At 41.3% G+C, this 124,572-nt stretch overlaps 2 protein-coding genes and 1 long non-coding RNA gene across 11 annotated transcripts in view; 1 reads left to right on the top strand and 2 right to left on the bottom strand.

Moving 5' to 3' along the window:
- Positions 1-18,090: 18,090 nt before the first annotated feature.
- On the bottom strand, positions 18,091-71,131 carry LPAR2 (lysophosphatidic acid receptor 2). Of its 4 annotated transcripts, none has more exons than XM_081957442.1 (4): positions 70,546-71,131; positions 38,943-39,021; positions 37,481-38,232; positions 18,091-20,081 (listed from the first exon to the last, which is right to left on the bottom strand). In XM_081957442.1, exons 3-4 carry the CDS (start codon positions 38,211-38,213, stop codon positions 19,780-19,782), a joined length of 1,035 nt encoding a protein of 344 aa, XP_081813568.1. In that variant the 5' UTR covers positions 38,214-38,232; positions 38,943-39,021; positions 70,546-71,131; the 3' UTR covers positions 18,091-19,779. The 4 variants fall into 4 exon arrangements, with proteins under 4 accessions (XP_081813568.1, XP_081813570.1, XP_081813571.1 ...); XM_081957444.1 differs by lacking the exon at positions 70,546-71,131 and adding an exon at positions 70,298-70,527; XM_081957445.1 differs by lacking the exon at positions 70,546-71,131 and adding an exon at positions 70,194-70,270.
- On the top strand, positions 70,658-108,170 carry LOC309394393. The gene is made up of 3 exons (XR_014175729.1): positions 70,658-70,796; positions 104,420-104,505; positions 106,368-108,170. It is a non-coding gene; the product is annotated as an uncharacterized lncRNA (long non-coding RNA).
- A 7,906-nt stretch (positions 108,171-116,076) lies between these two features.
- GMIP (GEM interacting protein) overlaps positions 116,077-124,572 on the bottom strand; it is a 67,650-nt gene continuing 59,154 nt past the window's right edge. For 4 of the 6 annotated variants that reach the window (XM_081943917.1, XM_081943919.1, XM_081943918.1 and 1 more), the window contains exons 19-21: positions 120,801-121,089; positions 118,591-118,699; positions 116,077-117,480 (exon numbers count right to left, since the gene is read on the bottom strand). In XM_081943917.1, the coding sequence (XP_081800043.1) occupies positions 117,065-117,480; positions 118,591-118,699; positions 120,801-121,089 (814 nt within the window). In that variant the 3' untranslated portion in view covers positions 116,077-117,064. The remainder of the gene's footprint in view (positions 117,481-118,590; positions 118,700-120,800; positions 121,090-124,572) is intronic. The other 2 variants (XM_081943921.1, XM_081943922.1) reach the window with 2 other exon arrangements.

Here is a 124,572-nt window from a genome sequence, read left to right as displayed (position 1 = left end):
TTGATATTTAGACACAAAATGAATGATTGCATCTTTGCAATGGACAGTGCAAAAGGTATACTGTAGCTAAACCACGTTCAAACACCCCTCACCAGTTAATGGAGGACAATCCATTATAAGCAGAAAAATAATATTGTTCAACTGCCCTTCCAGTTTATGTAAGATAGCTATTGAAACAAAAACAACTAATGTGAAAGTTTTGCTCATTTTTTCAGAAAAGTGGCAAATGGGAAGAAGGAATAGTTTTGGGTCAATCCATTTAGGCTGCATCTTAAAATAGAAATTATGTGTGGAAGGAATATTATGTAGAAATTATCATATTTCTGGTAAAGTAGTGAAATAAAGTGAGGGTAGAGTTACAGAGACCCTCAGAGTAAAATTATAGCTCAATTTATCAAGTCAGAGTACAGTTTATTAGAATTTACTTATTTTCAAACTCAAGTACAATTTACCACCAACGTTCAGGGAAAATATTGTCAGGTTTATAGTTTGAATTGTAGAGCTTCCCAATAGCTGATAAAACAACCCTAAACACAGGACAGCACAGGATACCATGGTCCCTTCCAAGCATTACCCACTTCCTCATCTGCTTGTCATCATTAGTCACTGTATATCAAAGTCATTTATCATATAGTATCTTTACTTTCTTCATAATGTTCTTTGCCATTGCTTTGCTTCCACAAAATTGTTTTTATGGAATGGTTCTGTTGAAGCAAATTATCCCCCAAATCCATGATAGAGAAACTTGTACTTATAATTAGATAGTCCTCTACTTGCAACCACAATTGAGCCGAGAATGTCTGTTGCTAAGCGGGGCAATTGTTAAGTGAGTCGTACCTCATTTTATGATTTTTTTTTGGCCATAGTTGTTCAGCAAATCACTGCAGTTATTAAATGAATCATGCAGTTGTTAAGCACACCTGCCTTCCCCCATTGGCTTCGCTTGTCAGAAGCTGGCTGGGAAGGTTACATATGGTGATCACAGAACAGTACAACTGTCATGAATACATGCCAGTTGCCAAGAGCCAAATTTTGATCATGTGGCCATAAGGATGCTGCAATGGTCATAAGTGTGAAAAATGGTCATAAGTCACTTTTTCTGTGCTGTTATACATTGAACAATCACCAAATGAATCATTGTAAGTCGTGGACTACCTTACTATATTATAGTAAGACATACATTTGTGTTTTTCAGAATTGGTTATTACAGTGAGTGGGGTTTTTTTTTTAACATGAAAGGCTTAAAGCAAGGAAAGATTATTGAGCAGTACTGCATTCTTTGTCCTAACAAATTACAGGAAATAAAAGGAGTATTTACTGAGAATCAGGTGGAAAGTTTAAATAGTTGTTCAAACCACTCAAATATGAAAAAATTGAAAGATTTCCCGTATCCGAGTTTTCCTTTTGGCACTACCATTATCCACCTGCCAATGGAGCAAGAAAAGATGATTATAGGAGAAAATCATCGAGAACAAATCCTAAACAATTGTTTCTAATCTATCTACCCTGAGAGAATAGAGGCAGCTGCCTCTGGTTTATAGTTCAACAGTACTTGACTATCTTATCTACCAACAGGGTATCATTACGTTCCCCATAAAGTATAGAAAGATAACAGCTGCCAAAAGTAATTGTTCCCCCAACTGATGTTATCGTAGCTGTTTACTATGCATGCTTAGATGCTTTTCTAGCATGGGGATGGCAAACTGGCTGCCTACAGATTAGATCCGGCCCAGGAAAAGCAACATTATCCACTATCCAGCCCCTCGTAGCTCTTCCTAATTTTAATCAAAGTAAAAAACTTGGATTCATTTCCAAAGATGCTAGCTAAAGATACTGCATTTTAAATTTGCACCTTTTGGATTTTGTATGTACTGTCCCAACTAAAACCGAGTTCATGTACTTTTAAGAACAATGGCACAATAAGGACCTTAGCACGAAAATTCAAGACTAGTGTTGCCAGATGATCATAACAGAATAACAAAGTTGGAAGTGACCTTGAAGGTCTTCTGGTTCAAGCAGGAAACCTACTGCACATACAGTACAGCGAATAGATCTAATTTGTTTAGATATGACCTCAGTTACAGAGTAAATACACTTTTTATCCAGTTAAACCTAATCTCCTCTGAGTGGGAACAATAACAAGAATGGAACATCTCTGAATATATATTGGTATTTTTAAAAAATCTCACTGGGAAATTTGAAAAAAAAAACCATTATTATTTATATGGAATTTACTTTAAACAGTAAATAGAGTTGGTGGGATGGTGATACTGACTCATTGTGAAGGTCTTATTCCACTCTTACAGCTAAGCAGTAGGAACTATATCTTTTGAGTGTTTGTGGCAACAGTATATAAAACTTTCTTGTTATCCTTGCAACAATAGAAGGCAGGTAAAATACAAGTAGTCCTCAACTTATAACAGTTCATTTAGTGACCAAAATTACAACGGGATTGAAAAAAGTGATTTATGGCTGTTTTTCACACTTTTGACCATTGCAGCATCAGGTGATCAAAATTCAGACGCTTGGGAACCGATTCATACTTATGATGCTCGCAGTGTCCTGGGATCACGCAACCACCTTCTGTGACCTTCTGACAAGCAAAAGCAACGAGGAAACCAGATTCACTTAACCATGTTCTTAACTTCACAACTTCAGTAATTCACTCAACAACTGTGGCAAAAAAAAAAAGGTGGTCAAATGGGCCAAAACTCACTTAACAAATTTTTCACTTAACAACAGAAATGTGGGACTCAGTTGTGGTTGTAAGTCAAGGATTACCTGTATAATCATGTTCAGGATGGACTCATGATGGAGAATTAGCATCTTGACTAATAAATTAATGACAAAAAAAAACAACAGTACAGCTATCAACACACTTACAGTACTCACACTTTTGCAACACACACAACTAATGCTATGAGCCAGATGCTTTAATGAAGACGAGAACAATTGCAGCTACCTAGCCTGGCACATACATGTTTAGTGTATTTGAGAAATAATAAACACAAAAAAATACAGGTAGTCCTCGACTAGGTAGTCGACAGGTAGTCACTACTGCTGGTTCGCTCGTGGGTGCTTCGCACGTGTTTCATGTGCAGTGTGCACACATGTGCAATACAGTGAAAATTGTTCTGGGCATGCGCAGAAGGAAAGAACCAGTTTGGGGGCGTGGCAGGCCTGGGTTGCTGCCAGTTCCAGCGACCTAGCCCACCAAACCACTACTGGTTCAGCTGAACCGGTAGGAACCCACCCCTGCTGCAACAGCTGTAAGTGTGAAATCGGTTATAAGTCATTTTTTTCAGCGCTATTGTAACTTCAAATGGTCACTGAACAAATGGTTGTAAGCCAAGGAATACTATAACAGGAGGCCATACAACAACTTTCTCCAATATAGATGTGTTAGGCTAGTTTGCCAAAGGTTTGGGGATTTACTCTTCCAACACACTGGGTGGCCCAAGAATAGGAAAACTGCAATATGTAATCAGGGAAAAAAATTGCCTGGGAAAGATTTTTGTTTGATGGAGCATTCCTTATACAGCCCTAGAGCTGAGTGTATCTATCCCTGTTTCCCATTCCTCAACTTCTATATTGTAAATTCTATACCCAATTTACTACAAAAAGTACCTCAATTCTCAGGCATTCTTTGCCTACAAGGATCATAAACCTGCCTCTGGAATTGTAGAAGTGAGAATATGAAGTAATTCAATACTCACTCATGGGAAGTTTTCTCTAATATATAACTGAAATCTTCTTTCCTGCATCTTCAATCGTAATGCCTCATATTTTGTACTAACCGACTGCTGGGAACAATTCTTTTCTCTTTATCTTACTCTTGGACCATCACAATGTTCTTTTGAATGTTCTTGATTCTCTGATAAAATACACAATTGCTTATATTTTTCCTAATGTGAAAAACCCTGTGTGTGCCCCCTAGAAATAGGGTGTCTAGGGAATAAAATTAATTGAACTAAATTAGGCATAGTTTAGAATAAACCTTGCTAGAATCAGGATTCATAAAATATATATAAACATGAAAACAATTTTAATCAGCTTTGCTGTTCTCCTCGGAATTGTTTCTCACTAATTTCCTTCCATTTCTTCTATGAAATCAGATGTAATACCATTTTCATCATCTGGAGAGTTTTAGGATGATGGTGCCAATCTTTGTCTATAATGACAATAGGATTTTATTATCACAAACCACCTCATGGCTCAGTTGCTTGCTAAAACACTTTTCTACAGTATTAAGAGCTGAAATGTATTTGCTATTTTAAAAAATGGATTAGTGGAGTCTTCAGGTCCAAAAAAGATGTCCTAACATTATGGCCTAATCCTTGTCAATGAAATTATTATGACTAATTCAGTAAACAGTGGTTAAAACAAGCCATGCTTTAGGACAATGCATTCTTCTCTTTCCCTTCTACATGAGTCTTCAAGGGCACTTGAATCAAAGGGTACATGAACTCAATCCCCGGTTCCCAACTTCAACTGCTAGCTGAAGAAAATCCATAACTGTTGATTCAATGCATGTGGCCCACATGTTGCTCATCCCAGCCATAAACAATGGATTCCAAACTAAAAAGGTTAGATTGACTCCATATCCTAAACCAAGCCAAATAAACTTCATTACAGCACGTGATGTACAGATCCAGGATATCAGTATGTGTGGCTTTTCTCTGCAAAGTTTCCCCAAATAAACATATAGAATATTTTAAACAGTAAGTACTCGGGGACCTTTGCCGAGGAACTGGCTATGAGAAATACAAGCTTTCAGACATACGTTCTCCAAGCCCAAATGTCCTATGCAAGGATACTGGGTCAACTGAAAAATGCATGCAGTGCTGTTTACTTATATCATTTTTTAAAGTACACAGCATATTTGGCTGCATTATCTGTTTACACATAATAAAACTATGAAGTCGGCCGTCTGGGAAAATGGGATGATGGCCATTAATTTTGTTGGTTTTAATTTATAAAATCTAAGGCGACCATAGACAGACAATTTGATATAGTGGTTAAGGCACCATGCTAGAGAGACTGGGAGACAATGAGTTATAGTCCCGCTTTAGGCAAAAAAGCCAGCTAAGTAACCTTGGACTATTAACTCTCTCTCAGTCCTAGGAAGTAAACAAAGGCAAACCACTTCCAAAATATTACCAGGAAAACTGCAGAAACATGTCCAGGTAGTCAGTCATAGGAGTCAAGACTGATTCAAAGGCATCACAAACACACATACATACACAGACACAGACACACATACACACAGCTATCTTTGTGTGCCTTTAGTGGCCTTTCTATAGAGCAGTGGTTCTCAACCTGTGGGTCGGGACCCCTTTGGAGGTTTCACAATGGTTGCCTAAGACCATCGGAAAACACATATTTTCGATAGGAACCGAGACACCAATTTTATGGTTGGGGGTCACCACAACATGAGGAACTGTATTAAAGGGTCGCGGCATTGGGAAGGTTGAGAACCACTGCTATAGAGGCTTCTGACTACCTAACATCAGAATCAAATAAAATTCAACTGGTTGTTGGTATGATCTAGCAGGGCTCTTCTTCCTATGAATGAATGTTAATATGTTCAATTCATAGGCCGCAATAATAAATTGTGCCTTCCAGAAATAGATGACATTAGATTCCAATGCATTTGATTTGGGTCTATGGTGCTTCTCGAACTAGTAAAGTGAAAAATAGTTTCAGTACATAGATGATTTCGGATGAATCATTCAAGGAAGTATAAGGAGTTGATAGAAACAGACTAGGTTGCACAACCTTCTTCTATTTGGTCATCTGAGGTATATAATAATTTTGTTAAAAAAATAATACACCAACAGTGGAACATTCATAAGAATCTTTCCATAGTAACCTAATCCGAGAAGAAAACATTTCATCTTCTGTTTCCTGTGCATAGATCTCATTATTATTCCATAAAAATAATATTATCAAAGATTCAAGTCCACACTGTACAGTAATCCTTGATTTACAACCCCAACTGGGACCAGAATTTTTGCTGCTAAGCAAGATGGTTGCTAAGTGAGTTGCACCCAATTTTATGACTTTTTTTGCCATGGATGTTAAGCAAATTACTGCAGTTGTTTAATGAATTACATAGTCTTTAAGCAGTGGTGGGTTTCAAAAATTTTTGGTACCTTTTCTGTAGGTGTGGCCTGCTTTGTGGGAGTGACTTGCCGCCCATGTGACCGGGTGGGAGTGGCTTGCCACCCATGTGACTGGGGTGGGAGTGGCTTGCCACCCATGTGACCAGGTGGGAGTGGCTTGCCACCCATGTGACTGGGTGGGAGTGGCTTGCAGCCCATGTGATTGGGTGGAATGGCAAAGACGATGTCTTTGAATGTGCAGGAATAAATAAATTGACAATTAAAATCAAGAAGGCTTTGAATACTTTTTCACGTGGGATTTGTTTTAGCAATTGCTAACAGAAACAGAAATTAGGAATCTAAAAGTATGAAAGAAAAAACCAATTATGTAAGGAAAGGTCACTAAAATGTATAAGGAAATATTATTAGTACTTGATCATTATTAATGTGTAGATAACTGCGGGACATTACACACCCACAAACTATGACAGTGCCAGGAAAAAACCAAAAAATAACAATTTCCCCCCAAAAGACTGCAGATGAAACCAGTTTTTTTCCCTAACCCTAATAACAGGAAAGACAAAGCCACTAGAATAAAAACCATCAAGACATTGTGGGAAATTATAAAGGACAGTGCCAGGAAGCTCACAGAACCAGCAACCACTCACAATTACCTAAACAGCCAGGAATCACACAGAAATACACAAAATCTGGCAAAGCTGCCTTGCACCAACCTGGACTGCCCATAGAAAAGCAGCCACTTTGAGACACATAAACCATGCACCAACCTGCACACTTAAAAGCATCATATTGCATCACAAATAAACCATTTGCAAAAAGGAATAACATTTCTTGTAAACGCATTCTATAAACAATAAATAAATAAAAATTCCCTAAAAATAATTTAACAAATATATTCTATAAATAATAAAAAGACCTTAAAAACCATTAAAATATTCTATAGACAATAAATTACAATAAAACCATTTTAAAATATTCTATCCACAATACTTTTAAATGTGTTGAGTATAGAATATTTTTAAATGGTTTATTTTAATTTATTGTTGATAGAATATTTTTTTAAAAATAGTATAACACAATTTAAAAAAATATTCCACACACAATAATTTAAAATGAAACCATTTCAAAGTATTCCACATACAATAACTTAAAATGAAGCCATTAAAAATATTCCATACACAACAAATTACAATAAAACCATTTAAAAATATTCTATACACAATACATTTAAAAGTATTGAGTATAGAATTTTTTAAAATGGTTGGTTTCAATTTATTTTTGACAAGTCTAAGACAATTTAAAAAAAGAATCTACACACAATAAATTGAAATAAACCATTTTAAAAAATTCTATACTCAATACTTTTAAATAAAACGATTTTTAAAAATTCTATACACAATAAAGTATTCTTGAAAAAAACATTAAAAGCATAAAAGAAAAAAAATGGGTCACTTACCAGCAGGCAGAATCAGCAGCTCTCCGATGCGATGGATGCAGCAGGGAGAAGGGCAGGCAGGCGACGAGGCAGCAGGTAAGCTGGACTGAAGAGACAAGGGACAACTGGGTCAGCTAGGCCCGCCGCCTTGCAGGCTTAGCTATCCAGGCGAGGCTGGAGACGGGGTGTGTGGGGGAGTAGCAAGAAACCCCTTTGGGTCCCGTGGCATATACCAGCTTGCGGCTTTCAAGAGGCAAGGCCTGAAGGCCTTCCCGCATAAAACCTGCGAGCTGGCATAAGTTAGCCTCCTGCCGCTGCCCACCTCCTTTCGGCCATGCGGCGTACGCCAGCTTGCGGCTTTTGCAAGGCAAAAAGGCCTTCCCTCACGAAAGCCGCGAGCTGGTGTAAGCTAGCCTGCCGCCACTGCTGCCGCTGCCATCCCCCCCGCTGCCGGTACCCCGCCACCGCATGCCAACTCGCCCCCCTGCTGCTGCCTCATGCCTGCTCACCCCCCCGCTGCCGCCTCCTTTTGCCCACGCGGCATATGCCAGCTTGTGGCTTTCATGAGGGAAGGCCTGAAGGCCTTACCTCATGAAAGCCACAAGCTGGCATAAGCTAGCCTGCCTCCGCCACCACCACCACCGGTGCATGCCAGCTCGGCTCTCCACCACCGCCAGCGCACACCAGCTCGCCCCCGTGAGCTGGCATAAGCTAGCCTGTCACTGCCACCAGTGCACGGCAGCTTGGCTCCCCACCGCCGCCAGCGCACACCAGCTCGCCCCCTGCTGCCGCCACCATCCTCCTTTCAGCCATGCGGCGTACTCCAGCTCATGGCTTTCACAAGGCAAGGCCTAAAGGCCTTCCCTTGCAAAAGCCGCAAGGTGATGTAAACTAGCCTGCCACCACTGCCACCCCCATCCCCCCTGCTGCCGCCGCCCCACGCCAGCTCAACCCACCTGCCGCCACCCACCTCTTCCCTTGCGAAAGCTGCTAGCTGGTGGCAGCTTGGCTCCCCACTGCCGCAGCCGCCACTGGCTTGCCCCGTCACCGCCGCTGCATGCCATCTTGCCCACCTGCTGCTGCCGCATGCCAGCTCACCCCATGCTGACGCTGCCAGCGCACACCAGCTTGCCCTCCACCTCCACCACCCACCTCCTTTCGGCCACATGGCCTACGCCAACTCGCAGCTAGCCTCCCGCCACCCCCGCCGCCTCTCCTCAGGCTTAGTTGCTTACCTGCTGGAAGGCAAAGCAAAACAAAACGAAATGAAGGGAGGACCCGCTGCACTTTTAAACGGGTGTTAGAGGCAGGTGGGTCGACTCCAGCCCGCTCACTGATTGGCTGGACTCCAGCCAATCAGTGAGCGGCGGGCTGGGCTAGTTTAGTGCGGATGGGCGGAGAAGCGAGCGAGGTGTGACGGAACAGGCAGGGCGAGCGAGCGACAGGCCCGGGGCAGGCATTCCGGAACTTACTTCCGGGTCCACCAGGGAAACCTCTCCTAACCGGTTCAGTAGATTTGACGAATTGGTTCTACCGAACCGGTTCGAAGTGGTAGGAACCCACCTCTGTCGTTAAGTGAATCTGGCTTCCCTATTGATTTTGCTGGGCAAAAAAGAACTGAGAATGTCACAAATATTGATCAATGACCCCAAGATTCTGCAACTGTTGGTTAATAAATACATGTCAGTTGCCAAGTGCTCAAAATTTGATCATGTGTCAGGGATGCTGCAATGGTCATGCATGTAGGACTGGTTGGAATTTTTTTTTCAGTGCTGTAATTTCAAATGGTCACTAAACAAATGTTTGTAAGTCAAGTACTATAAACTTTCATCAATTATAGTGGGTAACGGTCTAACAGCTTATTTCAGAGAATGTTTTAGGTGAGCTTCTTTTTTTCTTAATGCCAGGTTTGTGCTGCTGAAAACATTTGCTGTCATTCTAATCAAAAAGCTACAGGAACAAAGTTTATATAACCCAATTTAGCTTTATGCTGGGCAGTTCAGATTTTCTTTCAGCAGGTCAAAAGAAATACATGGATGGAAAGAGAAAAAATGACAGGGAAAAAAAATCCTTGTCATAATAACATGGAGCTGTATGCATCAACATCTTGGAAAAGAGCAGAACATAAGAAAATGTAGATATCAGTGGATTTTGAGAAAACATGTGATAAAGTGAATAGGCAGAGAGTAAAACCTAGATGTGTGATATCTCCTTGATTGGTTAGTATCTTTATGGATACTTACTCTCAAGACATACTGTATGTTCTGTCATGAATATGCATTTTTATATATGGATGATGAGAATCCTGCAGCAAGTATTATATAGGTTGTGTGCTGCAACAAGAGTCAGAAAATTAATGTATTAAAACCCACGCTTGTTGTGTTTGACAGATAGAAACAACTCAAGTAGCATTGTCTTTCAAAGGAATCAATCGAAAAAAGATAAGGAAAGCTTCCTATACTACGCTTTAATGACCTGATTTGTACCATGGACTGCCATGATTTAACCAGCTCATTGAATAAGTCCGAGTTAACTGCTTCAAACAACTAGATCACAAATCTTGGTTTATAACCCACAACAGTGACAGGATGGCCATGCTCTTCCTCCCAAAGCAATCTTGAAAAATGTACAAAAATGATAAACCCATTTTCCACAAAAATGAACACCCATAATGCAAAATATAAAACAATGAAAGAACATCAATTTAAAATAGCATTTAGTTAAAAGACAGCCTAAATGTCCATTCCAGGAGCAATTATAATACAATAGTACTGGGTGAATATTTCAACTGACATTTAAAACAAGACAGTTGGTATTCATCATATTTCTCCAGGCATGAAAGATCCCAATTAAGGTGTTACTGAGAAGGCCAATAACTGTAGCTACTCTCCTGCAAGCCAGAGCTATCATCAACACTACGGTGGGTCTTCCTGATTATTGACTTCCAGGTGGAAACATGGCAGATTAGCACACCTCTGTGAAACAGAGCAGATGATGCAGAGGCAACCTCCCTCCCTCCCTGCCGTGAATGAAGCCTCTCTGGACAAGGAGAAGCCATGAGATCACCTACATGTGATCCGGAAGGGGCAGCTCCTCTCAAGGAAGCCTGAAGTATCAGGTGGGACCCTGCAGGCAACTTGTGAGTAGAACACTGTACTGTCCTACACCAGACAGAGTCCTAGTGGATATATCAGCTGAAGTTGGGAGTTAGCAGCATATAGAGCAAAAAATCAATATTAGAAAAACAAGTCCTTGGGGGAGTGGAGAGTGTTAGCAAGATAGAAGCAAAGAAAGAATGTGTGGTAATTGAGGCAACCTTGAAGTGCTCAGTTCTCACTAGCTTGTATCAAACTTTCTGTGGCAATGTAACTGATACATTTCTTTTTGGTAAAACAATAATTCTTTCTTGAGGATAGTAACAGTAGAAAGGCAGGGAAGTAATTTGAAGTTTGCTAATCATGAATACAGTATCTATACTTATGTCATATATTACCTATGTATGTGTATGAGAGTATCATTTTCTCTCCCTTTCCTGAGTGCATCCTTTTCTCTGTAGGAATCCATCCCATTATTTTCTGGAGGAAATTCTTCCAGTGTGTACTGTTAAATAAATGATGACTGCAGTAAGCCTTGATTATTGGTTTTGAGTGTTACATTTGATTCCACACCAAGAAAACACATTATGGCCACTTCGGGATAATGTTCAACACTCAAGTTTTCTGCATGATTTGACAGATGTTACAAATGGATCTGCGGTAATACTGTTCATGACTTCAGGACTTAATTGAAGAAGTAAACAATTGTGTTCGTGGGGCTGAATTGTTTTCATACAACTATTTCATTGCCAGACTACGTAACATCATCAGTATATGGAAGAATAGGGTTTGCTGGCTGCTTATATATAGAAGCTTGTTGTGCTAATGTGCCGGTTTTGATGGCAGTGAAAAATTGGAGTTTTCTGTATTTCTTCGCTGCATATAATGGCCATCTGGATTTTTGTAGGCTATATCTAGTAGCCCTAATATATAAGACAAAGACAGCAATGGTTGAAAATGGAATTGATTTCTAAGACCATTTCTCAAAAGCAGAAACTTAATTATATTACAGCATCCTAACCTTTATTAGGATCCCAGTAAGTATTAATTATAGCAATAGCACTTAGACTTATAATATATACTGCTCCATAGTGCTTTACAGCACTCTTGAGTGCTGTAAAGTTAGTCAGGATCAAACTCCTGGCAGTGGGCAGAATGCAGTACTGCATTTTAATCACTGTGCGGCCAGAGCTCCCGATGATAATAAACTGAAAATTAGTCAGCAATCAATACTATTTAAAACAAGGCAGCCTTAACAGTGTTAATTCTAACTACTCATTTCAGATAAAGTATTAAAGGAAAATTTCTAATTCTGACATAAGTTTGCTCACTGAACAATATACTTTTAAAGCTCTGGGATTTCCTTTCATAGTGTTCAAGAACTGAATTTCGGATTCCAGGTGAAGCAATATTTGCAGCTCAGGAAATATTTCTAACTTCCACGAAATGCATCTATAGGTGTCAACTAGCAAAATGAACAGTATTTCCCTCTATCTTACCTTATTTTAATCATATCTCAAGTGCTGTAAAATGTAATTAATGGATACTTCTTATCCAGCTTCCATCCCTGATCTGTAGTCTTCCTATATGGATCAATGGATCTATATGGATGCATGTAGATGAATGTTACCTGAATGTATATCTTCTAGGTACAATAGATAATCCCATCCATCTGCAGATGGATAATGGTACCACTAATGAAGTTGCTCCCTTAAAGCAGCCTTGTCCAACCCAATGACCGCCAGATGAGTTGGCTGACAAATCTCTTCATTCCCCAGCAGCAGAATTGTCATTCAGGATGCCATAAAATGTATCAAGGCGCTCAAGATATTTTCATGTTCATCTAACAGAAGTCCTGACTTTAGAATGCCTATCTAGCACAGATAACGGCATTCTTTTAGGATTAGGAGGAAGGAAAAGAGGAAAGAGAAAATGAGAGAAAACTGTAATTGAAAAGGCAGAAATAATAACTTTTCATTATTCCACAGGTTTCTTTTCCAATATGTGCTAATGGTGCCCTGGACTACAGATCCTCCTCGTTTGCTTGACTTTTGATATTACACTGTATAGTGATAACATCTACGTTTCAAAGTGCCAGTGCTGTGATGGAATGATTTACACAGCTGAATTTTCTATATTTGCACAACACTGAATCAGTGTGTGCACAATACATGAGGCTATAATTATATATTATTGTATATAAGCCCACCCCTGAGTTCAACTGCCTGTTATTGTTACAGGAGTCCCCATCCCAAATAATAGCCATTTCTATTTTTGTTTTAATGTGTTTGTGTATACTGTTGCTGTTAACTATTTTTGCAGTTGCCCAGAATTGTGTACATGGCAACCACTGTAGAAATTTAAATAAAATGCAGTTAATGCAGAATGTATCATGTGAACACAGTCAATGACTCAACATATCTTGAAGTGCAATTTGAAGCATTAAAAATGGAGAAATGCTGGCAGAGAAATTAAAAAAAACACTAATTGCATATAGATAAATGTCCTCATTTCCCAGTATACTTCTGTATGCAAATGGTAAATTAAGATCTAGCGGTGGGTCTCTGGTGATTTGCAGTAGGTCCAGAAGGATTTAGGCTCTTAGTTATTTAATAACAAAAACAACAAAATATTTCCCTACCACTGCTTGAAACGATGCTGCTGAAACCTTAAAAATGGATATGTTTCTGAAACGATTGAGAACTCTGTTAGAATCAGAGTTTTAGAATTTTAGAATCCAAAACAATGTCTTGGGTTCAAAATTTCTTAAATTCCAGTATATGTAGCATCAGTTAAAATTGATTTCATGGGTTAAATCCCAAACAGTACAATAATTTCTTGGTTATATTAGTTTAGCTTGAATTATTATCCACCAAAGTGGAAAATTCTGAGCAGTGGATAGTTTGGGGTAATGCTTTGTATCCCAAACTTTACTTTTAAAAAATGAAGCACCAGAATATATAGATTTGTGGGGCGGGGGGAGAATAAAAAGGCAATAACTATAACAAATGAAAGTACCCAATATAATGTCAATTGCAGTTTTTCATACTTCATAAGTGGTCGACTGTATGAGTTCTGGATTCTAAAATAATTGCAAGAGCATTGATCCAGCTGAGGAAAATTACAAAATGTTAATGGATATACGCATTGTCAGAAAAATATCAGTCTGTAAGGTTTAATAAGGCTATCAATCTGGGATGCAAATATTTCTGGCAGCTGTGAAATAGAATACTTAGAGGGGGATTGTATTCCCTTTATCGCCATCTGGTGGGCACCTGAATTTTTGCAGCTCTGTGCTGCAATTACATCATAGAACTGCATTTACACCTGGGAGAAACTTGTGGCAAAAGGAATCAATTCTTCATGTGAGGATAATGTGTTTGTAAATATACAAGCAATGATGTAAGTATAGATGTGTGTGTGGAATGCACATTTATCAAAATGAAGTGAAACAGCTGCAGCCTGACACATTTATTCAGACATCAGAATATGAACCATCTTACTGGATCAGATCAATGTCTTATCCAGTTTAACATCTTATGTTCTGAAATAGCCAATCAGAAGCTCATCAACATTTCCAAAGGAACACATAAAAGAACTGCAGATCCTGCTTTCAGAGGTCCAGCCAGTGGACATCAGAGGAAATTTCTTTTGAGCCTGGAGCTGGTGTATGGCAATGAGGATTAGCACCTGACTAGCAATTAATTCTATATTCATTTAATTCCCTTAGATGTGGTTAGTCATATGCTAGCAGGTCTCCTGTCTAGGCAATCTAGATCACTTGGAAGAAATTCCCATTTTGGGGAACTGGGAACCTGCTGGGTTCCAAGTGCTGCTGGACTAATCTCCCTTCTATCTGCTTCTTCTCCCTTCTAAACTCCCTTCTATCTGCTCTGCATTTCCATAGCCCTTTTTATGTGGGAGGCAGAGCCCTTTTTATGTGGGAGGCAGAGCCCTTTTTATGTGGGAGGCAGATAGTGTACCTCACTGGCATAGCCTAATTCTTCCCTTTTTCATTGCGGTTGCTTAGATAGAAGAGTATTGATTTGTGGGAGATGGGTTGTAAATTTTCCGGGGTAGTGGTGGTGTCAATATTCCTACTGGGCTACAAAACTAAAGGCTCCATAGGACTCATGTGGCAATGCCCTTTTCCCATCATACCCAAGGTCTTGAGACATTTCTTGTCTTTTGGAGGTTGGAAATCTTGCATTATTTCTTTGGAAGCTGAAAGTTTTAAAAAGTTGAACCAATCTATGCCCTGAAACTATGCTGCATTAACAGCACACATAGGCAGCAACAGTAACTGGCTCCATTATTGAGGAGGTAGGCTGGGGGGCAATGTTTTTCATACTGACATACTTTCCTCCTACCTCAATTATGGGAAGAAAGCATATTACTGCAGTTATGAAGAAGACTCTTCCTCTCCACCTCCAGGGAGGCATAAAGATCCTCTAGTCTCCAATATCAACACCATTATAGTTGTGGCTGTATATGCACTTAGGTGTCTTCAGATCCCTTAGAACTATTTAATGTAATACGTTAGGCAACAATATATCTTGAGTGAACCAGTAATTGGCAACAGGGCCAAGGAGGTCAGCATCCTCTATGTGTGTGGAGGAGTTATATGGTGATGCTAAAACCTTAGCCCAAATCAATTCAGGGCAAGGTTAAGGTCTCTTCACTAAAAGTTATGGATCATAATTTACTGCACTAGTGCAACGTGGATTGGAAAGTACAGGAGACTTTTTTCAACTTTGCACTCTAGGGTGTGTATGTGTGGCTGGCCCAAAGAAATTAAGTTGACTTCAATGTCTAGGGCAGTGGTTCCCACCGTGGGGCCCATGTCCCACAGGGGGGGAAATTAATTTTTAATGGGGGAAATTTGAACCTTGTTTAAACCAAGTGAATGGCCTTTTGGGCTTCCTCTGAGTGAGTAGTGTTCATGTTTTTGAGTACAGTAAGAATTATATGTCACAGGGGGGGGGGATCAGATTTTACTGATGCTTAGGTGGGGCATGGCCAAAAAAACCACTGGTCTAAGGGAAGTTTACTGTAGAACCTGAGTCTGCCCTCTCCTGGTCCAGAATCTTAACCCCTACATTATAGTGTGTCTTTCTCCTAAATATAAGCTATTAAATGCAGAGGAAGATGTTGACACAGTTGTCAGCAAAGTACCTGAGACTATGCCTTTGTAATCCCTGGTAAAATGTATGAGAGCTTTTAGGTAAAGGAGTCCCTGCAGATTTTATTCTGCTAGTCATTGTAGATTATGGGGGCGGGGCAGTGCTCATCTCCACTTCAAGGCATTGGGCCAGCTCTGTTCAAAGACATTTATGTCGTCATATGGCCAGCATGATGTCATGGAATGTTGTTATCTTCCCACCGCAGTGGTACCTATTTATCTATTCACATTTGCATACTTTCAAACTGCTACGTTGACAGGAGCTGGGGCGAGGACGGAAGCTCACCCTGCTGCATGGCGCTCAGGTCTCAAACCTGAGCTGCCGGCTTTCCAGTCGACAAGCCCGGCGTCTTAACTGCTGAGCCACCCTGAGAGCTGTACCTATGTTCATATACAACTCCTGTTCATTTCTGTGGGACTGAAAGTTTACTGCATGGGGCACAATAATGCTTCAACCATCAAACTTGAAGCAGGACCATAACGCAACAGCAAATGACACGCAATGTAGCCAGAAGACTTTAAGTTCTCTCTCCAGCTTTTTCCATTAAAGGCAGGGCAATGCAAAAGATGTCTGCCTCTCCAAAACCCTATAGAATTAATCCTGAACTTTTTGGCAGCTTCCCAGATTAATACATAAAGTGAACCAGGGCAATGGTTTTGGAATCTGGCAGAGAGCCATCTCCCCAAGGACTATTTACAAGCAAATGGAGATTACTTGAAGGAAGCATGATTCATTTTTATGAAGAGCTAGTAAAATTGTTATTACACTAATAAAGTATTATAGAAGACTAAATATAAGAGTTTAAAAAAAAAGCTGCTTGGGGTGTAATGCAAATCTTTTGAGCCATGTCATAGAGTACATTAATGAGCACTTCTACCACAAGGCCAAAAGAGAGATCTCTCCTTATAGGTCACTAACTACCTCTTGCTCGCTGTCCCAACTTTATTCATTTCTAGATGCCTCCTGGAGTGGCTTTCATTGTACAAATACCTTACATCACTCACAGAATTGTTAAACAAGCTTTTCTTTGAGTATACCCCCTCCCCCTATATTTTCCCCATCATTTCCTAGGGGGGAAAGTTATTAAAATAGGAACAATGGCATGGATGTGCAATGCCTTTTGACTGCAAGTGCCAGAAAACTTACGGTATATTTGGGGATGCGATCTCACCTTTCCACTTCTATTTTATCTACAAATGCATTGGATTTTTTTTTTTTGTACTAAGCAGGGCTGAGAGGACAGACTGAGTCTTAGAGCTCAGATGCAGCATGTTAAAGCTTCCCAGCTGCCTTTTTCAAATGTGATATATTGTGTATTACTTCCTGTCTCCAAACAGTCCAACAACAAGGAACCTCATACTATGGGGAGATGCAAAAGATGTGAGAGAAGAGGCTACAGAGAAAAGAAAGGAGCAAGGCAGATGGCCATAACTGGTTATAGGGTAGCTTTCCTTAATGTGGTGTCATCCAAATGTGCAGAACGAATGTGATATGTTTCACTTCTCATCCAAGAAGCTTTTTCAGCTCTGACTTGATGGTTTGGTATGGAAGGAGTTATATTCCTTGCAGACAGCTGGTCATTTGCATTCCTTCCATTCCCCACCATCCAGTCAGAGCTGAAGAAGCTTCTTGGATGAAAAGCGAAATGTCTTCAAAGAAAAACCAGAAAGTCCAGTTGTCTCTTGAAAAAGCACCTTTGGGGCAACCACGACCTGGATCCCTGAGAATCTCCATAGTCACTTCTGCCTGCATTTAATAAGATACCACATTATGTACAAATATAGGCTAAATGACTATTGTCAAAGGAAGTATGAAATTCTTCGCGGTTGTTTTAAAAGTTTGAATAATTCTATGGACAAATAGGGGTGAGGGGAGATAGTTGGACTTTGAGTCAGACTATCACATTAAGCAATATAGAAAAAGATAAACAACAATGACTAAACAGCAAGATGCTGAAAGAGGAGTGAACTCCAACTTGCACCTAAAGGAAAGGGATGAATATGGAAGGTCAAGAAAACTAATTTAAAACTCTCCCACTGTTTCTATTAGAATTAGAAACACAGTTAAGTGAGTGTCATTGTTCACCCTATCCCAATGATGGAAATCTAGCGAACGACATCAGTAGCTGGGACTAAAGTCATGTTTGCCACTGTAAGAGCAGTCTTTTTCTAAGCCCAAACCATTTTTCCCCTCCCAAAACACAACTCATTAAGCCAGTCTTATTTCTAAAAACAAGGTTTAAGGCTGAAAGCCCAGTTAACTGTTTATTCATTAAACCATGGTCAAAGCATAACATAACATAGTCTAAAGTCAGCCACTGTATGGTGGCACTGGGTGCTTTTTGAGAGTCAGTACATTGTTATAAAAATACAGAGATGTTAATTTCTTGGTCACTAAGAGAAACAGATTACTTGTTTCAGATGGCTGGATCTTGTCAGAAACTCTGAGGTACTTTTTTCCAGGGATTTCAGTTTGGGAGATCTACCTCAAATAGCCAAGTTTAGATGGGAGAAATGTAGACCATCGCTAGATGGCAACAAAGTCATACAAAAAAGTCTTTGCTGTCATCTTAATGATTATCTGGATTTTTTAAGCCCAGGTTTGGGACCCCTAACCTTAAGCTCTAGACCTCATTCAATGCCTGAGAGAAGAAGCCCTCCATCCTGTGACCACAGAGGAATATCATATGGAACATCTGCCATGGAACATTTCAAGGCCCCAGAAGATGCTGTTTAACAATTTCCTAAACAGCACATGCTGCCACAGCTGATCTCTGTGAAATGACAACCCCGTGAGCAGATACAATCTGTATGGACACTGCACCCGAATATCAAGAATACAAACACAATTTTCTTCCACAGAGTAGGAAATGTGAACATAATCAACCATGGCTGTAACGTTACCTGAAATATTAAATTGTGCTTTAGTGGTTACCTAAACTGTATCACAACACCTTTGAGTATCACAGGGTATGTTAAAAAGTGGTCTTTATGCATTGAATTATTTCATGCATCTGCTGTGCTATCAGATCCAAGTTCGTATAATTCTTCTCACTGCCTAAAATTTACCTTGGAGTTAGGTAAAGCTGGTACTGTGTTCATCTTGATTTCAAATCTCCCTGAGTTATGCAGATTGGGGGGGGGGGGAGGAATAAACGTTTAGCAGAAAAGCTCATTCAGTTTGCAACAAATTCTTAAGGGTTCAGTACAGAAAACAGACTATAGGTTTTGCATCTCCAGAGAGAAGCCATGCTAACACAGCCATGGGAGTAGCAGCTGAAAAAGCCAGGAGAAAGATTCTTCATCCTTCACAGAAGCATTTCAGAGATGGGCTTTCATACGGCGGAAGATACAATCCCTCAACTAAATCAACACAGCGGTTAAAAAGAGCAGTTCACAAGAACGCATACACATGTACCTCCGTATTTTTGTTCCACCAGTTTGCAAAGTTTGTCCAAATATTTGTGTTTAAGAAGCAAATAAGCAAGTTTATCTTAAGGGGCCACCCATGGTTTGTTAGATAGAGATACAGCAAGCTTTGCTTGTTAGCCTGTGGAAGGAGAAAAAGAAAAGCCTTTAAGTAAGCTGTGGTGGAAACCAATTCTGAACTGGTTCTCAATGCAGCAGAGTGTTTAAAGTGTTTTTCAAGCCTGTAACAGGCCAAATGCACTAATTCCATAGCTCAGTTGACTGACAGTCACTGTATTCCAGACATGATTCAACAAGAGTTTCAGTACAACAGCTTCTGCTAGGTCACACACCCAGTTGCAGCAAGGAGCTATAGATCAAGATTGCAGCTCGCTATCCCCCCAAGCAGTCAACAGGTAATAAAACTGTCCAGGCCTTGTAGGCCTTGTTTACTAGCTTTGTACAAAAGAGCCACCTGCAGATCAAACCGAACTGCTTCAGACAATCAGCAGAGAGCAACCTGAAACTGCAAAGTTAAAGTGTTGAGTCCATCACTGGATGCCCATTCTGAGACAGGATCCGATGCTCTACGTTGCTAAATTTCATTGAGGCAGGGGAATACTTTGGCATCCTGCGGCAGGCAAAGCAAAGGATCTTCCGGAAGGTGCTTCGCATCTCATTGTCCCGGTAGGAGTAGATCATGGCATTGATGAGTGAGTTGATCTCTGCCAGCAATAGGAAGTATTTCTCCACTGCCAACACATTGCAGCTCTTGCAGCCGAGGCCGTCCAGCAGAAGAACCACTTGCCCTGGTGTCCAGCAAATCACAAAGGCACCTAAGACAGGAGAGAGGAATCTATGAAAAAAAGAGAAATCCACAGCAATTCACAAGGTTTTAAGCAGCTGCACATTCGCCAAGGAGAGAGATATGAAGTGGGAGATACTGCTGCCAACTTGTTCCGAATGCTGAAGGTGCATTGATAACTACAGTATATTACCTGATTCATGGCTTCCCCAGTTTAATCCCTTCAAATATATAGATATAGCTTCAATACTGGATGGGGATCCTGGAAACTCCAGTCATAGCATATCAGGAAAGATATGCTAGGTTAGACTTTTGCCAGAAAGGAGGTAGCTGGAGGCTAAGATTTAGACAGCATCACCACCAGATGGATTCGTAACTGGCTGACCAGCCGCACTCAACGTGTAGTCCTCAATGGAACTGCATCTACATGGAGGGAAGTTTGTAGTGGAGTACCCCAAGGCTCTGTTTTAGGCCCAGTACTCTTCAACATCTTCATCAATGATTTGGATGAGGGAATAAATGGGGAACTCATCAAATTTGCAGATGACACCAAGCTGGCAGGAATAGCCAACACTCCAGAAGATAGGCTTAAGATACAGAAGGATCTTGACAAACCTGAACATTGGTCACTATCTAATAAAATGAAATTCAATGGTGAAGAGAGTAAGGTTCTACATTTAGGCAACAAAAACGAAATGCACAGGTACAGTATAGGTGGTACCTTGCTCAATAGTAGTAACTCTGAGAGGGATCTTGGAGTTCTAGTGGACAACCATTTAAATATGAGCCAGCAGTGTGCAGCAGCTGCCAAAAAAGCCAACACAGTTCTAGGCTGCATAAACAGAGGGATAGAATCAAGATCACGTGAAGTGTTAATACCACTTTATAATGCCTTGGTAAGGCCACACTTGGAATACTGCATTCAGTTTTGGTCGCCACGATGTAGAAAAGATGTGGAGACTCTAGAAAGAGTGCAGAGAAGAGCAACAAAGATGATTAGGGGACTGGAGGCTAAAACATATGAAGAACGGTTGCAGGAACTGGGTATGTTTAGCTTAAGAGAAAGAAGGACTAGGGGAGACATGATAGCAGTGTTCCAATATCTCAGGGGTTGCCACAAAGAAGAGGGAGTCAAACTATTCTCCAAGGCACCTGAGGGTAGAATAAGAAGCAATGGGTGGAAACTAATCAAGGAAAGAAGCAACTTAGAACTGAGGAGAATTTTCCTGACAGAACAATCAGTGGAACAGCTTGCCTCCAGAAGTTGTGAATGCCCCAACACTGGAAGTCTTTAAGAAGATGTTGGATAGCCATTTGTCTGAAACGGTATAGGGTTTCCTGCCTAGGCAGGGAGTTGGACTAGAAGACCTCCAAGGTCCCTTCCAACTCTGCTATTGTATTGTATTTAGGACCCAAGGAGGCGGAGTCCCTCTTCAAAGAAAGGAAGAATGTATATTCTGGCATTTCCACCTATTATTTTTCCAAAACAGACAACCAAAATGATTTAAAAGACTGTCACATATGGACTTTTTAATCATTTCTGGATTTTTAAAAACTCCTGCATTTATTATTTGTATAAATAGCTCAAGACCACAAATATAGCTGATACTCACTCTTTCCCCCTCTTATTTTCCCCACAACAATAATCCTGTGAGGTGAGTTGGATTGAGAGTGACTGGCTCAAAGTCACCCAGCCAGCTTTCATGTCGAAGTGGGACTAGAATTCACAGTCTCCTGGTAAGGCACCTAGCCTGATGCCTTAACCACTAGAAAGAACTGCCTCTAATTTGATTTAGTTTAGATTAGAAAAGGAGGTGGAGGATGGAAGAAAGTGATACAACATGGTGGCTAGGGAAAAGATAGGCAAGAAACTTTATCTCTCATACTAGTGGAACGTGAAACCAGTTCTCTCTTCTTGAGAAAATTCAGAATCGATACAAAAAAGCTCTTTCTTCCCAACTTCTGATGAAACCATATAATCCAGTGTTATAACCATCAATTTTAGAAAGTTCTAAAGGGGGATTGCAGTGGCAATGAGTGCATCGGTGAAAGACCTGAAAAAACAGGTGAGGGATAGATCTTCATGGAGAAAGTCGTGTGATTGCTGAGTGTCACAAATGAATTGATGGCACACAATCGATGAATGAAATCAATCAAAACTTACGTTAGACCAACAAGAGCTAGTGGCTGTTACATACTATTTCCAGAATCAGTGCAGGACAGCCTTAAATATCTACTACTAGGGAGCAATAGCTAAAGTTGGTTATTACTTTTCCATAATGTATACAAAAGTCCAGGAGAGAATGCTGGGTAACATAGGCATATTGCATGATCCATCGGGGCACTTAGTATGTTCCCATAATGCAAATCAAAACTATGTTTATTAATCACACCTTCCGGTTGCCTGCTTATTTTGCTATAAGGAGAGAAACATTTTATTTTACTATTTTATTAAGGAAGCTTATATGGCCACCAAACCCACTCTCGGAGACTCCGGGTGGCATACAAGGACACACTTCATGGGTGTGTCAGGGTGCAGCCCTGATTCCTTTCCATGGTACACATTTTGTTTGATTCACGAATGCTAATAAAATATTTGAAGATATATATTTTAAAAGCAGAGTTATATCTAGAGGAACTGTTTAACACTTGGCAGCCCTCTAGATATGTCGAAAGCCAAATGGCTCTAGCTTTAAACATTCTTCTGAGACATGAGAGGACATGCAGAGGTTTATGGGCCAAATGTGACTGGCCTCCACAGCTTCTTCCTCCTTGACCTTGAATAGGATGAGCTGTAAGGATTTTGAGCAGCCAATTCAGAGCTCAGAAATAGCAATAGCCCTTAGACTTATATGCTGCTTCCCAGTGCTTCCCAGCCCTTTCTAAGAGGTTTACAGAGTCAGCATAATTGCCCCCAACAATCTGGGTCCCTCATTTAGACTGTACGATGCAGAATTTAGACACAGTAACTGATATGCAGCAAAAAAGGTTTTAGCAAAACTATTAAGCTTATATAAAATATTAGAAATTGCAGGTGCAAAATTTTTTATTGCTGGTATATTATTTCAGTTGCTAAAACGGACATTTTCTAAACAAAAAGGTTGCAAAATTGGGTCGGTCACATGGGCAGGCTCCATTACAGCTGTATGCCAAGGACTATCTGTAAGGGTTTTTTTAAATGAAGGAATTCAATTTTTCCATCTTTTATCTTCACATGCTCTTAACTCCTTTTTTAGAAAAGCATATTGAACCAAACACCGCATGGAATTGAATAACACATCCCTATACATCCCAGTTCATTCCTCTATTCCTACTGTTCCCATTGTGTTTAAGCTTCACATTCGTTATTCGATTGAACTCTATGTACCGTACCTAGAATGGCCTTCTCCCTAATGTTATAAGTTAATCACTCATTTTACAAAGCCACCCTGGCGGCTTCAATTTCATTTGCTTTCCAAAGGGAGCCCACCTAGGAGCTACCTTTCCAGAGCTATCAAGCGGTTTTAAAAAGCAATTGAGCATACCTATAAGACAGGGGTGTCCAAACTTGGGAACTTTAAGACTTGTGGACTTCAACTCCCAGAATTCCCCAGCCAGCATGGCTGGCTGGGGAATTCTGGGAGTTGAAGTCCACAAGTCTTAAAGTTCCCAAGTTTGGACACCCCTGCTATAAGACATAGTGATCCGGCCTTTGGCTTTTTGTGAAATGCTGGTTTTCCCAAAGCTGTTGTGAAAACATGTTCACCTTATTTATTAATTAAATGTATATCCTGCCCCAATCATAAGATATAAGACACCTTACAATCGTAAAACAAAATAATCCAGCAAAAATATCTTATAAATATTTTAAAACATCACAAAGGAGAACAAACATCACATATTTGCCGGGGAAAATATGACAAACTGAATGATACCTGCACACTAATCCACCTTCCCCCACTTCAGATAGGATTACAGCCTTCAGGGATTATATCCAATGAGTTTGTCTCAACTAGTCTTATTATGAACTATGTGGTTATTTCATTGTTCTTTATTCTTAAAAATACTGTATACTACCATATTTTTCAGAGTATAAGGCGCACCTTTTTCTCTCAAAAAAGAGGGTGAAAATCTGGGTGCGTCTTATACACTGAATACAGCATTTTTGGCTTACCAAAACCCCGCTCCCTTTGCAAAAATGGACGTGCAGAGGGTTTGGGAGGCTTGCAAAGTGCTCCTGAGGGCTGGGGAAGGCAGAAAAAGCAAAAAATTGGCCATTTTTGCCCCCCCCCCAGCGTCCATTAGCACTCTACAAACCTCCCAAAGCCTCTGCATGCCCACCCCTTTTTTTTTTGCAAAAAAATGAGGCGTGCAAAGGGCTCGGGAGGCTTGCAGAGTGCAAAAACTGTTTTTTTATTATTTACCTCTTCAAAATCATGGTGCATCTTATACTCTGAAAAATACGGTATTTTTTCCCAATGAAATTGCCCTTGTTACAGTAAGGTAGAGCTAAGTCCTTTTGGGAGGAGTTCACTTTTGAATATTTCCTATTATAAAGATTCTACATCCAAGAAGAAAGTGTCAGGAAGTTTGAATAGTTGCCCATCTCACATTGATTCTGCTGGTTGATATTGAAACACCCCTCCAGGTATAAAAAGTAGCTCTTATTGAAGACATAGAATATTGCACCTTTTAAAAACTGTGGTATCAGCATACAGCATATATACTTACACAAGAAATCCAAACATACCCAAAAATGACTGCTCTTGCTAACATCTTAGTAACCCATTTTTAGCTTTTCATTTGGGTTAACTTTTGTCTTCACTTCAAGGCACCCTCTATTTTGATGAAATGCTAAATGATATTTTAGTGTTCATGTTTTAGAAGAGTCCTCTAGTTCAACTCTCCACTCTGTTGACGCAGCTGCAATGACTTCAGAAGTGCTCCTGCTTTTAACTAAGCACAATTTACTATTATGTACAAAATGAAAAATATAGTTAATTTTAATCATGGTTTATTGAAATAATCCAACCTGAAATCACAGTTTATAAAATGAATTTAACTTAGTACACCATTGCTAAGTGGTCACAATTTAGGGATCAAAATAAACGCAATTAATTATTGTGAACATTTATGGGAATACTTTCACATCAGTGACGTGCAGTCAGGTGCGGCACAGTCTCACCGCTCTCATCATGAAAAGAAAAAAAAATGTAAAAGGAAAAAGCTGAGCTAGTTGCTGCCTCACCGTGGATGACTCTGCTTAACTGTTAAAAAAAGCCTCTAAAAAAGTGCCCTCTACTATGAGGCAGGAGAGCTGCATGCCTCCTCTAGTCTGACTTTAGGCATTTTATGATCACTCGAGCAGAGTTAAGCAAGGGTTAAAAGCCTAAAAATTCCTGACTAAGTTGAGGCATGCAGTTCTACTGCCTCATAGTAGAGGGCACTTTTTAGAGGCTTTTTTTTAACAGTTAAGCAGAGTCATCCACGGAAGCCAGGCAAAGAGCCATGCTGTAGCACACACACTTTCCCCCAGCCTCTTTCTTTTGGAAGGCTCAGATCGGCTCCCCTCAGGCTTCTCTGCCTCTCCTCTCACTCCGGACTGCCAGCATTAGGTGAGTGGGTGGGCTTTATTGTGTTCCAGGCATTTCCCACCCAGACAGCAGGCTGCATTTGCAATGGTGGAGGTGTTTGGAGAAGGCAGCAGGAGAATGGGGGAGATGGCAGAGGAGCTGCTTTCAAGCCACTGGAAAAGATATCCAATCCAATTTGTGTGTGTGTGTGTGTGTGTTTGAGAGTGAGTGAGAGAGGGAAGGGGGTAGGAGAGATAGTCCAATCCAACTTGTGTGTGTGTGTGTTTGAGAGAGGGGGAGGAAGGGAGAGAGGGAGGAAAGAGGGGAAGGGAGAAGAAAAAGAAAATGAAAAAAGGAAACTTATTTCGCAAAGGAGAAAAACAAATGCTGTCATTTTAAATTGGAACTGAGCATGCCTGGCTGTGGAATTCTGGGAGTTGAAGTCCACAAGTCTAAAAATATTTGAAACCCACCACTGTGTCAGTGCCTCACCAGCCATAAACTTTACTGCACGTCACTGTTTCACATAACACAAATTCTGCCGTGACCCATTCATAGTCTGCTCTATTGTATATCAAGTAGAGTGGAGGCTTCTATCTACCCCCATAACGGCAATTCATTTCTGCAAATAACGGATGAAGCAGCCACATAATTTTGCCTATTCTTAAACAAAGCATAGTACTTCTTGAATGCCACCATGCCATCACTGAATTCGTATATCGCACTGAACCAGGGTTGCTCAGTTCACACGGCACACTAATTCAGAAACCATGGTTAAATAAAAACGGCTGAGCTTATATAAAACAAAACAAAAAATCATAACACTTCTCTGCATCTGTGCATGTAAACCCAGCTTCTTGGCTTCTTCTAAATGTCATTCTTCCTTAATTATCTATTTTATTATTCAGCTAATTTTTCACAACAGTAAACATTATGCATCATAAATTCTAGAGGAAATTTGCATTTACTTCTTGGTTTTATTTATTGGTGGTAGTATGGCTTAATGCTGCCTAGAAGGGGTCAGTGGCTAAGATGCTGAGCTTGTCGGTCAGAAAGGTCGGCAGGTCGGAGGTTCGAATCCCTAGCACCACGTAACGGAGTGAGCTCCCATTACTTGTCCCCGCTTCTGCCAACCTAGCTGTTCGAAAGCACGTAAAAAATGCAAGTAGAAAAATAGGAACCACTTTTGGTGGGAAGGTAACTGCATTCCGCGTGCTTTCGGCATTTAGTCATGCCGGCCACATGACCACGGAGACGTCTTCGGACAGCGCTGGCTCTTCGGCTTTGAAACGGAGATGAGCACTGCCCCTTAGAGTCAGGAACAACTAGCACATATGTGTGAGGGAAACCTTTACCTATGGCCTAATAAGGCAAAACTACCAAGGCCTAAATATACAGTAGATGGCACTAAGGAAGAGCAGCAATAAAGCAAAACCAAGACATTCATATCTGAAACCAACATCTTGCACAATGGGGCAGATGATAGGGCCTACAACTGTTATAGCCACAACAGCTACTGTTGCGTGGATAAATGGGCTTGATGTCAAGGGACAATCTGGAGCTGCACAACTAGCATATACTGGCTGGCCTCACCTTAAAAAATGCCAGGTCCTCTTTGAAATACCTCTTTGAATGTCTCTGAAGCTGGCAGCAGTAATGTATAATGTGGCAGTCAGACTGACCTGCACAACACCAGAGGTTGGTTCCTGCCAGTTCTAACCTCTTCTATAGAAGAGGTTCCACAAATCTACAGTGCCGTTTAGAACCGATTCCAGCTCCCTCCCCCCGCCCGTCCGCACATCATCAAGATGAAGAGCCAGAGGAGGAATTCTGGGAGTTGAAGTCCACAAGTCTTAAAGCTGTCAAGTTTGAACACCCCTGGGTTTTTTTTCTAAAGGGTTAGGGGTGCAAGGGTCTTTTAACTTGACAGCTTTAAGACTTGCACACTTCAATGCCAGAGTTTCCGAGCCAACATTTTGGTTGCTAAGCAAGAGCGTTGTTAAGTGAGTTTCACCACATTTTACAAGTTGGCCATGCCCACCCAGTCACATGACTGCCAAGCCACTTCCACTCAGTCACATGGCCAGCAAGCCATACCTAGAGAAGAGGTTCTAAAAAATATTGAAACCCACCACTGCACAACACCCATGCAAAGTATCATAGCTCAAGAGTTTGCAGTTGAGGAACAGTTTACTTAATAACCCCATTGAAATTTATGAAAAGAGCTTGGGCGGAAACTTTCAAATGTTAAAAAGAATAATCAGCCAAAGCAAGCCCCAAAGCTGCCGTACTCAGAAAACAATACAGATCTAATTTTTTTTTCCTACTTCACATGCAGATTGTTAAGAAAAGCACATTCCTTCCTTCTTTCTTTCCTTCAGCCATCCATGGCAAAAGAAAGAACAGTTCAGGTTTCCATTTGAGAAATGATGTTAATTTGCCCTCTGGTCTAGTCATGCATTCCTCCTCCATCCTCTCTCCCAGCAGGAACCTTGCCACACCTCCACATACATCTACACAAAGCCAAGACAGCTCATCATAACAGAGAGAGCAACCCCCTGCATTCTTCTGGCTGTCTCTTAGTCCTCAGGGAATGATACAGCTTGAGCAATTATCAGTTAGAATATGGCTCAGTTCCCTGTAACTTCAGCTAAGGCAAAACAACCTCCTGCTGCTTTTCTTGCGCACAGCAGAATAATCCATTCAAATAACACACTGAAAGAAAATATATTTATAAAGCAGATTTACTGAACTATAAAAGCCAGTTGTTCTGATTACTTCTAGTTTGGCTTTGACTCTCAAGTTGTTTTTTTCAAAAGATTCCAACATCAACCATTTTTCAAAGGGCCTTGATGGGATTACATCTTTTAAATATGGAAGTTCTTGTTTCAGTCCCCAGTATTTCCATTTTTTTTTAAAAAATGAGAGAGTTACCGTCTTATGTACCTGTCTTCTAAAACCACCATCATGTCTAGGATGACATGTGAAGAGAAAATGCTAGCTCTGCTCATATTAATGATGTTCGAAACATCCTGTTCCCATAAAAAGCAAACCCTGGAGGAGGAATACTTTTTATCTACTGGTATGTTCCTTCTAAAACAAAAGAAACTTAACTGGTTGAATATAAGAACATTGTGTTATATGGAAGACGTGGAAGGAGTTATTTAGGAACAGTGTGGTAAACAAGAACACACAACGTCAAGAATGCCATCTATGGAATTGAATACAAGAATGAGTGATCCTTTAGAGAGAATGAATGAGGACTAAATTGCAAAACTAATACACCAAGGTAGAATGAACAAATTGGGAGGAAGGAGGCAACTGAAAAAGTCAAGAGGAAGTTGATTAAATTCTCAAGAGATGACAAGAAGCAACAATGGTTTGTACGGACACAAAGTTATGAAGACATAAAGTGAAAAGTGTTCAAAGGGGTGGTCCTCTTTCAACGACCATTCGTTCAGCAACTATTCAAATTTAACGACAGCATTGAAGAAGTGGAAGCTACAATAGGTCCTTGTATTTAGAGTTGTCACATTGTCCCATAATTGAGATTTGTGACCTTCCCTGCTGCCTTCTGACAAAGAAAGTCAAAGTCCCACAAAAGTAGTAGTACCTATTTATCTACTCACATTTGCGTACTTTGAACTGCTAGGTTGGTAGGACCTAGGGCAAGGATGGGAGCTCACTCCATCATGGGACACTCAGGTCTCGAACCCAGGCTGTCAGCTTTCCAACCAACAAGCCCACCTTCTTAACCTTTGAGCCATCGTGCCGCCTGTTACCTGTATAAACTAAATTTAATTCCCTTTTCTTTTGTCTTTCATTCTTTTATTCAGTGCCTCTACTTTTTCTGTACTTCTACAAATGATATTATCCTAAAATGGAAATGTGTTGCATATGTATGGAGGTTACGCGGCGCGGCCAGCGTCTTTGAAAGGTTCGGGGACCTCATAAGGCCTTTGCAAGGTCGCCGGACTTGCCTAAGATGCCTGGCCGCCAGAAAGCACAGGCGCGGGGATGGGAATGGTGACAGGAGCTTATGCGGCGCGGCCCGCGTCTTTGAAAAGTAGGAGAAAGAGAAGGAGAAAGAGGAGGTAGATGATAGTGGGATCCTTGCTGCTTTCTGAGCTTGGTGGTTTTCTTACAGACATTTCATTACCAAACTAGGTAACATCATCAGTGCTAGAAGGGAGTGGGGTTGTGGGGGAAGGAGGAGAACGATAGAAGGACAAAAATGAAAAAGAGAAGGAGATAGAGGAGGTGGAGGATAGTGGGATCCTTGCTGCTTTCTGAGTTTGGTGGTTTTCTTGCAGACGTTTCATTACCAAACTAGGTAACATCATCAGTGCTAGAAGGGAGTGGGGTTGGGGGGGGGGGGAAGAGGAGGAGAAGTAGAAGGACAAAAAGGAAAAAGATAAGGAGGGAGAGGACTGTGGGGTAGTCCGATAGTCCGAGACCGCCGTTGATTCTTTTACCAGCTGCACGGTCCATATGGACCTAAACCATCCCGGAGAGAAGACGGTGACAGGGAGACAAATCCTTGCTGGTCTCAGGGACACCGCAAAGTCCCTGATCAACCCAAGGGAAGTTCTCCAAGACGGCGGTAAACAGACAGCCCCCAGGCTGACAAAGTCAGAGACGGCTCCAGAAAGAAGGCAGTGAAAGTGAGTCCAACTTGTGAGATTTTTTCTTTGAGAATGATTGCCCAAAGAATTTTTTTTTAAAGATAAGTTGGTCCTTTAAGCAAAAGAACAAAGTGGTGAAATTTATCTTTATTTGACTGCCTTAGAAAGTTTTTTTTCCTTTTCTATGTAAAAGCATTTTGTGGATTGAAGTGATTGGAACTCTTCCCATTTCTCCTGTTAAGTGAATGAATTGATTTTTGTCTCCTATTCTGGGCTACCTTTATTTTTTGATTGATATAAAACTTTTTTTTTTACTTTAATAATCCTTCCTCTTACTGTTTATTAAATTTTATTAAAGACACTTAGAGATTTTTGCTTTCTTAAGTTTGATATGAATAAGAGAAAGTTGAATCTGCCATTCGGAAGCCAGAACTTGGTTTTTCTTTTCTTTTTTTGAAACAAAGTATCCTTTGCTCTATTTTCTTTGATTCTGTTGATGTTGTACCTAGAGGGTTTGAAGCTTGCCTGTAGAGACTGATAACGACTCAAGGACACGGACTGTTATCTTGCAGGTGTCTTTGTGGACTATTTTGGACAAGGGAAGGGAAAGAAAAGAAAAGATAGAACCCTCACTTTTCTGAAAAAATTAAAAGGATTTTATGTTTAAGCAAATTCAAAACAAAAAATATTTTTATACATAAAAGAGACATTGAAGGCAAAAGTGGCAGTGGATTTTAAACTTTTTCTTCTCTTTGGGAAATATGTATTTATATACAGATGAAGAAACCCTAAGTTACCAGGATTTTTTGGATGGAATTCTAAAGATATTGGAAGGATTTGAAAGATTTGATAAGAAGTTGGATAGATTATTGTCTGGCTCAATAAAAGATGAAGGGAGTGGAGCCTCAAAAATTAAAGAAGAGAGTGAAGATATAGAAGATAAAGACAAGATAGCAGATGAACCTAATAATGGAACACCTATGAGTGAAAGTGGAAAGGAGGGAACATGGAAAAGTGAATCTTATTATTATTATATACTTGATGATTTGGAGCTCTACCCCTTCTGTCAAGATGGATTTGATGATGGAATTAAGAAGAGAAACAGCCAAAGAAAGACATTTGATAATTAAAGACATTAATTTTAATTCCAGTTCAAGGGCAACAAGACTATAAGAGAGATCCTTCAAGCAAAAAAGTGTGGAGAGAAGTTTTTAAAAACTTTATAAAGAAGTTAATAAGAGAATTGACGCAACAACTGGCTAAAGAGATAAGATTGTTTTGTTACTGGAAAGACACAGGCTGATAATGAAGGTTGATAACTCAAAATTTAGTTAACCTTTGGTGATTAATAAGTAGGATTTTCTAGACACTTTTAGAATGTTTCCTTTAAAATGTTTATTTGTTAATTAATAACTCATTATGATAATAATAATGGAATAATAATCTCAATTAGTAAAAATAATTTGGAGATACATTGTAAAGTGGGACCTGGGGAAAAGATTTATCAATTTCACTAATACATTTTTGTTAGATTTTGATATAAAAATGTAATTTCTCTTGGGCACTTATAAACTTTACTAACAAATTTTTGTTTAGATTTTATTATAAAGATGTAATTTGGGGGGGGGGTGTCGGAGGGGAGGAGATGTGATATAAATGGCAAAAAAAAATTCTTTCTTTTCTTTAGATAACTATAATAATAATAAGGAAATGTTAATGGATAATGTTTAATGATTTTTATATGTCTTGGCATTGATAAAAGCAATCAGATGTAAGCCTTAAATAGTGAGTTGGGGGGAAAAAAGGGAATATGCTATAAAAGGGTACTTATTGGAGCTTTATAGGAATAGCAAATGAATGCCAGTAGGTGGTTGTGTCTTTAAATACAAATGATTCTAGATAAAAGCATATTTAAATAATTATAGCTAAATGAGAATGATGGTATATTGATGGAAAAATACATAAAGATTTTTTTATTTTAAAATGTAAATTAAAAATATGAAGGATGTATAGTAACGCACGAAATGTATTTGTAACCAATCAACATGCTTTCTACAAGATGTAATGAAGAATGTTTTTTTTGTGTGTGTTTTTGTTTAATTAAAAAAAGAAAAATTCGCGGACCTCGCAAGGCCTTTGCAAGGTCCCCGGACTTGCCTAAGATGCCTGGCCACCAGAAAGCACAGGCTCGTCGGTGGGGATGGCGGCAGGAGCTTACGCGGCACGAACGGTCTCCTAGGTCCTCCTAGGCGCTGCCCGCACCGCGCAAACTACCATCTGTCTCCCTGTGCTCAGAAAAGCAAGTCCAGGAAGGTCCTTTGGTGGTGGCAGGCATCCTAGAACCTGCCTACTAGCAAAAGACTTGCACGGGCTTCCTTTTCTGAGCACAGGGAGATGGACGGTATTTTGCAATGAGGTTGTAATGACGGGTCCTGGGTGCTCTCTGAGCTTGGTGGTTTTCTTGCAGATGTTTCATTACCAAACTAGGTAACATCATCAGTGCTAGAAGGGAGTGGGGTTGGGGGGGAAGGAGGAGAAAGACAGGACAAAAAGGAGAAAGAGAAGGAGAAAGAGGAGGTGGAGGATAGTGGGATCCTTGCTGCTTTCTGAGCTTAGTGGTTTTCTTACAGACATTTCATTACCAAACTAGGTAACATCATCAGTGCTAGAAGGGAGTGGGGTTGGGGGGGAAGGAGGAGAAGTAGAAGGACAAAATGGAAAAAGATAAGGAGGGAGAGGACTGTGGGGTCCTTTGATGTTCTCTGAACTTGGTGATTTTCTTGCAAGCATCTCATTACCCAACCAGGTGTCATCATCGGTGCTAGAAAAAATGGGGTATACAGAGAGGAGGAGGAGGAGGATAGCAACGACTGTGTGGTCATTGGTGCTCTCTGAGTTTGCTTGTTTTCTTGCAGATGTTTCATTACCCAAACCAGGTATTATCATCATCATCATCAGTGTTAGAAAGAGTGGGATATATTGAGAGGAGGAAGAGGAATGGGGGGGGGGGAGGAAGACGACAGCGGGGTCCTTGGTGTTCCCTGAGCTTGGTGGTTTTCTTGCAGATATTTCATGACCCAGCTAGGTATCTCACACCGATGACAATAAAACATCTGCAAGCAAACCATCGAGACCACAGAGCATTTTATTTCTTCATTTATTAAATTTGTATGCCTTCTGCCTCGTGGTCATCATGAACTCATCAGGACCTTCCACAATGACCGGCCTCAGAATTACATCTCCACAATCTCAAATTTTATTTATTGTGTATAGAATATTTTAATGGTTTTATTTTAATTTATTGTGTGTAGAATATCTTTTTTTAAAATTATTTTAAGGAAATTTTTATTTATTTATTGTTTATAGAATGTTTATTAGAAGAAATGTTATTCCTTTTTGCAAATGTGTTATTTGTGATGCAATATGTTTCTTTTAAGTGTACAGGTTGGTGTATGGTTTATGTGTCTCAAGATGTCTGCTTTTCTATGGGCAGGCCAGGTTGGTGCAAGGCAGCTTTGCAAGATTTTGTGTATTTCTGTGTGATTCCTGGCTGTTTAGGTAATTGTGAGTGGTTGCTGGTTCTGTGAGCTTCCTGGCACTGTCCTTTATAATTTCCCACAATACCTTGATGGTTTTTATTCCAGTGGCTTTGTCTTTCCTGTTATTAGGGTTAGGGAAAAAAACTGGTTTCATCTGCAGTCTTTTGGGGGGAAATTGTTATTTTTTCTTGTTTTCTTGGCACTGTCATAGTTTGTGTGTGTGGGTGTGTAATGTCTCACAGTTATCTGCACATTTTAACCTGCCGTCGATGGGAGAAGCGTCTGAGTGGGTGCGGGAGTTCATGGCTTCCATGACAGCCATGGACCTGACCCAGTTAATTCAGGGTCCTACTCATGAGGGAGGCCACACCCTGGACCTTGTTTTTGTCTCTGGCCAGTGGACGAGTGATCTGGGAATAGGGGATCTAGACATTATTCCCCTGTCATGGTCGGATCACTCACTTCTCCGGCTGGACTTCCCTGGTGCTACCCCCCGCCGCGAGGAGGCGGAACTGGAAGGTATTAGATGGTTCCGCCCCAAGCGCCTGATGGAACCAGATAGGTTCCAGACGGAACTTGGGCCACCCCCTGTGGACCTGACCCGCCCCCGGGTGGAGGACCTGGTAGACGCATGGAATAGTGCGACTACCGGGGCCCTAAACCGGGTGGCGCCTCTGCGGCCTCTCCTGCGGCGACGAACCACCCTGGCACCTTGGTTTACCGAGGAGCTAAGGGTGATGAAACGCCACAAGAGACGCCTAGAGAGTCGTTGGAGATCCTCCCGTTCCGAATTTGACCGAGCACAGGTACGAGCATATTTGAAGACGTACCTCGTGGCATTAAGAGCGGCCAAACGTCAACATTGTGCCGCTCTTATTGCGTCTGCAGATAACCGCCCTGCCGCCCTGTTTCGGGTGACCCGTTCCCTCTTGTTTGAGAGACCACGGGAAGCCCCACTACAGGGCAGAGCAGAGGAGTTTGGGAAATATCTACAGGACAAAGTCGCTCAAATCCGGACGGGATGGGCCCCTTTCAGTGGTCCAGTAGAGACGCCCGTGGCGAGTCTTGAGGGACCGCTCTGGGAGGAGTTCGACTCGGTTGCCATCGAGGATTTGGACAGGTTGCGTGGACGTCTGCGACCCACCACATGTTTATTGGACCCGTGTCCCTCCTGGCTTGTACTGGCATCCTGGGAGGTTACGCGCGACTGGCTCCTGGGCCTGGTGAACGCCTCGTTGGGTGAGGGGTCTCTACCGGCCGCCTTGAAAGAGGCGGTGGTGAGGCCCCTGCTCAAGAAGCCTTCCCTGGACCCAACGGACCTAGTCAATTATCGTCCGGTCTCCAACCTTCCTTTTTTAGCGAAGGTTGTAGAGAGTGTGGTGGCACAGCAGTTCCCTCGTCACCTGGAGGAAAATGATTATCTAGACCCGCGCCAGTCCGGCTTCCGACCCGGGCACAGCACTGAGACGGCCTTGGTCGCATTGGTTGATGATCTCTGGAGGGCCAGAGATAGGGGTTGTTCCTCTATCCTGGTCCTATTAGATCTCTCGGCGGCGTTCGATACCATCGACCATGGTATCCTGTTGCGCCGGCTAGAGGGGCTGGGAGTCAGGGGCACCGTTTTACGGTGGTTTGGCTCCTACCTCTCTGATCGGACGCAACGTGTGTTGGCAGGGGAGCAGAGTTCGACCCGGAGGCCACTCACATGTGGAGTGCCACAGGGATCGGTGCTCTCGCCTCTCCTGTTCAACACATATATGAAACCGCTGGGCGAGATCATCCGTGGTTTTGGGGTGGGATATCATCTGTATGCTGATGATACTCAGCTATACATTTCCACCCCGAACCACCCCAATGAGGCCGTCGAAATGATGTCCCGGTGTCTGGAGGCCGTACGGGTCTGGATGGATGGCAACCGACTAAAACTCAACCCTTCCAAGACGGAGTGGCTGTGGCTTCCGGCCTCCCGGTTCAACCAGGTGCTTCCATCTCTGGCCATTGGGGGCGTCCAACTAGCCCCCATGGAACAGGTGCGCAATTTGGGCGTCCTCCTAGATGCCCGGCTGTCCATGGATGACCATGTAACAGCCGTGGCAAGGGGGGCGTTCCATCAGGTCCGCCTGATGCGCCAATTGCGCCCCTTATTGGACCGGGATGCCCTACGCACAGTCACCCATGCGCTAGTGACGTCTCGCCTGGATTACTGCAATGCTCTCTACATGGGGCTTCCCTTGAGATGCACTCGGAGACTACAGTTGGTCCAGAACGCGGCCGCGCGGGTGATTATGGGGAGGACTAGATACTCCCCTGTAACACCTCTCCTGCGCGAGCTGCACTGGCTTCCTGTGGTCTTCCGAGTGCGTTTCAAGGTTTTGATTATGATCTTTAAAGCGCTTCATGGCATAGGGCCTAGCTACATGCAAGATCGCATCCTGCCCCACACATCCCTACGACCGATTCGCTCACACAGAGAGGGACTTCTCCGGGTGCCGTCCGCCAAACAGTGCCGGGGGGCGACACCCAGGAGCAGAGCCTTCTCTGTGATGGGCCCAGCCCTGTGGAATGACCTCCCCCGTGACATCAGGATTACGTCCGATCTCCGCTCCTTCCGTGTACAGCTGAAGACCCACCTCTTTCAATTATCTGGCCTGGCTCAATCGTAATTTTTCTCTTATTCCTCCTAACTGTTTTTTAAATTGTTTTTAAATGTTAAATTTTTAATTACATATTGAGTTCTTACAACTGGGGTATTTTAATGCTAATTTTAACTGTCTATATGATGTAATTTGTTACCTCCTCCGTGTCCGTGTCCGTGTATGTGTATATGTGTTTGGTATGTATGTATGTCTATTTGTTTTTATACATTTTCTATGTTTTATATGCTCCATTGTACGCCGCCCCGAGTCCTACTTGGAAAGGGAGCGGCTAATAAATTCAATTTATTATTATTATTATTATTATTAATAATGATCAAGTACTAATAATATTTCCCTATACATTTTAGTGACTTTTCCTTACATAATTGGTGTTTTCTTTCATACTTGTAGATTTCTAATTGCTGTTTCTTAGTTAGCAATTGCTAAAACAAATCCCACATGAACAAGTATTCAAAGCCTTCTTGATTTTAATTGTCAATTTATTCATTCCTGCACATTCTAATATTTATTCATTTTAATATCTTTGTTTTTCCCACTGTTGTGCAAACACAATTCCAGCAGCTGTTAACATGTGTAAAATTAAATATGTATTGTATTCCCTTTGAAATACAAGTAGTAAGTAGTAAGCTACTTACCTTCTGTAAGTAGCTCCTTTATTGTTTTGTGTACTTATTTTAATCTTATGTAACTAGTAAGTGCACAAATAAATTTCCTTTTTTATATCTTCTTTTTGTAGACCATCCATTGGAGCAAAGAATTCAGTGACATCGTCTTGGCCACTCCCATCCGGTCACATGACTGCCAAGCCACTCCCATCCGGTCACATGACTGCCAAGCCACTCCCACCCGGTCACATGGCCGCAAGCCACTCCCACTCAGTCACATGGCCAGCAAGCCACTCCCACAAAGCAGGCCACACCCACAGAAGAGGTTCCAAAAAATTTTGAAACCCACCACTGATTCATATGTCTTGCTGAAGAAAAGAACAAGCATTTGCATATGTTCATAAAAAAAACTTTGATTGAAGCCAAACTGGACATAGAGTACTTTTACTTACTGAGAATAATGATGACTGTCTTGATGAGGTTGATCATAGTTTCCTTGTAGCGTGGGTGAAATGTAGTATGCTTAGACATCCGAGCCATCTTCCTCTTGACGTAGATGAATATGTGAGTGTAGACAACCACCATAATGAGGAAGATAAACAGATTGGAAAGTGCCCAGAAGGTCAAATACCTGCGGCTGTAGAGAGGAGCCATTGTAGAGCAATCATTCAGCTGACACAAACAGTGCCAGCCATATGAAGGGATAAGACCCAGTAGCAGGGCTGTTATCCAGATGCAGCTAATGAGAATAATTACCCTCTGATTGGACATTTTGCTATGGAGCTGCATGGTGAAGATTGTCTGATGACGCTCTACTGCAATGGCTAAAAGGTTGACTACTGAGGCAGTCAGACTGGTGTCCAAGAGGCTCTGCCTGATAAACCAAGTCTTGAGAGAGAGCTGAGCTGTCCTTGGCCCAGTGTGGAACATCAGGAACATGTATGCAATCCCAGCAAAAAGATCAGCTGCAGCTAGATTCCCCAAGAGGTAATAGATAGGATAGTGGAATCGCTTGTTGATAACAATGGCTGTGATGACCAGCAAGTTGGTGAGCAGTACAATGATGCTGACTGTCAAGCCAAGGGCAACCACCAAAATATCCTTGGATCTCCATTCATGGAATAGCTTTTTCCCACTGTTGTTATAGAAGAACTCTACTGTCATATTATAATAGCACACAGTCATCTTTTCAAACAGTCAGGTCCTGATTGGGAGAGAGGGAGAAATGAAATGACACAATCTGAGCCTTTAAAGAGAGAACAGAAAATAAGGGGGAGGGGAGAGAGAGAGAGAAAGAAATGAAGTTTACACAATCTTAACTTTTAAAGAGAGGATAAAAGACATCTCTAGCCAATGTCAAGATCTCTGCCCACTTTGGACTTAATTTACTCACCAATCTTCCACTCAAGAAAATCCCAACCATTAAGTATTCCCATGATACAATTATGACCATATGTCCCAATTCACTGAAGATAAACAACCAAAGACTTTCTATTCTACCAATAATTGAGAATGATCTTGAAGAGATCATAAATGTTATACATCTTCCATGTATGTAATTAGAGGGAGGAAATCCAATACTCTCCAGCTATGTATCTCCAATTATTTATTTATTTATTTATTTTATTTGATTTCTAGACCGCCCCCTCTCCCCAAAGGGATTCGGGGTGGTGTACAGGTACCAAATTAAAAACCTTACAAATAATCATAAATATAGTTAAAATCGAATTAAACTTTAAACCCCTGTACAAATTTATAAAAATTAAAAACTTAGCCTAAGACCAAAATTTAAAAATACAGACTGAGGTGGGCTAACTGTAAGGAATAATGGGTGTAAGGAAAAATACAGACTGAGCAAGGCTAACTGTAAGGAATAATGGGTGCTGTAGCCTAAAGGATTTGGAAAGTGCATACCTCTGCTCTGTCCAAGACTGGCTGTTGTTTAGAAAAGATTCTTATTTGTCAGGGCAAGAACAGCAACATTGCCGGTGACCTACAGAGAACAAAAGAGAAAATAAAGAAGAGATTTCCCACATCAGGGTGATGTTAACAATATAGGTACCCTGTTTCCCTGAAAATAAGACCTCCCTGGATAATAAGCCCAATTGGGCTTTTAAGTGCATGCACTAAAATAAGCCCTCCCCGAAAATATTTAAACGCACGCGCAGTCAGTCCCCATCATTTCCTCTGGTTACTTGCAGTGCAAACAACACGAGATGGGGCCAGAGGGGGGGGAAAGGGAGGGGGAACATGCCCATGCTCCCCACATGCCCTAGCCTAGCCTAATGACCACTCCCGTAACCCTAGCCACTGTACCCCTTCTGACACGCTTATAGCACCACAAAAAGAGCGACAGGCCTAGCCACATGCCTTGGGCCCCACTTCTTACCTACTGCCATTTATTTACTCCTGCAGCTGAACAGTGCTTTGATTAAAAAGCATCCAGCAACACAGCAGCAGCCCTGAGGGGACCATGCTCATTGCTTCCTACACCTCAAAAATAATAAGGCCTCCCCGAAAATAAGGCCAAGCGCTTATTTTGGCAGTCAAAAGAAAATAAGACCCTGTCTTATTTTGGGGGACAGATGGTGGAAAACACAAGTCTAATTGGTTAGAAGTCTTCAATCTTCTTAGATTTGGGACACAAGTTCTAAAAAAACCTAGAACCCTTTGTTTTCTTGTGAGCCACCCCCACCCCCCTTTTCCTTTTCCTCTTTTCTGGTTTTCAGAAAAGCAAGTAAAATGAAATTAAGATGGTGATAAGAACATTGTTCTGATCCAGCACAAGTGCTTAGTGTACAGACCAAAAAACTGAATGCTAGTTAATTAACCCATGCAACTGTTTGCCAGAGGTCATTCTTGCAGGAGTGTAAAACTCAACCTTCCTATATAAGGGTTCAAGGAAATGTGACAGTTACATTCAGTCTCTTCTGTGTTCTAATACATTATACAAGACCAAGTTTTAAAGATCTGTTTATACAGAATCATTAGCTTAGGAAGTTTACTATTCATGGTTTTATCATTTATAACTGTGCAGAAGAAATGGTTAACTATAGTTTCATGCCACCCTTTTGCTTTCCATCTTCCCATTTAAATCTTCTTCATGGACATAACCAGGTTATTAGTCTGCACACGTCTTGCACCAAAATCCAGTTATTTTAAAGGCCTGGAAACAATTTGATCTTTGGAAGAGGCAATGGAGTAAATTAGGTAAAAAGAAAAAAAAGGACGGTAGTGGGTTTCATGCTGTTCCCTAAGAAAAAGTAATCTTGATAGGGTAGGAATTTAAGTAAAATAAATAAGGTATTTATGAATATCTTAATATCTGAAAAAGATATTACTATGACTAATTATTATAACCAAGAATAAATTAGCCAGCACATTTCCTACTTTATTTTGTAGTTGGTCTGGAATGGATTTGGTTGTATCCTGTCTCTCATAGTTGGATGATGCACTGTAACTTATTCTGTTACTTATTTAGTAATGGATGTAACAGAATTAAATTTTTATGGACAAACACCTAATGGGGTAGGTGATCCATCGGGTATATGCATCTTATGTTTATTACATTCCATTTAGTATTAGCTGAAGCAGTTACAAGCAGGAATACAATATGTAAATACATACACATACGTGTTTGTGTTCAAAATAAGTATTGCAGATTTAGTTAACTTCAGTTAAAAATTGTGTATGTTATAACATTTCCTATGCTTTGGCAGAGATGTACTGTAAAGCTAAGAGCAGCAGAAGAACTGGACACAATGCTGCTTTCCCTGCGCATACATGCACGCATTTTAACACCAATTTGTTTTCTGTGCTTTCTTAGCTATCAAAAGAGTTTTGCAACAGCTATGAGCAAGATTTCTTTTTTTCTCAAACTTTTCCAAGTCTGATGATAGATACTCAACAACCTTTTGCCCACATTAAAAGATTGAAGAAAGAGCAGCATTTATACCAGCAACGCACTCTATATAATGCAGGCTACTGTAGATAATAGGAGGCTGCACATGTTTGCACTATACCTGCAAATTTAAGAGTTGACTATTGTAGGCCCTGAAGCCGTGTTTCTCAACCTTGGCAACTTGAAGATGTCCGGACTTCAACTCCCAGAATTCCCCAGCCAGCTGGCTGGGGAATTCTGGGAGTTGAAGTCCGGACATCTTCAAGTTGCCAAGGTTGAGAAACACTGCTCTAAAGAAAGCTGCTTGAAGGAGGAAAGTAGTAGAAAACTTCTGAGATATAATGAGTCTAATGGCACCCTTTTCAATTAATTAAAGGTTATAAACTGCCATGAGCTGTAGCTCCTCATCAGATGCATAGAATGGCTAGACTAAGGTAAAGTTTAAATTAGGATTGCGATGGGAGGGGAAAAAGGAGAGTAGTAGTTTGGTTATATAGATGCAGTTTACATGCATCTTTTCCAAGGATTGCCAGTATCTTATCAATTAGCAATTATAATGGATTAAAAGCCCACTGTATTTGTTAAGACCTTCTGAGATTGCCTGAAACCCTTTGATTTTGGGGTTAAGCAATTTAAACAAAAATAAACTCCATGTTCTTTTAAAGTCAGATAGAGGATTTTTTGGGGGGTCAGTCCCAAAAGGTGCTAGCAAACTCCTCCTAACACGGTCCTCTTATAACATCAGCTTCTGAAACAATCCCAGCTTTCATTACAAAGAAAAAGAAAAAGAAAAAACAGCTACCAGTTTCTACTCAGGGAATATGATGAAATTGCTGGATGTAAATGCCCAAAATATATCCATTTACAACTAAAAAGAAATACCTAAAAGAAGTACGTGGGCCAAAATGTTAGAGATCAGAGAAGCGCTTGAACTGTAAACAGACCAGATAGATGGCCTCTCTCAACACCCTTGTGCCTGTGATTAGCAGATCCTGTTTGGAAGGAAAGAAGGAAGGAAGGAAGAGCTTACCGATATAAATTACAAAACTCATCTTTCTCAATGTAGAAATTAAATCAATTAGACCTCATGCTTTAAATATTCATTGTGTAACTATGCAGCATTTCAGAATTGAAGACCAAAAGGTACTTTGAAATGCACTGAAGTACTCACTACTTAAATGTCCTTAAAGCAGCTACATCTTTCATAAGATGCATGGCTGCTCTCTGCAGCTACAGTATGATCCTGGGGGAAAAAACACATTTAAACTGTTGCAGTGAAGTCCTATGTGGGCACCCCCATACTCTCCAAAGCAATTTGTAGCATTCTACCATAATGCAAAGTGTTGCATGCCTTATTTTGTAATATCTGATAAACACCCAAACAACTTCAAACCCATAGCTATTGCTTTCAAAAAGAGAAAAACCTAGTGCAGACTAATATAAGAAAAGAAAAGAAAGAAATCAAAGAGAAAGCTAAAATTGAAATAAGGGGGGAGGGGAGAGTATAATAATTGATACACACATGAATTGAAATATTCAATAATTATTTGGATTAACAATGGAAAATTATTACTGGAGTTGAATATGTTACACTATAAGTATTCTATATTCTATGGTTGATTGGTGACATTGTGGTTAATTGAAAGTAATGATGTACAATACGAGTCGATGGGAAATCTTTTCTTTTTTTTTCTTTTTTTCTTTTCTTTTTAGTAGTACTATTTTTATTTTTCGTAAGACCTGATTTTATAATGTTATAAAGATTTATTGTTGCTTAATAGATAATTAAGGATTTAAGGAAATAAGGATTATTTGAAATGAAGGATTAGTAATGGTAATCTGAACACAGAATGCTCAATGATAGTGAGGTATTTAGTCATGTTCGATGGATAACCAGTGATTTTATTTCTAATTGTAAAAATTGATGCACAAAAACCTGTAACCAAACAACATGCTTGATGAAATTGAGGAAAGTATTTTGTATGTGTTGTTTTGTTTTTGTTTGTTTTAATATATGTATGTATGTATGTATGTATGTATGTATGTGTGTTACAACCCCTGGTATGCCCAAATATGGGAGGAAGCTCACTACTCCCTCTTTCTGTCCTTCGGCTCATTACAGAAAACCATCCAGGCAGAAAACCATATTTTTATTTTTAAATATACAAATACAACATACATACATACATACATACATACATACATACATACATACATACATACATACATACATATATACACATACACACACACACACACACACACACACAGAGATAGAAAGCTAAAATTGCAAGAAGGGGGGAGGGGAGAGAAAATAGAGTGTTTGATCTTTACAGCATTTAAACTTAATCATTAAGTCCAATTATAAATTTATGTCTTACTCTATGGTTGCAGCATAACTCTTTCTTTCTATAATCTATTCTGTCTAATAACCAAAACCGTAAACTTTGCCTAAATGTCTGATCTCCAACTTTGCCTAAATATCTAATCTGTAGTTAGAGGGAATCAACTACTAGACAAAGTGTTTTCCACTTTAGGCCAAAATGTTCAGAGTTGAGGTAGTAGTGGAGAAACACATGAAAAGAAGGATGTGGTTTGCAAAAATGAGAAGCTGATAGATAGGAGAAGAGGAATAACAAGGAGTATCACACTAGCCTTCACTTCACCCACCAAGTTTTGCTGAAGAGGCAGAACCCTTGGGATAAGACAGAAGCCAAGCTGGGGAGGTGGGGGAAAATGCCCATATCTGATAAGAAACCCTTCCTCGGAAATATTTCCTCCCTAAGCTGGATATGTAGGAGATGGAGATGCTAAAAGATTTTCTGCAACCACAGCTGCTGTGACTCAGAAAATATATTAAAAAAATAACGCTGTGAGTTTTGTTTATCATTCTGTAAGGAAACTGCATTCCAATACATTTTCATGTATTTCCAGCTGCAACCACTACCCTTTTACCAGCACTCATTACAAGTTAGTAACTCCCAAGACAGACGCCTGTTAAGAGCCTCAAAGGGTGAAAAATATGCAAATGGAATGCTGCTATTACAAAAAAAACAACAACTAGGTATAAGGTTTTGGCCTGAGTTCTCCTTGGTTAAGAATGTCGACAACTGTAGTCTAATTTCAGGCTGGACAAAACTAGCGAAGGGTAATTGCTATGTATTTCTAGGAAACCTACAACTGAGTTCATGCTGCCTGCTAAGCCAACATTTGTGTTAGCATGATTTATTCAACAAATTAGCTTGCTGGATTGATATACTGAACTAAGGTAGAACTAGACAAAGGACATGATAGATGATCATGATCCAGATCCATGACCCTGAACATTCCACTTCCAGATTTTGTCTTTAAAAAAAAAGGGAAGTACCGAATTATTAGCATCTAATCCAGGGCTGTCAAACTCATTTCATGCCCCCGCCTGATTTAATGAAGGGGGGAAAAGTCCCGATATATCACATGATGCCACTGTGATGAGTTTGACATCCCTGATTTAATCCGGAAGTCTCGTATCGGTCTAGATTACTAGGAAAGTCAAGGATCTCAGGTTGTAGAATCCATAATTTAGTCACATTGGTTACCTAGGGGAACTAAGTAGAATTAACTATAGGTAGTCCTCAACTTACAACCACAATTGAGGCCAAAATTTATGTTGCTAAGTGAGATATTTGTTAAGTGAGTTTTGCCCCATTTACGACTTTTCTTTTGCCACAATTGTTAAGTGAATCACTGCAATTGTTAAGTTCGTGATTGAGTTATTAAGTGAATCTGGCTTCCCCATTGACTTGTCAGAAGGTCAAAAAAGATGATCACATGATCTTGGGACTCTGCAACCATCACAAATATATGAGTCATCTGAATTTTGATCATGTGACCATTGGGATGCTGCATTGGTCATGTGAAAAATAGCCGTTAAGTCAGTGATGTTGTAACCTGGAACCGTCACTAAATGAACTGTTGAAACTTGAGGACAACCTCTGCATAATTGCTCAGAAAAAAGGATGACATCCAAGAATCCCCTAAATGTCTAAGAGCAAAACTTCTACCAGCTCTTTTTTCTCTGGAGAAATAATTTATATCGTTTACAAATCAAATGTTCTGATCACAGAATGAAATATTACTGGACTCCACCACACCTATAAACTGAATATCACCTCTGCCTGTAACAAATGGTTTTGCTATTAATCCTTGTAACCCAAATCCATTTCTGAAACCTCAAAGGTCCTCTGAAGATGATCCTCAGTAACACAAAACAAAAGGAAATCCAGATGGTGTCCTTCTCCCATACTTAATCACAGCTCTCCATTTAATCCTCTTTGGCATCCATCAATCCTGACCCGATGTATAGCCTGATTGCAAGAAATATAAAAAGTGACATAGTACCAGAAAACTCACATAAAAATCTATTCTTTGCTTTAGAGATTCAAAAACTTGCTGAGTATTTGCTATCAAGTATAGATAAGCCAAAAGGCAAACATAAAACTAATTTTGAAATGATATTAAGCAGATAGAATAGTTTAAAATATTAATATGGGGGAGGTATTTTGAACTTCAGCTCCTACCGGTTCTTGGAAAAGGTTTACGGATGCTATCATTCCAGGATAGTGATATATATATTTTAATTACTTCCAAAGTTAAATGGTATACTGCAGTCATGGCTAACCTTTTTCTCCTCGAATGCCGAAATGGGGCACATGTGCGCAACAGCACATGCACGGGTGCCCACACCCATAATGCAATGCGCCATGCGCATGCGTGCACGATTCCTCGCATTCCCCCTGCCTCGCTGCACATGTGCGTGACCCCCCACGCCTCATTTTGGGCCTAGCAGGCCTCCCTGAAGCCTCCTGGGACCAAAAAAGGGCCACGGGGGGCACGTTGCACCCCTCCACATATGCGTGCAACCCCCACACATGCAACCCTCTGTGCATGCATACACATCTCCCGCATGGGTGTCAGAGACTCTGAAATCAGCTGGCTGGCGGGAGGCGCACGCACATGCGCAGTGGAGCTGAGCTGGGTGATGGCTCGCGTGCCTGGAGAGAGGGCTTCGCATGTCACTTGTGGCATGCATGCCATAGGTTCACCATCATGGGTGTACTGTATTGATTGAAGTTTCAGATTCCTGGATTTAAACTGTGGTTTAACTGAAACACCACTTGCTGGGTTCACACGTTAAGTTAAGCCAAATATGTTTCTTTGGATCTGACAATGCATGAACTCAGCAATTGTAGCTTGAAAAGCATTTTTGGCTTAGCAGAATGCGAGAACCCAACTACTGTTGTCAATAGGAGTTCAGTAACTCTGCACTAAATTCATCCCAAACAACCTTGGACTGTTTTTTTTTCACTGTGTCCTACCACACAAGGATGTTGTGATTATAAAATGGAGAGAAGTCAAAAGAGCCCACTTTTTCCCATCTTCTCGAAAGTAGTTCTTCTTAACTGATATGTTTCAAGATACGTTGCATTTCAAATCCAGAACCTCTGGATGGTTCCAGTTTGAACATGACATCTTTAAGAGAATATATGAAAGATACCTATAGATATTTTCCATTATCCCTGCTATTCAGGTTGTCCTCGACTTACGACCACAATGGACTCCAGAATTTCCATTTCTAAGCAAGACAGCTGTTAAGTGAGTTTTGCTCCATTTTACGGCCTTTCTTACCACAGTTGTTAAGTGAACAACAGTTAAGTGCTGTTGTTAAGTTAGTAACACAGATGTAAAATGAATCTGGCTTCCTCGTTGATTTTGCTTGTCAGAAGATCGCAAAAGGTGATCCCAAGACCTCAGGTCACAGCAACCGTCGTAAATACATGCCAGTTGCCAAGCATCCAAATTTTGATCCTGTGAACCATGAGGATACTGCAATGGTAGCAAGTGTGATCACGAATCACTTTTTTCAGTGGTGTAACTTTGAACAGTTGTAAGTTGAGGACTACCTGTAATTGCAATTTCTTTCCTTTAGCCCAGGACGATGATACAATCCTGTTGGGTAATAGGAGTCATTCCCAAAGTCATCCCAGAATCTGTTTATTCAAATTCTCCCTTGGCATCTGGCTGCCCTTGCTGAGTTGCCTGAATTCTGGATGAAGTAATCAGGCTACGAAAGTATATTTTGCGAAATTGTGAAATAACATAGCGTGTAAACAAATGGAAGACGGAAATGAGATGCTTAACTCAGGAATGCTTCTGTGCAACTGGATTAAATCTTTTAATCCCACCCCCCACCCCCCACAAAGGTGTCATTGGAGAACGTTGCATGCTGGTTTCAATTTAAATTAACTGTTTTGACTTTACAGAAATATGTGTAGATTACTATAAGTGCAAGCCTGAAAGTGCAGGGCTCAAGCTTCACTTCTGCCATAGCTCTATTGCAGGGGTGTCCAAACATGGGAACTTTAAGACTTGTGGACTTCAACTCCCAGAATTCCCCAGCCAGCCATGCTGGCTGGGGAATTCTGGGAGTTGAAGTCCACAAGTCTTAAAGTTCCCAAGTTTGGACACTCCTGCTCTATTGGCTCAAGCAAGTTCACAGTTCACCACCTAGTAAAGTGGTTCTCAACCTTTTCTTCACCACGCACCCGCTTTAAACACATTTGTGGCCATGGACCATCAAGACTAAACTAAAGCTAGGAAAGGTGTGTTGAGGTGTAGGATGGAGGTGTAGGCGGCGCGGCAGTAGCTTGCAGCGGCCACTCCGGATCCAAAGTAGTGCTATTTTTATGTTGTATCCCATCCCACGAAACATATGGATGTCAGAGCAACTGGCGTTTACGTGTACCTTCGGCATAAACTATGGAAATACAGAAACAACTCCAATTAATGATGATTTGTGGGAGAAGCTGCGCAACCTCGGCTTGCTCCGAGATCCAGGCCCTCAGACCCCGGCATCCCCAGAAACCAACGGATGGAGGAGGGGGCATCGGAAGCAGTGCGAGAGAAAGCGGAAGTGCGGAAAGCAAGCAGGAGTTAACGCTAGGCTAAAGGCAAACCCTAGCCGGCCTGCTCTACCATCCATCCTGCTAGCAAATGTCTGCTCCCTGGACAATAAATTAGATTACATCAGACTCCAGCAAGCTACACGGCGTGAGTACAGACACTGCTGCATCTTTGTTTTCACAGAGACATGGCTGAGTGATAGAGTTCCAGATGCTGCTAGTCAGCTGGACAGGTTAACTGCATTTCGTGCCGACAGAAATGCAGCTCTGTGTGGTAAGACTCATGGCGGCGGACTGTGTGTATACATCAACACAGAATGAAGTAAAAACTCTGTCCTCGTTTCCACCTACTGCTCACCGCTTGTGGAGTTTATGGTTGTGAGATGTAGACCTTTTTATTTACCCAGGGAATTCACCACTGATATTATACTTGGCGTGTATATTCCACCAAGCGCTAATGCTAAGGAAGCGCTCTGTATACTTCACTGGACCATCAATGAACTGCAGAATACACACCCTGATGGATTGTTTATTGTTGCCAGAGATTTCAATCATGCAAATCTCAGGACTGTGCTCCCTAAATGTCATCAAAATGTGGACTTTGCAACCAAAGGGGAAAACACGCTGGATGTTGTTTATACAAACATCCCGGGGGCATATCAGGCAAAGCCCCACCCCCACCTTGGCTACAAAGACCAAATTTCTGTTATGCTAATTCCAGCATACAGACCACTCATCAGGCGTTCAAGACCAGTTCAGAAGCAGGTGAGGACCTGGCCAGCAGGACATGTCCCAGTCTTCAGGACTGCTTTGAATGCACTGACTGGGACATGTTCAGGGAGTCTGCAACCAACAATGACTCCATTGACTTGGAGGAGTACACATCATCAGTAACCAGCTACATCAGCAAGGGCATTGATGATGTCATAGTCTCCAAGAAAATGACCATTGGCTTACCTGAAGGGTCCTTTTCTGTACACCGCGGGAGAGTCCAAGCAATGGGTTAATTCAGTCTGCTTGCCCTTAGGACTGAGGAACTATTTTTCCTTTAGCCACACCTCCTCCTGGTGTGATCAATCCCCCAGAATTCTTAGAAGGAGTCAGTTCGTGCGGACGGAGCGAAGCGTCCAAGATGATGTACTGTTGTCACGAAGAACCCGAATCCCGGCCTTGAGAGCCAGGGTGGGTTGGACTCTCCCGCGGTGTACAGAAAAGGACCCTTCAGGTAAGCCAATGGTCATTTTCCTGTACACCGCTTGGAGAGTCCAAGCAATGGGACATACCCAAGTTATTGTCCATCTGGGTGGGCAGAAGAAGGCTCCCGGGATTCGGTCTCTGACACAACCGCCTGGAGCACACGCCTGCCGAAGGACGCCTCAGCCGAGGCGAAAATGTCCAATTTATAGTGTCGCACAAAAGGAGAAGGAGAGGACCACGTAGCGGCCCTGCAGATGTCCAGGATCGAGGCCTGGGTGGCCCAGGCCGTGGAGGTAGCAGCACTTCGTGTGGAGTGTGCGGTGATGCCGCGCGGAACGGCTTTGGATTGACTTTCATGGGCTGTCGCAATGCAGGCACGAAGCCACCTGCCAATCGTGGAGGAAGAGACCTTCTTCCCTAGGGAACCAGGCTGGAAGGAGAGGAAAAGAGCCTCTGACTTCCTGAACTCCGCAGTACGAGCAATGTAAACCTTCAGGGCCCTCCTGACATCAAGATTGTGCCAGGAGCGCTCTCTGGGATGCGACGGATGAGGACAAAAATTTGGCAACACAATGTCTTGCGCTCTATGGAACCATGAGTTTACTTTGGGGGTAAAGGTCGGGTCCAGCCTCAAAATGACCCTGTCAGGGTGGATGACGCACTGGTCCTGGCGAACAGAAAGAGCCGCCAGCTCCGAAATCCGGCGAGCTGACGTGATGGCAATCAAGAAGGCCGTCTTCAGCGTCAGGAATCGAAGAGAAGTAGTGCGTAGAGGTTCGAATGGAGGGCCGGAGAGGGCCCGCAGGACCACGGACAGCTGCCAAGTGGGGTAGCGATGAACGGTGGGAGGGCGAAGGTTAGAGGCGCCCTTGAGGAAGAGGCGCACCTTCGGGATTTTGCTGAGAGGCAAAAGATGGTCGCCTGACCAGACGGTGGACAAGGCCGCCACTTGGCGTCGAAGGGTGTTCGGGGCCAGGCCCTTGTTGAGTCCCGCTTGAAGAAAGTCAAGGACTCTGGAAACAGGCGCGGTCGTCGGCTCGATGAGCAGCTCCTCACACCACTTTGCGAAGGCGGCCCAGGACGCATCATAAATCCTGGTGGTTGAAGGGCGTCTCGCCGCCTGAATGGTGTTCACTACCTCCTCTGACAGGCCTTGGCCTTTCAGTTGGTCCCCCTCAAGTGCCAGACGGCCAACTGGAGCCACTGGGGCTCTGGATGAACCACGGCCCCCTGGCTGAGGGAGATCTGGTCCGGAGGGATGCGCCACGGAGGAGACACCGACAGGTGGACAAGGTCGGCGAACCACGACCTGCGGGGCCAGTGCGGGGCCACGAGGAGGACTTCCGCTCCATCTGCGATGACTTTGGAGATGAAATGAGGAAGGAGAGGCAGGGGAGGGAAGGCATACAGTAGCTTGCGGGGCCACTTGCAACGCAGGGCATCTGTCCCCTCCGCCCCCAGGGTGAAGAACCGGGAGTAGAAGCGGTCGAGCTGCTTGTTGTCCCTGGACGCAAACAGGTCTACGGTCGGATTTCCGAATCTGTCGGACATCTGGTGGAACAGGCGAGGGTCCAGTTTCCACTCCGCAGGATCTATGGTTGTCCTGCTCAACCAGTCTACCTGTGTGTTGTCCACTCCGGAGATGTGGTCGGAACGGAGAGATTCCAGATGGCGCTCCGCCCAGCGGCCCAGGGACTCCGCCTCTCTCATCAGCGCTCTGGATCTGGTGCCGCCCTGGCGGTTGATGTGGGCCTTGGTGGCCACATTGTCCGTCATCAGAAGTACATGTTGACGATGAATGGACCGGCTGAAATGGCGCAGGGCCAGGCGAGCAGCTCTCAGTTCCAGCAGGTTGATGCTGTAGCTGGTTTCCACTTGGGACCACTTGCCCTGGACAACCAGGGAACCCATGTGGGCTCCCCAGCCGGAGAGGCTGGCGTCTGTGGTGATGATTAACCTCTCGGGCTCCTTGAATAGGTGGCCCTTGAGGATGGCTGGAGACACCCACCAGCGGAGAGACCTCTTCACTTCCGGCGTAACTCGAATCGGCCTGGGAGAGTTGCTCCTGGATGCCCTCTGGTGCGGCAGCAGCAGCCACTGAAGCACCCTGGAATGCAGGCGGGCCCACGGCACGATGGAAATGCAGGAGATCATTTTTCCCAGCAGCTGCGACAGAAGGACCACTGGAGTCTGCCTCAAGCTCATCACCTTGTGGGTCATGGACCTTAGACCGGCCAACCTGTCTTGGGAGAGGAAAACCCTGCACAAGTTGGTATCTATCACCGCCCCCAGGTGTACAAGTCTGTTTGTTGGAGTGAGATGGCTCTTCTCTAGGTTTAGAGTGAAGCCGTGATTTTTGAGGGATCTCATAGTGATTTGGAGATCCCGCAATGCCTGCTGCCTGGATGACGACTGGATAAGGATGTCGTCCAGGTAGCACTGGAGCCTTATGGGCCTGCGTCTTAGCTGGGCCGCCACTACTGCCAGCACTTTGGTAAACGTCCGAGGAGCGGACGAGAGGCCGAATGGGAGAGCTTTGTACTGGAAGTGGCGACCTGCATAATAGAAGCGCAGGAACTTTCTGTGCTGAGGACGGATGGGAATGTGGAGGTATGCCTCTTTGAGATCTATAGATGTGAGTAGATCTCCCTGTCGAATCCCCGCCAGAATGGTCTGCAGTGACTGCATCTTGAACCTCCGGTAGGCAATGTGCCTGTTGAGGTTTTTGAGGTCCAAGATGGCTCTCCACCCCCCTGAGTTCTTTGGCACCAGGAAGAGGATGGAGTAAAACCCCCTCCCCTCTTCGCCCTGGGGAACTGGTTCCACGGCCCTGATGTCTAGAAGATGTCTGACTTCCTGGTCCATACGCTCCCTCTTTTGGGGGCAGGATGGGACTGGGCACCGGATGAAGGTCCGGGGGGAGGGACAGGAACTCCAGGGAGAGGCCTTCCCTGACTATCTGCAGAACCCAAGCGTCCTCGGTTGTCTGGGCCCAATGGGAGGCAAACAGCTGGAGGCGACCCCCGATGGGCGCCGAGCCCGGGCAGTCACTTTGACCTACGGAACGGCCTGTTGGAGGCCCCACCGCGGTTATACTTGCGGAAGCCGAACTGCTGCCTGCCTCTGTCCCGAAAGGGCGCCCTGTCCTGGGACCTGTCGCCCTGCTGACCGAAGGACCTATTGGAGGGAGAGAAGGAAGAGGCAGAGGTGGAAGGCTCGGAGGCACGAAAGGACTGCCTCCTAGAATAGGGAGCGGTCTTACGTTCCTGCTTCTTGTTTAGAGAAGGGAGGATCTTCCTCTTGTCCTTGGACTCGATGAGGAGAGGATCCAGGGACTCGCCAAATAATTTGGACCCCTTAAAGGGGGCGGAAGCCAGTTTCCACTTGTTTTTCTGGTCCGCTTGCCAATGTCGGAGCCAGATCAGCCGGCGAGAAGTGATATTAGAGCCGAGTGCCCTGGAGGCGAATTTAGTGGCATTAAGGGGTGCGTCAGCGGCATATTGGGAGGCCGCGATTATTTTAGACACGTCCTGGTGGAGGCGGACGTCTCCCGCCGGGAGCTTGGTTAGGAGCTCGCGCAGCCAGATCACAGAAGCCCTATTGAAAAAGGAGGCGGATGAAGAGGCCCTGATGGCCCAGGCAGCCGCCAGGTGGGTCTTGTGGCACGCCTTTTCCACCTTCTTGTCCTCTGCCTTAAGGCCTTCCAGAAGGTCGGCCGGTAGGGAGGAGTTGGAGGTGAGTGCAGCGATGGGCGGGTCGACAGTGGGAAGGGCCAGAAGGTCCTCCAGCACTGGCTCCATAGTATAAAGCTTCCTATCTACCCCACTGGGAGAGGACTGCGTGGCTGGTTGAGCCCACTGGCGCTGGATTAGGTCGAGAAACAGCCCCGGGACCGGAACCAGCTCTTGTTGGGGTGCTGGGACATCAAACATGACCGCATTGGGATTAGCCGGAGTGGCATCCGCCGCCGGCGCGGCCGGTTTGGGCTTGATCCCCACCCTGGTGGCAGCCTTGACCTTGTGAAGGACAGATTTGAAAAGGCTAAGCTTGAACAGACCCGCAAAGGCGGGCGCTTCAGGGGGAAGGTCCTCGTCGTCCGAGAGACCTAGCACCTCCGGGTCAGGGTCCTCAATGGCAGAGGCCTCGCTGACCACCGAGGATTCCAGGGAAGGATGGCGAGCACGCTTGCTTGGAGGGGGAGCTGCCTGATCGGGTTTGGGACCCCTAGGGGCCACTGCAGTGGGACCCTTAAATTTCATGGCCTCCGTGATGCCCTTGGCAATGGCACGGGCCATTAGTTCCTGCATGCGGGGAGGTAACTCCTCAGAGTCAGAATCAGGATCCAAGCCCTCCTCTAGGGGGGGTGAAGCCTCACCCTGCATGTCATCTATACTAGCATCCCCAGGGGGAGGGGCCTGCTCACAGGCCCAAGAGGGTGCCGGGGAAGCCGGCTCTGCAAATGACCTATTTGGGGATAGGTCCTGGGACTCCACCTCCTCGGCGAGGACCATCTGGAGATCTTCCCGGGAGGGAGGGATTCCTGAGAGGGACTGCTCCCTGTCTGCCTGGCGTCTGGCCTTCTCAAACTGCTTGTCAAGGGCCCGCTGGCGCCTTTCAGCATCCTTGGCCTCAGCCACAGAAGGGGTTCTGGAATGCTGTTTCCCAGAGCTACCCCCACCACTCTTGCCCGCACCCCCACTCCCCGATGAGGAGGAACCCTTGCTAGGGGCCTGAGAGAGGCTCGGCCTAGTATCTTGGGAATCAGGGGGACTGGGCAGGTCCATAGTCAATGACCACACAAGATGGAGCAAGGCTATGACAAGGCAGAAGTTAGAGAGAGAGACTGGTTGCTGCAAGGGGAACAAAACAAAAAGATTTGTCAAAATTGCCATATGCACAGTAATTGAGTCAATACGTATGAAAACATCCCATGCTTAATACCAGTCAGAGGCCCAGGGGTAGGATTGGGGCCTGCACCGAGGCGCAAGGCTCCGCAGGAGAAGCAGGGAGGAGAATGACTAGAAAAAAGCTTTGGCCTGCACTTACTTAGGCCTCCTCCCTGAGCCGGTATAATGACCGTTGGTATGGCCCAGGAACCAGCACCGCTCACAAAAATAGGCAAAAAGACGAAGGTGGCGATCCCAGCCTGAGAAACCCTTGCTAGGCCCTGCCACCTCCAGCGGTCTCCTGATAACGAGGCTGATGCAAAATGGCGGCCATGGCTGGGCGCGCTTTTTTTCACGCCTAAAATGGCCGCCGCAACAGCGTGGGGCTAAGGGAGAGCGAGGAGCGAACGCGCCTCGAATGGCGACGATCGCCCACTCCTCCCTGCGGCAGAGGTCCTCTAGCAGGCCGGGGAACGAAAAAAACTTCGTCTAAAACAACAAACGAGGGGCCTGGGGACGTAGGAACCTCGCCGCTGCAGCCGCGCCGTTTTAAACGACAAGTGGCAGGCCTCCGAAGCCGTCCCATAAGGATCGGCTGAGGGGCACCCCCCCACCACCTTCCAGCTTACCTCCTGGCCTTCAAATGTAAATTCTGCTGGAGAAAAGCGCAGCGATGAGGATAGAAACGTCTCACAAAGTTGGGGAAATGTTAGGAAATAGAAATAAAATGCAAATAGAGAGTCCAAGCCAAAAAAGGATTAATTCAGCTCAGAGCTCTAGCTAATTACGTCCAAACGGGCTGACTGAGGAAGAATTCTGGGGGATTGATCACACCAGGAGGAGGTGTGGCTAAAGGAAAAATAGTTCCTCAGTCCTAAGGGCAAGCAGACTGAATTAACCCATTGCTTGGACTCTCCAAGCGGTGTACAGGAAAATTGTCTCACACCCCAACCAGAAGCCATGGATAACTGAAGAGGTGCGTGCTGTACTGAAAACCCCAGATTCTGCATTCGGGGCAGGTGATAAAGCATGCACATCCCCAGAGCATCCACCAACACTTCACAAACAGCGGCAACACACGGCGTATGTGGCAGGGCATCCAAGCCATCACTAATTACAGAACATCACCACCTGCCTGTGAGAGTGATGGCTCACTTCCAGATGTGTTAAACAGCTTCTATGCCAATTTCGAAGCACAGAACGATGTGACAGCGAGGAAGACCACACTTCCTTCCAACAACCAGATACTTTGTCTCTCCACTACTGATGTGAGGAAAGCTCTAAGCAGAGTCAGCCCACGGAAAGCTGAAGGACCAGACAATATTCCTGGCAGAGTGCAAACCAACTGGCAAATGTTTTCGCCGACATCTTCAACATCTCTCCACTGTTGTCCCAAAGTGCTTCAAGACAACGGCCATCGTCCCCGTGCCGAAGAAACCATATGTGTCCTGCCTCAATGACTACCATCCCGTTGCACTTACTCCCATCATCAGGAAGTGCTTCAAGAGGCTCGTCTTGAAGCATATAAAGACCCTGCTGCCCGTAACATTGGATCCACTGCAGTTTGCATACCGCTTGAATCGCTCCATTGACGATGCCATCTCCACTAGACTCCATCTAGCCCTCACTCACCTAGAAAACAAAGACTCATACATACGAATGCTGTTCATAGACTTTAGTTCAGCATTCAACACTATCATTCCCCAACATCTGATGGGGAAGCTGACCCTGTTGGGCCTGAACACCTCCCTCTGTAACTGGATCCTGGACTTTTTGACTGGAAGACCTCAGACAGTCCGGATCGTGAACAACACTTCTAACACCATCATACTGAGCACTGGAGCCCCTCAGGATGGTGTGCTCAGTCCCCTGCTGTTCACCCTGCTGACGCACGACTGTAGCAATGCACAGTTCGAATCACATCATAAAGTTCGCTGATGATACGACCGTGGTGAGTCTTACCAGCAAGAACGACAAGACAGCATACAGAGAGGAGGTGGAGAAGTTGGCGAACTGGTGTAAAGCCAACAACCTGTCTCTGAATGTAGACAAAACAAAAGAGATGGTTGTTGACTTCAGGAGGACAGAACACGACCGCTCCCCACTGAAGATCAATGGCTCCTCCGTGGAGATCGTAGAGAGTGACCATTGGCTTACCTGAAGGGTCGTTTTCAGGGCGCTGCGAAGGAGAGTCCAAGCAAGGTTAAATACAGCCAATCTGCCCAGAACTGAATTGAAACTTTAAGCCATGCCTCTGGTGCTGACCATCTTCAGATTTTTTCAATGAAGGCATGGAGAAGTTCAACAATAAGTCTAAGAACCATATCCAATGTAAGAACAATATCCAACTGGAAACTCCAGAATGCTGCACGGAAAAACAGCAGAAATAGACCCCAGGGTGGGGTTGGACTTTCCTTCGCAGCGCCCAGAAAACGATCCTTCAGGTAAGACAATGGTCATTTTCCAGGGCGCTGCTCTGGAGAGTCCAAGCAAGGGACATGCCCAAACTAAATGTCACTAGGGCAGGAAGCAGTTGCATTCAGGGTCTCTCCGCTGGTGTGAATGCCCTGGAGAACTCGCCTCCCAAAAGCCCCGTCCGCTGAAGCAAATTTATCCATTATGTAATTCTGAACAAACAGAGATAAGGAAATCCAAGTAGCCACCCTGCTAATCTCTTTGATTGGCGCTTGCGTCGCCCAGGCTGCCGTAGTGGCATTACTTTTCCACAAGGACTGGGTCCAGGACCTCCCCGAAAAGCTTGTCCCCTTTAAAGGGGGCAGAAACAAGCTTCCACTTGGAATGCATATCGATGTTCCAGTGCCTGAGCCACAAGAGGCGACAGGTAGTGACATTGGACTCCAAGGCCCTGGATGCAAACTTGGCAGCGCTCAGGGTGGCGTCAGCGGTATATTCAGTACCACCATGATTTTATTGACCTCCCGCCTTAATTTGGTACCTCTGGCTGGAAGTTTGGTGAGCAATTGTCTCAACCAGAGAAGGGCGACCCTAGAAAGGAAAGAGGTGGACGTTTTAATTGCCCAAGCAGCTGCCTGATGAGTTTTATGGCAGGCGTTCTCTGTTTTCTTGTCCTCTGCCTTGAGTCCCTCCAGATCAGGGGGCAGCACAGAGAATGAGGTAAGTGCTGCCACAGTAGGATCAAAAGGAGGTAATTTAAGCAAGTTTTCCAGACTGACATCTACCGTGTATAACTTTTTATCATTACCACTGGGAGTAGCAAGGGAGGCCAGTTGCGCCCATTGCTTTTGCACCTCATTCAGAAAAAGTTTGGGAGCTGGCACTATCTCTTGGGTTGACACAGACTCCTCAAAAAGATCTCATGACAGGTCATCCGGTTCAGTAGTCGCCTGATCTGGAGGGGTAGACCCCAAGTGGGTCGAGACTTTTGCCTTATTCAAAATAGTCTTGAAGTTGGCAAGCTTAAACAAACCCGAAAATACAGGCTTTTTGGAGGCAACACCTTCATCCCCTGAAAACGCAGGTTCCGGCCTAGGTAGGATGTCCTCCTCCTCCCAGTCAGAATCCTCATTGGCCAGGAAGGAATGTGGAGACTGAGAAGGTTGGGTTAAGGATGCCTCCCTAGGGGTATCTTGGGGCTGGAGATGTTGAGTCTTGCACGGGTGCTTGCCCCGCTGCAGCATGCCCACCTCTATGCCCTCGGATATAGCCCTGGTAATGACATCTTGCATCTTTGCTGAAAGGTTAGGGCTCTGGTCCTTGACAGGTCGAACCCCTGGAGTGGGTTGGACGGCCAGTTGCTTGGGCGCTAAGGGACCCACGGGAACTGGCCTTTCCTCCAGGTCTGATGGGCAGGCGAAGAGATTGGCCTGGTCAGCCAATGAGGGGCCTGGAGAAGCTGCCATGGCAAGGGAAACAGTGGGAGAGAACTCCTGACCTTCCTCATCACTATCGGAAATGGGTTGCCCCTGTTCTGGCTGAACCCCCATGGAGGGCTCCACTGGAGACACCCACTGGGAGGTTTGGGCCTGCTGCTGAGCCTTGGAAAAGTGCTTCTCTAAAGCCTTCTGGTGATGGATGGCATCCCTATCTGGGCCTGATCCTTGCTTGGGTCCTGGCCTAGAATAGGGTTTGCTGCCCCTGATGGCCTCCTGGGCAGCCTTACCAGCTTGCCTAGAGAAAGCTCTGGAAGAAGGCCCAAGCTGCTCTGAATTCTCAGGGATCTGATCTGCCATGGCTGAAAGGTTGGGGTCTAACTGAAACAGGCAGGGACTACCTCCACTCACCACCTTCACAGTTGCAGACCGTGGACCCAAGCACTTAGAAGAGAAACACAGAAGGCCACTGAGATCAGATCCAGCCAAGCAAGATTCTGGTGTGAGCGTTAACAGCTCCCAACACCTGGCAGGTCAGGTAATGGAAGGTGACCTAGGTAAGCCACAATCCCTTGACGCACCAAGCTGATAGTTTTACAAGGCTAGGAGTCAAATTGCCAGTGAAAACCAGACAAAGAGCCTCCACGCGGCGACCTGCAGTGAGTCAGGCAACCAGGCAGTTGCAGCAATGTGCTCAGAAAGCAAAACTGGCTAAACAAAATGGCAGACGGAACTTCCGGTTCCTCGAAATGGCCACCGGCCAGTCATGCAGCCCAAAATGGCCACCGGGACTAGATAGGAGCCCTGAAGAGCCGTGCCAAACGCTGGCTTCTTCGAAGCGCGGTTGGCAGCAACAGAACCTTCAGCAGGGATCCCTACCGCAGCGAAGGTGCTGAGACAGTGCTGGTGTCGGTACTCTGAACCATGCGCCTCCCACGACAGCTGCCTGTAGCCCTACGGCGCCCGAGCAAGCCCAGGACACCAGGAGGACCAAGAGGTGAGCAAATAGTCAATTAAGGGGAAAAGGATTTTTTCTCTCACCAAGCCTGCTCGTAATGGACGCAATCTGTAGAACTGAAGAGAAACTCGAAGCGCGTCCACTGGGCTAACTGAATTGAAAAAAACTGGAGAGGGTCAGCACCAGAGGTGTGGCTTAAAGTTTCAATTCAGTTCTGGGCAGATAGGCTGTATTTAACCTTGTTTGGACTCTCCAGAGCAGTGCCCTGGAAAAAACCAAATTCCTTGGTGTTCACCTGGCAGAGAATCTCACCTAGTCTTCAACACCAGTTCCATAATAAGGAAGGCCCAGCAGCGTCTTTACTTTCTTAGGAAACTGAGGAAGGCACAGCTTCTACCACACATCCTCACAATTTTCTATAGAGGGACTATCGAGAGCACTCTGAGCAGCTGCATCACCACCTGGTTTAGGAATTGCACCATTTCAGATCGCAAGACCCTACAGTGAATAGTGAACACGGCAGAGAAGATCATCGGGGTTGCTCTTCCTTCTGTCATGGACATATACATTACACGCTGCATTCGTAAAGCCAGAAACATTGTGGCTGACCACACACACACACACACACACCCTCATACATGTTCTTTAGTCTCCTGCCATCTGAGAAAAGGTACAGAAGCATTCGGGCCTGCACAAACAGACTGTGTAACAGTTTCTTTCCACAAGCCATCAGACTCCTCAACTCTCTCTAAGTTCTTAGATTTAGAGCTATATGTAGTTCTGTGTTCTGCTCTTTTTCTTTTTATCTATATTGTCTGATGTAGCACCTTGGTCCTGGGGAAATGTTTTGTCTCACTGTGTACTATACTGTATATTGTTGAAATGACAATAAAACCTACTTGACTTGACTTGACCACAAGATTTAAATCATAACATTTCTTCAAGGTTTCACAGACCTCGTAAGTTTACATCACGCCCCACCCTCACCCCCACCCAGAGGTCCATGGACCACAGGTTGAGAACCACTCTGCCCTAGAGGAAGTATAGCAAATATACTATAATGTGAAAAGCGCAACAGGATTCTCACAATGATTGCATCTGAATGGTATCAGCAACGTCAAAAGTTTCAAGACCATTTCCATAGCCATTTATACATTACATTGATCAGATAGTTATTTTATGGATCACTGCCAGAATATTTCCCAGGAAACCGTTCCCCCTCCCCCACTTTATCTCTATACAAAATGAGATTTTCAGAGTTAAATTCTGGTAAATAAAGCTGTTGAGGGACTTAGTGTCGCTCCCATTACCTGTCCCAGCTTCTGCCAACCTAGCAGTTCGAAAGCATGTAAAAATGCAAGTAGAAAAATAGGAGCCACTTTTGGTGGGAAGGTAACAGCGTTCCATGCGCCTTTGGTGTTTAGCCATGCCAGCCACATGACCACGGAGACGTCTTCGGACAGCGCTGGCTCTTTGGCTTTGAAACGGACATGAGCACTGCCCCCTAGAGTCAGGAATGGCTAGCACATATGTGCGAGGGGAACCTTTTAAATAAAGCTGTTAAAATTGACAAGGACAATAGTGTAGGTTGACAATTCCACCCGCTAGGGTGCAAAATCAGTGTATAAATGGCATGCCACGTGTAGTGTCATATGTATGTGTCCCCAAAATTTAACTTCAACCCAGAGGAAACAATTTAACATAATAATGCAGGGCAGTGTCCATAGAAGCCATCACCACTGGCCAAATGACATTAGCTGCTCTTTCTCTCCAGCCCTGTCCTGGGATATCAGCTGATGCCAAACCTGAAACCCAAGTAGGCATGTTTCCAAAATGGTACACTACAACCCAGATATCTCAGTGCGCTCACCCAAGACACGAGGGAGGGCCTATTACAAGCAGGCTTGCCCTAATCTGGAGAACAAGGACACTAACAATCCAGATCAGGGCTCTTAACTAACAAATCTGCTAATCATGTCTTCCAAGATACAGCTTCTCAGCAGGCATCTCACTCTGATTAAAGGAAAGATAGCTCCTATAATGCATCTTATTCACTCCTTATATAGAAGTGTGCAGCTTGTAACCGAACACTGGGACATAACACATTTTGAAGCAATGCTCATTGTCCTCTAAAGATGCACAGAGAAACATAATTAAGCCCAGAATCTGAAATTACCTTATGGCCGCTGGCTATACAGTATTGAATTTTCTTCAGTCATCTACTTTATTTGGGCTTCCTCTTTGGCACGCTCTGCAATGTGTTACAATACCATTCCAGTCAGCAGAAGAGCACCAGCCATTACTTTACATCAACTGATTGCTTTGTTTTTAAAGTGTTGAGTGAGTTATGAGGAAAATAACTAGAAAGGGCCAGATGGGTTATTAAGACCTGACCACCCCTCACAGGACTTTTAAAATCTACTGTCTCTTTTCCCAAGTTGGCACCCTCCAGCTGTCCCAGCACATCTGGAAGATACCAATGGGGGAAAGGTAGATCTTCCTAATGCCACGATAATGCTGGACACAAATCATAAAACTGGCTTTTCTTGGCAAAAGAGAAAAGAGATTACAATTGGTTCAATTTTTTTCAGGGAGGGATGTCATAATGACAGCAGTTGTCAAAGGGATGAGAGTAAAACCTGGGTTTGGTGAGGTAGGCAGATTTACTTTTAACTTTATTTATTTATTTATTATTTATTTATTTATTATTTATTTATTTATTTATTTATTTATTTATTTATTTATTTATTTATTTATTTATTTATTTATTTATTATTTATTTATTTATTTATTTATTTATTATTTATTTATTTATTATTTATTTATTTATTTATTTATTTATTTATTTATTTATTTATTTATTTTACCGTGCTTCTAGACCGCCCCCTCTCCCAAAAGGGACTCGGGGCGGTTAATATTGAATGGACAAGGATTTTTTTTTCTTAAACTAGTCTTTTAATGACCTTCTTTATAATCCAAAGGGTCCTTTGGATGGGCCAATGCCACTAATTCAGAGGGGAAGAAAGGACAGATGAGTAAGAGTCTTCCCAGAAATTTTCTTTCCCTCCTTACTACATTAATACTACATTACACACTACACTAATGTACCTTTTCCATTAACGGTGAAGAAATAACAAACTTCCAGGACAAAAATCGGGATCTCTTTTTATCGTATTCCTGGCTTTTACTTTGTATGAGGTCTCTAGCCATCCTTTTAGGATGGGAAAGCAAAATGCCAATTGCAGGGAACACAACCAACGCCAACCAACTCATTTCAATAGCGAAGCGAAACAAAACATGAACAACTTGCTGAAGAATTTGAATCTAAGGCGGAGAAGTGGCTGAGCTTCCATTTCACAGAAGGTTAAACTGTGGAGGCTAAAAAAAGAAAGGAGCAATAAGTCCAAAATCATGCCAGATAGCAAAGGTGAGGTCAGAAGCTGGAAACACAAACCGGTATTTCTGAACTTACAACTTTTCCAGCAGCAAGTCATTTCCAGAAAGGTATGAGACAGCTAATATATAATTAATTTACATGAATATTGGAGCAAAGGATTTGGAGGTAGGTTTCCCAATATTCCTTTAGCACTCAAATAGCTTGTGGCTGGTGAATGGGTTCCCACTGTGATTTACTGAGAAACACTGAAGGCATTTTCAAGGAAGTTTCATTGCCATAATTCCTATACATCCCACATTTCCCTCTGAACAGGTTTTACTGATGGTGGCGGTGTTAACATTGACTTCATTCCCCCCACCCACCCCAACCTGTCAAACATGTTTAAGCAGAGAGAGCCACAGAACAAGATGTACAAGAAACCAGCACTACTATGCCCTCCATACCAAAGGACATAGTTTGTAACCAATGGCTTCAAAGCTTGAGGGACCCAAAACTGCAGCTGCAAAAAATGGAGGTAGCATAAATGGACAAGGAATTCAGATATCCCCCACCCCCCTTGAAATGCAGAGAAGGAGAGATAAAAGTTGGCGTGGAGCCCTGTGTGTGTGTGTGTGTGTGTGTGTTGTTGTTGTTGTTGTTGTTGTTGTTGTTGACAGGTTAAATCCTTCTCTGATTTGCAGGGATGCATGTCCTTGCTTTGCAATTAGCAGCAGCCGACCTTGGGACTTAGCATAAGGTGGGGTGGCCACAAGCAGGACTAGACTCAACAATAAAAGGATCTAACTGGTATGATATGACAAACAAAGAAGCCAGAGCTCCTATTCAAAAACAGGCTGCTCAGTTCTAGCTTCTTAGATGTAGTTGAAAAGAACAGACAGTTTATGGATTTACAGCAGGACTTGAATCCCAACGTGGCCAAGAGGAGTGAAAACAAAGAAAATTCTGGAGTTTATTTTTTGCCATGCTGGAACACAGTTGTTATTCAATGATTATTTAAAAAAAAATTGTTTTGTTTGTTTTTTGTTAACTCCTTACTAAAGTATTTCAAAGACTTATGTATCCAAGGTACTTCTAAGATACTGGATACTTCTATGTATTCCTGGAGAGTACGAATACACAATAATTGAGGGTTTGAGGCTTTTAAAATGTTAAACCTGATACTTCTGCAAAATGTTGCAGCTTTTTTCACGAGTGTGCTATATTTGAGAACGTTAATATTAAATACTAAATACATCTACAGATGTTATAACTTAATAACATTTCCCTATATTTAATTATCTGATTTTAATTCATGTATTAAGTTTCTACAATTTTACACTTTTTTTACTATATACTTTTGTAAAGAGGAAAAAAGGAACAACGAAACATTTACTTTAAAAATGTTTTAAAATAAAAGTTTTGGGGAGATATTAATTTCTAAAATATCCAATCTTTTTCCGTTTTTTAACTGTTCATGTATGTTTTGGAAGCCTGTCATTTATTTTGTCAATAAATTTCGGTTTTCCAATCAAAAGTTCATTGATTGCTAACTGTGAGGGTTTCTTTTTAATTATTATTCTCTGGTTCATGCAGTTGCCTTATAGTAGTTCTTTCAGAGCCTTTCATGTTATTTTAAAATTTATTAGCTTTGCATAATTTTCTTTGTTTTGCTGCTTGATTGATATAAAATTAAAACCCTAAGCACTAGAACAAAAATCTGTGTCAATATTTAAACATAGAATTGCTATAGGTAAAACAATGGCCTTTTCAAAATTAAATTTCTTATGTCAGGCCCTCCCTATGGAGATCCTAGAAAACGTTTTTCATACAAAACATTCAAAAGAATGATGAAACACTATTCAATTCAAAAACGGATCCAACAATCAATAGAAAGATAACCTGTAGTTCTCGGAAAAAATCTATCTCTAAATTATATTCTCAAACTAGGTCATCCCATCCCATCCATTTGGAAAGATTTATTTATTAAATTTATATGCCACCCATGTCATTATCCAAAATAAGATCAGTGAGAACAGTGGATAGACGTTGAAAATATGATTTGAATAAGTACTTACAGTAAGCAATTTATTCTTTAAAAAGACATCTAGAATAACAAGCAATACTATGAAGAAGTATAGCTCTGTAGTAATTCTATAGCATGCATCTACTTTTAACATCCCAAATGATCTATATGAGTTTTACAACAGATATAGAACTGGCCAAATAAAAATCAGTTTAGATAGTCCTCAACTTACAACCATTCATTTAGTGACTGTTCGAAGTTACAACACACTGAAAAAGTGACATGCCTGTTTTCACACTTATCACCACTGTAGCATCCCTATGGTCACATGATCAACATTTGGGCACTTGGCAACTTGCACATATTTATGATAGTTTTACTATCTTGGGGTGATGTGATCACCATTTGCAACCATTTGGAAGCCGGCTTTCAACAAGCAATCAATAGAGAAAGCTGGATTCACTTAATGACTGCATGAATCATTTAATAACTGCAGTGATTCACTTAAATGGGACAAAAAAAGGTTGCAAAATGGGGCAAAACTCACTTAACAACTTCCTTGCTTAGCAACAGAAATTTGGGGCTCAATTGTGGTCGTAAGTCAAGGAATACTTTTTTATAGAATAAGATTTTTATAAGACTACTTTAGCTCATAGTAGAGATAGAGCTGCAATTAGATTATAAAATATTGTGGCTTTGTGGAATCATATGAACTACTTTTGTGTAAGAAAGTTAAAATAATTTACAAATGACCGGTAAACAAGTTTTGAGAAATTCATATTAAGTTACCTTTCTCAATGTAAAACACAATTGCCAAAATATCTGTCATTACTGGAAATAGGTACAGAAAACTCTTCTCCAGTTCTGAAAAATACATGGGGGACTGATCTGGAAAAGAATTTTGATATATGGCAAGCATTACAGTGATTGAGAGACTTGTCGGTTTCTCTTGGGGGCTATACAGTATTTGAAAAGTTTGCATCAGTGGCATTTAAAGGCTTCATAAAGCATTGCCCAGATATCCCAAAATTACCCCAAAACAACAACAGGAATTAGCTTTTTGGCTTTCATGGGTATATGAAAAAGTATCACATTTTTGGAAAAAAGTTTTTGATAAACAATTTTATAATGAAACAAAAAATAATTTTCCATCAATGTATTTACATATATTTGTTGGAAAGGATATGGGGTAAAATATTTATAAGTATAGTGGTTAAGGTACCAGGCTAAAAACCAGAAAACTATGAGTTCTAGTCCTATCTTAGGCACACAATTAGCTGGCTCTCTCGGCCTGAGGAAGCAGGCAATGGCAAAACACTTTTGGCAAAAACAAGGCAGTCGCCAGGAGCTTTGGTAACTAAATTATTAATTGCTCAGCATTGAAAATAGTTGGATAACTTAGCAATTTTAAACAACTGAAGAATAGAATTTGGTCAATAGTTGTACTTGAAAAAAATATCACAAAGTTCTTAACTTGAAAAAAACTGGATGACAAGCCCTCATTTTTCTAGTGGGAGAATAATTGATAATAAATCTTCTGTCAACTGGGTATGTGGAAATTATAATATCATTTGTAAAGAAACTAGAAAATACTGATGCTGAACTGGTGAAATGCCAATCAAAATGTTGATTAAAATAAAATATATAAAAAAGAAAATGCCAGAAAGAAAGAAAGAAAGAAAGAAAGAAAGGAAGGAAGGAAGGAAGGAAGGAAGGAAGGAAGGAAGGAAGGAAGGAAGGAAGGAAAACAAGTTTTGGCGATTTGTGAACTGCATGTAATTTTATGGTTAATTGACACTGAAAAGCTTAAATGAAGAAGAATTTTCTTCTTAAATGAAGAAATGTTTAACAATGTATCCAATGAAATTCATTTTTTTTACTATCGGTTCTGTGGGCGTGGCTTGGTGGGCATGGCATGGCTTGGTGGGCGTGGCTTGGGTGTGGCAGGGGAAGGATACTGCAAAATCTCCATTCCCACCCCACTCTGAGGCCAGCCAGAGGTGGCATTTGCCGGTTCTCTGAACTACTCAAAATTTCCGCTACCGGTTCTCCAGAACTTGTCAGAACCTGCTGGATTTCACCCCTGAATGTATCCCAGAGGTTTTTCATACTGTGTACTTTATGAGAGTTTTCTTAAGACAGATATTATTGCATAAGGTTTTCTACTAACCAATCCCTGTAACATGTTTATAAAATCAATTCAGTTTACCTGAGGTTTAAAATACCTAGCCACCGCTGGTGGTGAACTGAGAAAATGCCACTGACATTTTCCCAGATCTCCTTATTGCATGCATTATTTCATGACAGATGTTTATAATTAATCAAAAACAAAGATGACGAGAAAACTGTTTAACTTTAAGTTTAACTTTAAAATAAATGTTTAGATAGGGTGTGTGCAGGTGTGTTCAGTCCACATGTGCAACCTGCACAACACTTATTTAATAGACCTAAACCTCTTCTAAAACCAGATATTGCTAACTTGGTGAAAACCAATGTACTTTATTCTTCCTTGCAAATTTTGATATCAGATTTATACTGATTTAGATACAGGTAACCCTCAATTTATATAATTGAATATAATAGAACCTGCCATGTCATGACAGTCATAAAGCAGGTCATCACTTGACCAGACCTGATTTTACAAACTTTTTTGTGGGTTATCATTAAGTGAATGCTGGAGTCTTTAAGCAAATCCATTGTTTGCTACATGACATTTTTTTCAGGAAACCAGAAAGCCATTTTCCAGAAAAAAAACATTGTAAACCATGGTCACTTGACTAGGGGGCCCTGTAAACAGTCATAAATGTGGACCAATTGTCAAGCACCCAAAATGCAGTCACGTGACTATGGGACAGCAGACCCTCTAACTGCAGAAATAGGTCATAAGTAGCTTTTGGGAGATCCGTCATAATTTCAAATGCTCGCAAAGCAACCAGTTGAAAATCAAGGACTGCTTGTGCATGATACAGTACCTAGAAACATGTATCCTATACAATTTTTTTCAGCATTCCTGTTTGATAGCACTTGGTCAAATACAAAAAGTCACTCGTTTGTTACTTCCTGGTATTTGATTATTAGCATGCATTGATACTTTACGTGTTTGTTTGAGCAAGTGTCAAAGAGGTATTTCCATAATCTGCCAATCTTCAAAGCATTGAGGAATTATAAGGCATACACAGTTCGAATCTGGGGGTAAAAATGAACTCTCACACTAATATGAAGTCAAATTTGAAAACCTGAATGCTTGAGAACATTTGTTTCAAACCCCCCCCCCCAACTACTTCTCAACTACAGAGAAGTGTGAAGCTAGAACGAAATTGCTTTGCATTTATCTGGTTATCCTCCCTCAGATATTTGCTCTTTTGGCCACCTTTGAATCATTATATTCGTCACCTCAAATGTTGTGGTAAAATTGTAGTAATAATAATCCTGCAAATCCCCCCCCCCAAAAAAAAATAATAATCTTATCATTAGAATCGGAGATGGATGAGAAATAATTATACTATTCATTTTCAATAATGAACATTTTCTCTCTCACACAACAAAAGACTTCTACAATTTTGCAGTATTGTGAATTGCCCAGCGCAGGCCAAAAGCCTGAACAGGTTTTGAACTCTTCCATTGCTTGCACAAATCTAGATAAGTTTAAAACAGTTGCGAGTCCTTGAGAATTTCAACTCACTGTTCAAGAAACCCTGAATTAAAAATGTTTCCAATATCTTGGAATAGGATCTTCTCTTTCAATCCTAGCTATGAGGGTGACAGATCTATCTCTGTCTTAAATCAGTTGATTAAATTATGAATTTATGGTTGTTTGAGGAATTGCAGCAGAAGTATTACTAAAGGTGATAAATTCATCCAAGGCCTCAGTCTGAATCTGACAGATGATGGAGGACCATGGAAGGTGTGTTATGATCCAGATAATATTCACTACTGGCAAATAAGAATAGAATGATCATTATGTGGGGTCAGGAATGCTTTCCTTGGCTCTCAAGAGAAATAATGACCTTTGATGGCCTGTGTCCGTTTCCAACCTAGTATCTTTCCAATGTGCTGGACTAGAATAGTGACCCCTCCCCCAACCTTTTGGGCACCAGGGACCGGTTCCATTGAGAGTGTTTTTTTGTGGACCAGAGGGAGCGGGGTTTCATGTGTGGCCTGCATTGCCCTGTTTCTGGTATGCTGCAGACCGATGCCAGCCCTTGGACCAGGGGTTGGGGACCCCGGACTAGAACTCTGACCATATGACACATGGGGATGATGGGAGTTCTCCAACACATCTGGGGAGTGCTATCTGCCAAATAAATAACATGCAGTATATACAGATATAAATATAAAGGCTAGCTCAGGATAGTTTGCTCTTTCTGGAGAAAAATCCACCGTTGTCTTACTTTACGTTAGACCATGTCACCTCTCATTAGAATGAGCAAATATTTTGAAAAAAATAAAATAAAATTGACTTAATCGCTTCACATCAACAACTATCCTAACTTGTATCAACTATTTGAGTACTCTACTCAATAAGCTAAAGTCTTCTTCATACTGAGTGTATTCACCTATGCAAAAGGACAGACTCGTGTGGAAGAAAGAAGAGAGTAGGAAATTGGAAGAGAAAATCCATGTTCAGACAATATACTCAGCTAGGCCTGTAAATCTGGTAAAGGTAAAACTAAGAGTAAGGCATAAAGACAAAGGCATAAAGTAACAGACTAAGGAGCTTGCACTCCTTATGTCCTTCAGATCCAGGAGGAGGGCTTTATCCAATGCTAATTCTTCTTTCTGGCCTGCAAATACAAAAAGAAGAAGCTACAGCAACTCCTAAATAGGTTTAATTTAGATACAGCATCTGTTCTCCTTCCCTTTGTTCATGGAGACCTCTCTTTTATGGGCATGGTGACCAGAGGACCTCCCCCCCACACACATAGTAAAAAAAAACAGTATTTTTTTTTAAATCTGAAAAATTAACCCAGGATTCAGCAGTAATTAGCCAGTGAAAAAATGGTTGAGGTACTGATTACACAAGAAACCAAGCCTAGCTCTGGTATACATACACTTATGTATACTTATAATAGTATGTAAGAGAATAAAAAATAAAAAATTTGGGAAAAGAAACCAGGCCTACCTCTGATTCCTTTGGTGCCCATCCAATGGGCATATTCATTTATTGATAGATTTCATTTACATCCCACTTCTCCTCTAAAGAACAGGACTTCTACTTTATCCCAGAGCAACAATCTCGTGACACAAGCTGGGCTTACAGATAGCAACTTGCTCAAAGTCAGTGTTTGGGATTCCATGGCTGAGGGACTCCCTCATGCCAGCAGCCCAACATTTAAAGTGCTACCACTCAAGCAGCCTAAATATATCGCATAAATACCTTCTTCCCCATGGTTAGTGCCATATTACCTTCAAACTTTGTACGAACACACCCTAACCTTTTGAATTAGCACCTGTGATTCCTGGCTCCATTTTAACCTTCAGCCAAACCTATGCCTAAAAAATCCTGCCTAGTTGGCAACTTTCTTCCAAATAAATTTCAATGAACAAATAAATATTCAATGAACAAACAAATCATGTTCCACTCTAAGTGTGGCTTCCATTATTACTTTTCACGCCATCTTATTGCTGTACAAAGGTCAGCAACTCCACTTGTTGGAAAAAATAACACAGAGAGAGGAACCCTTATATGCTGTACATAAATAAGATGAAAATTTGGATTGTTAGTATGAAACTTCAGTGTTTGAGGGAATGATGGAGGCAGATATGAATATCCCCCCCCCCACCAATCAGAATAGTGCCATCACCGGAGCAATGAAAATCTTCGCCCCTCTCTACTAACCATGAGGATCAGAAACATTTTTTTACAAACCAACCTTGTGATTCTTAAAATTCCAACCAGCTGGGAAGAAGCCATTTCTTGTCCCATGCCGGGTGAAACCAAAATACCTTCCTTCTTCCTGGACCAGAACTGAACCCGTTTTTTAAAGCTGCATTTTCCTTAAGCGAGTTAAGACTCGTTTCCCAAGGCGTACCTTTCAATTAACACGAATTTCCCTGCCCTTCCTCCTTCCCGAGTCGGGAGTTGCGAGACCAGGTTCTGCGGAGGAAGACCCAGCCAGCATCCCTCCCTACTTACTTGGAATCGTTGGGGAGCAGTTCTTTCCCGAGGGAGGAACAAAAAACAACAACAACAACCACCTCAACCGAGAAATGACTTTTCTACCCTGCAACAGGCAGAGAGGGTAAAACAAATTTACAGCGGACCAACTTTCATTGTTTCAAAGCAAGCTGCGGGCTGGCTGGCTGGCTTGGCTTTCGCCCGTGCAAACTTTCCGCGCCCTGCGACCCTCCCTTTTTCTTTGCACTGAAGCGGAAAGCCCTTACCTGGGAAGAGGAGCACACCTCCGACACTCTGATTTGGCCTTGGGCGTTTTGTTTTGTTTTACCGCGGATCTCCCCACCCCTGGGAGCGAGGGTGCTTGCTTGAAGGGGAGCCCCTAGCCATTGGATGGGCAGCTTCGGCCTCTCCTTTATTCTCCTCTCCTGGCTTTTCAAACAAAAAACAAAAATCCTGAAAGGAAAAAGCCGCCACCATGCCGAGTAACCTCTTGTCACCGTGGAAGCCTTTGGAAATGGTGATTCTGCAAGGCAAATGTTGCAAGTTCCCTCCTTCCCTCGGCCCATCCCTCTCTGTGGCCTCCCCGAGGCCCGCCTTCCCCTTCGCCTCCTTAGCAGGAGACCTGAGCCACCCAGGAATTGTAACCTGAGTCTAGTTAACGGCCTTTCTATGGGTTTCTTTTTTGAGGTAGCTGAGCCTTTGTGGTCTCGAAGATCGTCCAGTTTTTCCTGGAAAGCTGGAAAGTTTGGGGTGGGAGTGGGGGCTCTGCGAAGGAGCAGGGTGAGGTTCGGTATTTTGGCTGGCTTTGGAAGAAGATGGAAGGGGGCTCAGTGGGAAACCGTAACAAGCCTAGAGGAAGAGATAAACAGGGCTTCTTACTAAATGAGGCTGTGGAGTGAAATGGAGGAGGGGGTTGTTTGGTGGGCAGAGGAAGAAATGAATCGGTGGAAACATATCCATCAGGTGGGATTATGATTCTGCTCCCAGGTTTAGAAAGCAAAGTGTCTAACCTGAGTACTTTAGCTGGTCCTTTAAGATGAAATGGACTACAAAGCTCATCATCTCCAGTCAGTAGAGCCTATGACCATGCTGGCTGGGAATGATGGGTTTTACTTCCACCACATTTGTATGTGCCCTGTTGGAGAAGGATGTTCTAAAGAATTTTGTGTGACTATGTTTTCATGACACATTTAGTTTAATTCACCAATATTCTGAGTCTCTGTGACCTAAACTAATCGCAAAGGTTTGTTTTGCACTGTGCACCATGCTAAAATATCATTGCCTAGTTGTGGTTCAATGTGTTGGGTAAGCACAATGTGTTGAAACAACATACAACAAACCATAAGTCTATTAAATCTGTGGCTGAATTCACATAAGCCAGATCCAAACAAGCCTTATTATGGTTCATAAACATGGTAATATATGAATCATCACTAGATTATTCAACAAATCACCATTCAAACAAGCTAGTGCTATGTATCAGCCTGCAGAGTAGTTTATTCTTCTTGTTAGATTTATATCCCTTCTTAAATTTATGCTAAAAAAGTTATGTTAATACTTATCTGGGTTAGCACATCAAGGAAAAGCATGGTGCAATCTGGTTTTATGTATAGTGTTTGTATGGACTTTTCCATTAGGTTCCACACTATAGTTTGTAACTTACCATAAGACATGGTGGCTGATTGAACAAGTTATATTTTATGTAAAAATACTGTGATCTAAAATATAGGGACTCCCTTGTGCCAAATGATAATGTTCCTTCTGTGAAGTTATCTAGAAACAGCCTGCTCAAGGTTTTGTCCCCAAAAGAATGTGGGACAGAAAACAGGCCTTTTCTGTGGTAATGACAAAATTGTGGAATGAAAAGAACTTAAAAGCAATTCTTTTAAAGTAGGCCTACAACATACTGGGATACCTAATCTGATCAGAGTGGGTGACTATTATATTTTATGCTGCTTTGATTATTTTTGTACTGGAGATCACTTTTTGCTTATTAATATTAGTGTGCTCACTGCCCAGAATTGATTGAGTGGGATGGTACAAAATATTATTAATAGATACATAAGTAATATGTGAACTCTTCCCAATTTTTTGTTTGTGCATGCCTTTAGGTCAGTTTTGGATGCTTAGCAGCTGCATCGGCTAGTCTGTAGTTTTCTTGGAAAGATGTTTTTAGAAGTGGCTTGTCTTTGTGTTCTTTCTGAGAGAGATGGAGTGGCCAAGTCCCTCAGCTGGCTTTGTGCTCAAGGTGGGACTAGAACACATGGGCTCCCTGATGCCTTAACATGCTATATCAAGCTAGATTTGCTGCCCAAGGAGGCTTCTGGGGATGGGCAGTTTCTTTCCATTTCTTCTAAGAAATCTAGGTTATAGTTTAGCTTCTAAGGAAGGCTGTTTAGGAAGAGTATGCTGGGAAAAGAAGTGGAAGGAAGCAAGGGATTAAAGTGGTGCAATCTGTGATTAGGAATTGGTGTGGTTGCTGCAAACAGATTTATGACAAGATCAGTCATGTGACTGCGGGAAATCCCACATCTTATGAAATGTCTTTATTTGGGAATAAGCCCCATATGAATTTATGAGGGGGAAAAGTTATTTTTGAATACAGTGCTTAAGATCAGCTAAGAAGCCCAGCTCTTCCCCATGTTTGTTTGAAAATAAGCCCTTGCTATTTCAATGGGACAGGCAAGCAAGGCCCGTGTTTGTTCAGAAAGGTGTCCTGCTGCTCTCAGTGGAGCTAATGTCCAGGAAAATATGCCTAAGCACACTAACTTGAAGAAAAGCAAGCTCACTTGAAGAAAAGCAAGCTCCGCTCCGGATAAATAGATAAGGTCACTGAGTTGAAGTAGCCAAACTAGCAAGGCTGCAGTCTAACGGTGGATAATGGGTTGCTAGTTTGAAGCAAGACAGTCTGATTTGATCCAATTGCAGTTTAAGTCCAGACGTTATGTGCAAGAATAAAAGAAGCAGTTATATTTATGGATTCCCTTACCTGTAGATCAGATGCAAATACAATAGGGTGAGGCAAGGGTAAATGATGGTCTTTTATACACATGGAAGGGTGAAAATGCATTTTAATTAGAAAGCATGGGCAGAGTGAAATAATTACTAATACAAGGCCATACTTAAAACAGGTTGTGCATTTCAAATGTTTTTCTTCAATCACGAAAGTTAGATTCAAAATCTGATACAAACAAGTTCATCATGTCGAAAGTTCGTTACTTCTGTCCCATATGATTATGTAAATACAAATCGGAGAGATGACAGAGTTTATTCCTGTAACAGTACAACACTGTTGCAAGACCTGAGGAACCAGGTTGGGGACAGAGCATCCTGGAGAAAATGTATCCTTGTCATTGCTGAACATCAACTTGGTGGCACATAATTAAAAGCAAGAATAATGCAGAAATTCAATACTGTAGCTGAGGATAATACAGGCACCTACAAAAGGGCTGTTTAAGTTTAGTTCCATCAATCTCTTGAAGACCAATATGCTACCATAGGTTTGTGGTCAGGATAAAATGAAGGGAAATTCATTACATTTTGTAATCTTAATTTCTCAAGAGAAAAGACTGGATAGAAAAAATAAATAAATTATGCCAGTACTCTCCTCCTCCTTCTTTCCTAGTATCATGGTGGGACTTGCTGGCTCTGATGCAGTTCCTGAATCTGGTTTCCAAGCACTAAGGTGATTGCAACATAGATCACACATTGTACTAAACTATTATATGGTTTTTGTTGGTTTTTGGCTTAGGATGTCGTGCAGTCATCAGCCTCTTACAATGTATTCAATAAAGAGTACACCATGATGAGCTGAGCTGATGCAGAAACCAGGCTTAGGGAGTACTGAAACTCAAAGCAGACACTGAAAATGATTCATCTACCTAGCAGATCTCAGGATTTTTCATCCTTTGTGTATTGTTGCAGCTGGTAGCATCTCCCGCATTCTGTCACTGAGACAGATAGACGGAGAGAAAGAGAGAGAAAGAGAAAGTGACAAAGAGAGAGAGACACACACACACATACACACGCACACACAGAGAGAGAGAGAGAGAGAGAGAGAGAGAGAGAGAGAGAGAGAGAGAGACGGGAACTAACCTGTTGCCCTCTCAGTATGTTCAGGTCTGACTGGAATTTCTGGGAATTATCATCCCAATCCATCAAGAAGGCTCTAATTAGCTAAATTTTGGGGGATCGTAGGTGTTCTCAACAGACAAAATTGTTGTACCGCATTAAGTGCTTGAAGTACTGATTAAAAGCCCTGCGTGCTCTCTCATGATGTGCCTCCTTATTACTGCGCTTAAAATTATGATGGCTGATTTTGCCTTCAGAGTTTGCTTCAGCTCTGCTTTTCTTTTGCAGCACCTTATCTGCCAAGGACACTAAATCAACCAAGTGATGTTCTCCTCAATCCCCCACCCCACTCCCAGCATCCTTCCAGACAGTGCTGCTGCAGTTTTGCTTTTGGTAGAAGCTCTAACATTAATTTTCTTCTCCTCTTCTAGAGTTCCCGCTGGGATCCCATCCCCCATTCTTGAACAAGTCAATGAATTATAGCACTCCTGGCCAAAAATTTCTGCATGGCGTGCAGGAAGTAGAATCGTTCCCCCCACCCTTTCCTTTTTTCTCTAGTAGGGGGCCGTAGGGATGTTAGGACTCTCCCCATCACCACCACCTCCCCCTTACAGCTGTAGCATAGAGTAATTTAAAACCAACTTGCTATAATAGCTGCCATATGTGTGAGGTTTCTCCATTCATCTCCCCTTTCTCAGGGTGTGAGTCATCCAATTCCAGGCTAAAGATGACACAAAATAAAGATTTTTCTGAAAATAAATATAAATAGCTGGGATTTTTCTCTCAAGACTGATGGCAAATGTAACCTGACTGAAGGAGGGTGGACCATTATCTAGTGAGATAGGGGGAAAATATCAAGTTCCTAGGCATGTCAGCATCAGAATCTGAGAATTTAGAAAACAGCAGTTCTTATGTAAAAGTTGGAAGAATCGGTATCTAGCTCTCAATATCTATCTTTCTTTAGTCTCTTGGTATTTATTAGAGCAGGGATAAGCCAGTATTCTAGGTTCACATATGGTTAGTACAAGTAGGATTTGTGATTTTTTTTCCCCCTTGGGTTTTGGAGCTAGGCCCAAACCCAGCAAGTTACATCACTTTGTGTGACATATAAATTTTGCAGTTAGCAGTATGGTATACAGTTGCTCACTCAATAATTGTCTTACAGAAACAGTTAATCAGCAGTTCAAAATCACTGTAATTCATTGTGATTATATTTCTGCAAGAGAATTTTCAAGCTTTCATGGTCCTACATATCTTCTATTTGATGGTACAGACATTTATCCTGCTATGACTTATTTCATAGAAAACCTTCCAGTCAGTAGTGTTTGACTGATTGATAGACAATCTGTGACTACTTTTCCGCTAGATGGCGCTTAGTGTGGCTTACAATTTAAAAAAAAAATCCATGAGAGCATGTGTAAAAGAAATACTACTAAAAACATCAACAACCAAAACAACTTAGATCAGCTAGATCATAATCTGATCTAATCTATCCAGAGAATAATAGATTAGGGAAGGTTTACTACAAATGGTCCATATTCCCAATCAGAGGGGAAATATGTCGAAGAAACACTACAAACAGGGTCTCCAATTTATAATTCAATTATAATAGACCAGGGGTGTCCAAACTTGGGAACTTTAAGACTTGTGGACTTCAACTCTCAGAATTCCCCAGCCAGCCATGCTGGCTGGGGAATTCTGGGAGTTGAAGTCCACAAGTCTTAAAGTTCCCAAGTTTGGACACCCCTGTAATAGACTATACCTTATCTATAAATTGGAGGGGCCATTTGCATTTTTTCCACTGCTTGGCACTGTTCATCAAGGCTTATAAGAAGTGCAAGGAGGAGGAGGAGGAGGAGGGTTAAGCTATAAAATTGTCTTCCTTTAGTATAGTACCATCCATACGTGAAACACTTCAGTGCCACCCCCTTGCTTGCTCTGCTTTTGACTCACTCCCTTTAACAGCTAATGGAAACTACAGAGGTATCTGGATTCCCCTCCCCCCAATACCTCCTTTAACATCTACCAGGCTTCGGACCCCAACTGCCATTTTTTCAAAAGTTAAAAAAACCTGATATTTTGCTAAGCAATGTTGTAGTCTCCAATATTATCTCTGTTTTCAAGAATCCCAATGCTCTGCCCAGGGAAGGGAAAACAATAAACAGGAACTTGAATGTGTCCTGAAAGGAAGCATTAAGAAGGAGTTGTATATAATCTATAAAATTCCAACTTTCCCATACCGGGAGTTGAACCCTGGCTGCCTGGGTGAAAGCCAGGAATCCTAACCGCTAGACCATATGGGAAAGTGATTTGACAAACTGTAACTGTGTGTTTTGTAGTTGGCTAGGTCTCTTAAAACTAGAGAGAGGAGATTTTGACTAAGCAAAGGAAGATGTCGACTATTGGAAAGGATAGGAGAGGAGGGGAAGAAGACACACTAATTGCTTAACTTTCTTAGTATTTATGACAAAAAAATTGTACGTAGGCTTCCATTTATATGAAATTACTTTTTGCCAACATCAGTAAGACTAGTTTTTCAGCTGCAGTATTTTTCCACCTAATCTTTATTTTCGAGAACCTACATTAGAAAGTGTCAACAATGACATAATTTTCAAATTTCACCATAGAAATATATAATGAGTCGTGTAATCGAAGCCGATTGCTGGAATCGGGAAATAAGGTAAATTTAGATTGTTGAATCTGTCACTGGGTGAAGAAATAAAGAAGCAGACAATGTACAGGGTCATAGTACATGAAAATGTGAATGGCAAGTTTTATAAACAGTCCAAAATAAAATAAAATTTAAAAAGACATTTAAAAAGCTGTACAATATTTGATTTTAAGGCTGTTGTCCTCCTTTTGCGGGATGTCTAATAATCTTATCTATGACACCTTTTGTAAATGGACAAGTCCCCTGTAACCATTTTGCAAATGCCCTAATATGGTCTCCAAATTCCTATCTAGCCAAAAAGTTTAAGGATATTTTTACTGTTCAGTTAGTCCTCGACTTACGACCACAACTGAGCCCAACATTTCTTTTGCTAAGTGAGACAGTCGTGAAGTGAGTTTCCCCCCCACTTTATGACCTTCTTTGCCACAGTTGTTAAATGAATCACTGCAGTTACGTTAGTGACATGGTTGTTAAGTGAATCTGACTTCCCCATTGACCTTGCTCGTCAGAAGGTGGCAAAAGGGGATCACATGACCCTGGAATATTGCAACCATCATAAATATGAATCAGTTGCTAAGTTGCTGAGACTGATGCTATGCAATGCCAGGTCCGTTGTCAACAAAGCCCCCCTCATTAACTACTTGGTGTTGGAGGGGGAGCCGGACCTGGCAGGAATCACGGAGAACTGGCTGGGCCACGAGGGAGGTCTCCCTCTCGTGGAAATGTGCCCGCCAGGTTACCGTGCATTTCATCAGTCACGGGCACTAGGCAGGGGTGGTGGGGTAGCGGTCATTGTGAGGGAAGGCCTTGAGCCGAGAGAGACCACTGTGCCACAGATAACCGGTTGTGAGTACCTATGCGTGAAGTGGGGCCCAGGGAGACAGTTGGGCTTGCTGATTGTATACTTGGCTCCTCGCTATGCATCAGCAGCCCTGCCCGAGCTCCTCGAGGTGATCGCCGAGATGGCAGTTGAGACCCCCAGCCATGGACCTGACCCAAGTAATTCAGGGCCCCACACACGAGGGAGGTCACACACTGGATCTTATTTTTGTCTCTGGCCGGTGGAGGAGTGATCTGGGAGTAGGGGATTTAGTTATTACACCCCTGTCATGGTCAGACCACTCACTTCTCCGGCTCGACTTCCCAGCCGCTACTCCCCATCGCGGGGAGGCGGAACCGGAATGTCCAAGATGGTTCCGCCCCAGACGCCTGATGGAACCTGATAGGTTCCAGACGGAGCTTGGGCCATTTCCTGTAGCCCTGACCCGCACCCGGATGGAGGACCTAGTGGCTGCATGGAACAGTGCGGCCACCGGGGCCTTGGACCGGGTTGCGCCTTTGCGGCCTCTCTTGCGGCAGCGAACCACCCAGGCCCCTTGGTTTACCAAGGAGCTGAGGGTGATGAAGTGCCGCAAGAGACGCCTAGAGATCATCACGCTCTGAATCTGACCGATCACAGGTGAGAGCCCATTTACGGACTTACCTTGTGGCGTTAAGAGTGGCCAAGCGTTAGTATTGTGCCACTCTTATTGCGTCCACAGATAACCACCCTGCCGCCCTGTTTGGGGTAACCCGCTCCCTCCTTCAACAGAGGCCGCGGGAAGCCCCTTTGCAGGGTAGAGCAGAGGAATTTGGGGAGTATCTGCAGGACAAAATCGCTCAGATTCGAAGCGAGTTGGTCCCTACTAGTGGTCTAGAGGGGACGTCGGAGGTGGGTCTTGAGGCTCCACTCTGGGAGGAGTTTGACTCTGTTACTTCCGACGATATGGACAGGTTGCATAGGCGACTGCGAGCCACCACATGTTTACTGGACCCGTGTCCCTCCTGGCTTGTACTGGCATCCTGGGAGGTCACATGAGGCTGGCTCCAGGAGTTAGTCAACGCTTCTTTGAGTGAGGGGTTCTTGCCGGTCATCCTGAAAGAGGCGGTGGTGAGGCCTCTACTCAAGAAGCCTTCCCTGGACCCAGCTGTGTTAGCCAACTACCGTCCCGTCTCCAACCTTTGCTTTCTGGCGAAGGTTGTAGAGAGTGTGGTGGCACAACAGTTTCCACGCCACTTGGAGGAAACTGATTATCTGGACCCGCGCCAGTCCGGTTTCCGGCCCGGCCACAGCATGGAGACGGCATTGGTCGCGTTGGTGGATGATCTTTGGAGGGCCAGAGATGGGGGTTGCTCCTCCATCCTGGTCCTATTAGATCTCTCGGCGGCTTTTGATACCATTGACCATGGTATCCTATTGCATCGACTGGAGGGGCTGGGGGTGAGGGGCACCGTTCTGCGGTGGTTCTCCTCCTACCTCTCTGGCCGAGTGCAATTTGTGTTGGCAGGGGGGCAGAGGTCGACCTCGAGGCCGCTCACTTGTGGGGTGCCACAAGGGTCGGTCCTCTCGCCTCTCCTGTTCAACACATATATGAAGCCGCTGGGCAAGATCATTCGAGGGTTCGGGGTAGATTACCATCTGTACGCGGATGATACCCAGCTGTACATCTCTACCCCAAACCACCCCAACGATGCCATCAAAGTGATGTCCCAGTGTCTGGAAGCCGTATGGATCTGGATGGGAAGTAACAGACTCAAGCTCAACCCGTCCAAGACGGAGTGACTGTGGCTACCGGCACCCCGGTTCAACCAGCTGATTCCATCACTGGCCATTGGGGGCGAACATCTGGCCCCCGTGGATCGGGTACGCAATTTGGGCGTCCTCCTAGATGCCCGGCTGTCAATGGACGACCATGTGACAGCCGTGGCAAGGGGGGCGTTTCATCAGGTTTGCCTGGTGCACCAATTGTGTCCCCTATTGGACCGGAACGCCCTTCGCACAGTCACCCATGCACTTGTGACATCCCGGCTAGACTACTGTAATGCTCTCTACATGGGGCTCCCCTTGAGATGTACCCGAAGACTGCAGTTGGTTCAGAATGCGGCCGCGCGGGCAGTTTCGGGAGTCGCTAGATACTCCCACGTAACACCTCTCCTGCGCGGGCTGCACTGGCTACCTGTAGCTTTTCGGGTGCGTTTCAAGGTGCTGATTATCATCTTCAAAGCGCTCCATGGCACAGGACCTAGTTATTTGCGGGATCGTATCCTGCCCCACACATCCCTTCGGCCGATCCGCTCACACAGAGAGGGACTCCTCCGGGTGCCGTCCACTAGGCTGTGCCAGCGGGCGACGCCCAGGGGAAGGGCCTTCTCTGTGATGGGCCCGACTCTCTGGAATGACCTTCCCCCTGATATTAGAACAACCACGGATCTCCACTCCTTCCGCAAGAAGCTCAAAACCCACCTGTTTAATCTAGCCGGCCTGGCCTAATTCCAGCTCTCCCACCTCAGTCTGTATTTTTAAATTTTACGGGTTGGTCTTAAGGCTAAGTTTTTAATTTTTATAAACTTGTACAGGGGTTTAAAGTTTAATCCGATTTTAATTATATTTATTATTATTTGTATGGTTTTTAATTTGGTACCTGTACACCGCCCCGAGTCCCTTCGGGGAGAGGGAGCGGTCTAGAAATAAAGTAAAATAAAATAAATAAATAAATAAGTGTCTGAATTGTGATCACAAGGATACTGCAACAGTTTAAAAACAATCATAAGTCACTTTTTTCAGTGTCGCAACTTTAAACAATCACTAAACGAACAGTAATTGAGGATGACCTGTACTTTTACAGAGATATGGGAAATTTAATTTCAATTTTTTGATCCATCTCTAATAGCCTTTAGTCCTTATCTCACAAGCTGGTTCTGAGGATAATAGAAGGAACAGAATGACCAATGTATGTTGTTTTAAGCTCTTAGAAAACATGTGGGATTTGATTGTAATAAATAGGCACCAAAGCTTCCAGGAGAAACTCTACTACTCTGGGGAGATTTGCTCCTCTGGGAATCTTATATTTATGCATTTATTGAAGTGAGAGATTATGAGGGAAATGAAAAAAGATCTGCATGTCACCTAAGGTTTTTAGGTCACAGGCACCATGTTGATGTTCCTTTTCATTCCCCTTATTTCTTTGTAATTTTGGCTTACTTTTTGGACACCTAAGATCTTGCTTAGTTTACCTCAACAAGTGTTGACCTCAATGCCTTCCTGCTGCGACCAAGGAGCAAGGCAAACATCCATAACAATATTCAGTCTCCACACCGTCGCAGGCTTCTTTTTTTTGCCCATACTTACTGCTATTTTAAAACCATACAAGATCATGAACCTCCTTGTTTGTTTGTTTGTTTATGTATGATATCTTGCGCAATTTATCTTACTAGTTTAACATTGAGGGAGGGGAAAGCAAGCTGTAAACTAAGTAAACCAATAACTGCCTACACAGAATCACATAACAAAAGAAAGTATGAATGAAGAGCTAAATCTTCAGCGAAAATAACGTGGTGACATATAATAAAGCCATTGTGATGAAAATCCATCGCAACAACAACATCCATACAGTAAACATTGACAAATAAATTCACCCATTTTATTGGAAAGTATAAGCACAAAGATGTTCTTCAGCCACCACTATGAGATGTGCAGAGATTTTCAATTGGCAAAAGGCCAAAAGTTCCTGAAGGGATGGGACAATAATGGAAGAGCTTGGTTTTTGTTTTGTTTTGTTTTGCTTTGTATGGTGTAGTTGTATGGTCACAGATGAGGATTCTGCAGATTAACAAATGATTTCTATTTCAAGTGAATATGTTTTACAAACGTATCATTATGACTACGTTGCAATGCTATGTACAGCTGACCTTGAAAATGGAGATGTGATAAATGAAATGTCAAGGTGGAGTTTGAGCGAAGATTACTTAGTACTGGGAAAGAAAGAAAAAAGAATGAGAAAGATTTTCAAAATAACCCCACCTTAATTTTGTTTGGCATAAGGTAGTAGGAAAAAAAACCTCTCTTGACACTGCTACAATGCTCTACAACAACAAAGAACACCCAAAAGTGTCTGCTGACTCTGTTTCTTGACCTCACCTACTTTAATAAATAGGCAATTGTTGAGCAAACAAATTATGTGGGTTTTACAGATGATGCAACTATTTTTTTTGCCATGTTGAATGAAACTAAACTGTACTGTACTGTATAGTACTGGTTTAACCAGAGTAATTGTATATAAAATAAGTCAGAATTATCTGGGTATTCCAATAGATGTGAAGATAGGCACTTTTGACCATATGGAAAGTACAGCATAACAAACATGGGCTGTTGACTCAATCATTACAATGGCAGGATCTTAGTTTGTATGATTTTTTTTAAAAAATCCTTTCCAGAACCAGTGTTACAGGGCATTGAAACTTGCTAATATGAATGTGCTTCTGCATTTGAGAACAGTCATTGGATTTAAATATTTTGGGCAGTCTAATAAAGATACGGTCCTAGATAGGCCAGATTGGTCCAACTGGCTTTCCAATTGGATCAATTGCACATCGTGTTCAGTTATTGTTTGATCATCCAAAATGTTCATTTTTGTGTTTCATCATTGACAGTTTGCAGAACATGACGCCACTGGTAAGTTCTCTCCAGAAGGCTGTGTAGACTTTGTAGGAGGAGAGCTCTGCAAAAACCTCAGGAACCTGGTAGCATCTTTTCCAACTGATAAATTTTATTCAGAAGGATAAGCTTTTATGAGATGCAGCTCACTTCATCAAATGCATGGAGCAACCAGAATGATATAGGATTTAAATTGGGGTGGACCGGGGATACATTGAGGAGAGGATAGGTTGAATATAAAGACAACTATAATAATCTAAGGCAAGGCACAGTCTTTCATGTGGTTAATCCCAAAATGAAACATTTTGTATGTTAATTAACAATTGGTGCTAAAATCTCCTTTTCTTAGTGGATCTACACTAGTTGAGAAGAGAAGCCCATTCCCCAGCTCTGCCCTGTTTTCTGTTGTCAAACAATTTAACAGATTTCTCCTTCCCCTTCATTGTTTACATTACTGGTGAGACAGTGATGATGTTAAGTAGCTACATACAGTATTTGGAAGGCTATGGTCATATTTAGCTAAAATTGGCAGACTTAGGGGAGAATTAACATTTTCTGAAAAATGAAAATAGCAATAACAGTTAGACTTACATACTACTTTACTGCCCTCTCTAAGCGGTTTACAGAGACAGCATATTGCCCCCAATAATCTGGGTCCTCATTTTATTGACCTCGGAAGAATGGAAGGCTGAGTCATTCTCAAGCTTTGGCAGAATCAAACTGCTGGCAATCAGCAGCCTGCAATAGTTCATTCTAACCACTGTGGCACAATGGCTTATAAAATGAAAACAAAAAATTAAAAACTTTGCCCCTGATAATTTTAGCTTTACCTGTACTGAAAAACAGTATTTGATGGCCCTGAACTTTTGCAATTTTACTACTTCTTGCAATTAACTATGAAGATTTTGGGATATTCTGCAAATAATTGACTGGAGTTGCAATCTACATTCGTTTAGTTTGAAGATCTTCATTCTAGTTGATCATGTACGTACATAAACCTAAATTGCAGTTAAAAAGTAAGGTTAGATTGCATCAAAATGCGGTAGTCTCTAAGCATTCTGTAAACTTTTAAAAGCAACCATGAATTCTTGCTATAGCAATTGGGATTTGTTTGAATAGACCGTGTTCTCCACTCTGGATTGCTGAGTGTGTGCACATCTTTCTAAGAGTTAATCCTTCTTGTTTCACTGGAACTTGAGGTGCATTTTGAAGAGCTGTTTTGTTTTTCTTCTTCTTGAGGGCCGTGTTTACCTCCTTCTCCAAAACTCATTCAAATTCATAAAGCACAGCTTGTTTTCACCTCTTGAATAATTCCTGTAGCTCTTTGTCTACAGGATATACTCTTGAAGATTTTGTGACAGGTTTATAAAAATATGAAAAATTGCCCTGTTCGGGTCAAGTCGATTTTCTATTGCCTTTGGGCGCTTAAGAAGGTGGTTTATTCAGTTCTGGCTTAAAATGTTGGGTGAAGTCTGCAGTTTGTAAGCCATGGTATAATATGGATTTAACAGGACTAATTTCTGTATAAGCAATGATAAGCAGATGCAGACAGAGCTAATATACTTTCAAGCTATCTTCCCAAACTTTGTGCACTGCAGATATGTTGGCCTATAATTGCCAGCAGGGTCACAGATTATCACACTGGCAAGTCAGAAGTTTAGTGACTAAAAGGTTTTGTAAACTACAGTAGATTATTACAATGTCTCTCAATCAACCAGAGGGTTAGAGTGGAACTGGCATTTTTATCTACCTACTAGCTGATAACGTGGCATTGCTCGGGTATTTAATTTTAGGGCGGAAATGTTCGGACCAAACATAATTTCTAATGTTGGTTTTTCTTCCTTACCAGAGGGAGCCCCTTTGTGGATGAAGCCATTACCATGGCCACTCCACTGCGTTGTACTGTAGAAGCCATTTTACAGCAGTGCAATAGAAGCCATTTTAAGGCACAACAGGCTGTATCATAACAGAACACCCCCCCCCAAGGGGCGTTAGGGGTGTCTTAGTCCCACCATATTTGTTTCCAGGGAGTAAGTCATCTATGTACCAAGTTTGGTTGAAATTGCTCAAGGCGTTCCAGAATTATGTTGGAATACACAAACACACACACACAGACAGAGCCATTTATATATGTATATTTAGATAGACTGAGCCCTTCCCAAGGATCTGGGATAGGCAGAAGTTGTTGTTTAATAGGGTTAAAGGCATTGTCACAGGATGCAAGTTGTTCCAAGTATATTTTGCAATTGATTGATTATGATTTTGTCAGTGCCAATGGTGATTGATTGGTGTCCAGATGTTTTGAATTTGCACCCAAAATGTCTTTTACTATTGGTGTTATCTTTGTTTTATTTTGACAGTTGTTTTATTTCTATTTGCAGGTTTCTGTATTTTGTTATTTTTTCCAGTTTTTTTAAATATTATATACACAACAATGTGAAACCACAGCAGCCTGTTCTTTAGCTAGTGTTGGCTTTCATTCACATTGAGTTCTCCCCAAAAACCTAGGATGTCATAAAGTATTGGGGATACATGTGCGAATCCAAGCAGTGTGGTATGGCCTTTTGCAAATGACATGGACATTTTGTTAATGAGAAGATTAACCAGGTTCTAGGTCCAAGGTTTTTTGGTATGGTACCCAGTGTGCCAATAATCACTATAACCATCACAGCCAGTTTTTGCCATAATCTTTCAGCTTTGATTTTCAGAGCTTGATACTTTGTGATCTTCTGCAATTCTTTATCTTCTATTTTACTATTTTCTGGTATTGCCAGATCATTTACCCGCACTTTCTTTTTTTCAACCACAGCTAAATCTGGTGTGTTAGGCACCAAGACTTTATCAACTTGCATTCGGAAATACCACAGTGTAACTTATTCATTTTCAACTACTTTTTCAGCTATGTTTCCACCAATTTTTCCTTATAGACACATGATAACTTTTAGCTGAATCATTTTGGCAATTGTCATTGTTTATAATCAGTTTATGCAATCTCCTTACACAAGCTGAGAGTATGAGCTACTGTTTTCTCTCTCCTTGGCACAATATGCACTTTGAACCAGATGATTTTTCAATTTTGGCCTTGATTACATTAGTTCATATAACCTTTTGGGCAACCAAAATCAAGCTTTCAGTTTCTTTTTGCTTTTAATGTTTCACTGGTAAGTGATTGCCAAGTTTTGTTTATCCACTTTCCTCTCAATCTTTTGTAGAAATTGACTATCTGTTTTTTTCTTGCTTCTTTATTCTGTTCATGTTTTTATTGCATTATTTTGATATTCATGTTTTGTTTCTTGTACATTCAGTAAGCTCCTATTTTTAACATCCATCGGTGTTTATTCTTAACTTTTACATAATCAGCTAAGCATGTTTTTCTTCTTTGATAGTTTGTTTGACTTGAAGTACCCCTCTGTCTTCATTTCTGCAGGGTTGGTATAATCAGTCAATACCATTATAAGGATGTAGTGCATATTGAATAATTATCCATTTTCTTTTTTTTTCAGTCCAGATTTACATCCAGATTCAGTTTACATCCAGATTAATAATCCCAGCAATGCATCGTGTAACAGAAATAACTCAGATATTGATGGCTTTGGTGGCGTTTCCACCATTCAATTTTGCCTTTAGCAATTTTCTCACTTTTTGGATGCATTATTTATTAATCACATTTTAACCTGGCCATGCTTGATATTATCCAACTGTCAATGCCCAGATACATATATATAGAAGTCATATCTGCCAGGGTTCTAATCTCCCTTTCTGGAATACAGAATAATTATTAATTCATTGATTTGTAGATTTATATGGCAAGAGCCTTTTCTGTAAAAATGTAAAACTCATCAAAGCATTTTGTTACATAGATTCTGACAACACAGTTTTTATCAACAATCTGTTAAAAATGTTTCAGAATTATTCTCACTATAACTATGGCTATCCAGATCTGTTGTCTCTAGCCAAAATCAGATATTGTCAACCAAAAATTACTTTTGGCCAGTCACTGTTCAGTTATAGTGAATTAATCCTAATTCATAAAGTCTTCTATTAAGTAGTGCTGTTTTTTATTTTATAAATTTTTGAACATCCTGCTTGAGATGAGACATGGAACTTTTATCTATATATCTATGGAACTCCATATAGTGAGCATTGATCAGTATTAGAGGGCATCTCCCCTTGCATTGGCTTCAGTGTGAGATGTTTACATTTATGTCTCCTCTGGGGAGGTGTGAGCCATACCATCTCAATCCATTGAGAACATACAAATTCTTTGCACTAAGATATACATCCACAGAGGCTCTTTTTTCTCTTTTTGTTGTCTATATTTTTAGAGTCTTTTTGACATTCTGAATGGAATGTTTTATCCTTTTGTCAGCTGTTAAGAAGACACTTCATTTCAAAGGAGATTATTGTGCTTTGGCCCCAGATGACTACAGGCATGGCAACATCACCTTTCTCCAGTGAGCCAAATCTTATCCCAATTATCTGGAAAAATTATATGGTTCTGTTTTGTCCACTTTTTTTGGGGGGGGGACCTCTTTAGTTAGTTGTACCTATCTTGCAGGATTTTCTCCATTGTGGTATGCTGAAAAAGAACTAAAATATTCCTTGGTATGTATAAGTGATATTTCTCAGATTTTGATGTAGGATATTTTTGTGAACTAGTCATCTAAGAATTTTGAGGCGCATTATGCTCTTAGAAGCACATTACACATCATGTGCAAAAGTGGCAAATGAAGAAAACATTTTCATGTTTTCTTTAAACATGAAAAACAATCTAGGGAAATTAATTTTGAATGGCTGAATGGTAGAGATGTAGAGAGGCTTTCGACTGTTTCCCTCTAATAGATCGTTTTCCAATTCCAAATTGCTCCCATCATCTCTGCCTTGTGGGTATCTGGTACAGGGAGTGATCATTTGCAAAAATTGTTTGGAATCAGTTAAAGATTGTATAGATTGTTGGAGTCAATAGCAATTCCTTTCATAAAAACAAGCCCGTAATCAACCCCCAATAAAAAGAGAGACTGTGTCTGAGAAATAATCAGGAACTTGTGTTATCATCAAGTCAGTAAGAGACCTCCTTAAGGCCTTGCAGCTGGAGAGATCTTGATTGGAGCTCCAGTTGAGTTAAATGTGCTGACCTCTGGTGGAATTAGAACTCAGTGCAATCCCACTGAGTCCAGTGCTGCTTTAGTGACCAGCTGAGCTATCGGTAAATGTGTAACACAAAAGCAGGCGCCTCCGATCTGCAGGGAGGCAGGGGGAAATAAGGCCCCATATCTGTGGTTGTGTGCCCTTTGTCCTATTTTGACCTGCTCTTCACCGAATAGCAACTGGCATAATTCTTACAAACAGTAGGAAACAATGTGACCCACAGATTTCTTAAATGTATCACGTTAGGGACAAACTGTGTGTCATGTTTTTGCAGGGTGTGTTTTTAATATTTAATGTTGATTTTAAAAATGCAAATTACCTCAGTTTACAAGGCTGAAAATTCATGAGGAGACTGGTTTCTCACTTGGCTTCTGATAATCTGGTGGTTTGAAATGTCATCTAAATTCTTTTTTTAATGTAGGCTTCCAGCCAGCATCCTTCCCACACATACCCCCATAGGTGTCATGCTTCAGAGAAAGTTACAGCCCCACACGCTCACTTCCGGTTGCTTTTGTTATGCTTATAAATTGATTGCAGAGGCTCATAAGAGGAGGAAACCTCTCCAGTACATTAGTAGTACTGAAATGATCAAGCCATGACAGAAAAGGAAACCTTTAAACTACACAGAAATGCAAAAAAGAAACACATCAAAGCAATTGGCATTTTTGCATTTGCATCCAGACATTGCACACATTTACATAGAGCTTATGGTGCGTTTATTTTTGCACAATCGCACTGGGTTTTTCAGGATCAAGATGAACCCAAATTTCATCTAATTTAAAATACATTCGATAACAAGGAATCAAAAAATGAAAGCCAAAAGCCTCAATTGTACGTGAAACTAGGACGAAGGTAGCCTGGATATTTTACATTCAGCAAACAAGGAGAACAAGAACATATAACATTTCTTTCTTATAGCATATAATACAATACAATAATACAATACAATAGTAGAGTTGGAAGGGACCTTGGAGGTCTTCTAGTCCAACCGCCTGCCTAGGCAAGAAACCCTATACCGTTTCAGACAGATGGCTATCCAACATCTTCTTAAAGACTTCCAGTGTTGGGGCATTCACAACTTCTGGAGGCAAGCTGTTCCACTGATTAATTGTTCTAACTGTCAGGAAATTTCTCCTCAGTTCTAAATTGCTTCTCTCCTTGATTAGTATCCACCCATTGCTTCTTGTTCTGTCCTCAGGTGCCTTGGAGAATAGCTTGACTCCCTCTTCTTTGTGGCAACCCCTGAGATATTGGAACACTGCTATCATGTCTCCCCTAGTCCTTCTTTCTCTTAAGCTAGACATACCTAGTTCCTGCAACCGTTCTTCATATGTTTTAGTCTCCAGTCCCCTAATCATCTTTGTTGCTCTTCTCTGCACTCTTTCTAGAGTCTCCACATCTTTTTTACATCGTGGCGACCAGAACTGAATGCAGTATTCCAAGTGTGGCCTTACCAAGGCATATAATAATATAATATAATAATATAATAATATAATAATATAATAATATAATAATATTATATTATATTATATTATATTATATTATATTATATTATATTATATTATATTATATTATATTATATTATATTATATTATATTATATTATATTATATTATATTATATTATATTATATTATATTATATTATATTATATTATATTATATTATATTATATTATTATATTATATTATATTATATTATATTATAATATAATAATATAATAATATAATATAATAATAAAGGGGGAAAACCACCTCATCCAGGACTTAAAGAGTTCAGAAAACATAGTTGAGCATTTGAAAGATTGGCAGGAGGTGACCACGAGAGCAAAGAGTTCTTCAATTGTCTTAATGGCTGGGAAATACTGTACTTGGAAAACTGTGCAACATGGGGCAGGGTGGACAAGCTTGAAAGTAGGCTCTTCCTTCAGTGACACGCTTGGATCCAGGAAAACCTGCATCTACATACATGTTTCTTCAAGGGGAGGGCATATCCATTGTGACACTTTCTGAATTTCTAGTAATCTTCCAAAGAGTCTGGTAAATTGAATGCATGGCTTTTGTTTCTCTCCCCAAAACTCTCATTTGTGAGGCCATTTATGTAGTTAGTCCTGGCAGATACCAGACTGTAGCATTACAATCAGTGGTGAAATTCTTTTTTTTTTTTTACTATCGGTTCTGTGGGAGTGGCTTGTTGGGCGTGTCAGGGGAAGGATACTGCAAAATCTCCATTCCCACCCCACTCTGGTGCCAGCCAGAGGTGATATTTACCGGTTCTCTGGACTACTCAAAATTTCCGCTACCAGTTCTCCAGAACCTGTCAGAACCTGCTGAATTTCACCCCTGATTACAATTTCATGCTATAATCTGAGGATGTTGGGTTCAGCTTTGGAGAATTTGGTTTGTTGGCTCAAGCCAAGACACCCAAGATGGAGGATTGCCATCGATTGAAAAACAAGCAGCCAGTCTCTTAAAAGAGGCTTGCTTTCACTTATCTCTTGCATTTTATAAAGCCCAGGTCAAATGTTCAGAAGAAGAAATGAAGTGAAAAGGGGGGAGGGGAGAGCTGTCTTTAGATAGCCAAACAAGAGCTCTGGATCGCTTTCCAATCATATTCTCTGAAATGATCACATTATAAAACCTGGATTCAAAAAACTAATATATACGTAGCTAATTAGCAAAGCTGACTGTATTGATTTAAATTGAAATTCTCTCTGTGATGTCTTCCCTTGGGTTCAATCAACTTTTATTGACTTGCTAATTGCTATATGTGAATATACGTATATGTTTCATAATCAGGGGAGGGAAGGGCCTTTTAAGCTACAGTTCAGCATTATGATTTCGGAATGAACAGAGAAGATTGTCAGTAAATATTTTTGAAGAATATCTGTGGTTGATATGTGGGATTTTGAAGTAATTGACTTGCTGCTAGCAGTTGCTGGATTGTTTTGTTTTGTTTCTGTCTTGTATCCTAGCAGTTGGGTAGTAGAATATCTTCATACAATAGTTAGTGGAAAATGCAGATGAGCTTAAAGTCAAAGCCCATCTGTATATCCTATTAACTGGTTATGAAGAGGCTCCTTTTGCCGTTTCTACAGAACATGTCCTCATTATGCAGCCTTTTCTTCATACCTAGCCCATGGAGGCAACTTAAATTCATCCCTATGTGTTTCAGTTTTAAGGTTGCATTTTCCTTCTTCTCTGAATGCAAATCTTAGCATAGGAGCAATTTATTGGAACACAAGAATGGTGGCTCAGTGATCAGAATGCAGTATTACAGGCTGATTCTGCTGTCACACCCAGGAGTTTGATCCTGACCAGTTCAAGGTTGACTCAGCCTTCCATCTTTCCGAGGTTAGTAAAATGAGAACCAAGATTGTTGGGAGTAATATGCTGATGTTGCAAACCACCCAGAAAATAAAACACAATGAGGTGATACATAAATCTAAGTGCTATTACTATTGCTATTATGATGCCCGTTCAAGATCCTGGTGATAGACTGGCATTGGCTGAACTCCTCATAGTTGGTTGAGCTGTTAAAGGAGACAGTTCCATTTTGACTATTCTAACACAATTGTGCATATTCCATGGGATATTTCTAGGTGCTGCCAACTGTGTCTACTCCAATATTGCTATCCCATAGCAGCACTTATTTATGTGGGACATTTGGGAATTGGATTGAAATTAACAGAGTTCTGTCAGATCCCCTTTCCAACTCAAGTGACAACAATGAACTTCTCTACCAATTTTCTAGAAAATGGGTAAACTGTGTCCAAACTTCTGACACAGTTTGATAGGCTGCAAGTGTAATGTTATGTAGGAATGATCTTGGAAGACAAAGGGAAGAACCATAGCAGGGGCATGGCGGGATGAAGACAGCTTAACCCACAAAGGAAATGGGGCATAGCAAGCATATCAGACGGGGCCCTCCCTATTTCTTTGGAGTATAAAGGCAATGGAGTAGAAATGTATCTTCAGGCTTGCAAGATTTTATTAATGTAACCTTACAATAAAATAGAATTAGTACCTCTTGGTCTGCTTCCTGTCTGGACTATCTTGCAAGGCTGACAAGAGGCTAATCAAGAGATTAGAGAGGGAGGGAGGGAGGAAGGAAGGGATTTCTGATGCTGCTTGCTTGAGTTTCACACAAGGAAATTCATTGGGGAAGTTGGTAGGAAGTTAAAAGTCACTCCTACCCCCCTACCCCGCTTTTTTTTGCCCACCCATGTTAATTCTGTCTCTCTGTTTAGGTAAGGACGTATTTTTGAAACAATGGGGCACAGGTTATCTAGTAAAAGATAATCACCAGATCTTACCATCAGTTTGGCCAAAATGTCTGACACCCCCTTGACTACTCAGCAGGGGAGTTCCTAGTTCTTCTAGCCAGAATGTCTCTCTTCAGAGACCAGCTCTAGGAAAGCTGAAGTTTAGCAAGGAGTATCATTGGTCAGTTGAGTAATCAGTATTAGTTCCACATCAGAGAAGTGGCTGAACGTAGTGAATGCCCGAACAGTAATAAAAAGTATGAATTAGCTCAGATGTGTGTCTTTCTAAGACAGCTGATGCTTTGATAACAGCAGGAGCTGGCTAGAAGTATTCTTAGGTATGAAGTTTTAATTTATTGTAAGCCCTTTCAAGCTTATAGAAAACGGAAAAGGATAATATAAAACAAAACGCTTATTCTTCAAGTGATTCAAATTACTGGAAGAATTCAGTTAACAACTTACAACTCCTCCTAAAGTAACGATGACAACAGAGAAGTCATTGATCTCAGACAACAGGAAATACAACTTATGCAATACTCTGGTACTGAGTAGGAAAAACAGTGGCATTCTTGTGGGTGATGCCAACTTTTATCAAACATTTCCGAAAAGATGGCAACAATGTCTCTTGCAAAGCAGGCCACTTTTCTCTCAGGGGAAATTTCACTTGATAAACCAGACAAATGACATCCAAAGTTAAGCCAGATCAACAAATCAAACCCAGAACTACCTGAAAGGCATTGTTGCATACCCTGGGTTAGCAATTTTTCTGTCATTTCTGCCCCAGATTCGGAAAACGCCCTTGGCTGACTCTTGCTTTAGTGAAAACAAGCAGAGAACATGCCAAGGAGCAGATTTGGAACTGATCAAGCTCAACATCATTCTCAACCAGCTGTTTGTGGTCACCCCCTGCTCTATCATTTATTTTAAAAAAAGAACTTGCAAAGCTGCAATTCTGCCTTTGCTTAGACAGCAGGTTTTAGATTGTTAGCAACAAGAGCCCTGGAGATGGGCTAGCTTCATTGACTACAAATGCAAATGAATGTACCCTTCTCTGTACATGGCTGATTAATGAATGCATGTTGTTGTTGATTTGTTTCTTACTACCAAGCGGTAGAGAATGTTGTTTGTCACAGAGAAAGGTAAGAGCTGCTCAGAAAAAAGAAGAAGAAAAATAGAGCAGATGATTTGCAAGTAGAAATAAAGTTTTCTCAAAAGAGCCAATCTATTCATTTTTAATGTTCATTTCAATGCTCCCTCCAAAAGGGGAGATGGAGGAAAAGCTATATACAAAGAGATGACAAACTCAGTATGATGGATGACACACTTTTGCAAATTCATTATGTATAGGTTGGGATTGTAAGAATCCAATAAATGTCACTAAAGAGGTTTCTGAATTTGGTTACAGACAGCTAAAAAGCATAATCTACTGAGGCGTAAATCACTTGGGCCAACATTGAATGAAAACTCTTGAGTAGGTTGACTAGTGAATCAAGTCATTCGTGGGCCATTGACAGTGTTCAGAAGTTCTTCTATTTGAAATTTTTTATTAGGTTATAGAGTATTATAAAATACAAAATACAAAAGTAGATAGAAGAACAATGGGGGGGGATTAAAGTGAGGAAAAATGCGGGGGGGGGGAGAAGCATTGATTTCCGACTCTGTTACAATAAAATAAGGCATTAACTTCAAATCACCATCTTTTGATTTTCCATAATAGTATGAACAAATCATTTCTATAAAGATCTTTCAGTCTAATCTGTAAAACATTCTTTTACATTCTTTTCCACATCAAGCACAAAGTTCAGAAGTGGTTTCCATGTAGAAACAAAGTATTTACCGTATTTTTCAGATTATAAGATGCACCTTTTTCCCTCAAAAAAAGAGGGTGAAAATCTGGGTGCATCTTATATACTTAATACAGCATTTTTGGCCTCCCGAAACCCTACCCGCTTCACCAAAATGGCAGTGCATAGCCTTTAGGAGGTTTCCAGAGTGCTCCTGGGGGCTGGGGAGGGCAGAAATGAGCAAAAAACAGGCCTTTTTTTGCTCATCCCCCCTGCCCCACAGCCCCAGGAGCACTCTATAAGCCTACAGGCTGTGGATGCCCTTTTTTGATGAAAAATGAGCCATTTTTTGGAGGTCTGCAGAGTGCAAAAACTTATTTTTTTAATTTGCCTCTTCAAAATCTTGATGCGTCTTATACTCCAGTGCGTCTTATACACCAAAAATACGGTATATTCTTTTCTTTAATCAAAGTACTCAGTTTTGCCATTTCCACCAACTCCATCAACTTCTGCAACCAGTTTTTCTAGATAAGGAATACAATTACAATGCAGATCTACTGGATTTATAATTTGGGGCACTGTTCCACACACTGAAAATAGTTTTAAAAATGACAGTTATACAAAAGGTTTAGATGGAAGCTGTAATTTTTACAGATTAATTATTGGGTGGTGATAATGAGTTTTTCAACATTTCCTATGTTGGATAAATATCATCTGTCAGTTGCCACCAATTTGCAGTGTTTACAACATCTGCCGATATCTTGATTTAGGTCAACATTTTCAGCTTCAGAGATACTTACAATTATTAGAAATAATTACAATTGCTTTTGAAAACAAAGAAGCCCACAATCTTTTTTATATATATAATTTTTTTATTCTTTATTTCCAAAACAGACACAACACAAAGAATCCTCCTTCTTTACATACTGTAGAAAGTGTATCAGTTGGTTACAAAAGACTTTCGTGCATCTCTTCCACAATCATCAACCATAATTCATATTAACTCAAGTATTTTAACTCAGCTATATTTATACATATTATCATCATCATACCTCCATTTTCATTTCACTATAATTGTTTAAACGTCCTTCGTCATAAAATATATCAAGATTTAAAACATAACCACATACTGGCATTTCATTTGCTATTTCTAATATGCTCCAATAACACTGAATCCTTATGGCCTATTCTGGCTAAACATCCATAATATTTAGTAACAAAAATTTCTAATCCTCCTTTCCAAATCATTGTTTACAATTTACATCTACTTTCCTTATGTTGTACCCATGCATTTATATACATTGTTATCATTATCCCTCCTTTATTTAACTGTGTCCTTTATTATAACATTTTTCCCCCTAGTAAACAAAACTTAACTAAATTTAACCGTTCTTTTTTATTAACCTTTATATATAACCCAAAAAAATTCTAATCTTCCTTTCATGGGTACCATTCAATATTCATATCCAATTATTACTTATAGCAATACACATGTATACATTATTATCATTATCAATTATTTATTTAACTATATCTATTGTCACTAAATTTCACTAAGTTTAACTAGTTTTAGATTATACCCTTTCATCTATCAACCTGTATCTTTCCAGTAGCAAAACAATCTCATGTCTTTTGCCATTTGTGGTATCAGTCCTCTAATCATCTCCTTAATCAAATTTGTATGGGCTCCGCTTTGCAACTCATTGCTTATTAAGTCTCTCATATAATTTCGATGCCCTTCTTCTGTTTCCTTAATCAGCTTATCATTAATTGTCATTGGGTTTTTCAACGATGTTGCTAACAAAATTTCTCTCTTTAAATCCATAAATTATTTTATTTTTTCTTCTTCTGTATCTTGCCATCTGGGGTAGAGTTCCCTTCATTTAATTCCGCTTTCCGTATTCCACTCTTTCCATTTCCAGACACAAACCAATCACCATAGATATCAGCGGATTTAATTTCTTTGTAGTCATTTTTCTCTTCGGTTTTTAGGACTCTAACCTCCACTTTTTCCACTTGATAAACATCTCCAACTTCTTAATCATATTTTACTGTTAAATGCTTTAGATTTTCCAACTTCTTCTCCATCTTCTCAAATGTGTTTGATAATTTCTGAATTTCTAACAATATCTTTTGCAAACTTAAAGTTTCTTTCTGCTGTTGAGATTGTGCCGTTATCTCAAGCTGAAAACACTGCTGCTCTGTTTTGGAAGGGTTTTACAAGATTAAGCATAAATTCACAATAAGGTCTTATTTTCACTTTTCTCTGTTTAAAGGAACATCTGTATGCTTTTCTTCTTATCACTCTCTATAGACAAAACAGTGAGACCTTGAAGTGCCAAGCCAGAATAATCAGTGAGGAAAGTAAAAGTATTGGAAAGTTTGTGTTTCCAATACACAAACTTCCAGCCTCTTAGCAGTGTCGTCTTTCCCTCTGTTGTTACAATTTTCTTTGTTGCTTTTTGTATTTTTTTTATTCCAAGTTTTAAAAAAAATCAAATTCTTGAATGAAATAGAGAAGAAAAAGGGAAAAACACACACAGTAGTGAAGAAGGAGAATTTTAGTCCATAGGTTGCAAAAAATAATAATGAAAAAAGAAGAAGAAGAAAACTTAATCCCTTTGGTTTAAAGGCTTGCATAAATTCCATCCATGAAAATAACATTTAAAAAGTAAGATAACCCACTGTCCAAATCCATTCAAAGCTTAATTTTGCCGCTTATTTCTTCTGTTCTCAAATTTAAATTAACTTTAAGTTTTTTATAGGCAGTCTCTTTTAAAATGGTAAAAATTCCTCACCAGCTGGAAACATTTTCTTTTTCTGTATTCTTCCGTTTTGGAGCTGCCCGGTTTCATCAGCCTGATGGCTGGACTTTTTGTCGCCGGCTTGAAGAACTTCTCTTGGATCGATCAGGGACTTTGCGATGTCCCTGAGATCAGCAAGACGTATTCTTTCTGTTCACCGTCTCTGCAGGATGGTTTAGGTCCGATTGGACCACCCAGCGGCAAAAGTATCGGCTGCAGTCTCGGAGCATCGAGACCACACATCCGTATCATCGTGACATTGGCTCCTCCTCCAGCCCACAATTAATTTTGTTATTGATCATTCCATTTGATATGTGAATTTTAAACTTTGAATGGAATAAGAAATTGGAGATCGCCATTTTGTTTTTAAAAAAGGGAAACAGTCAATGTCTTTCAAAACATTCAATTTAGACTTATTGGCCAATTGAATTTGTAGGGAAAGCAACAAGTAAATCATCATATTCTTACAGCAGCAATGAAAGCAGCACTTCATTAAAATTACTTTTTGCAATGCGTAAAATTGTTATATTCAAAGAACTCATTACATATATTAATCTGACTTTGAGACAGGATGCAATATACCTGACATCCATTAAAAAAAACTATGCACCTGTACATGGAAATTGATGGTGAATAGAAGTAGATTCTCATGCCATTCTTATTTCTAAAAGATTTATCCTTCCATGCTGGAAAAATAAATTTACGACCCTGGTTACTCAGTGGATTAAAGACCTGATGTTACTTAGACATACGAGCAAATTGCTTACAGACATAATTTTTGTATTGAAGTTTATGATGAAATATGGTAATTCTTTATTGAAGCAAACTCTTAACTGAAACTTTAGATTCATATATACAGAACTTGTGGGATGTGGTGTCTCAGTGGCTAAGACGCTGAGCTTGTCGATCAGAAAGGTCGGCAGTTCGGTGGTTCGAATCCCTAGCGCCGCGTAATGGAGTGAGCTTCCATTACTTGTCCCAGCTTCTGCCAACCTAGCAGTTTGAAAACATGTAAAAATGCAAGTAGAAAAATAGGAACCACCTTTGGTGGGAAGATAACAGCGTTCCATGCACCTTCGGCATTTAGTCATGCTGACGTCTTTGGACAATGCTGGCCCTTCGGCTTTGAAACAGAAATGAGCACCGCCCCCTAGAGTCAGGAACGACTAGCACATATATGCGAGGGGAACCTTTACCTTTATACAATATATGAATGAGAAGTCTGCACGTGTGTGTGTGTGTGTGTGTGTGTTTTATGCTTTGCTGTTTCGTCTATTGTTTTTTTCGTTCTCCTTCCATTTTATTGACTAAAGACTAAAATGAAATGAAATGAAGTTAAACAGTTTGAAGGATGGAAGTGAAGGAATGGGAGCAGAGCAGGTATAAAGGGAGATACAGAAAACAAACTGATACCAGGAGCAAAGCTAGAAGTCAAACAGGCAAATTTGCTATGACTGCCTTTCTGAGAACAATAAGGAACTGAGAACAATAAACACACCCACTGGGAACCAGTCTGCTGTAGCAGTTCAGGTTTTGGATCATAATCTAGCCCATCATTTGGACCAACGACTCTGCCCAAATCTACCTCATGGAACCATTGTTGGGAAAAAGGAAACACTGCTTTGAGCTGCTGTTACTTGTTACCTGTGATTTAGGTAATGAATGAATAAATATAGCCATAGCACTTATATACTGCTTCACAGTGCTTTCCAGGACTCTCTAAGCAGTTTACAGAGTCAACCTATTGCCCTCAACAATCTGGATCCTCATTTTACCCACCTCGGAAGGATAGAAGGCTGGGTCAACCTTGAGCCTGGTGAGATTCGAACTGCCAAATTGCAGGCATCCAGCAGGCAGCAGAAGTTGCCTGCAGTACTATATTCTAATCACTGTGCCAATGATATGCAAGTTATCCTTGACTTACAAATACATTTGGGACCACAATTTTGGTTAAGTAATTTTGTGACCATTTTTACTATGGTCATTAAAAAAATCATCATGGTTAATAAATGAATACATGAATTACGTTGTCATTGAGCAATCCTGCTTCCTCAATTTACTCTGCTTGTCCAAAGCTGATAAGGAAGGTGGCAAATGGTGATCGTGTGACTGCAAGGCACGCTGCAATCATAAATGTCAGCCAGTTGCCAAACACCTGAATTGTGATTATGTGATGGCAGGGGTGGTATAATGGTTGTTACTTGAAGATTGGGTCATAAATCAAACCATTGTTAAACAAATGGTCGTTAAAGTCAAGGATTACTTGTACAGGATTCCTTCTGCCTTGTATATCACACAGCCCCCCCCCCAATTGAGCCTCACTGTATTTGTTTACTGTCTTATTATGTAATTCACCCTTGGAGAGTTTGTATTTAATTGAAGGGTGGCATCTAACTGCTGTAATTATACTCTTACACACTTGTAGGAGGAGATGAGAACCAATACATAATGAAACAAGGAAACTGGGAAGAAAAACACCTCAGTGGAGATGACAGCAATTCTCACAGTACTGTCTTATGTCTAAGTATATTTATCCACGTTGTATGGCTATAGTATTATTTTTCCGATCTTCTTTACTGCACCCTTATTGGTATTATTATTATTATTATTATTATTATTATTATTATTATTATTATTATTATTATTATTATTATTATTATTATTATTATATTGTTTTACATGTACATTGGTCAAAAAAGCTCTCCTCTCCTCTCCTCTATAAAAAGTGTTATCAAACTATCTCTTCCCTTTTCCAGGTTGTAAACTTCACATTTCAATTTGAGACAACGCAAGTTCAGTGCAAACTCAACACTGGTACGTTTCATTCTATAGCCACAGCCAGTGTTGAACTCTTACTGCAATTGTTAAGTGATTATTTTGGAATAACTGTGTCAACAAAATCATGGTCTACTCTACAAACTCTTCTCGATTTTCAGGCAGGGCTGTACTTCTCAAGAAGTTCCAAAATCTTACCTTTGGACATGTATTTCATTTTCCAAGGAATATTCCAGGCTCTGGCTATGACAGTTAAGCCTGACAACCAAGAGAATTTTATTTTTAATTTAAAAAGCCAAACCAAAATACAAAAATAACTGCTCTTCAGAATGTCAAAGTGTTCTATTTCTGTAGGATCCAGCAATTTTCTACACATTAATCTTCCAAATCAGAGGCATTTGGTAGTATTCTGAATGAAATAGATCGTGTGAAGGCTGGATTGCTAAATGTTAATCTTACATTCACACATCTGGCTAGCAGAAGACCAGCAAAGCTTGTCTGTTTCTTTTCACTCCACAAAATGTAAGCATTCCACTTCTTTTAACTGGTCAATACAAAAGCATTAGATACCAGAAAAAAATGTTTAACTAGTTATTCACATAACAGAATGCATTCAACAAACAAGCACTGTAAGTTGATTATAGTGTCTTGTAAGAACAAGATGGTTCATTCAAATGGTTCATTCCTAAATGATGTTTTCCAAAATGGTGTAAAGCAGAGGGTGGAAAAGAGGTAGTTGTCTCAACATTTCCTCCACATCTTCTTGTAGCTGCACTGCATGTTGCTGAGCAATTATGATTCCCCCATCACCTGTATTATCCATAAAATAACATCTACCAAGACAGGATAGAATTGTGTTGGAGGCACTGTGGATCATTAGAATAATAGGAAACCCATGGAACCAGCCATCTTTCATGATGTATTATTATACGGCAGCAATAATTGACTTTTGTCTGGTGAGAATTCTCAGCCATAACAGTTGCCTCTTCCACAACTGTAATACTTTCCAATCTTAGGGCAAATTGTTTATTACTGTGAATTGATAACTTCTCCTTGGCAACTTACTTTTTAAAGCCAGATATATTCCACCATTTTTTTTAGTCCATTCCCACCTCTGTTCCATATGGCTCTTAGGCTTCCCACTATTTCTGGCTACAGGCCTATGCTAAAAAGAACCCCGGGGACCTCCATGGGCCATTGCTTCTAAAGCCTTGTTTTTTAGAAGATAACTTTGAAGCTAGAATGGATGTGCTGGTTGAGTGGAACCAGGAACATCTGGGCATCCTCATGTGTTTTGTGAGGAGCAGAATAGTATTTGTGCTTTTGCTCTTCAGCAGAAGGTCCCCACAAACTTTTTCTTTCCAGACATTAAGCAGAAAGGCCTCTTAAATGACTTTTTCAAACACTGTAGGCATCTGACATTAATAGATAGAGAAGTGGAGGGAAAGCTGCCTTTCCAAGGGATAATTTTTGCCAAAAGGGGGGGGGGGAAGCATGTGGAGTCTGGGTTCCTCCAATTGTTTCCTTTCTTGCCTCATGAAATAAGAAGCCTCCAACTCACTGGGCCTCAGCCAAATCCTAAATGATTTGGAACATTACGGGTCTGCACAAATTTGCTTGGAGAAGGCAATTTCTGTCTATTTTTTTGTTTTTACTGACTATAGGAATTTTTTCTTGGTAGAAAAGATCTGGGTTTTTGCAAACTTTTCCTCAAGATGACTTCTGTCTCTGAGGCATTATTCAGAGTCAGATCTTCTCCTTTCAACTTGCCTGACACTAGATTGACAAAAATGCAATGAATATATTAAACTATACTCCAGGATACAAACACAGGGAGTAGAAACCTCTGTCTTAGAAGATATTATTGGCTCTATCATGGCAGTCTTCTTTTTTGAGGCAGGTGTCCAGCTACATTTGCTGACCTTCAATGAGGAAACAGCAGGGAAGAGGCAATATATGCAAAGATACTACAGAAAACCATCCCAGTCTTTCTAGAAAACTATACACTACAATTCCAATTTTGTTCCCTTTCATCTATCCATGCTGAACCTGATATTTAACTTTTAAAAAACAATTTATATATTTAACACATGTATATGGCTGCCCCATGTCATATACGTGATCGGGTGACTGACGAACTGTTGAAACAAATTTTTGTCTAGCTCAGATGCAACTTCCTAAAGATAAGATTACTAATGACAGAATGCTAAAAATGTTGCTTCAGATTTTGTGAATTAGAACAAAAATCTCTGAACTGCAGATCTGTCAAGGATAACAGATTGGGACTTGGCCCTCTGATGCATTCGCTTTAACTCCTTGCTCCCTGCCCAACAACAAAACCAACCTTTCCAAAAAGTGGAATTGGCCAGGAAAGAATTATTACTTTAAAAAAATCACTGGGCCTTTGCATCTCCTAACCATAGCGCAAACATCTTTTGGCAACATGGTTCTCTGGTATCCTAATGATCTAATGTTTATCTCATCCCCGACTAGTGGGAGGCTTAAATTGTGGTATACCAGTGTTAAAGTTATATTTTCTTTCTTTTTCCAATGGTGTCCCCAAGCCGCTTCAAACTATTTAAATGCTATTAGTTTTCGTTTCACATTATCTTGGAGAAAAGCCAATGCCTGTGGTGATTTAAAATGGATAAATGGAGACAATGGAAGCAAGTACAGATCTGTAATAGGGACAGCACATACCATGCTTCTATAGTTTTATGACAATCCATCTCAGCAGTGATGCAAGGTTATATGATGATTTATAGAGACAGATCCATGTTTGTTCTATTTGAAGTGAGAAACTGCCTAGATCAGCATTCCCTAAATTGGCTTGAACGAAGCCAAAAGGTCTGTTGAAGTACAATTCCCAGCATCCCTTTATTATCAAACATGATAGGGTTTGATGATGCTATTACCAAACATGATAGGGGTGATGGTGACTGCAATTTTGAAAGTAATACAAAGCTTCATTGCTGAATAAAATAAATTAGAGAAGTCTATACTGAATTTTCTGTTTGATCTGCTAGTTATCCCTACAAAAAATCCACACCCCCATGAATCAACCAATGCCCTGCACTCAGTGACAACTCTTTTGAGCAATGGATAAGGAAGGTTTTTTATCAGATCTTCTTGAGTGTCTCCACATTCAGATGAAAGAAACAAATGCAAATGAAAGAAACAAAAGCTGACAATTAGATCCAGACAGCGGCTTTCAGTCTGTTGTTAAGATCCGGACCTTGAACAGCAACAGAAGGCTTCTTGCCAGAAATATTTGTTTGGATGTAGTCATATAAAGTATTATTTTGCAGAATAAATATATCAAAGCCAATGGTGAGCACTACTTGAATTATAATAAGGAAGGGAGGAAGGTAAATTTGCATCTACAAATTACAGGGTTTTAACAAGCCTTAGAAAATGTTCACCGTGTTGGTTCTCTGAGGGTAATGCATAAAAGCTGGGTTACCTTGGGTACCTCTATTGATTATGTAATGTTTGGCAGAAGAGGTTTCTGAAGTGCTCTTCATTGTTACAGAATAGAATTGAAAGCCTCTCAGTTTTTCTCTGCTATGTCTTATACCAAACAAAATCAAGGCAAGATTATTTTGAGTTTCTTTCAAATGCTGTCCTCTTTCTCTAGATGGAGTGGTCTTTTCTGAAAGCGCCCACTCCCTTTACTATTTGCTCATTCCTTTCCCATTCCTATTGCCAGATCCCTATTTCATCACATCTAAATGACAGGTTCTTTTGACATAGGGTTATCAATTTTATTCAAATTCTGCCTCCCTTTGCTTAGGCAATGAGTTTATTTTTTATTCCACCTTTATTATTTTTATAAATAACTCAAAGCAGCAACTATGCCTAATACTCCTTCCTCTTCCTATTTTCCCCACAACAGCCACCTTGTGAAGGGGGTTGAGAGAGTGGGATTGAGAGTGGGATTGGCTCATGACTGAGCAGATACATTGAAATTTTGAATATAACCATACTGTGAAGATTGGGATTTTAATTGTTCAGAGACTACAAGTTATTTCAGATTAGATATGATGGCAGCTGTAACTACTGGGAATAGTAATTCTTGGAATATAATAAATGAATGCTGTGTCTTCTGTCCAGCCAGATATACAAATGAGCTTGATGACCTTTTCTTATGAACGGGATAAAAATTGTTTACCTGCTAACATCTTGTTTAACACTGGAAGTCTTTAAGAAGATGTTGGATAGCTATTTGTCTGAAACGGTATAGGGTTTCCTGCCTAGGCAGGGGGTTGGACTAGAAGACCTCCAAGGTCCCTTCCAACTCTACTATTGTATTGTATTGTATTGTATTGTATTGTCTTCTGCATGTTTACTAAAAGTTTTGCGTCAGTTATTCTATAACAACCAATGACTGCAATGATAGGTAGCCTTAAACAGAGAGAGTGCTTTACTGTTGTGTTACAGAAATCCCATCTGTTGCTTTAAATATTGATTTAAAGACACAGTGAGTTGCACCAGATGTGTCTTCCAATCTACAAGTAACTGAACGGCACTTCTACTTCCAGTCAGCTGATGGTGCGGTTCAGTCTTTTAATTGTACTGGATCCCAGCTTCCTTCTGTCGTGATGGCAAGGATGCTGCCAACTGGTTGGCAGGAATCACCTTGGGGGGTAGGGGAGAATTCAGTTTGTTTCCCCTAAGGATCAAAATCATATCTGGCAATGCCCAGTACTTCAGCAAATGTGTTCCAACACTCTTTAGTTAAAACATGTAATAGAAAGTTGGGAAATTACAGAATGCATACTTTCCATCTAAATTGGATTATTTTCTCCATGCCAAAGAAGACTAATGTTTTGCTCATTGCAGAAAGTCTGCTTCATTGCCAGAAAGAATGAATAATCACAAACAGAAGAGGTCCCTGGAGTATCTTTAACATACTTTTTTCCAGTGTGCATCCAATCTCTGTATAATAGGGAGACCTACCAAGGCAGAGAAAATGACTACAAAGGGAGCTTAAGCCTTTCAGAGATTAAGCACTAGAGAGATGGAGAAATGTAAACAAAAATGGAGGAATTACCTCTAAAAGCAACACAGTGCTTCTTGCCTTGAAAGAAATGCCAAGCGCAGATTATACTTCAAGAATACACTGACATGCCTTCTGTTTTTCCATTTTTTAGATGCTTTCTTACATACTGCATATTATGCAGACTCCAATTACACTGATTAGGAAAGGAGAGCTTTCGAAGGCTATATGACAGCTTCTGTAAGTTTCATTAAAGTATACAGTGACTTTAATCATTTTAAAAGATGAAATTGGCAGTTTGTGCACAGTGCAGTAAAGGAACAAACTGTGATAGATGCTATTCTTCCCTTCCAGCTAAGTTTGAATGAGAAACAACTCAGGAGTGGGTATTGATTGGAAATCCAAATAGACAGCAAAGCTGAAAGGAGGCAGACTGCTCAAACTATGAATCCAAATATGTACTGAATCTCCTTTGATAACTATGAGACTGGAAGTGCTAGAGCTGTGGCTGTATAATCAACATGTTTTTCCTTGAAACAGGGAGATGGGTAGCGAAAATGTGTTCCCTTAAAAAGCAGAGGAACTGGGGAAGGCAATAGAAGCAGATTTTAAAAGTGTCACTCGTAGAGCAGCACTCCTTTTGCAAATAAGGTCTTCTGGCAGGTAGTGTCACACAGACATCCACTTTCTCATCTCTAGTACTGCCCCAAAGAACAACTGGAGAAAGTTCTAATTTTGCTTTAGGGAAAATTGCTGGTGCTCAGAAGAATATATTGAAATTTGAAGCAAAGTGGCCTGAAGTATACAGAAAGGTATATATCCATAAAACAAGTTTAAATATATATCTTGTTAAAAAAAAACCAACCAACCAAAGACAGTCAGGTCTAGGGGGAAAGAATGGAAACAGAACAGTTAGCCTTCCATTTTGGGACTAAAGCCCCTATGCCAATCTAAGACTGATGTGTAAAACTGGATCTTTAAATATCGCTTTCCTCTTTCAAAGCAAATAACAAACGGCCCAGCTTTGTGAGGGCTCCGTTTAACTCTTCCAGTCTTCCCTGAAATTCACACAACACAACTTAGAGAAATTGACCAGAGGAAAATAAACAAAATAAACCCACTTCTTCAGCTGGCAATTCAGGAAATAAGAGTAAGAGCTCAAAGAGCATTTTGGTTGTCATCGGAAGAGGATCAGCCTTTCCACAGCACACCTGCTTTATTCATAGGTGAAATGGATCCAGGTGAAAGGCTATTCAGGTAGTTTTAGCAGGACAGGATGCTATGGGAACAGACACTAATTCTTTGTGAGTCATGGAGCCAACAGCCAATCAGAGCTTGCCATGTATCAGCCAGTCATTGGACCGGCTGATTAGAAACCCTTCTTACTCATCCAGGTGGGCACAAAAGATATTGTAAAGCATGATCTCCAGGGTAGCACAAATGACTTAATGGTTTAGAGAGGAGGATAAAGGGTCTTGAGGCACAGGTAAAAATTACTTTTGGTTGAAGGCAAAAGTATAGTAAGAGGAAAAAAAATTCTGCAGATTTTCAAGTCAAATCAGGGAAGAGTTAGGGCAATTTTAATAAGCCAAGAGAAATAATAAGGAAGTTGACATTAGCAAGTAGATAACAAGGAATGAAGAAAATTTAACAAATGGCTAAGAAAAAGCAATTCTTTGCCTCTGTCATCACAGGGTGGTTTGAAGCTAGAAATGAAGAGGGTACAGGTCAATAAGGATGCAATAAAGGAACCTTTAGCTATTTTAAATGATTTCAAGCATCCAAGTCCTGATGAAATACATCCTAGAATTCTGATAGAATTGTCAGAAAACTGTCAGGACTCCTGTCAATTGTCTTTGAAGAGGCCAGGAAAACTGGGGAGATATCAGATGAGTAGAAAAGAGCAAATAAAATCCCTCTCTTCAGGAAACAACACTGATAATTATCAACCACTGAGTTGAACCCAGCATCCTAGAAAGATGTTAGAACATGCAATAAAGTTGGCCATATGTTAGAACTTTTGAAGACAATTCTAAGATTGCTAAGAGCCAGTCTGTCAAAAATAAATCATGTAAGGCAAATTTTATATCCTTCTTTGACAGGTAACTACTCTGCTGTACAAGGGGAATGCTGCGGAAACAAATCTACTTTGATTTCAGCAAAGCTTTTGACAAGGTTCCACATCTCATTATTCCCGCTACCAAGCTACAAAAATGTAGTCGGAATACAATAAGGTATGTCCACAAACTGGCTGGTTAATCACATTCAAAGAATCAGTGCAAATGGCTCGACATCATCTTGGAGAACAGCATCCAGTGGGGTTCAACAAAGCTCAGTTTCGGAGCCAATATTGTTCGACATTTTTATTTATCCCCCAAATGGAGGGATTGATAAAACTGCTTCTAAAGTTTATATGAAACAACATTGAGAGGTCTGGCCATTATGCAGGACAACAAAACAAAACAACATCAAGTCTAATCTGGACTAACTGGAAGACTGATCTGACAGGAACCAGATATACTTTTATTGGGAAAAATGTAATGTCTTGCATTTAGGGCACTTTGGAAAAAGATATTAGGGATATACAAGATAGGGGATTCATGGCTTGGAAAAATTAAACCTGAGGATAACTTGGGTGTGATCACTGACAACAAATTTGTCTTTATGACAAAACTACCTTCTCCAGATACTTGTATCACTTTTGCTGCTCTCCTCTGAACCCCCGTCTAACATGTCCTTTTACCGAGTTTGGAAGCCCAGCTTTCACACTGCAATAGCAAGAGCAGCGAGCAACATCTCTTTGAAATTGTGGGAATTCACCTCTCCTAGAAGAATGAAATATTTTGAGAAATATTTAAAAAGGAGAATATTATATTTCTCCTAAAAGAGAAATAGAAATCTTAAGGGAGACCCAGCTCCCTGTCCCCAGCAGATATTTGGTACCCATTAAGAAAGACTGGCCCATCTTATCTACAAGACAAAAGACTTTCAGCTCCAAGGTGATGGGATTAAGACATGACCCTCCAGGACATATTAGGATCATCTAGCAGCAGAGCTCACCACATGGCACAATCTCCTAAGGACATTGCATCACCCAGCAAACTTCAACCAAGCCTGGGAGCTCAGAGAAACATGACCCCAAAGGAATCTGACAACAGCTTGCCTCCAGAAGTTGTGAATGCCCCAACACTGGAACTCTTTAAGAAGATGTTAGATAGCCAATTGTCTGAAACACTATAAGGTTTCCTGCCTAGGCAAGGGGTTGGACTAGAAGACCTCCAAGATTCCTTCCAACTCTGCTATTGTATTGTATAACAGTCAATAGAATACATGTGAATGCCCCAACACTGGAAATCTTTAAGAAGATGTTAGATAGCCAATTGTCTGAAACAGTATTTCCTGCCTAGGCAGGGGGTTGGACTAGAAGACCTTCAAGGTCCCTTCCAACTCAGCTATGGTATTGTATAACAGACAATAGAATACATGTTCTTGCACAGGAACAGGAAGTTCAAGTTCAACGTCCAAGGGAATGTATACAACCCCCCCCTCTCAACTCCATGTGGTCAGCTGCACTAAGGCCATGTGCTTGGTGGTTCTGTTCACTATTAAACCCTATTTCCAATCAGCCCCCATGTCTCCAGTGTCTTTCTCCTGGCTTGGAACTAAACCAGATACGTAGATATTTCTTCCAACAAAATGTAATGGCAGCTTAGATCACACAGTTAAGCACGAGATGCCTGAATGTTACTTCTGCAGTGATATTTGCCATCTGCAATCAACAGTACCCCTCTTGATAAAAACTGTAGCAAGAGAAAGCTAAGTCCATGTGCAATGAGAGTCCAGTAGTAGTAATTTATGATCATCTGGGGAAAGGGGCATAAACGTACTCTGTCCCTGGCTTTGCAGCCCCAGCCGGAAGTAGTCTAGATATCTTCCATTTAAATGCTTGAAATAAAACACATATCTGTAGAACTGCATGGGCTCTGGTCCACGGCTGTTTCTTTCAAACACTAGGCTGCAAGCTTGGGCTGAAGGTCTTTGTTTTGCCTAATAGTCAGTGGGAGGAAGCAAATACTTGCCTATTCTCTCCCATCCCACACAAGTTAGGAAAGCGCATTTGTGGTTCGTGACCCTAACATAATAAATATGTTATTTTACTTATCTGAGACTCTGCTATTTCTTCAAAAAACCCAGGCTGAAGCTCAAAGAAACCTAACACCAACGGTATTTGAAATTCCCAGCAGCAGATCTCCCCCTGCTGGGAAGTTAGCTGGGATGCTAGTAAAGACTGATTCTGAATTATTTGTGCATAACATGCGCTCATCATACCAGAGGGGAATCTTAGTATTGTTTAAATATACAAAATGCTAACGACAATAAAATCTGCATAAACTTCACAGTCATGCAGTTCTCTTTCAGCAGAGGAAGGAAATGCATATGCCATTTGGGGTAAATATTATTTGGGGGTTCGTATGCCAGGAATAGAGAACTGGATCTCTCTACAAGGACAGTGATGATATATTCAAGAACGCACAACAAGAAATCAGAAGAATGAGGTGGGGGGCAAATGAGCAACACTAAATATTAATTCATCTGAAGGGTAGGAAATGAAAGAAATGAGCAACCACACGGTTTTTCCTTTCTGTTTCTGTCCAGATATTCATCCATTTATAATGGCTAAGAAGACATTTGTAATATTTTTTTTTTCTGACTAGGTTTTAAAGCCAGCGAATATGATATATTTATTTATTTACAAAATTTATGTAGCCACCCAACTGTGGGTGGCCAACAACTGGTCCGTAGGGAATATATAAAAACCCTTGTGAAAAAATAAAAAAGCACAAATTAAAAAAAAATCATAATGCAATAAGGATGATATTGGGCATATAACAAATTCACAAAACACACACATTGGGCTCCTCTTAACATGTTGTCCACAATATATGGGGCAAGAGCCAGGTCTTCATAGCCTTCTTAAAGTGTAAGATAGCTATCACTATCTCTGGGGGAAGAACTTTCCCTCAGACAGGTGCCACCACAGCTGACCTGAGAAATTCTCCAGCAAAATACAGAAATCTCCAACTGTATCCCATCCTCGGGCTTTAGAGATTTTAGAGCATGTGTGTCAAACTTGCGGCGTCACATGATGTTTCACGTTTTTCTCATTCGTGGCACGGGTGGGCGTGGCCTGTGTGTGACGCATCTGGCTGCCAGTTTGACACCCCAGTTACAGTATTGATGAGGCATCTCCACTTATTAACTGATTCATTAGCCTCCAATTGTGCCTTTGTGTTAATGTACTATATGAACCTAGGGATTTTAGTCCCAGGATGTTGGATTGGATTGGATTGGATTTATTAGATTTATATGCCGTCCTTCTCCCAAGGACTCAGGGCGGCGTACAGCATTAAAAAACACATAGTACAAAAGTTAAAAGGAAATTAGAAACAGTCCAAAAAACAAACCCAATTTATATAACACTCACATTTTAAAAATTAAATAAAATTAACAGGCCAGGCCGGCTTGCTGGAAAAGCCAACTTTTTAGGGCGCGTCGGAAGGACCAGAGGTCAGGGATTATGCGAAGCTTGTGGCTTTTTCAACCAATCATGTGTAAGAACAATGAGTAAATGTGTTACGTTCAAACTTATGGTCAACCAAATGCTAACAGATTCCTCAATGTTCTGGCATTTCTTAATTTATATATTTGGCTTCAGTATCTACCATTAGACAAAATAATATATGCCCATTATGAGGTGCTTTTATGCATATTTAGTTTTGCGGGTATATGTTGACAGAGACTGAAGACTGAAGGAAACAAATCCAGCTTTCCCCATTGACTTTGGTCTCATAGGGGGGTGACAGAAAGTCCCAAGAGCCCCCGGGGGAGAGCAACCAGTCTTCTGATTCTTTGGAAAGCCTTCTGCCCCCTCCCCCCCAAGAGGCTTTGCTGGTAAACAGGTCAAGCTCCAATGGGGACAGGTCATGACCATAGATGGTGGCAATGGGTTCTGGCTAGACAAAACCTGGAGAATGATCCCTTTGAACTATGTTTTGAGATCCTAATAAAATGATTCTATAAAATCTTGACCCATATGTAGATTTAAAAAGAGTAAAAAATCAATCACTTATCTAGCAGACTAGAGTAAAAAACAATACCTAAACTAGATGAAAATGGTTTTTTGTTTATCTCTCATTGTCTATTTTTTGTTAATGTAAAAACCATATTCAGGAAAAAAAAAGAAAAACCATCAAGTTGTTTTATATATTTTCCTTACCGATAATCCAACGTGGGTGAATACACAAATCTTGTTAAATAGTATTTTAGAATATTTATGGATCTAGAGGAATCAGCAAACATGCATACACTGTGTATACTGTTTATAGATCCAAGTAATAATGAGATTAAAAGAAAATGTAGAAGTAGCTGGGATACCACCTCACAGCTAACAAGAATTGTTTATGAAGGATGTATAAACAAATAAGAAAAAAATATGTTTCCAATGTAAATTATCCAAAATAGTACAGCGGAAGAGGGTGTCACTGAAAAACTGGGGGTTTTATATGTAGTGTTAAGAAAAAAAATTAAAATTTACAACGAAGATGAAAAAATCCAAGAGAAAATCTATGTGATGTCTGTAAAAGACCAAGTGCTCTTAAATTTACAGCATTTGCTGACATTTGCAGAGACGTCAAATGAAAATTGATGGTAGCTTAAACCACAGAGAATCATAGAAGTTATTTCTATGATAAATTTCTAGTCTTTTTAAAGTTGTACTCCTTCCTAAAGAAGTTGCTGTGAATATTGTAAAATATACAACAAGAAGATTTATCAATGGCAAAAAAGAACTAAAAAGGGAGACACTTGAATTGAATAATAGTTGAAAAACACTCTGTTGCCTGACAGAACAACCCTAAAGTCAATAAAAAGTCTCTACTCAAAAGCCCAGCCAAAGGAATCTAGAGATTTTTGACAAATTAACTTTTTGAAACTGTCAAGAAAACAAACAAACAACAAAAAGTTAAATATGTGTTGCTTCTAGTTAATACCTGCTCAGGATAAGTAAAAACGTTTGCTGTCAGAACCAACTCCAGTCTGTGAGAGGAGAGGCTGCTTGTAAATTAAATAGTATTTGAGTTGCTGGTGCCCACTCCCTTTAAGATCTCTCCCCAGCTAGTCCAGTCATGTGTAGTTATACATGTTGAACAGGAAAGCAATTGGCTGATGATGGAATAAACATGTTAAGAGTATGAATGAGCAAACAAGCAAGCAGTTTTGTTCGTTTTAAGGTAACATACCTTTAGAGACAACAAAATAAGTAATAAAAGTCCTACTTAAGGAAACCACTTCTAAATATGGAATTTTGCAGACTAAAATCAAATCCGATAACAACCCACATTTTGTGGCCAAAATTGTGCAAGTTTCAGGAACAAAGTCCAAATTGTATTTGTTTTGTTACCTTTTTTTCTGCAGACAAGTAGAAAGAGCTAAAGAGCCCGTTAAAATATCACTTAACTAAAATAGCTCAAGAGCCCTACTTAATTACTTGCAGACACAGCCAATTGCCCAAGTGCATGTAAAGACATTCCAAGCAAAAGATTGGGAGAGAGTCCTTTGAGATCCAGAATGAGAAGCCAAAGCTTATAGTGCAAATGCCTGTGGTCCTCAACTAGAAGGAGTAATACAATACCTGTTGCGGCTGTCTGCTGCTTTACCTTCTCCTTCCAGAGATGTCCAATAACACCAGCCAGTAGGATTGGACCAACCTGTTCATTCACACAGAACTGAGTTCTGCTAAAACCCTGGAATGATGAATCTCTTCCGTTGAAGTAGAAAAGACCCTCCCAGCTTTTCTTGACCTTTATCTCTCTCAAGTTCTTTAGAATCAAGTCCTAAGTGCATCATACATATGGAAAAAAAGAGTTCCACCACTAGAAAAAGTCATCCACATGAAAGGCAGAACTACTTGAAAGACTTAAGGAGTCTGTTAAGATGACTACCTCTAAAAGAAAAAAAATTCTTCGTACTCCCACGAGTCAGGAAAGCAAACCACCACCATCGATGACGTTTTCTCCACAGTCCTACTCATAGACAATTGCTTGTTAAACAGAAACCCTTCTCATAGCAGTAGCAATAGCATTTAGATTTATATACCGCTTCTAAGTGCTTTTCAGCTCTCTCTAAGCAGTTGACAGAGTCATCCTATTCCCCCCAACAATCTAGGTCCTCATTTTACCCACCTCGGAAGGATGGAAGGCTGAGTTAACTTTCAGCCTGGTGAGATTTGAACTGCCTAACTGCTGGCAGCCGGTGATCAGCAGAAATAGCCTACAGTACCACACTCTTACCACTGCGCCACCGCGGCTCTTACTACTCCTAAGAAGTAATCCAAGTTCCCTCCCTCCCATGAATGATACAATTACCTGGAGCAGGCTACTCAGAACCATCTCAAATCAAAATTGTGGTCCCTGTTTTCCTGCTATGACCATCCGAAGCTTGGATTCAGATCAGCCATACACCTAGGGGCAATTGGAATGTCCAGCTAATGATCAAGCTTCAAACTCTGAACGTGCCCCTTCCATAGCTTATGAGAAAGTCTTACTCTTGGTTATCCAATCCTGAATGGTTGAAAATGTTAGTTTTATTTTATTCTTCATAAGAATGACATCCGGTGTCTGTTGTTGCATCCCATGCCAACCTGTGATAAGTTCCTGCAGTGCCACAGCTTTGCCGAGATGTGTCCCATTTAGGGCCAAGATAAAGTGGAGGTGGAAGTGGCACCCTTACTGGAGTGAAAAGTCAGAGTAAAGAAGGCAATCTTGTGTCCATTCTCCCGTGGATATGTCAGAATAGAATTGGAGGTCTTCTAGTCCAGCCCCCTGCTCAAGCTGGAGAACCTATATACATAGATGTATACAGAGCCAAGAATGAGATAATATCCCTAGGATGAAATTTCCCAGGTGACTCATTAATGAGGTTTGATACTTATTGAAATACCTCAAAAGTGTCAAAAATTGAGGAGTGAAAGCCTGGGATCCCAAACTTCATCTCTGAGATCCCAAACGTCATCTTTTCAAATGTCATCTTTTAACATTTCATCTTTAAAAGCACCCATTTTACAGAAGTCTCTCTTTTTCTTTCCACGCTGCTCTCGCTTCACCGCATCCTGTTTGCACACAAGGATAAAACAGAAAACTGCAAAACGCTTTGCTTAACCAAAGCAAGAAATTGTATTTAGCTCTGCAGAATGCAGTTAGAACAGTAGCTAGAAGCTTGTTGCGAGAATACCCTTTGCTGGAGAAGTAAGGCAATGTGATATTTATTAGCTTGGGCTGGGAGGCAGGCAGGGAGCTAGTAGTATAGGTCATGCTAAAAATAGCTGAACAACATCACCTGTGCATTTGCTATTCCAACCTGAACACCATTACTTGTACAGGTGCTATTTTAATGATGGTAAGAAATTTGTAGCCAATCCTTGTATTGCTGTTTTAAAATTTATGCATCCCAAATTTAGAAATAAAATGAAAAATTTCCACTTTCCTTGACTCTGCGTGATTGATTAGTCTTCGTGCCTGATAAACAAACCCCAGATTGACTCTTGACTATCATCCTCACTTAATAACCGGTCACTTAGCTGTTGTTGAAAGTCATGATACCTCCCCCAGCTACTTACTATCCCTTTTCGAAATTATGGTTGCTGCAGCACCCCTGCGGTCATTTGCCCTTATAGCTGACTGCATGGATGCTGCTGCAGCCTCTCCACCTCCACCCCCCTCTCCTTCCTCACTGGTGCCCCCCGCCCTGCATCCTACTCACCTGTCATCCATCACCCATTTGCCTTTTAAAGACCTCCAAGCCTTGTATTCAGCACAGAGGACAGGCCATTCATCCTTGAGCTATATGGCTGCCTCCTGGAAGTGGCTGCCATTTTCAGCATGATCAACATTCCTCGTGGTCATGCTGAAATGGCAGCCACTTCCAGGAGGTAGCCACGTGGCCCAGGAATGAATTGCTGCATTCTGCTTCCCTAATGCAATCTGTGCAGCACTGGAAAGCTCCAGAGGTAGCAAAGGTAGCAAAAGTGACTGCTATTTTCAGCATGGCCACTATTCCTTGCCTTTACCCCAAAATGGCGTCTGCTTCTGGAAGAAGGGACGGACTGCTCTGCTCTACTTCTCCAATGCAGTCTGTGCAGCACTGAGGAAACCACCAGAGCTACAGATATCTTCGATAGGTACATACACAACTGGGTTTAGGATGGAGGAGGGGGCCCACAAGGGGGAGGGTGGAAAGGCCAGAGGGGACCTGGTGAGAGGAAAGCAGGGAAGTGGAGACTGGAGTATCTTTGCAGGTAGGGGAAGCCTTGGGAGGGCAGGCCAGTTGGGCCTGGGCTTGTGTTCCTAGGGCCTCCGCTACCTGAGGCACCCTATGCTCTGCTTAATGACCCACACATTAAAAACAACTACATCAGGGAGTGGGTGAGGAATGGGTGGAGGGCTATCAGCACTTGCAACTGTAATGGACAGGCGCCCATCATTGTGTAGGTTGAGGATTACCTATTCTGCCTGCAGTTTTTTCCAATCCTCTCTGAATTGATAAACATGTGGTTCCCCCTTCATTTGCAAAAAGAGCCAACAAATACATTTGTCAAGGTATCCCGACAATTCGCACACATTCTGAACATGTGTTAATTGCCATGCATTGATATACATTTGCCTAGTGATTTGCAAAATATTATTTAGAAAAGTTGGTTACAAGGTGGTCACAAGAGAAAATGGATTCTTGGAACTATTAACAGGCTTATTGAGAAGCTTCAAAACCCACTAATTCATCAGAGCAAAACTTTACAGTTGCAGGACAAATTCTATGAATGGGGCATTTGAGCATCTCTATGAGAGAAGTTTGCCAGCAAAATTACATAGGCACACACGTATTTCAATGCATATACATAGAATCAGAAGTTTCAATTAGTGGCACATTTCCCATAATGATCAGGCACACACCTGTTATTGATATGGGAGCTGACATCGCCATGGCTTCTTCAATCCGTCCTCTTACCAACTGTTTCTTTTACAATTTTCATACAGTGTTGTAAACACATTATGTTTAAAGGTAAAGTTAAAGGTTCCTCTTGTACATATGTGCTAGTCATTCCCAGCTCTAGGGGGCGGTGCTCATCTCTGTTTCAAAGCTGAAGAGCCAGTGCTATCTAAAGACGTCTCTGTGGTCATGTGGCTGGCATGACTAAACGCCGAAGGCGCACGGAACGCTGTTACCTTCCCACCAAAGGTGGTCCCTCTTTTTCTACTTGCATTTTAGGTGCTTTCAAACTGCTAAGTTGGCAGAAGCAGGGACAAGTAACGGGAGCTCACTCCATTACATGCCACTAGGAATTATGTTTTATGTAAAACATTATGTTTAGGTATATATAAACCAGGGGTGGATTCCGGCAGTCACTACTGCTGATTCACTTGTGGGCACTTCGCAATAAAAATTGCTCTGTGCATGCACAGAAGCAAAAAAAACAAATGGCGGCACCTATGGTGCTGCCCGGAGAACCAGTTTGGGGACATGGCAGGCCTGGGTCGCTGCCGGTTCCAGTGACCCAGGCTGCCAAACCACTACCGATTCGGCCGAACCAGTCTGAACCGGTAGGAACCCACCACTGATATAAACTTTGATAAACCACTTTGTGGTTTGCAAACCATGTTTTTGGCCTTAGCATCGTGTGTAAACCAAGCATTAGAGCTTCCTAATCAAATCAAGACTTAAACACACCAGAGTATTTAATGCACTGTGTGAACTCAACCAATTATGTTACACAAAAAGTGAGGAGAGATGGTTGATGGAATTTAAGAAATATATATAGTGGGAAGTTGCCTATAAACATTCATGTCCAACTGGCAACTCTACACAAAGAGAACCTTATAGGTGTTAACATGTTCATAAGAAAATATTCCAGCAACACCATATCAACCCTCTACTTGCCCTGCCCCATCTCCTTATCCAGGCATTCTCTACAAGAAACCTACCATTGCCTTCTTGTGTATACTCATTCATGCTTTCCTCCTAATAGTAGCAGTTCTCAGTAGAGAACCACTACACTGTTTAGCCAATGCTATTTTTAGACCATTCTGTACAAACGGATAATAAAAAGCGCAGATACATACAATTAATACAGAACTCAGCTTCCCAAAAATAAATTTCATTTTTTAAAAAAACAAGTACATTTCCAGGATTGATAATGCCTAAACATGTTGTTGCTCAGAAGCTAGAGAAATGGTATTTCAAGATTTCAAAAGAGGGTTTTTTGCATAATTTACATAGAATTTATTTTTCTTTGGTGATCATTTTGATAATTTTAAACATTCTGGATATATTTTTTTTTATAGTAATCTGATCAAAACTTCCATCATGTGGTTTCAACACAGTCACATTATCCTTGTCAAACATAACCTTGTACCATCTTGAATGCTCATACCATCTGGCCATTGGGAACAGGCATACCAGTTGTTTCCAAGACTCTGTCCATGTCTGCAAAATTCCTACCACTTTCCCTAGGAATGTTTTGCTTCCCCACAGTGCCTTTGCAGTAATACTCCCCTTTTGAAAGTCTGCTTCACTGGGTTTACAGTTTCTAGTATCTCAGAGGCTCAGTTCTAGTTCACCCTTTTCTTTGGAAACAGTCCTATTCCTCTTAGACTTAGTCAGGGCTGGTTTGTTTGTTCTCCAAATACACTACAGAACTGATGTTTTGTGATGTATGCATTTCAGAATATCTTTTAGTCCTTTGTCCAGTTCATTTCCCAAGCAATATTTTAGCTCGGGATTCAGTCTTATTTTCTACCAGTGCATCCGGAGGCTTTTCCTGGAGAGCTGCCTCAAGCTGAGCTTGATAATAATCTTCTGTTCCATTTTGAGCCTGCAGCTTGGAGACAATCCTAGCAGTTTCTGGTGTGATCTCAAAATGTTTACGCTTTCCAGAGGTATCAGGTGAGGCACTGCGTCTACTTGGACTTGCCTCCAAGCGGCTACCGGCTGCCTCTGAATTAGACAAAACAGCAGTCAGCAGGGGCAGACTGGAAACTCGGGGGATGATGGTACGAGTATGTTTTATTGGCATCCGGTTGAAGCGTCCCCTGGGTTGCAGGTTGAGAGTAATTTCTGGATCAAGTATAAAGTCTTGCAGTTCTATGTCATTTGTCCTCTTCAGCTCTGGATGAGAAGAAAAAAAAAGAATCTGATAAGAATTAGGAAAGGCATGATACATGTTCCATGTATCACCCAGCAGACCATGAGTTTAAAGGCACATGGTGTTTTTCTAAAAGCAATGAAAGATTAGCTGGATTCTTTGAGGAAGCACTTTGATGTCCACCCTCCACAAACTTTGACTGGTATAAGATAACCCAGATCTCTTACAATTTTTTTTTGCATATGCCACAAACTCTGTTATAGGTAGTTCATAAAAGGACCAAATTCATCAACCATCTATATTTTATAGCCGTTTTATTTTTTATTGATGTATCTGCATCTCAGATTCCGATCAATTAATGCTATTTGCTATCCTAAAACATAAGAGACTAGCTGAACCTGCCCAAAAGTTCCATTCTCAACATTCTCTTTTGCATAATAGTTAAGCAGAAAACTTCTGGAAAACATGCCCTGGTTTTACTTCAAAGAATGTCAGATACAAAGAATCAGGGCTATGAGAAAAGTTGCAGTATAGAAGATTTACTCAAGCCAATACACAAGAATCTAGTCAACTGAATTGTCACCAGATAAAAATCAACAGAATTCAGGAGGATTGGACTTCGATTTCTTGTGAGAACACAAGGACTCTAAACTGAGAATGCACTTAATTCTGCCTCCTAGCTCCACCTGCTCTTCTCCTACAAAGAATTTTGTGGGCTATAGTTGGTGGAAACATGAGAATCCTTGGCCTTACCTACATAGAATTGTTTTAAATGAAGTCAGCTTTGCAGCCAGGCATGTAAATATGATCATTTTCCATTTTGTACCTATATGCGATTTTCATATAACATAGTTTAAACCTTTATAAATTTCAGCATTAAGGTATTCCGTACTGTGCATCCTTTCAGGAGGATGCTGTCACTTTTCAAAACTCTCTTGCACTGGGGAAGACAAAGTCATCCTAATTAACTCAGTTTAGATGGCATCATTAATTAGAATTTCAGAACTGCCTTATGCTGCCGTTTCTCATTCTGAAGAAGATGATATTTTAGATAATCAATCATTTGGGGTAGAATGAAGATTTCTCAACATTATACTCCTTTAAAAAACAATTTGCTATAGAAGAAAAATTACCTACGGGGTTGACGGTTTGCTCCTCGCTGTCTTTCTGCTTGACCTCAGTGAAGGAACCGTCCACACTTCCACAATCATCTTCACCCAAACATAGCTTGGAGGCAGAGCTCTGTTTGGGGGGAAAATATTGCTATGAATCTGTTGAATTGAGTTTCTCCACCAATTTTACCTAATTGCAGCACGAAAGCGGTGTGAGAGATTGGAAGGTGATATTAGACATTTTTTTATTTTCTAAAGTAAAATCTGTGCTGCTTTTTGAATTTTTTTTTAGTGTTATAGGTTTTCTAAAGAGAAACATCCATTATATTTCAAATTTTTATTTCTATTTATGATAATAATTTTAATGGTACCTTAAAATATCAAAATAAAGATGTATTTTGAGAAAACAAAAATGACAGAATATCCACTCAACACTTTAGTTCTGCTAACACTGAGAATCTGTATTTTAGAATTTAGAATAACAGAGTTGGAAGGGACCTTGGAGGTCTTCTAGTCTAACCCCCTGCTCAGCAGGAAACCCTACCATTTCAGACAAGTGGTTGTCCAATCTCTTCTTTAAAACTTCCAGTGTTGTAGCATTTACAACTTTTGGAGGCAAGTTGTTTCACTGGTTAATTGATCTAACTGTCAGGAAATTTCTTCTTAGTTCTAGGTTGCTTCTTTTACATATTTGAATTACATATTTGGTGTAATGTTTTTGGGGTTAGATCAGGGACTTAGCCAAGGAAATACATTCTTACTCCAACCTAGGTTACAGGATTATTGTCTGAGTAAAATGAAGTGCAATTCCTATATAGGTTCCCTTTATCTGCCCTATGATATCACTAATACTAATAACAATTACAAACTGATACTTCTTCTTAAATTATGCAGTTCTTTTATAGCCTCTTTGGAATATATCATAGAGGGCCACCTTAGAGAGACGTGCATGGAATGGCTGGCCGTGTGCTTTATGCAGAATGAGAAAAGTGGCAGTGTTTAATAAAAAACATTTATTTAGCCTTGTTCCATCTTATAAGAAACCCATGATGGCTCACAATGAAAAATTAAAACAAGATAAAAACCACATTAAAACCATAAAAGCCAATCACATTAAAAACAAAAAGTTGGCGCCAAGATATGCAATCACCTTATCCCAGCACTTGGGGAAAAAGCCAGATCTTCAGTGTTTTAGAGAAGGCTAAGAGGGTATGGGCCTGTTGAACTTCAGGGGACAGACTGAAGTTCAACAGGCAGGGGCTGCCACAGAAAATGCATACTTCCTAGCTCCTATAAAATGACAAAATCCAAAGGAAGGGAGTAGGACAGGGATGGAGAACTTTTTTGGCACCAAGTTCCAAAAAGGTCAGGCAGAAATGCCACGGACACATGCGCACACTCATTAGGGCCGCGCCCCAGAAAAGCTGAACTTCCAGATTTTCTAGCGTGCATGCGTACATGACAATCAGCTGGCCAGCGTGCATGCATACACCAGTTTTCGGTACTGCCACACGCACGGACGGCTGATAGTTGCATGCACATGCGCGGCAGAAACCCGAAAGACAAACAAGCAAGGCCGCATGTGCCCAGAGACATGGATTAATGTGCCACTTTGGGCACATAGGTTCGCCATCACGGGACTAGGAGCATGCCCACCCTATCTGATCTGGTAGGATGGGTAAATTTTCTTAGGGAAAGGTGGTCCCACAAGTAATGTGGCCCTATGTCGTACAGTACTTAAAGATGCTCTGGATTACTCCTGGAAAGAAACTGGAAGTCAGTGCAGCTCAAGCAACAGAGGTGTTACATGTGCAAACCCAAAGGCACCCATTACCATATGTGCTGCTGCATTCTGGACCAGTTGAAGTTTCCAGGTAGGCTTGAAGGGCATTCCCATTGGGAGTGCATTGCAGTAATTCAAACAGGAGAAGACCAAGGCATGGGTAATCATGTGCAAGACCTTCTGGTCCAGAAAGGGGTGCAATTGGCATACTGGACCAATCTGGGCAAAAAGCAGGAGCTGTGACTCCAGGAGGATCCCAAATTGCAGCTCTGTCTGGGGGAGTGCCAGTCCGTCCAAAGTCAGATGAAATATCATCTGGACTCAGGGGACTAAAAGCCCATAGCCACTCAAGGTTGGGTAGCTTGAATCCAGTTTTCCATTTATCTCAGTCTATTGCTCAAAGAAGCTCATTTATTTCACTTAAGGCCAGGCCATCCCTGATTCCTACCTCCAAAGATGCATTGGAGAGTCTTTGATTGCTTGAAAGAACTTCATTAGTATTTGCCTGTTTCAAAGAGTTTTCACAGTCACAGAGTCCAGCTGAAGGCAGGTCATCCATCCCAAATATCTTTTCATAGTTCAGGATAAGAAATTCAACCAGCTGGGACTGGTATCCCGAATCCACCAGGCATGACATGGACACATCATTATTACAGGGAGGACGGATTAGAGTAGGACCAAAGATGATGCCTAGGTTGTTGGGGGACATCTTGTTCTCCTGATATCTTTCAGCCACCCTTGAAAAGAAAAGTACAGGGTTAAGAAAGGGTTAGAAAGTTTGGGCACAATAGTTTTTCATGGATGGAGAACGTAATGGCATGTAGATTCCAAACTGTGTTTCCAACTGGTTTTGCAGTTGCCATACCAGTCACTTGCCAGAGATCCTATCCCAAAGTGTGTGTCTGCCTGTATGTACACATACACACACCTATACATAGATACATATACAAACACACAGAGACACACCTTCTTACATACACATTAATACCCATTTACAACCTTACATCAATAATTATGCAGGGGCGGAAATGATCAGAAATAAAATGTAGCAACATAAATGTCAACCAATGCAGTATCTCTGCAAATCGTCATCTAGAAGGAAGAATGTTTCCCCTGCATAATATTTATATAGGGGAACAACTCACTTCATCGTATCAGTGTGAAAACAATTGTGCTAACATGCAGTTTTTGAATCTCCTCTTTCTTACTGGTTCTTGCTATGTATTTCAGTAATCCCATCCTCTATTCTACAAATGTCTTCTTCTTCATACCAGGAGTTTATACCAGACTATGAGAACTTTCACCATGGTTTTTGTGTGACTCCAGAATCAATTCTGTGTTCCCATGCTATTATCTGCAATCGGCAGTTAAATCCATTAATTTCTACCTCTGCTGTAATATATCTAAAATAACAAAAAAAAAATTTTTTTTTTGCTTTGTTTTCAATTATGACCAAGTCGTCTCTTGCATCTAACCATGCCAGAAACGTATCCTCAGAAAAGCTCATGTTTTGATGTCGTCTTCATCTTGTCCTGAATGATCATGTTATTTTTAGCTGTACTGTAACATCTTTCCCCATATTCCAATTCTGTCCAAGGGCAGTCTCAAGCTGTCAAAAATCTGTTAGGTTTTATCACTTTAGAGGCAAATTAGGTGATTGACAATAACTGGAAGGAGACCCAAAAGGCAACTGCTTCCAAGGGGCAACTGAAGTTTCTTGTTTAACTTTGAAGACGTTTCGCTTCTCATCCAAGAAGCTTCTTCAGAACTGAAGAAGCTTCTTGGATAAGAAGCGAAATGTCTTCAATGTCTTCAGAACTGAAGAAGCTTCTTGGATAAGAAGCGAAACATCTTCAAAGAAAAATCAGAAAGTCCTGTTGCCTTTTGAAAAAGCACCTTTGGGACAACCATGACCTGGATGACTGAGAATCTCGATAGACAAAAGGGAGCAGAGATGAGAGAGGCAGCATATGGACTGGCAAAAGAGACAGCAAATTTCATGCTAATTTAGTTTTCTGAAGACTCAAAGATGGGTGGATGGCTAATTCAAAGCTCTTACAGACACAGAAAAATAACTGTTTTTTCCTCTCACTCCTGAGATTTCTGTCTAACCCTGAAAATAGTCCTTTGATTGCACCTCTGCAGCAAGATTGGCAAATTGCTGGCTGCACACAATAGAATGCATATTATCTTCTTGCAGCTCTTGGTTATTTTGGGCTGGATACAAAAAGCATGTCCAGCCGGAAAGGAAAATGGCTTCTAACTTTTCCCTCTGCTTTCTTGGTTCTGCACCTTCCAGAAAAATTGCTTCTTTCAAAAGACTGTCAGGGACCCATCATGAGTTGCGGCTTCCCAATTTTGAAGCCTTGTTCTGTCCCAAAGACAAGCCTACTGCCATCTCTATTGTCACTGATGACACTTCATACACTCTCCCACCTTCTCAACTTCTGCAGTGGCACAGGAGGCAGAACATTCTAGAAGCATGCACACACACAGCAATACATAGATAAAGCATGATCTATTGCCAACCTGAGTTGGAAACTCATACACAGGGAAATGTCAACCTCCAGGAAAACTCTCTTCCTTGACATCTGCAGTCCCATTTCTGAAGGCTTTCTTCCCAAAGAAAGCATTCCATTTATGCAAGTCAACCCCTGTTCCCTAACTTTCCTTTTTTTTTTTAACCAGACTAGAAACCAGAAGTCTGTGAGTTCTAATTCCACCTGAGGCCTGAAAGCTGGCTGGCTGGTTTTGGACCAATCCTTCTCTTTCTGCCCATCTCACCTCAGGGGATTGTGGTGGAAAATAGGAGGAGGAAGGAATATTAGTTATGTCCATTCCCTTGAGATTTATAAAATGTGAGATAAAAATATCTAAAGTATAAATACCTGCTGATTTACTATTTTCATTATTCTCCTAAAATTTCATGCTTTGAAATATATTGTAAAAAGTAATGTGTATTGCTGGTCTTTGACCGTAATAAAGATTTATACTTCATTATTCTCAAAATATTTCTGACTTTCCTTTCAAATGTTTTTCCTGGACATTAACATAGTATTTATTGCAGTCCCATCCCATGACATATCATGCAAATCCTTCTTTGCAGCAACGTATTATTAAACATCTAAAAGATTCTGGCTTCAATTTCATTAAACAATAATTCCATTGTTTTTATTCTTAATTCCATTCGCCATGCTAGGGGCTTCTTCTTAAGCTGTTTTTATCCACTTCCAAAACAACTTTAGTTTTCTATCAAAACTGCATTGCATTTTGTGTTTGTCTTCTAATTTTAACCATTCCTTGCTCTGTTTGTTTTAAGCTACTTGTCTCCTGTGCAGAAACCAGCTAAAAATGAAACTGCCTTAAGAAATTGTTTTCCATTTCTACAGTTTTGGAAATGATGCTGCCAGGTGTCCGGTCCAGCCCTGATTGATAGATTCTCCTAGTACAATAATAATACAATAGTAGAGTTGGAAGGGACCTTGGAGGTCTTCTAGTCCAACCCCCTGCCTAGGCAGGAAACCCTATACCGTTTCAGACAGATGGCTATCCAACATCATCTTAAAGACTTCCAGTGTTGGGGCATTCACAACTTCTGGAGGCAACTTCTGTTCCACTGATTAATTGTTCTAACTGTCAGGAAATTTCTCCTCAGTTCTAAGTTGCTTCTCTCGTTCTTTCTAGTTCTTTACTCTTCTCACCCATGCTAGGAAAACAACCACTGGGCATTTTTTTTCCTTTGGGTAGTTCTGAGGATGTGGATTCTCATTGATAGACATTTGTACCAGCCCCTTAGTTGATTTCCTTTTGTATTTAGAATCTTCCCATTTAGCACATCCAACTGTGGACCAGTGGGGAGGAAAAAGGAAAAGAGAAAGGAAACATGTATTTTTTTTTTATCATTCTTCCTATGACTCTAACTAAAGGGGAAACTGGCAGGACAAAAATGCAGTGTTTCACCCATTTATGACAACAAAGTCCTTTCAAAAGGAGGCGGATAGTCCAGCAGCCAAGAACAAAGGGCTTGGTGCAAAGACAGACTAAAGAGGAGGAGGCAATACTACTACAATAAAAGATTAGGTGGAAATTGCCTTTGTAGTGGGCCAATTACAGGTTGAGAGTGAGATCATGCATTCCTATACTTGTAAAAGAGTTTAAATACTTTCTACAGGATGTCTTCCTGTTATTCTTAGTTCTGCAGCAATCACCCTTAATCTCTT

The sequence above is a fragment of the Natrix helvetica genome (genome assembly GCF_964273705.1).
Source record: "Natrix helvetica genome assembly, chromosome: 1".
Lineage (NCBI taxonomy): Eukaryota > Metazoa > Chordata > Lepidosauria > Squamata > Natricidae > Natrix > Natrix helvetica.
This window is presented reverse-complemented; position numbering and strand designations above follow the sequence as displayed.

Bases quoted from the DNA above. Each gene is read 5' to 3' on its own strand.
- LPAR2 (XM_081957442.1), bottom strand. From the start codon at position 38,213: ATGACTGTGTGCTATTATAATATGACAGTAGAGTTCTTCTATAACAAC. The intron at 20,082-37,480 runs GTAAGTAAAAGT...CTCCTGTCTTAG, and splicing joins GACAGTCATCATTATTCTCA to GTGCCTTTGTGATTTGCTGG.